Below are 144,179 nucleotides of genomic sequence, written 5' to 3' on the forward strand. Positions count from 1 at the left end.
TCTTCGTGCGGCATGATGACACTGATGAAAACTTGTGTGTGTCTATAGCTAATACTAGGTGATGTTAACAAGTTAGATTTCTCCGCGATGCACAAACACAGACAACACATATTAGCTTCATATTCCTCTGAAGAGTTGCCGTCGTAATCAGTGATTTATGCAGACACCCACCAAATGCTTGGGGCCACCCCCTTGTCCTTGCGATTCTGGAAAACGACAAAAGACTGGTCATGACGTACGTAACCGTGAACGTTCTAGTATAAATAGGAGCCACAGCTGGGAGACCTAAGCCGCCAAGGACATCTACGATTTCAACGAATGTACTTTTGTAAGGGTTGTTGAATCATTGTAACCAATATTTATAAGAACTAGTTTTTCACTATACTTTGCTCTAGCTGCAGAAACTGCTGGTCTTTCAGGCCAACTTGTTGTGTTTTGGAAGTTGCATTCGTAGTGCATTTTATTCACAACGTGTTCTGTTTGATGATGAGTTTTTTTATCATAAAAGATGTATTGTTTATTTATTGGAATTGCACTTGTATGATATTTTCAGTTAAGATTTTTCCAGTAATGATTGAAATTGCAGTTAATAGCCACGCCTTAATATGCCATTATTCTGGCTTGAACAAGGGTGGGCAGTAATGTTCATATTTTGTGTTTCAACACAAATACCTTTTTCTACAGAAAATTACTATTATAAGTGGTACATAATGGTAATGCTTTAGTAATGGTACCAGTAATATGTTGATGGTCATCTCTCAGGTGGTGACTAAAAAAAGAAAAAGAAAGAGCAGCATTGGTATGTAGAACTTATGACCAGACTTATAAAAGTATGGAACTGTAATAAAGTGTTCAGTACAGAAGATTTTGGGACCTATAAATCACTTCATTGTTTTGCTTCATGGGGATATTAGCCCCATCTCTCGATCCTTGGAAATTACCACTTACGTGAAAATACTACCGATATGATAAAGGTTAACCCTGGAATATGATGCACAGTGGTTCACCGCAAATTAAGCCTCAAGTCGAAAATTATTATATTGACATGTCCTTCATGTCCTGTGGATTCATGTGTGTTCTGTCAAATGTGCAACTTCTAGGCTTCCTTGGCTTTGTATCTCTCCATCTTCCATGCAGGGCTTTCAGCTTGGAGGTGTCTATAAAGCTACACACAGATTTGCAGGGTATCTGCACTAACTGTAGTCCAAATTTTTTTTAAAATAGGGACATGCCCTTTTTCAATTATAGTCACTGGGGATCATATTTTTGGTTAAGTGGGCAGCCTTATAGCTGCACGAGCAACCTTGTGGTGCGTTGCCCTACTTAATTTTCACTGATGAAGTTTTGAATTACAAAAGATAGAAGTTCGGCTAACTTCATCTGTTCCCTTTGGTGCGGTGATGCTGCTGCCATTTTGAGAGAAAGAATCAAGTAAATATTGTGTGTGGAAATGGCGCTGGAAAAATGGCAGATTTGGAGGCCATTTTTGTCTCTCCCCAGCTATGCACGTTTCCCTATCCCTTAAGTGCTAGGGAGTACAAGGATTGCTGTTTTATGTTGCATTTATGGGGAAGGGGAATGCACGACATAAATGGCCTCCAAATCTGCCGTTTTTCCACAACCATTTCCTCGCGTTTTATTGGTTCGATCCCTTTTCGGACAATGGGAATGGCATCACCACACCGAATGGAACAGATGTTATCATTGGGCCAAACTTCTATATTTTGTAATTAAAAAGTTCATTAGTGAAAATTAGTTATGGCAATGCTTCAGGAGGACGACGGTGCGGCCGTAAGGTGGGCCACGTAACCAAGAATATATCGCAAATTGTTTAACTCAAAAAAGGCATTCCCCTATTTTAAATTCTGACCGCAGTTAGTGCTGCCGCTTTGTACGTACATCAAAGAGAAAAAGAGGGAAGACAACAGTGGAAGATGTTTGAAAAACAACCTCACGTGTAATTCTGCCCTCACGTTATGATCAAGGATGTAAAGTATCGGTTAAATCTTTACTTCAGAGTCCTGCTATATTGATTCTGTATTTATGTTGGACAGGTGGGAAGTTTTTGTTTTGCATGAAGGAACCCTCAAAATTACCACTGATCAATCAATATGTTGTGAGACAACCATACCTGACAGCATGAGTAAGTATGGAAGTTGCACCTTCAATGTGAAGTTGGATAGGAGCAAAAGGTCTGCAGATGTCTACAACAAGTTCTGTGGCGTATTTCCTTTCTGATTATATGGCACATCTCTGTGGGGGCTCTCAAAACCAATGTCATGGTGTATGTAAGGGTTGTCATCAAGTACAATAGTCTTGAAGATTGGAAACCCAAACAGTGTCCCTATTTGAATCTAGATGAAGTGGTCCTTTAGAACTCAAGTAGATGGCGGAACGTCCATCTCAGTGCTGCCTTTTTAGCGAAGTGTGCAGCACGGGGAGGATGTGTTAGAAGCAATGTGAATAGGAAATGAAGTACCTGATTTTAGATTAGCTGTTTTGCATGTTTTTTTGTTTGTAAATATTGGCAACCTTTTACCTTGAATGAATGCACCCTGTAACCAATTGTTAAGAAAAGTGGTAGCAGAAAGTTGAGCCACGTCTTCTGTCCATGTTGAAAGAGTACTGTTACTAATATGCTTTATCAGTTCTGCATGATGCAAGATTTCATGGCATAATATGTATTTCATACATCTCATTATATGATTTGTGTAATTGCTTGCTTCATCAAAGTAAAACAAAGCAATGTGTCTTTAAGTACTGTCTTCTATGCTGCTTTGCACAAAATGTATATGGCTGCAGAATACTGTGAAGTAGTGACTTGAAACAATTGGTGATGTTGAGGCACATTTTCCATTGTTCAGCGTGGCACTGGTTGGCAATTTTATTGTCATAAGTACTTTTTTTTTTTTTTTGGTCACAGACACAGAGCACTCATTTCACAAGCAGGTACACGGCAATGAAAATGACTTTTATCAAAACGAGAAAATAACTGTACATGTCAGTGGCGCATCACATTGAGACTAGCAAGGAGTAGACAGATAGGCCTAGCACTGATAATATCGTCATGCTTCAACCTCTCTTCCGATATGCCATGGAGTCGGACAGAGGAAAATACTCCAGCCAACCTATCACCTTTGTTTCACACTCCGAAAAGTATAATAAATTAGTTTACTCTGAAAAACAGCTAACGATATTATGTCTGCTGTCACCTAGCACGGTTGCCACTACACTTTGTATTATCCTAGAGAACAGGACCCTGAGTGTAGCCACTTGTGAAACAGTTTGTATAAACCCTGATAGGGGTTGAAGCACTGCCATTCTCACACAGTATTCATATTCACTTCTCTGTCTCAGTGCTGTTAGCATTACAACACCAGAAGCGTAGAGTTCATAAGTGGTGGGTTTTTTAAACTTGCAGCTGTGCGGTCATTCCAGTGCACTGGCATGATGTTCGTTGATTGTCGTCCCCAATTTTCCCATATCCACATGTACATCATTGAAGACGTTCCCCCTGCTGCAGGTTTCAGATTCATATTTACTCGTATAAGTTGCACTTTTTTTTTAACCCAACAACATAGAGCGCGTGCATTAGTTATGTGAAGAAAACCGGCACCCACCCTATGGTGTGGCCATCGCCATGTGACACTGAGCCTACTGCTGTTTCCACTGCACAAAACATTTCTGTAAATCTGATTTGGAAACAGCAAAAAGTGGTCTCATCACATTTGTTTGGGCTTCCCAAACATTGGGACAAGACAGCTCTTTTCTATTTACAAAAAAGACTTCCAATACTTTCAGATAGCGGAAACAGCACTGGGCTTTGTATCCGAAAGGGACTACCTCGATGGTAACTAAGTTCAAAATATGTAAATATTTAACCTCTTTAAGTACAGATCCATCCTGGATACGTTTTGATCACTCCTCGTATGCAAAAAAATAAAAAAAGCATCACGTTTGGCCGCCAAAGCTGGGTTGTGTAAATTATGCGAGTAAATACAGTATTTCTGCTGAGGAGAGCACTGTCACATTCGAGGCATGGTGTATTAGTCCTGTACAATACTGTTGCACCACGAGGTCATTATGCCATGCTAACATTTCATAGTGGCTGCTTTTACAGCACTAATGAAAGCTGTTTGTCAGAGAGTTACAGAAGTTTATGTCAGGGTGTGAGAACTCTAATGCTTTTTTGACAACCAGCTTCAGTACGTATAGGCTTTGGTCACACATTCCTACAGCAGCATGTACAGATGCCAACATTTCAATTACTCCTCAACTCTACTGCTCCTGGCCAAACTACAATAGTCCATCTAAATCCCTTTTTCTTCCTGAATTTGCTACTTTTTGGGATGTTTTAAGGTTACACGTGGGATTCTACCTCACAACCATCTGCTTTTCACCCAACGTGGAGATATTAGGAGTAGGAGTCATATACCAACACTCCCCATTCACTCTGAAGACCTGTCAACTTCAGGTACACAGTACTGCAACAACTTTCCTCTACATTACCCGAGGAGTCAAGACTCGAAGGAGATTTACCGAAAATGACACACTAAGCGGTAGTGCTGTAAGTACATATTGGCAGGTGTATACAAAATGGCTAACCAATTCAGAATTCCCACCAAGTTATCTACTTTGCAGTTCATCTGTGTTTGACACGCATGCCAGGCACGACCTGTCTATCCAGTGAAGACCACCGAACACAATGAAATAAGCTTGCTGTCTTCGGGCGGTAGCCGGCCCAAGCACCACAAACTACAGAGACCTCGCTGCTTCCAGTGCTGCACAACACCCAATCATCCCGGCAACTATCACAAGGAGGTTACACAAAAAGTAACCATCCAAATGCCACCTCCAATTCGCACACTCTGCTGAAGTCATGTTGCGAGTTTACGAGTCCTAACACACTGGCACATGACTTTTCATATACACATAGAAGATCAGTTCCCGGAGAGGAGTCACGGTGCTTGCTCCTGTCTCATCTGCTGGCTTGCCACAACAAGTGGCTCTTTGCTGCTGCAGTCGGATTGTGTCTGCTGGGCTGGGGCATACAGTTCTCCATCAGAATCCTCCCATATGGGTAGAGATGCGAGCTCCCCATCTACGTGGATTCCACTGTTACCATCAGGGTCCAGCAGAACAACCTGACGCTGGAAGTCTTCCCTGCTTAGAGCAACGGGATGGCGTGAAGGAGACGTGGCAAACGGGTGGTGCAGTGGCACGTGAATAATTTCCACTTCAGCGTCGCCGTGCAGCGGGTGGTGGATTGGTCGATGCTGATGGTGTAGCACGTCCTCCATGTTGAGTACGCTTTCTTGGCTGCCTGTGTACTGAAGAAAGTGGGCAACGTTGAGTGCGCAGTAATCAACTTATTTCTGCAAACACTACTTGAAGTTTCTTCTGGTATTCCCAGCAGGAACATATTTGTAGTTACTACATGAGAGTTAAGTTTTACGAGCCCCAATTTAAAACCAGTCAGCAGAGCAAACAAAGTTGTGTCATGATTACTAGACGTTATGGAGGTTGGTTACGCCATTACTACAGAAACGAAAATGCTCCTAAGAAGTAACACTATGTTTCACTCTCTATTCGCTGCTCTTTCCCTGTGTCTACTATGATGTCAGGACGCAATGGTACAGCGTGTACAAAATGTTGCAGTGCATATGGTGAGCAACGACTACCAAAAAGACAAATATCCGGGCCTTTGAAATATGGCTGATGAGTACATGACGAGTCTGTTTAACTAGATTCTCGTTAAGATTCCAGGCATGTTTCAACTCTGCAAAGTTGATAATTTTGTTTCTGTAGTAATTGGGTAATTTAACTGTGTGGAGTCTACTCATAGTTGCATATTCTTGCAAGGCACAGCTGTTCCCGTTGGCCTTTCACTGAGCTGACAGACCGGTGTCCCTTAAAATCCTTGCCATCAGGCAGTCAGACACATAAGTATGCTATCATATGTGATGCTATGCTTGTCCCTAATGAGACGTTAAGAGCTTCGTAAAATTTCTACCCGGTGGAGCCGAGTATGGCTCTTTGCACTGTGGCACATCACCAACAGTACGTGGAGCATTTATTTTGCTGAATTTTACCCTAAGGTACACTCGATTGGACAAGTTCTTAAAGTCTTATATTCGAGATTTTTTTCGAGGTACATTTTTATGACATGAACATGTACTAGATACTGCAAAAAGCATTTATGTACCACACTAAATAGGATTTGTAGATACGTATATTCTGCTTTGCAGCCCCTATCAGAAGTAGATCAAAGAAATTTCTTCCAGCAATTTTCCACACACACCCTTTTCAGATACAGGAAGGATGATATTAGGTCCATAGGATGGTAAGTTTCGTATAATACATCATTAAACATAAAAAGAAAAAAGAACACTTACCACCAGGCCATAATGTTTCAGAATATCCATTTTGCACATTGGGCAAGATCTCTGTTCTAGCAGCCACGGGTCAACGCATGACTTGTGGAATATGTGCCTGCAAAGAGAAGGGCACCAGAGTCTAAATCAAATGAAGTTCTTCCAAGGCTCAAACGTTGTGTGGAGCAGACCCAGATAATTTTTTGCAGACTGGCATTTCCAAGGGAATTCTCTCAACATTCAATGTATCAACTGTTTACTTGGTTCGTTATGATGGGGTACACTCTCTGAAATATTCTTAAGCAGTATTGGAGGGGTTTCAACTGCAAAGCTAATAACAGACACAGAGCTAAAATTATGCATATTGCTTGACTTTTCAAAAGCCTTTGACCTGGTGAGGTATTTTCTCCTTTATGCAAGCTGAAACATTACAATATGACACATAAACATTGCTTCGCGCATTATGTCCCACATAAACATTGCTTGAACCCTGTAAACTTGAAGCACAGCACCCGCGGTCTGCCATTACCCTATTTGTGATGCTAGTAAATGGATAATACCTTCTTTTTGAACATCATACAATACACAATCCTTGACACTAACTCTTTCATGCTTGCTCAATGAGCTGCTTGGGGTTTGGAAAAATCTGGACTTCAATCTATATGCAATTGAAAGCTCATTTTCTGGGCAACACGGTAGCTCTTTAATTATAACAACTGCAATTCTGTGACAACTGTGATAAATGCTAATTCTGTTCCGTACTACTTTATAAGACAACATTTGTGTATGCTGTCTATGTGGCTGCTGCTTTGCTTCCAGGTGTTCCGACTTTTGTCGAGCATCTCCGCTACTTGTTGCCGGACGCTCGGCATTCATCCATATCAACGTGAACTAAATAAAATAAATAGATAGAGCAAAGGAGACACGTTTTGTTAAAGGAGCAGTGAAATGTCTTTGAGAAGCATGGAAGGACTAGAAAAACAATACGCCGGGAGGAGTAGAAATTCGGATTACATGCCCTTGGATATAGTGTACAATCCTGATGCGCAAGAGAGCTCTTAATCTCGCGGGTCAAAAAGCTGCTTCCCTCGGCTCCCAGTCTCCAACGTCATATCTTTTTTTTTTAGTTCCGTGTTAGCGCTGCGAAGCAACTCTGGCTATGAGCAGCGTACAGGCGTGGATAGATGGAGAGAGGACAGCAGGAAGGAGTGGGAGACAGGGGGTGACATCATATCTGCTGCTCAATTGCAAGGCACCTTCTTTTAAATGCGATAGAACTTCTCTAAAGGGGCCGTCGCATCTGGAAACCCATCTATGAAACCGATACCACTCTGTTTGGCATCGCCCGACAATCTACCCGACTAATTTTTTCATCCGAAAAGTACTGAGATATTAAACAAACGAATTTTAAAGATCAGCGCTGCTTCTGTGGCCGCAGAAGCCCCGGCGGCGTGATGTCACTCCCTAAGCGGAGGAGTGAGAGTTCGGCGCTCAGAGGCGGAAGGTGCCGACCAGACTCCCTGTACGCCCGCAGCATTCATTTTCTCAAAGTCGCGCCCTCACTGGTTCTTAGGGAGTGACGTTTTCTCGTTTTTACAGAGAGGGAATTCCGGGATACTCTCAACATCTGTCGTCTGCTCTTGTCATGTGTTCCATCGAATAACAGTCAAACTACGCCACTTTTTCAATACCGTGGTCGGTAGTCCACGAGGAATGAAATGACACTCCAGTTTCGAAATTGACTGAAACGGATGCCACCGTCCCTAACGCACTTCTGTAGCCTCGGTGAAGCTGCGTCGCGTCAGTTTGAGGGAGAGGGGCCTCTTACGACGCTGCCCCTCCCCTCGTACATCGCCACCTCGGCGGAGAAGAAACCGGAGGGCGCGCTCGCTCAGTGTAACGCAGTGTCTGCCCAGCACGTCTCGCGTGATGTCGTCCATGACACGGACGCTGCTGAGTTACAGCGTAGATGGTGCGCTGCGGACCATTCGCGTGCTGCAGGAGATGCAGACGCGGTGGCCGAAAAATAAGGAACGTAAGCGGTGTTAAACAATGCCGCCATTAAACTAGGCCAGATGTTCAGAAATGCGCACCATTGGGGCGCGAATTCCATTGGGGGAGAAAATTTTTGCCTCGCGCTGGGTGGGCTTTCGTGCATGCTCCCGGCGGGGTCGCACGGGTTTGCTTTGTCAATAGAATGCTAGCATTCAACGTACGATGCGCGCTCTGTGCACAGCGCGTGACCCGCGTAGCTTTCTCGGGGTTTCCTTTGGCCACGCGGGGTTCAGCAAACTGCTTCGAAATTGTACAATATAATTACACACAGCGTAACGCGCAGTGTTTAAACTGTTCAAGAGACGCACGTCTACCTGCTCGACAGACGAGCAAAAAGAAAAAAAAGCTCGAACATCACGGCCTCATTCGTCTCGCGCATGCTTCCATCTTCTCGGTCGTGTTCTGCTGAGGTAATTGCTGGATCAAAAAATATTGCTCCTTGGTGCAACTTTGGGGCAAGTTTGAAAATGGGGCAAACCAATGTAACAGGTTTAGCCCCTTACCGGGGCAAAACTTTGACCCAGCTCTGCCAATGGAATGCGCTAACAGAAAGTGAACGCGTATGCAGGCGACGTCCGTGTTTTTGCACGAGGCCCAGGACAACCTATGGTCGGATGTGCCGTTGCGCCGCACACAACTCATGTACGGTCACAGCGCAGGCAAAGGCCTTCGTCTGACGGATTTCGTACGCATTTGGCCATGTTTTCTTTTTATTTTTTTCAGTTGTATTCTGCACCGCCCGTCCCGCGTCTCGACCAGTGGTGGTGGTAGTGCCGAAAGAGCTCGCCTCGCCGTTGTCGGCCTCACAGAGGTGGGCAACGTCACGACTAACGCTCTGGGGGAATGTGCGTCCTGGGCCGACTTCTAAAGGAACTGTGACGGTCTGAAAGGGGGCAATTCTGACGATCGAAGGGATTCGAACCCGGGTACCTCCCAGTCTCGACGTGACATGGCCAACACGCTAACCACTCGGCCACACGAGCTGGTGTCTCGTCTGGTCGCTCTCGCTAGCAGACGATTCTCGGCAGCCAATAAAAACTGCTCCGCTGGCCTGACGTCACCACACGCAAGGAGTAGCAGAGCAAGGTCACCGCCGCTGCGCACATTCTTGTAAACTGATTTTCTCAGTAAATTCGCACTTCCCGAAGCAAATTTTTTGGGCGACAGTTCCTGAAAGTATTAAGTTCATACCGCGCAATAAAAAGCTATATGTTGCAAGTGCTTTCCATGCTAATTTAAAAAGCAAAGTCTGTTTTTGATTACGGTGTTCAGTCACTATACTTCACACTTTCACACAACAGATACAAGCGAAGCACATGTAGTGCGCACAGCAGACATATAGGGTTTATTCACTGATGTCACCTCGCCGCCATTAACTGTAAGTCCCGCATTCGTTCGCTGCCATATGCTTTTTGGATGACTATTAACGCCGAAAACATGGAAATTACTTGAATATGCTACAAATCACACAGCGCAATAACTTTGAAACACCGAATATACGGTGATAGTAGATGGGTAGAAATCCAGCGAACCGGTAGAGACGTCAGAAGGGAGTTGCTTCAGGACAGAAGCCGCCGATATTTCGAAATATCGGCGGCTTCTGTCCTGAGGCAACTCCCTTCCGAATATACGGTGAGTGCGATATGGGTAACGGCTTGGATGGGACCTACAACATGGCGGCCGATGGCAGCACATCTGCCTGCTAGCGACAGTGGCGGTCTCCTACGGATGACGTCATCTGAATAAACTCTATACATTCCCACATACATGAAGCAGGACATATTAAAAATGAGCCAAAATGGCGCATATACTTTAGTGGACGAAGTTCTTTTACAAACTATATACTGAATATGCGAAACCTGGAATGTTTCAAGATACTGGCTTCTGGCACAAGTGTTGCACAATTAGTGACAGCCAGTCAGAAACTCACTTGCACGGCAATAGGCGCACCACTTCTCCTAGCCTGAAAGGCTCGATGCAGACAGCGCAGCACTCGAGCTCGCCTTCGGCTTCCTGCAAAACGAAGTGCGAGAGGACAATGAAAAGAAAATCCTCTTGAAATGAAAGGATACAACTGGTTGGTTCCCATGCAATAGGGAAATCCCATCCAGTCAGAATGAGAAGAGTGTGCTCACCTTGTCTCCGGACTTGAGAGTCTTCACGGGAATCTTGTCAAGTGCTTTCTTGGCCGCACTGCACAGTCTTCTCTGAAATACAGTGACCCAACGGATTGAACGGGTTCACCAAGACATGCCTCTGTACCATGGCTCTAAGTGAACAGGCTAAGTGTACAGACCGTGAACTTACAAGCTGCCCATATCATACAGAGACGGTCGAAGGGGACCTTTGCCTCAAATGTTTAAGACACGTGTCATATTCTTTTGAATTCAGCCGCATTTCGTGGAATCATGATAATTACTCACTTGTAAGTTTGCTATTTGGAGCAGTCGGGTTTTGAACTGGTGACTTCTACTTGGGTCATCACCGACTGCCAAGACATCTAACACATCACTGATTTTTGCAAACTGTTTTCCTACGCTAACGAGAACACAAGCTCTTGAATTGGGGTTACGAGCAGACATATGTTTTCACCATAATTTTTTTTTTTGTGTTTACAATTTCACGGAACAATTTCTGAAATCTTCCAATAGAGCCAGAAGAGTGATCCTACTACAACAGGACAAGTCAGTAACCAAGTGACTGGAGCCCTTGTTTTAGTGAACTAATGGAACAGTAAGGATGGAAAACGAGGGGATGAGTTTGAACTGAAGGAACTTTAGTTGGAAATATACTTCCATAAGGTTGCCACTGACATGTTCTTTTTATTCATTACAAATTTTTAAATAAAGTTGTGAAAGCAGCATAGATTCCATTTTTTGCAGGCTTTTTGCAAAATTTTAACCTAATTAGTCGACTAATCTGCGCAAATAGTAAGTTCAAAACTCAAGCGAATAGCACGCATTTTGGAGTAGCTAGTCCTGACTGGGTGGGGGCTAACCTCTCCATATTTTTCTTTCGGTTTTGGATTGGACTGGATATGAATCACATATACAGCACATGCTATGCCGATATACAGCACATACAGGGTGTTTTTTCTATATGTATTCGTTACAAATTTTTTTATCAACGAGCTATGACAGCAGCATGGATACTGTTCTTGCAGGTATGCAACTGCTGGATGACTAATTACCTCAAATATCGAATTAGGAGCTTTCAAGCAAAACCATGATAAAAAAAAAGATCATCTTGCATATGGATCTCACTCATACTCTGTGAAACAAGGAGAAAAAAAATGTGACGGCTTACCGCTAGGAGATCCTTGGCGTGAATGTATCGGAAGCGCTGGACATAGTAGAAGACGAGCCAGGCGAGGGAGATGATCATGAGGATGATGAAAGAGATTGAGACAAAGAGGACCGAAGTTCGGTTGATGTTGGGGTAGGGAAATGGCCGGTGACTTCCTACGGATACGTGCATCAGAACGCGCGTCCCGTTGTCCACCAGTGTCGCGATCTCCTCGCCCTTTTCGCGGCTGATGAACACCGAGATGATCTGGAACACTGCACATAAGAGAGAGGGAGAGAGAGAGCTCGTGTTTTAGACAACCGCGACTCATCCAAGACACGTATAAGACACAGATCAAGAAATAGTCGTCGTGCTTCAAGGCTTGAATATCATGCAGCTACTGACACAGACAAAGCTTGTTGCCTCCGTCACCTATGTCTTCTACTTGGAACCACTAAATGCCGGTTTTGTCATTTATCGTAATGCGACATTTCACTGTTAATATTACGTCTTCTTGAAACGGCTAATCGCATTCTTCAGTGTCCAGATAGCCTGTGGCATGATGCTTATTGGATGGAATGCACACACGGTGAATATGTGACGCTCAACTCCACGTTATTATAATCTGAATGGTTACGGTTCTGATGGCTTTCAGTGTTTTTGATTAGCACATTACCCTTACCCAAGCAAGTGTGCCTCGGACAGCAGACTAATCGCTGCGGGAAGAATTCGAGTGCTCCCCAGTTTGCATTCGCGTAAAAAGGGTCCGGAACGTAACATGTGAGCTTTCGTTTTTAAAGGGAAGGTCGCATCCGTTCCAGTCGATTTCGAAGCTATAGTGCCATTTAATTGCTCGCTGACCAATGATCACGGTATCGATAATTCCACGCGAAATACTCGTGTAGTTTCACTGTTATTCGACGGAATACACGACAAGAGCAGACGCTGGATGTTGAGAGTACGCCGGAATTTCCTCTCTGGAAAAACGAGTAAACGTCATGGTGTAACCGGCCAATGATGGCACGCCTTTGAGAAAAGGAATGCCGCCGCCGTGCGGGCGTCTGGACAGCGCCTTTCCTCCTCTGCGCGCCACCCTCTCACCCCTCCGCTTAGGGAGTGACGTCACGCCGCTCGAGCTTCTGCAGCAGCGGAGGCAGTGCCGAACTTTAACATACGTTAATTTAATATTTAAGCATTTCCGGATGAAAAAAAAAAAAGTCAAGTGGGCTGTTGGTTGATTCCGAACACAGTGGTAGCGTGATGGGTTTCCGGATGTGACCGTCCCTTCCCTTTAATGCAAAAAAGAAAAACTCATTTTTGTTTCTTTTTGCTTAGCTTTAAGGGCTGCCACCTGCCTGGATTTCGCGCGTATAGCTATCCGCAAGTTCTAGTTTTGTGTTCGGAAAAGGGAAGGCAACAGTATAGTAGCGATGGCAGCGTCGTAAAGACAAAAGCGGCAACCCTAGCGCGACGTAACGAGTCACGCGGCCACCTGCCAGGGGAACTGCTGACGTCACAAGGTACATTCCTTCCCTCATCCTCTTACATGTTCTTTGTAAGAGTGAGGATTTTTTTTAAAGGTGTGCGGAACAGAGGACTCGCGCGCGCGCGCGTGCCCTAGGTCACCTGCATTTCTGGTTCGGTAGCAGGAGCTCACTTTATTTTTATTTTTTTACAACACGCCGCAGCCAAAAAGGAAAACTACTTGGGGGCACCTACTGCTCCTCATTATCATTCTGCAACTGGGGCATTCGCATCGTACCGTTCTGCACTTCGCCATCAGCCCTCGATCCCGTTGGACCGCGCGCTACCGCTGCTACCGGTCCCTCCGCTCCTCTACACATACACTCTCACATCCATTGCAAACATACTCACTCTCGCTCTCGTGAATACGTGACACGCACATTACATATTCTAGGCGGGTGGAAGAGTTTCCTCGGAACGCTTAGCCTGCGTCGGTCACACGTTCTTGCACGTCTTATATAGACAAGTGAATTACCAGAGCGTGGTTTGGGTCAACAGACCTCCAGGTTATGCTATGCACTCAGCACGGCTTCCACTGCGCCACTCTGCTGATGAACGTCCTCCCAGGACATTTCAGAAGCTCACAGCTCATTGAATGTTTACATCTATAATACTGCAGAAAATAGTATACAATCACAGGCAACAAAAAAAAGTCTTCTACGTATGACGCAACTGGAGAATGGCAAGCGCAGAGGACCCAAAGGGGGACTTTTCGTTTCTGTCGTTTTTCTGTAACAGTTAGCATCACAGAAGGCAATGAAACGTAGAAGGCTCGTCAGCTGCCGTTCTTTAATCGAAGTCAATCATCCTGTCGCGTGGCTAATGAAGGCTTGCCTTTACCCCCCCCCCCCCTTCTCTTGGTGCATCGAGCCGCTACCCCTGAGCAGTCCCTGACCACACCTTCCCCAATCATCCCGTGTTTAGTCTAAGCTATGCTATCGCAAAACCTGCGTCAACTCGCTTCGGCCTGATGGGAGTCATTCTGTTCGTGCGCAAACCTCATATGTGGTGAATTCCATTGGAAAAGCAAATTTTACCTCACGATGTGCGAGGGTTTATGTGCCTACTCCTAGCGGTGTCGTGCGGCTTTGCGTGTCCGATGAAATGCCATCTGCCTTCAACAGGAGCAAAGCGTGTATCGCACAGTGCACGAATTCGCGGGATTGAATGAACCACGCTAGGTGCATGGCGACGCAGACACAGGATTCTTCGGAACTGCGACTAATATTGGCGCTACAGAAAACACAAATCCGGAAAAAGTCTCCAGCACTACCGCCCTCACTTAATTGTCGCTGCGCGCATGCTCGTTCTCTCCCGTTGCATTCTGCTCGTTTAGCCCCGTGTGAACCCACGTAAACTGGTGGCAAGAACATTTTGCTTCTTGGAGCAAATGTTTTGCGTCTCTTCGCCTAATGGAACGGCCCATGCTGACTTGGTTCTGCCAAACGGAACAAATTTTGCACATACCCAGAGCGGAACTTTTGCTTTCATTTGCCTCATTTTTCACGTTTCTTCGTTTTGGGGCTAATGTTTTGTCTCTCCTCTCCCAATGGAGCATTTCACTCCTGATCTGGTTCTGCCGTGGCTGACTGCGGCAAGCAGTTACATCATCACCACCACGACCACCACCAGCCGGCAGTCAACGTAACAAATTTTGCACCTTTACAGAGACACTGCTCTGTCAATGGAATTCGCCAACAAACAGGTAACGCTTGCTTCCACTCAGAAATGCCAACAACGTTATCGTATAACAAGATGCGGGGTCGACTGCGTGGGTACCGTGACGTCTTTCACAATTCTCCTGATCCGATATTCTCCTGATGAGAACATGGTATAGCACACCAGCTATAGCATGACGCTGCGTAGTCATTTATTCATGAGCTCCTACGCCGAGTTTTCAGGCTATATGCTCTTGCGCGCAGCAAATAACTTTGCATAAATAATGCTTCAACGGCGACGCTCCGCGAGGGGATCTTAATGGAAGCTTTCTTCATCTGGCCGTCTTGCGTGTCTTAGAGAGTGGTAGAAGTGACACGCAGTCGCTTAGTGGCTGTCCTTGTAGTGCGCACGTGAAGTGTTTGTAGCACGACCTACTGGATTACAACGACCGTGCCATAATCGGCGGCCCCTATGAGGAGCCCGTCCGCACGATCCGCTTGGGGCGCTACTCATCGGCCCGCGAAATCTACATCATGATATTGGACAATGAAAATTTGAATTTTGAACGCGCAGACGCGGACGTACGACTACTACCGTAGCAGACGACAGCAACAGCTCCTAAAAAAACGTGTAGAATGATGATGATAGTCAACCTTAGCAAGGAGCATATCGCGTGGGACATCTACCGCTTGCACAAAAATACTAGGAAAGCCGAAGTACGAAGTATTGCAGAAACTGAGGAAGCAATAACCGGGCCGATGAGTAGCGCTACCCTAGCCTCCAAATGCGGCGCTGGGAAGGGGTGCCTATGACGTGGTCGTTATATAATCTAGTAGGTTGTGGTTTGTAGCATGCACGAAAAGGCGAAACCATTGTCCTGTGCGTTTGGAAGGCTGTATGAACAGCCCGAAATGAAATATCTCAACGGCTCCCATGACACAAGGAAGGTCTCTATAGGCCGAGAGTGGCGCACTGAGCTTTGACACTATAACTTCGTGACAACACGCCGTCTGCAACCGTGAGATCTGCCAGATCTGCTCTTATGCCAGAAAAGTCTGCATTGTATGGTGTTACAATTGTTTCTTCGGTATCATCGATGTACGCGGCTGCCTTCGGTGTACAGGACACTTAGATGTTGGCGAAAGGAGAGATAAGAGGGGTACCTCACCGTCCTTCCCAGCGCGTATTCGAAAATCAGAAACATATAAGCAACCAACAACCTGACTGAAGCCGTAACAAGGTAAATGTTTACCTTGGGCTACATTTACCTTGGTTATACACGCTAAGAGAAAGGGGAGCAGATTGGGGAGTAATTAGAGCTTCTAGTCCTCTCGATTGCAATTACTCCCCATTTTAGTCACCTGACTCTCAAATTCACTCCCTATCACTGCAAATAGTCCCTAAACTTCCATGCATTTGATGATTCCGAAAGGAACTAGTGGTTGTGGCCAATATGCATCTAGTCCCCCAAAAGAACTAAGATTACTCCTATTTTTTCTTCGAGTGTGTAAGACCACGTTCCCCATTTGTCTACGAGTAGTTACCAGCGGCGTTTACTCCAACGTAAACGCCGACGTGACGATGCCCACTTGAGTGCGGCCAACAACGGCGAGATACTTCGACCCCCCCCCCCCCCTCGAACGTATCTTTTCCTGCGCGTGTCTTAGCTGAGGTATACTACTGAGGTATATAAGAATAAAGGGGAGGACCGTGTACGATGTGCTCGGTGAAACGTTATGCGATATCTGTTTACAGGGTATATATGCAGGGAACGTTAGCTCGTCTTCCATTACGGATCTCTTTCTGATCGAGGCTCCGAATCCAAAGACAACCCAATGTCCATAACAATAACTATCGTATCTCTTTTTACCAGCAGCATGGCTGAGTGGATAAAAAGCATCGGAGGTCGTAGTAAAAATTGCGAGGTGGTTGGTTCGAATCCTACCACCAGCTGTCCTGTCTGAGTTTTTCACGATGAAAAGTAACTGTTCTGAGGCTGGAACACACAAAACACAACACGAGCCTCACTCACAACGCACTCGACCGGCAATCGGGAGATGCGTCGTTCGAATCCCGTCGCTGTCTGGCTTTTTTCCACAACTGCCATATTTCAATTGAGGTTTTCCCTAGACTTTCAAGACGGATGTCGGCATAGTTCCCCTTGAAGTCGACCCAGGACGTACACTAACTCCCCCGCTCCCCACTCCTTTCTGCTGTCCTCTCTCCATCAGTTCACGTCTGTACGCCGCTCACAGCCACAGTTGCTTTGCGGCGCTAACGCGGAAGTAAAAAAAAAATCATATCCCTTAGTTGTTTCCCACATCAGCAAACCGTGTGCTTCTCCTCTGCTCAGGACACCACCTGGCGTATCCAAGTTGCGTTTTCTCACAGAGTTGTTTCTCGAGCGAAATGCGAGGAAGCCAAGAAATGTCTTCGGCCTTCAATACCCTCGCGGGAGGCTGTATGCATGGGAGGGCTTACGCAATACCAGTATAGCGTCAAAGACGGCCTTCTGAGTGTGGTATGTTGCGACCTTCGTAGCCTCCACGTGTTCGCGGTGTAGTAACTGTTTACGGTGTGGTGCACCGACTTCTGCACTGTTGTTGTCAGGTTGTCGGTCCTTACGTTTACATGACACGGAATTCGTTGAATAATAGTGAACTTTAGTGCATCGTACGCTATGGCCTTTGCGTACGTAAGGGATAGTGTTATGGTTCTGGGCGCTGCGCGAAGCTCTCTTTCTGCTTTGCGCGTGCGCAGAACAAACAGCACTAGTGAGTTTTAGTATATCGTACGCTATCGCCTTTGCGTACGTAAGGGATAGCGTTGGTGGATCTGTGCACTCGCAAGACATAAACAGAGCCTTGCGCATTGCGCAGAACCACCACGCTATCCCTTACGTACGCAAAGGCGACAGAGTACGATGTACAAAAACTCACTATTATTCAACGAAGAGCGTAGCGAGTTTGAGTCCGCCTCTGTTGTCTGGATCTCGATAAATGTGACGTTATCCGCAACCACCGAGCGAGTTCGGAGAAAGATTATGGATTTTTTGACGCTGCTCTATTATCGGATGTTTTATTCTTGGTACTTCACCATGCTCTCTAAGCTGGGTCCATATTCCCTTGAACGTAGGAGAGATTTCCACGACTTAGTGTCACAAAGTTGTCCACGGTGTCGTTGACTGCTCTGAGGTGCACAAGAATTGCTCACCGTTTTATCCAAGTGTCCATAACGTCAGCTAAGTATAATCCCATGTTCCGTGTGCAAAATGACTAGTCTCAGAAAAAGTAAAGTGTATCTTCCGAATGTATAGTTTTCAAGAGTACGATGCTAATGGAAATATCCTGTCGTGTCTTTGTCGTTGTTGATATTATTTATACTGTTTGCTGTTTCTTTGTACGGTACGCAGACTGTGCACCGCCATTTAGATCTAGAGCACATCCTTCTTCATTGCTCGCACTACCAAGCTTCCCGAACCACACTTTCAGGGTTCTCTTAATCAGTTGAACTCTCGCCCCCTCACTTTGTCAAAATTGCTCGGTCCATGGCCCACCAACGCTCTGCCCTCAAAGCACTTCTGACCTTTTTGGACACCGTAGAACTTCGGTACTCACTGTGAGGTGACTCATTCCCACTTTACCGCCAGCAATGGGGCAGAGTATCGCCCCTGCCGATGAAACTCCCCAATCATAAATTACAAAATAAAGTCGTTGCTGTTGTTAGGCTGTCGGTGGGGCATACATAACCATAACAAACAAACAAATGAATAAATATGGCTTTGATACCGGCCACGTTGAGGGAGTGCAGTAGACAGTATGACATTGCGCTTTCGTTACAAATGTGTCCCCCGAATATACCGGATAAATAAAGCGCTAAAAGCATCAAGAACACTAATTACTGGGTGACACACCCAGTGAACCACCAACCTGAAATGAATTCATAAGGGGCTTTGAGAGTGTCCATCTAATCAATCTATAAAATACTACGAGAATGCACGTGCTACGATACACGACAAATATTCCATAATACTGACACACTCTTTGTTTGTTTTCAATAGTCTGCAGTCAACTAATACCCTTGTCACACGGCAAATTGAATGTCATTCCCAGCGAATGACATTCATTTCGTGCAATACATGCGAATGAGTTCGGGGAACTCATTTGCTTTTCCCTCTCGCACCGACAGCGTACCCTCGCAGTAGAGAGGTAGCAAAAACAACAACGATAAACAGTTCGCAGAAATGAAAGTCGAATGAAAAGTTGTACTGCCATAAAGGCGGAGAATGACCCACCACATCATCATCATCTCATTTATGTGTGTGTGTACGGCAATATTTTATCACGAATTTGATAACTTTTGACACGAAGGAAGGAAGGTCAAACACTGTTTTTCGGAGAACTACCCTCGTTCCCAGTCGCCACATTGCCAAGTGCGGTGCAGATAAGCTTCTTAGTTGTCTTTGCTTGTGGTACACTCTTAAAAATGAACTTCACCACATAGCACGCTCCTAGCCAACCATCACCCCGAATGACAACGTTCTCGCCCCTGATTTGTTGAAAACGGGAGGAGGAGCCTATTTTGTGCCGTGCATAATGGCACAAAATAGGCTCCTCCTCCCGTTTTCAACAAATTAGGGTCGAGAACGTTGTCATTCGGGTTGATGGTTGGCTAGGAGCGTGCTATGTGGTGAAGTTCATTTCTAAGAGTGTACTTAGCCAATTCAGTGTCTTTGAAAAAGCAACGATTTTGTGAAATAATCTAATGTTTCGCTAGTTTCGAACAAAAGAAACAAAAATATAACTAATGTACCTGTATAATGGTTCATATGTTCGGCCGTGGTGTCCTATAATTACCGACACTGACATCATTTGCGAATGACATTCTGTTTCTTCGTGTAGCTCGATGGAAGACAAACGAATGACATTCGGTGCGACTGTCATTCGCTGGAAATGCCATTCGGTTTGCCGTGTGATAGAGGTATAATATGCCTTATGATTTATGAAACATTCGCGATGAGTGTCACGAAAGCGGATGCGCAAGGTGATCACTCACCACAACGCGCTCATACCGCAATCCTTACTGATATCCAGTGATAACGATAAGGGTGCACACGCTTGGCAGCAGAAGAAGAACGAGCGCAAGAGTAAAACTCAATCGAGCGCTAGAAATTATGCAACAGCGGCTGTTTTTAGTCCCTGCGAGAACCAGGGGCAATCTACGCTTACCATCTGTGCGAGTCACGAAGGACATCGTGATATGAGGTCACTCGCACGAATCAAATGGTCGCCTGCAGTCCGAGGACGGTCGATATTGCAATATACTTGCTCTAGATAACTGCGTGGATAGGATAATTGTATTACATGTACCAGACTGCACCGCAATAAAATCATGTGGTTCGTACTTGGTTTCTATTTTCTTTGAAAACACGTCATTGTGTGGTACATTTAACGTTACTAGGAATTTCACATATTGTCTCCTCTGGCTCTCCCAATGTTGCCATTGTAGGATGGCATTATTAGGAGCAGTATTTACAGCGCATTACAACATTGCATTTACGCGTGACGGGATGACTTGGCGAACTTATTATTACAATTATTAACCTTCTACTTGGTTCAAACAGTGAACCCACAGTACTAAAAAAATAATAAAATATCTAGACTTGGTAGCTTGGTAGAAAAAGTCCTGTCTACAACTGCGTATGTGGGTATCGGTAAATACGGAACGATTAGTCATATAACCGAACCGAATACATGTTCAGTATACACACTATACGAAGAAAAAAAAAAAAAAACAGAGTAAAACGGGGAGTAATTGCAGTTTATAGTCCCCTAGATTGGAATTACTCCCCATTTTAGCCCCCGACACCAAACTTTGCTCCCGAGGACTGCAAATAGTCACTGAACTTCGCAAATGGTCTCCTGAGTGCAACTGTCTCTATAGGAAAGTATGTGCTCTTCGTGAATTTGATGGAATAAGGCTATATATCCAAGCTAACTTGGCAATTTTCCAACCACACAGAGTAAGAAATAGTTACCGGTTCTTGTCTGACAAATTGTACCCTATGCATGTCACAAGATTTTATATCACTCGACATATCACATTTGGCGGTCTAATTCCAACTGATAGAACAGAGTGTGAAATGCAGTCCCCATTCTGTAAAATTCATTGAGTCCCGTGCACTTACTCCCCAAAGAGACTAATTCTTGTTGGCAATGTAGTCCCCCAAAGGACTAAAATTACTTGTTTTTCTTAGAGTGTGCATACGGGTATGCAGCATATATACACGGCACATACCGGGTGTTTCCATCATCTTGCGGGTGTTTCAGTTAAATCCCCGTGCTAAATAATTCGCGAACGGGTGCACCAATTTTTACAAGTATCTGTCCGATGCCATCTACAAGCTACGCACCGTGTGAATGAGTGGGAGGCGCTCATTATTTGAAATAAAAATTCAAATGAGTTTCGTGAAAAACACAACTTCTAAAGCAGGGCGCTGTCGGCATTAAAATGGGTATACTACTCCTTTTGGGATCTGCCACCGAAGCGGGTCATTTGTTGTAGTAATTAATTGGTTTCGGTTTACGTATTTTTGTCGCGGCTGGTCGCGGCGAAGCGCAAAAAGACGTAATTCATTGGTGGATAAGGCAGTTAAAGAGTGTCCTTTTGCGCTTCACAGCGACCAGCCGCGACAAAATTATGTAAACCGAAACCAATTAATTACTGCAACAAATGACCAGCTTCGGTGGCAGATTTTTCTCTAAAAGCTGTCCTCTGAAGTTCCCAAAAGGGGTAGTAATCATTTTAATGCCGACAGCGCCTTGCTTTAGAAGTTGTTTTTTCACGAAACTCATTTGAATTTTTATTTCAAATAATGAGCGCCTCCCACTCATTCACACGGTGCGCAGCTTGTAGGCAGTATCGGATACATACTTGTAAAAAAGAAGGTTTTTCGATTGGTGCACCCGTTCGCGAATTATTAAGCCCGGGGGCTTAACTGAAACACCCGGTATACCTAACAAATGCATACTTATCTTTGTATACACGGCACTCACTTTGTTGCATACCTTCTCTTGTGGGTTTTTCGGAAGTATTCGAATACATTCGGTGTGAAATAAACATTCTTTCGGTTCGAAATTAGAATATAAAATTCCACGTTCGATTCGGAATGCGAACCTAATACACAATTATTCGCTTCGCTATTCGAAAGGTCGGAATATTCGCATAGCTTCAATATTTATTCTTTAGGAGCCGAAAGGTACCGAAGAACGCGGCATAAAAGACGGAACATCGAGTGTGCACTATTATTTTCCTCCGTAAACGATCCAAGCTCCTTATCCTAAAGTGCACGTCCAACGGCAAGAACGTGCACGCGAAACACTTGAACGTGGCGTTGGATCAGCTAGATTTTATGCGTGTTCAACCCCATTGGAGTGGAAATGGAATCGTCCTCCGCCTTAATACTGCAGGCTGGGCGCACGGCAGCAGAGAGCTACCATCCTCCTTCCGGGTTCCCAAAATCGATTTCCGACGCTGCAAGCGCAACGTTGAAGCGGACGACGTCACAGTTTACGTGGATCTCTCAAGGGATGAGATGGGATATGTCTCTGAGGATGGTATTGACGTTCACGTCACTTCCAATATGATGAACACCATTTTTCTGCTTTAGGCGTCTCGCGCCAGATATGTGTACGCAATCATCCGAGGGCGACACTGCGAGCTAGAGCGTCACTTATATTCTTGCAGTCAGTTTACATAACTAATGACCGTTAATTTATTCTCACGCACGTAGTCCCTATAACATTTGCCTAAAAAATGAGAGTGTCCGTAATTTTCTCGCACACTTTTGTTGCTGCTTCCTGATGTGGAATTCTCGCACATGTTTCCCATGAGACAAACTTGACAATTGTGTCTGCTAAATACTTACCTAGATTGCAGTAGAGAAAGACACGTTTCTCGCTTGCGCATGCGTGGAATAATGAGCATGCATTTCGCGCAGTGATATATCCAGACATCCCAACCATGCATCCTACATTTTTCCCTGTGGAGCCCCCAGGGGCGCGGCCACAGGCGGTTTTCGGGGGTACCCCCACGCCCGATTCCACGTCAAGAGATCCATCGAGTCAACAGATCCACCAGTGGATCTACGTGGATCTACCGCTACGCACTACGGACCTACGGACGTGCAGCCGTGTCACCTTGACTGCACTGAAGGGAACTGCAGTTCTGCTTAAATTTCACACAACTGCATTCGAGTTTCCTTCACAAATGTCTACGAAGAAGAAGAAGAAAAAAGGCGCCACAGCAAAGTAAGCTCACGTACACATCGACAATTCGGTTTCACGTTTGCATGTACGAACCAAGAGTTTTAGGAGAACGTAGAAGTTTCACGATAACGTTTCCGAAAACATGTTAAACCAATCGCCTGATCCCTTCGGAGTGGCTGACATCACGTCATCACGTTGCTGATATTTGATTGACTAACAGCGATACGGAGTCGGAATCGGGGGCGTTTACAGCCCCCCCCCCCCCCCTCGCATGCTGTTTTTTGCTAGGAATGTCGCCGAGTGTAAGTTAGTAAGTGTCGAGTAGAGGCACTAAATAAGGTACCCTACTCAATAATTTTAATGTCGAGGTACATCTAGGCAAGAACGGAGTTCACCCGCATTAAACGGATGCTTCGCGCATTGTTGGAACCATAAAAGCTTGTTTGAAATTTTACCGTAGTGTGTTTTTCGGATTTTTCCGGATACATCCGAAAACCCGGAACCCTAGCTCATAATGTCACGCCAAAGTCAAATATCAATTCACATGTACTAGAAATGAAATATGGGAAAGAGTAATAAAGTACAGACGAGATGGCTTTGCCCTGAACATCACATACGAAAGAACGTATTTCCCGTGTTGTACATAACAGGAGTAGGCAGGCTAGCTGTTTTTGGCTTGAGTTTCCCAAGATTCCCGAAGGCTCTCGCAATACGGACAACAGATGGCGCTGCAAGTTTCGCGAGTCGTCTTCTTGGTGTCTGTCTGAGACGCATGCAAGAAACGTCATGAGCGCAGAAAACATGGCTACAGGTATCTTAACAAACAGGCCATATTTCACTTACCGTGCAAGACTTCTGTATCGATTGCATTTGAACATGAAACGCAGAAGTTATGTCACAAGGACATAGAGTTGGCGCATGGCTGTTTTCGATAAGGTATATCAAACAGCCACAGGATGCCGAAGTTTCTCATAAACTGTCATCAGGGAGCGCAAAGCTGTGTTGATCCCTTTTCAAACACTGAAACGTCAATTGCAGCACCATTCGAGCACAACCAGCACCACCCTCATCTCAATTTCTGTCGTCACCGAGTGCTTCAATTGATCTTAGGCAGTGTATAGTATGCTGTCCTGTATCGTATCCGTCTCAGAAAAATCTCGGATCCGTCTCTGGTCCTATTCCCATGACCTTCTAGGGGTCATCTCCACAATAGTTGGTCAATTTAAATACGAATTGTAAACGGGAGAAGCAGGTATATAGCCGCAGAAGACACACACACATACACATAAATGGGATGATGATGTGGTGGATCATTCACCGCCGCTAGCAGACGACAGCAACAGGTCCCACGAAAACGCGTAGTACGATTATTATTATCATCGAGTTTTATGTTTAAAAAGGACGCACGTGCCCTGTAGGACATGCACTACTTGCCCAAATACCGTAACGGGTATTACAGCAGCGTAGGAGGTATTACAGCAATCCCCCCCCTTTTTTTTGCGATAGTCGAGACCTTGCCCGCCGCCTAACCAGCACCTATACAGCAACTGAAGAAGCAATAAACAGGCCGATGGGCGGCAGTGCCGCCGCTGGCCTCCAAATTGCTGCGCTGGGGAAGGGCGCAAATGATGTGGTCACTGCAATCCAGTAGGTCGTCCTGAAACGTGTTACGCGTCCTCGATGGCTTCGTGTCTTCTAAATATTTGTTGTCCGCCTCTTTTCGTCGTGGTCCTTTATTATGCTACCTTATCGCCTTTATTGTCGCGGTTTTACAGTACGAAGTTACTCACTTTGTCCTTCATAAAACCGCATTTCTGCGTTGCTTTAATAAAACTTAAAAATAGATCTTTTACTTCTCCAAATCTGAAATGAGATCCGAAAAGCTGCGTTTGTCCATTTCCATTTATTTATTTCACAGTACCCCGAGGGTACTTTATGAACAGGCGCCAGGGTCCTCTATGGCCAATTGTCTAACGCCTCACCAATCAAGATAAAACAGATACATTGAAGTCCCTGTTACTGGATTACCCTAGTTGAATCTCGAACTTGACAAAATGAGGTCGGTATCATAGCTATACCCCCCCCATTCCGGGGTGTACTCACCAGCAAACTTCCAAGAGCCTCTAGTTCAACTGCTGTTAGCTGCTGGCATATGTGGTTTATATGTCGGTTTAACGTCTCATTTCCAGCTGAAAGCAAATCATTCTTCATTCATTACGTAAGACCAGAGATAGAAGGTGTTTCTTGTTTTAGAGTCTTCCCTTATCACGCGATTCGTTCGTTATTCATTTCCGGAACCTTTTCAATCATGATTTAGTTGTAGCGAAGAATCGAATGTAAAGAACAACTCACACGCAGTAATATGGTTTGTGTGTCCAGGGCAAAGAAAGAGTCACGCGTGACGTCCCTCCACGTCAATCGGATAAACTAGATGAAGAAAACTCGGTTCACTTTTTCCTCCTTATTTTTCGCTTTGTACATCTTCGCTTATTTTTATTTGCTTGGAAAGAGGAAATTACACGAGCTTTCATATCTTTTGTCACATCGAAGTGATTCCAGCTGTAAGCAGCCAGTGAAGCTTCATCTGACGAGGGATGAAAAAGTTTCGATATCATCGTAGATGCGGCTACAGATTGGAGATGGACAGAGCCGTGGAGATGGAAATCTGGTAGAACGCTGCGTTAGAGCTTATCGATGTCTCTCTCTCCCTCGAGATGATATTATTACGAAAAGGACGTCTTCTTAGCGTTCTACATGTATGACGTGAAGGCAGTAGGAAGACCGCACATGGTTAGGAAACAAGACAGCCTTGCAGGTCGCGGACAGGGAAGTCGTCGGTAAGCCATGCCAGTGTAGCGCAATGGTCAGCGCACTTGACTGGCAATTAAGGGGTTTCGATCCATGTTTTTAGGAACCACGAGGCTTGTGTTGTGTTTTTCAGTTTTATGCGTTCCAGCGTCAGAACAGCTACTTCAAAAAGAGAAACAACTTGGTTTCTATGAGCAAAGCCACGCAACTGTAAGTGCCAAGAGATCAGCTAATGAAATAAGCGGGACGCTCTGATCGTATAGTGCGTGTCAATGCTTGTCTGCAACCTAGTGGGAGAATAATAAAGTCAGTCCCGCAGACATTTCTCATTAGCTGTGCATGTATCGACGAGCCTTCACTGAATCCTCTTTATTTCCCCATCTGAAGAGAAATGCAGGATTGCTTTCCGAGTAAACATCTTCGCGTACGCAAACAATCCTTTATGCGCTTGACTTTTCCAAGTGACGCTAGTGATGCTACGCGTAACATTTCTTTCTTGCCCACAACCATCAACCTGGTGCCTCCTCTCAGAGTAGGTACACAGTTACACTGGCTGAGTCAACGTCCTTCGGTTCATTTGCCTCGATCGAATGTTGGCATTTCTGACGGTATACGTTCGCTACAGGACTTTGTATTGATCAAAACCCGGGGCGTCTGAGTATCGAAAGCGAATGGAAGAAATTGCGAGAGAAGGACTGTCTCTGCGACAGCGGAACGTTATTTTGCAATGAGAAGGATACAATGTCATATAGCCCAGAAATAATGATCTTATTACAATGAACTATCGTATGTATCATATTTATTCGTGGGATTTTTTTTAGTTTATGATTACTATCTACCTATTATTGTCTTATATTTTATTTGTTATTATTTATATTTAGTTTAATGGTATTTTATATTTATTTCCTATTATAAATGAACCTCGCTCAAAGATTCGCCACGCAAAACATAAATGTCGCCAATGAACATTACGTCCGTCTAGAAACTTTTGAAAGAACCCCAAGCAGTTGATAGTTTCGGACTCTTCAAGGATAGGTGACGTCACGGAGTCTCTGCATGCGGAATCCGTCAACTGCATATGACGCTGGCAATAAGGAGACGCAATAGCGCGGCAGGAGAAATACTGCAGCGCCACCATGCGCCATCAGTAGGGGAGCGCACTTTCTGCGGCAGCGTAGTGTCCAGGGGCGGATCCAGGGGGGGGGGGGCCCTGCCCCCCCCCCCCGAGACATACCTCTACCCCCATTCCGGCAGATTTTCCTGCTACATGGCGACCCCCCCCCCCCCCGTCTTCTCTCTTTTTTTTAGTGGGGCCCCCCCCCCCCCCCCCCGAGGATCTTCCCTGGATCCACCCCTGGTAGTGTCATCCGGCCAAGTCTTAACAGCCAATACGGAAGCAGAGTGAGTACAACAACAAAGGAACAACAACAACGTAGAAAACACTGAATATGGCATAGTCTTGACACAGTCTCCATTAATTTCATTCCCATCTCACTCGTACAACCGCCCATACGTAACGGGGCATAGGTTACCGCAATTCCTGCGGTGCAGCACCTCATGTCACCATCACCATGCATCTGTTGTTGGTTTTTGACAAGAAAAAAAAAATCGACGTGAATAATAAGGAATCATAATAATATTACCTAGCTGCAGGCACATATTACTTATGGTTTACACCTGCACCGACTACTCAATACAGCAAGCTGATTTTCGTGGACGTGTAATTCGCTAACCACTGATTTTTGTCGAAAAGTAGAAAATCCAAGAACCTAGTGAACGTAGGTTGCAGCCGAAGCCTCAGGTCCAGAAGCTGTCGATATGCCGAACAGAACCGACTGTTCGAAATATCGACAGCTCCTTACCTGAGGCTTCTTCTTTTTCAAGCTAATTTCTGCGTATTTTTAGCACGTGGTTGCCCTCACAGTCCCGTTTATGACTAGCTTACTTTTTTGTTTGTGTGTGTGTACTAACAATAAAGAACTTTGAAACACTTACGGGATTTCCACTCCCTGTGATATAGTGCGTGTGGAAAGCCTGCAGCTGTGTCTTATCGGAAGTTGCGCGACCCCGTTACGTAAACGCGGCGAGTCCTTGGGGCGGCCTTGAGGATCCAGCCGCTATGTTGACAATTTTAGAATGCCGCGGAATGAATCCGTCGCATACCACGCGTGTTCTTTACGCTTCTGACATACGGGCAGGTTACAATACCTCTATAATAGAAGCCCTGTACAGCTTCCAAGTGCTCCTTATGGACCGCAGACATACGGCACTGCACATCTCCCTAAAAGTTCCTCTCAGTGGACGCCGCCAGAAATGTAACTCTAACTTGTCAGACCATCACACATATTTTCAGAAAGGAACGACAGAGCAACATTTTCGAGCTATAACTAAAATAGTTCAGCGGGTGTATCTGATAGCGAAGTTTATGGCTAGTATCGGAAATCTCCATTGTCTTGTTGGAAGCGCGGTAAGGACTGACGACCTTGGACAACGCAGTGGATCCCGCACTCTCCTTCTGCATGCCCGGCAGACTTCCCCGCCGTTCGATATTACGTATGAGCCGACTGCGGCAGAACGTCGTCGTTACTCCTCAGAATAGAAGAGAATAGAAATAGAAAGAAAAAAATGGAAACGGAGTTCGCACTGGTGCGACCAGCTGCGTTACCCCACAATTTCGACACAAACTGTGTCACAGTAACAGGATGATTAGCCCAACCTGTCCCAGCCACCATGGAGCTTCAAGACCACCCAACCATACACACATCCTAAAGTGCCAGTTAGAAGCCATTGGGAATATAGACCGTTTGCTACGTGCAAAGGCCTTTCCTAAACCCTTTCCTTTTTGAATAAACATACCCCCCCCCCCCCCCTTGGACATTTGAGCAATCCGGCGGTACACCAGAGCCGTGCTCTTCGTTCTCCTAACGTTAGCTGGGGTGTCTGCAGAAAACTCTAACTCGTATTTGCACACGCAACTCGTTGCCTACTTATCGGACGAATTTCCGGTGGCGCACGACGACACATTTATGCGAGCTAAACCAGCAGAAAAATCCCGGAAATCAAAACTCTGTGTAACAAATTAAATATATAGCGATAAAACTTGACCTTCTGTACAGAAGAATAGGGTACACCGATGTCAACAGTGCAGTGCAACAATGCGGAGTGCTATGTACAGGTACCGCTTAGGGCGCTACTGGAGCAGGATCTAAAATGGAGTCCCTCATGGATGCTCATAGATGACTTCAGAAAATTCCAGAGTGCTTAGCGTCGCTTTGAACTGCGGGAGTTTACTAATATGAAAGAAACGGGTGCCCTCCAAACTGTTCCGGTTTCTCCCCTACCGGTCCATTGTCCAGGACGTGTCAAGGTCAGCGAAAGCGAAATGTGTAAGGATTATTCTTCGTTTCCCCACTCAGCAAGCGCCCAGGATGCAATGCGTGCGGAACACTGGGATTTGCTGAAGTCGTCTATTCCTGTTACTTCGGTTTCTGCACCGTTAGCGCACCCTACCAGTACCTATATACACACAACTCTCCGGAGACCAGTTTCCAGAGCCCAAGACTCGTCGCTATATTTATTGTGTAAAGCCTGCCCAGTACTATTGCGTTTCAATCAGGGATCAGAACCGGTATTTTTTTCGGTCGGGTTCGGGTTCAGGCATATTGGTTCGGTTCGGGTTTAGCTCCGCTGAACCGAAATTATCAGCTTGAACCGGTTCAGGTATAGCGGTTCGGTTCGGGTTCGGCTCAGGGAGAACCCCCACCCCCGCACATACACAGACAAAAAAAAAAAAAAAACTGTCAGCGGTCGGGGTATTTACAGGGATTGGAACAGTTACTGTATAAGTGGTTAAATTCGCCGGCTCAATATTTCGCGAATTTTTGAGGGAGCAGGATCAGGCAATTATTCGCGCAACGTTGAGTTCGCGGTACCGCGATGCGTTGACCCTGCACCAGGAGTCCTAGAGGCCCTCCACCTCTAAAATCCGGCAGGAAGTTAACAGAAGGCATCACAACTGGGTAATAACCTGCTGCATTTGTCTTCCTTTTGAGCCTTTCTGAATGAGAGGGCTCAGAATATGGGGTCCTTTCTCAGCTGGTATCGGGGTCATTGCCGAATTGCCATGTGTTCCGTCATTCCTGTCACCGCATCGAGCAGGTACGATTGGCATTCAGTGCAGCGTAATAGCGTAAGAAACCGCGTACATAAGTTGCATCAGCGTCCTGGGTAAAATTTCTTACATATTTCGTTCGCATATTTTTCTGTCATTGATTCGAATATTTCGCGGAACTTTATATTCGCGAAGAAAAGAGCGCTCGCGAATCTCGCGAAAGTTAGTTCCTCGCGAAAATTACTACTTATACGGTACTTTTTTCAGCCTCGGTTTAACCGGTCCCCGGCAGTAATTTTGCTATATGCAAGCAAGCTTACGCTCACCGTACACGATTGTAAGAGAAAGGCGTGAGATAACCGTTCAGGTGAGCAAAAAAAAAGGTCGGTAAGTAGTACAATTAATTCACCTCTGAACCGATTCCCGAACCGGTAACCGTACCAATTTTTTTCGGTTGAGTTTCGGTTCGGCTCAGGACAAGCAAAAAAATCGTTCGGGTTCGGCTCGGTTCGGGTTCGTCAGAAAATAACGTTTTTTTCCGGTTTTCGGTTCGGGTTCAGTTTCGGTTCCGATCCCTGGTTTCAATACGTCCGTCCGTCAGCGTTTGTGTGTGACGGACGTACGTGTTTCCAATTCACGTCCGCACTCGCTGCTTTACGAGAAACGGCTTACGGCCGACTAGATGAAGTGAAGTAAAAGACGTTAACAGCGCGCGGCGGCACGGTTACCGAGGCAACGACCGCCATTTCTTGCGTCGCTCCATCCAACTTATGCGTCCGTCGCTTTCGAAGGGGCTTGCGTCGGTTCGCAGACGGACGCAACGCTGACGGACGCATTGAAACGCAATAGTGCGGATCAGGCTTGGCGTAGAGGGTAATTACCACGATATCCTCTGCAGGTTTAGCTCACATGAATGCTTATGTATGGAAATGCGACCATAAAGCCTGGTCAGCGTTGCGTTTTAGCGCATCTATTTCGTTTTAGCGCTTCCGTCTGCGAACCGACGGAAGCGCCTTCGAAAGCAACGGACGCATAGATTCGCCGAGTTCAATTTGTGGACGGAGCGACGCAAGAAATGCCGGTCGTTGCCCCGGTAACCGCGCCGCCGCGCGCTCTTATCTTCTTTCATTTCACTTCACATAGTCGGCTGTAAGCCATTTCTCGTAGAGCAGCGTCGCAATAGTGCGGAAACCCGTGCGTCCGTCACACAGAGACGCTGGCGGACGGACGTATGGAAACGCAATAGTGCGGATCAAGCTTTATGTGTTTGTGCACATTCCATACCAATGGCTTAGCCAGAAAAATATTTCGGAAGGTGCTCTATGGGCACTTTACATGGAGGAGGAGGATTTCACCATCGTTTCCTTCTCTCAAATGCACTACAGAAGGTACAATTTCGGGTGGGGGGTGGGAGCTTGAACCTCCGAACCCCACTACGCCACTCTTCCATATATTCGAATATTCAACGTTCGCGTTGTGCGCCCACAACGTAGAACTGATTATAATGATCGATCATGAAATGAAGTGAACCATGAAGGAGTGCACCATACTCGAAAGATCGGGGCGTACGCGCTGACACTGCTGCAGGCAGCTCGCTGTCTCTGCTTTATCATTCATACCGACTAACAAGAGGTAGGAGACCGCAGCTTAAGCGGTGCAACTACCCACAATATCGTCATCACGTATATGTTGTTGTTGTTGTGCATCCCGCACGATAGGATACGATAAGTCTTCCCCTGCGCTTATATAACGAGAGACACCCATCACAGAGAGACCTGAGGCGAGTTCGTCATCGCCCGCCAATCGCCTCCCCCGAGACCACTCACCCTGGGAGGAGTGAACGTTATGCCTGAGTGCATAGTGCAACAACGTACATCCGCTCTTAGTCGCCTCATGTGATTAACGAACCCGGAAGGCGCATCTTACTTGGCGTCTTCCACGGAGGACTCTCTCGCGTAGCTCTCTATCTTTTGGGAAGGGGGGGGGGGCGATAGCACAATCTCCCCTACAGAGAGAAAGAGAGATGGCGAATGTCAACAGAAGCCGATGATGTGTTGGGGAGTGCTGTTGTTGTTCTGTCCCTCGTCCTTCGCTTCCGAGATTCCGCTGTCAAGTGTGTGCCGAAGGTAAAGAACGATATCACTAGCAATGTGTGGAGGGTTCTGTACGCGCCAACACCAAACTATGTACTCCATTTTGTTTGACCCTTTTAATCGCATTTCACGTCCTTTGGAACCATCCAAGGTGGGAACTGTGGTGATGAGGCCAGGTATCGAGGTTTCCTCTACCTTCAATACCATAACATTTTGACTGTTTTCCTAACCAGGCTTGTACGTATCATGAGTACCGTATTGAAAATAGTGTATTTTAAATACATTTGTTACTATGTTATTATCTTACTCAGTAATTTTACCGAAAGGATTTTGTTCTCTATTTAATTACGCAGTATTTTGAACACTCAATGCTCTAATTACTTTTCGCGTGTCTCTTGGTCTTCATACCATGTTCAGCTAGATTCACGACAAGGTATGCGACTGCTTTTTATTTATTTATTTAACTATAATGCCAGCCAACTGAGGTCGGCCAAGGCATGAATGTACATACATCATTCAACGTACAACAACATTTCACTAAGTCGTATATGTAGCATGTAATCTATCACAAAAACACTGCGACGACTGGGCACATACAACACTGTTTGGAAGAGCATTCCATTCAATAGCGGTGCGGTGAACGAAAGAATACTGGTAACAGTTCACCCTCGGTCGAAAAGTGTCTACATGCCGGCAATGGCGAATTCTGCTCTGTTGAGTGGAACTCAGCGAAAACAAATTTCGATAATCAATTTTCAATTCGCCAGCTAAAATCTGAAAAAACATCTTCAGTCTATGCAATTTCCGACGGTGTGCCAACGGCTCAATACTAACCTGTTTGTATAGAGCAGTAACAGATGATCGCATATCGTATGAGCCGCAGATAAAGCGAAGGGCGAGCCTTTGCACGCGTTCCAGCTTCGTAATATTGGACACTGTGTAAGGGTCCCAGACCACGTCAGCATACTCAAGGATAGGGCGGACGAGTGATTGGTACGCTGCTAATTTTGTCGTACGGGTACTGTGTCGCATGAAGCGTCTAAGGTACCAGAGACGCTTACTTGCTCTTCTCGTGATGTAATCCACATGGTTATTCCAACGCAGGTCTGAAGATATTATAACTCCGAGATACTTGTAAGTATCGACAACACGGAGTGGCACGTTATTTAGCGAATAGGAGTAAGAAAGGGGGCAGCGTTTGTGTGTAATTGTCATTTGAACACACTTAACCGGATTCAAATCCATCTGCCATTCCGTGGCCCATTCAGATATGCGACCCAGTGAGTCATTAAGTACTACCTGGTCTTGCACAGAGTTTATACTATTGAACACAATGCAGTCATCTGCATACAATTTGCAATGTACTGATACACGTCTGACTAAATCATTAATGAAAATAAGAAAAAGTACGGGACCGAGGACGGAACCCTGCGGTACCCCGGAGCGCACTTCTGCCCTGGACGAACAACAACCATTGACGACAACAAATTGCGACCTATCCTTCAAGTAAAATTGTAACCAATTAACTAAGCGTTCGTTATTGATAATATAAGACAACTTCTTCATAAGTTTAACATGGCAAACACGATCAAATGCTTTCGATAGATCCAAAAACAGAACATCAACCTGACCATTATTATTCAATACGTCGGCTAGTGTGTGAACAGTTTCAATTAGCTGGGTAATAGTTGAAAACCCACGCCTGAATCCATGCTGAGCATTGGTGAAAAAACCGTCTTGCTCTAGATAACAGATTATGTGATTACAGACATAATGTTCTATTAACTTGCTGCAAACCGGTAGTAACGAAACCGGTCTGTAATTGAGAGGACACAAAGAGTTCCCGGACTTAAAGACAGGTACAACGTGTGCACACTTCCACTGTGTTGGTATCTTGCCTAGGCACAAGGATTTGTTGAAAAGCAAAAACAGGTACTTGGCACACCACATCGGGAACCGTTTTAAAAATGCAGCAGCCAGGTCACCTTGACATTGTGATTTTTTTTCAGACAGATTTAACAATGACACCAAAATTCCTTCCTCAGATATAACAAGATCAGGAATGAAAACAGTCTTATCAACAATAGTCAAGTTCGTGTCTCCATTGTCTGTTGTAAAAACATTTGAGAAGTAATCGTTAAAAACATTCGCTATAAGCCCTGGATCATCGGTCTCGACATTATTATGCGTGATCCGATTAATGCATGATTTCGGACCTCTTAGGTAACGCCAGAATTTTTCGGGACTTTCTTTAAGGTAATTATGCATGGTAACATTAAAAAATCTAAATTTGGCAGACTTAATCTCTGCCCTCAGTAATTGTTTCAATCTAGATAGACATGCGCTGTCGACCTTACGTTTCCGCATTCTGGAAATCCGCCTCTTTAGCTGTAAGACCTTTCGAGTGATCCAAGGGTTATTTTGCCGCACTTTCTTAACTCTGTATGGTACGAACAGCTGCACACACGTGTCAACAAGACCCTTGAAAGTTATCCAGGCCTCGTCTATGTTATCGCAATTGCCCAACATGTCCGCGAAACCGTCAAAATTGAAAGCAAGGTAGTCGATAATACTTGTATCATCAGCGTGGTTAAAGTCATAGAAGGTTTTAAAGGCAGGGGACGAGCAGACACGTTGTGCCAGTTCGCATGAAACAGACACTATACGATGATCTGATATGCCATCATGTATATTCACGGAAAAGGGCTTGGAGGCGATTCGAGAAGATAAGAAGTCTCTTTTATAGTCTTTATTTTCTTCTTTTCAATGCGTTATGGAGAAGGACAACAACTTATTGAGCTACTAGATTATTTTTCAAAGAAGGAGAGGACTGTCGAACACTGCGAAATACAAATCATACAAGGAGCCAATAAGGCCTATGCTTAAAAACAAACAAACAAAAACAGTAAACATTTTCCTGGCCAATACTAAAGTACCTTAGATGCATTTTAAACTGCTACTCAAATACCATCTCAAATACTTTTTAAAATATTCACTTCACTCTACACTACTCCCATTGCTTTTCTCCCCAAGTATTTGTACTGTATCCTAATTGCGTTTTCCATGAAGTAATATGTATAGTGTAGTATTTTAAATAAAGTTTTATGGTATCTTGTACATGCCTATTCCTCGTATAGTGAGTTGGCACACGCAGTCGAACACTTAGCCGAGCTAAGCGATTACTCTCAAAAAGGAGTCCCTTCGCTCCCTGAAGGGGTGAGGAGACCCTTTAACTCCCTACTGGAGAGTAATTGTACACTCCAAAGGGAGTTGTACAGGGTGTTTGCTCTAACATGCCCATAAATTATATTTAAAGCGAGCGATAAAAGAAAAGCAAGTGGTACTTTTCTGTTACTTGAGTAAGAAACAGGTACTGCTTCACTAGTAGCACCTGTTTCTTAGTCAAGTAGCTGAAAAGTAGCGCTCGTTTCTCTTTTATCGCTCGCCTTAAATAAAATTCCTGGACACGTAAGAGCAAACACCCTGTATATGTGGCAAGGAAAAGGAGTTAAAGTACACCCTTTTTTTTAAGAGTGTGACTTCCGGTCAGGGATGATACGAATTACACCACACTGTATGTCATTGCCTTCTCGTGGATTGTGCAGCCTCAACCACTTTGGGACGGACAAGTCAGTCCCGCTCTCTCCATTCTCTTTTGCGCCGCCCTCAGTGGCTCAGTCGGTAGCGCATCCACCTGCTGATCCCGAGGACGGTGGAAGGGTACAAGTTGCTCAGACACGCCGTCTTCCGCGAGGGAGGTTAAACGTGTGGTGTGCCGTGTGTCGAGATTTCGGCTCACGTTAAAAGAACCCTCAGGTGGGCAAAATTCATCCACAGACCCGACCACTGTGGCGTCGCTCATTACCGCAGTTGTCGCGCAACGCCCCAATTATTATTGCCATTCTCTCTTGCACGTTTTCTCACTCACACATTCATACAGGAGGCTAGCGGAAACTTGAAACACAACAGAGCTGAAGCAAGCGCCCTTCGTCAAACTTGCCGCGGCTATATATGTCTTTTCGTGAATTTTGAACATAGAAGCAGGCACGAACAAAGTTAAAGTGTTTGCACCTCGAAATAAGGTAGTCCCCGTTGCCAAATGAACTATTATAAATAAATGTTACCGGACTATAAAATGCGCAGTCGCGCGCGGGAAACTGCAGACGGCGAACTTAGACTAACCTGGGCATAGAAATGGAAGCGCCGAACTTGGGCTAACCAAATAATAAAATAACCAACATGCTTCTCCGTCGTGCCTGCCCTGCTAAGCGTAACGGCTGCTAAAATGTGGCTTTCGTTCGCTAAAACGACTTGGACAGACATAAAAAACCCGCGAATTCGAGTGGTTAAATAGTGATGTCTACTCTCTAAACATGGCATATCATGTTAAGAAGCAATCGAGCATTGTCCTTAACTTTGCGTGTTTCGAGAACGTGAATTTCAAGATCGGGGATTTCGCAACCTGGAATATGAGGTCCTCCCCGTTAAAATGCATACGGGCAGAACAAGCAAGAACGCGATCGCTGAACTATAACACCTTCCCCCGCTTGTCACGAGCGTGGAGTAACAGCAAAACACATGCTTATGTCGCTGTTTGAGAAGGTTTTGTGTTGCTTACCCTCGAGAACAGACATGATGTGAGATGCGAATGAACTGCGATACTCATTTTCAAGCAGCGTGCGAGTGTCGTTTTGGAAATAAATAAATAAATAAGGGGTATGTTTATTGCGAAGGAAACGTTAGTCATAGACGAGACGGTGTAGCCATAATTGTCACTGCTGCTCACTGTTCACTGTTGGTGGAGCCATCACAGCTTGGCAAGAAGATCAATTTCCCTGAGGAACCTGAGTAGCGCCTCAGTGACGTACGTCACTGTGTTGGGTAGGGCAAAATAATCTCGATACAGAGAGGTCTTGCTTTCACTAGCAAAATACTGGGTAGAAGCGATTCCGGGTTGGCACGGCCTGGTACATAACCCTTAAGGTCGCCACTGTTACGTCAACGAAGTTCGTCACGCGAGTGGCTACAAACAATCAACGCACGAGCTCTTTTAATGAGCCGCTGGGAAAATCCGGAGTAAACACTATGTATATGCGTGCAAGCATATACCATGCGACTGCTGCAACCTATGTGTCGAACAGCGCCATCACTGGAAAACAAGCGCAAGAGCAGAATGGACGCTAATATCCCTGACACAGGGGCAGGCTAGAACACCTTTGAAGTAGGGGTCTTTTATAGCTATCAAGGACTTCTTATTGAAAGCAGTTTGTGCCACAGGCACACGGCACTGGCACGTCACCAACAACGTGGCGCTATTTTCGAGCCCGGCAAATTTTAAATTGCTAAATATGTGCGCATTTTATTCAAATAGTTCAGCTGATGTACCTGATAGGTCTGGGGCATCGTGTTGGAAACGCGGTGGATACTGATGATAGTGAGGGCGTATCGAATTTAAAATAGGTGGTGTTACGCGTGTTGATGTTCTAAGAAGTTTATGAAACTGTTTTAATGGTCCATAAATAAATTTAAACTAATACGTTTTCGTCTCGCATATTCGTGAGATGCAAATCATCGGCTGGTACTGCGTTCGAGGCTACTCTTTTTCAGATGCAGAGTACATGGCTGATCTCCCGTTCAGAGAAGGAGTGGTAACCAAAAGCGGAGTGTCCGTTGTCGTGTGTCAGTGGACACAAACGCCGTTCGGATAGGTGTTCTTCTCTTGAGGAGTGCCTGGGGTAAAGTCAAACCGATTTACTTTATCTTTAAATTGCGTTGGCACAAACCCAGAAAAAAAGTAATGTGAGGACATAACTAATGCAGACAATGGGACCCCTTTATTGTACAGCATTGGACGCTTTTATGAGATTACTTGCAGCTAACGCGCATTAATAAGCTAAGCCGTAGCATCTCATTATACTGCACGTATAACAACAACGCGTGAACGAACCGGTTATGGCTTACTCGGAACTGGAATCGATTTCGAAACCGTTACCAGCCCGACTAGAAATAAAACGATTCGCTTCTGCTTTAAAATACGTCATTCATTCACTTATTAAGCTATTTTCCACCAGGTTTATGAGCGTCTCGATATTCTGCAACGGTTACAAATTCCCTCGCAATCTTTTCCTACTTTTGTGTCCTGTATTTTTCACACCTATCATTCGAGACTGACAAGAACACAACCTGCTCTGCTTTGAAGGTCAGGAAACCTTGTGACGCGCTGTACGGGATAAAGAAGCTATACAAGGCTGTGCTGCCGTGCCTCTGAAAGACATGCACAGTCGTCGCCAAAGAGGTCACTACGAATTGGTTATTGGAATTGGAAGAAAGAACCACCACAACAACAACTTTATTTCAAAATGATGAATGACACTCTACCCCATCGCTGGTGGTGATGTGAGGGATAAAATAATGAGCCGTTTTCACAACAAGAATCGAATTCCTACGGTGCCCAAAAAGGTGAGAAGAGCTTTGAGGGCAGAGCGTCGGTGGGCTGGATTTGGCAATGGGCCAAATTCAGCGAACGGATTCATTCGGACGGATTTTTGTTCTGAAAACAGCAACGGCATCAGGGGACCGAAGGCACAAGACGTTCTCATTGGGACAACCACGCAGCTTTTATAATTAAAAAAGTTAATTGTCGAAAGTTCATTAAAACATTGCCTTAGGAGTTTGCTGGTGCCCTCCTAAGAAGTGCCCTTCAGCATGTACTATATCGCAATTGATTTCATCTCGGAAAAAGTGATATGTCTATTTCTAATAATTCTGTATACACTTAGCCCGGACACCCTGCATAGATAGATATATACGTAGATATATAAAGGTAGATATATAGATGATATATCATGAGATCATCTCATCTCATCTGTCAACATGGGTGCCATAGCACTTACGGCTGCGTGTTGCATGCTAATGAAGGATGTAATCTGTAATCAAGCAAAAATAAACAAGCGGAGAAGGATGCACGTGACTCTGTGGGAACAGGGGTTTTCAACCGGTGGGGAATTTGGGGACGGATATGTCATGGGGGAATAACACCATGTAACATTCGCCTCCAATCGGCCCTTGCACGCACTCTGCGTAGCACATCATTCACAGGACATCTCCCTCGCCAGGAACGCCTCGACGGTATGTAATGATGGTTCCAGGGTGCACGCGGTACCTTACGAAAAGATCGCTCTCCACAAACAATACGTACTTTCAAGAACTCGGAAGACGCAATAAAATATCTCAAATTTTTATGCGTGTATTGCTCTGGAGTTACTACAGAGAGGGGGGGGGGGAGATAACGCAAGAAAGGATATCAAGATATCCAGAGCACGTCGCACGTTGTCGCGAAGTGATGGACAAGCTCCCAAACCCGTCAAGATAAAGGGATGTCCACCCAGTGCCGCGAGCCAGCTGCAGCATACTCGGAGCGACAGAGTATACGGCACAAACGACATAAGAATCCTGTGCCCTCGACCGTGACACTATCCAAACAGTTGTAGGAGGCACCAATTTCCCGAGTTTGTGGTGCGACCGCTCATTGTATAAGGGACGTCAAGTCGATCGAACCCGGTGAATGATGGACTACGTGTGCATACGGCCACTGGTAACGTCCATCACATGACCATACTCATGCCATCACTCGCCCTACGTAGTATAGCATTCTCGATTTCGGGTGTTTATCTCCTCGAGCTGCTTATCTCTCCACCCAAAATGTGTCTCTTCTGATAATGAGCCGCTTTTGGGCTACTCCAGTGTCGCAATATCTCTTTGCTGTACGCAGACGCCGAGTTGCATACTCTATACGTTCCCTAAAGGACCCTGCGACTAAATACCCCGCGACTAAATACCCCATACATACTGCAGGGTCTATGCATGCAGTATATGCAATGTGTTTATTTTGCGCAGGCGTGGCCTTCTTAATACCGCAGGCAGACATTGTCGTCGTAAAGCGGGTGCAGGGAACAAAGCCGTCTTCGAAGGGTCGGAAAGGCGGAATGAAAGTGCGTGGCTGCTGTGGCGCCGTCACGGCGACGTAGCAAACCTTTGTTTTGATGAGAATCACCCCAGTAAAATCAGACAAAAAAGAAAAAAATGAGTAGATTTGCACGTAAGCTGAGTCAGCCTATTTGTGTGGCGACATGTTGCAGATGCCGCAGGGTAGGACTGCGGATAACGGACCATTTCTGAGTGCGCTTATGCGCATGCCCAGCCACCTCTGGTGGCGGCTGCCATGTTTTTTTGGCATGAAAGCATCATGGCTGCTTATGTATACGGTGTAGGCTGTGATGCGACATGGTGAAGCCTTTTTTTTTTTTTTTTTTGCCTGTAATGTGTTTCGTCGTCGACTGCAGAAACTACGAAACATTCAAGCCTATTTCTCTTTGCCGGTGTTGGCGCATGCGCTTTGAAGCTGTGTGCTTGCCAAGCTGCTGCTTCTCCGCACGGCAGGCGGAAGTGGTATGAGCGTCACCATGACAGTTGGCATGAAAACGTGGCATGGCATGAATACACCTAAAAAAAAAAAAAAAGAAAAAGAAGAAGAAGGAAGTAACTGAAGTCACTTTTCAGTGACTTCCTTCTTTCGCATTAATTTCTTAGGCACTTCATTCTTTGTACGTATTTGTCCTTTCTATGTGTTCCAGCCTCAGAACATCAATTCCCAAAGTTTTCGTGCGGTTTTTCGAGGTGTATCACGTGCTGTGTGCTTCCACAGGAGCAGGCTATGCCATTCAAAACAAATGTTATCCTGCAATATCCTCAAAAAATGCCAGCTACGCACACGTAGTGTTAATTTGTCATCATTGCTTCGTCGTCTTCTCATCATGCCGTCTCGCGCCGCCAGGAGCGACGCGTACATGGAAATGGTCCATTTCGACCACCTGATGTTCTTTTGACGTGCGCCGGAAATCTCTGACACACGGTGCTGGAAGCAATGTTTATCTCCCCCACATTGCTACCGTCCTCGGCCGGGATCGAACCCGCGATCCTGTGCAGTGAAATTATTGTTACAATGAGCCAACAGAAAAGTAGATAAAGAAGAGACGGTGCAGAAGACAACTTCCGTTATATGTAAATAAGACTAGAACGGAAATATGTCAGGGCGAACTGTTGCGCTCTCTTGATGAATATATGCTGAAAAGAACAAAGGAAAAAGAAAGAGAGAGAGAGAGAAAAGACACGTCTGTTTCCGAAACTGAGCAAATGGTCCGGGTGCGCAAAACCCGCCACAATAACATTTGTCAATAATACCAATATATCACTGATAACGTTTTTAGCGTCCAGCGTGATATCTGTACGAGTGAAATGACGGGGTTATTTGTACGAAAAAGAGTATTAGGGGCTGGCTTGCGTGTATTGTAATCTATTATCTGTAGTTTTAGCTGGATAATCTGTAGTCTTCGGCATCTCCCTGTCGTTATTTCATTTCCCATAAGATTCTGCGATCAACTTTTCCAGATATCTCAGTAGGCAAAGACGAGATATTTTTTTAGCAACGCGCTCGTTTCCTAACATCCTCTCAATCTAATGAGAAAGTTGAGAAGCATATAATCTCGTAATTTATAATCATAAACAAACACGCACTTTTGTGGACATAAGTAAGCTGAGGAACAAATTGTTCAAACTGACCAGCTCTTTGCACATATACATACAAACAAGGACATAGGAACTTTACCCGTGCTTAATTATATTACTTTCATTTGTTGCTGTCCGCGGTTTATTTATTCCCTATTCCTCATCATCAGTGTACTTGTTGTTGGTGTTACTTATTCCCTTGCCGAAAGCACTTTGCAACTACCCGACCCATGATAAGTTGATAAGTAAACTTAAAAAAAAAATGAAGAAATTGAATTCGGCACCCTACCAATTCTGCAACTCAAAAAAAGAACAAGAAAAAGAAAGGGAAAATACAAATAAAATATATAAAAGAAAAACAAACAGAAACGTGTCGTCACACAGGCTCCCACCAGGTAGTCTCGCGGCCACAATTACAAAGCGATAACACGTGCGCAACATCAACGACCGCGCAATAGCAACAACAAAGATACGGTACAGCGGCAACAATCACAACATCGCACACTGACAGTGCACAGAACCTAATAAACGGATTCCAGGGAACACTGTGGCCACATATGTGGCTGCACCGTATAGAGCCTCAGTTTATTGATATCTATTTATGTATACAGGGTGTTTCACGAAAAATCAGTCAGAGCTTAAAAGTAGAATGGTTCATCGCACACCAAAAAGACAGACAGCGTAGTGTCACCAGTGGTGTGAAACTATGTTTTGTTTTATAATTAATTAATTAATTAGTCAGTTTTTAATTATAAGAATTAGAGCTAAAATGTCCGCGAGAAACTTGTAGCGCGCGATACAAGGACACGAAACCATATTGATTGCAACTTTGTACCTCTAACGGATCCTTTTTTCTCCCGGCTCCAAAGATTAATTTCGGGCTCCTTAGAATTAAAAAAAGCCTACTAATTAATTTCATTAATTAATTATTTAAAAATAAAAATAGTCCGAGTATCCTCACACAACTGGTAGCACTATGCAGTCCGCCTTTTGGGTGTGCGATGAACGATTTTCTTTGGCTCATTTTTCGTGAAGCACCCTGTAGGCACACCACATTGAAAAATCATTCATTGAGAAAAAAAAAAAACAAAAAACAAAACAAAGAGAAACAGTTCATGTTTTGTAATTAATTAGACAAGCTGCACAAGCTGTCGCACTGATGGGTCTAGGGAACAGTGTACTCCTGAAGGCACACGTCAACCTCTCACTAGAAGAAAGAAATCATCATATCAGCAGTCTGGGAGATATCGTACCAAACCATCAAGGAGAAAGCTACAGCACCGACAACGGATCAGACATTCAAACTTGTCGTATAATTCTGCGTCATGTCCGATGTTGCTCAAGAAGCTTATCATACGTATATTCCGTTGCCTACGCCCATACCCTTTTACGACTTTCGCTGTTTGTGCCTCTACCCAGTCTGCGGAGGGCATTGTACCGATTGGTTCTCCTCCGTATTATTATTACCATTCAGCTGTCAACGCATACATGGGATATCTTCGACGTAAGTGCTTGAACATATAGCGACGGTCGATGCCTTTAGCCTCGTCTCCTCCCAATGCAATGCTCCTCCCAAATATCGGCTATATTCGCATGCCTCGAACTAGAGTGGAGTGCGAACGCATGCACAACTATTTCGAAACGCTTGGAATCGATATGGAGATGACGAGTGCGTTATGTGAATTAGGCGGAAAGAAATGTGGCTTTGCGTGTTGTTGGTTTGGTATCGGCGCGTTGTTGGGTTGTGTGCACCGGATGTTTTAAAGTATTTATCGAAGGTACAGCTTTTTGAAAGCAGGTACAATAGCGACGTCTGGTATGGACTGAAGAAAAACTTATGCAAGTGTACAGACACGTATGCGTGCAGTATCCTTTCGTTGGCTATTATGGGGGGGGGGGGGGGGGCTGCTGGAGACTACACAATAAACTTTTCCTTTTCAGGGACGCGGAAAGAAAACAGAAAAGGGGGCATATGGGTAAGGGCGAATGCCGAAGGTCAATAAAATCGACGCGCCAAATCTCCAAGCCAGAATGAAATGAGGCCTTAATTTCGAAGAAAATTTGTTTTAATCACTGGCGTCTCACTCCAACTCTCCTCTGTGTGTAGGCAAGAACGGCGATTGAAGTCCCGACAGCCAATCTAATAATAAGCAACCCAAAGGTTATTTAGGAACCAGACTTTGATACAAACAAACAAACATATGCAAGAACGGCGATTGAAGCAAGTCCCGACAGCCTATCTAATAATAGGCAACTTAGGCAAGGTTATTTAGAGATCCCACTTTGATATGCGTGCTTCATTACATGACACACGCATTGTACTACACGAGAGAATGAAAACAAACATTATTTTTCTACGTGTCGTTCTTGGCGAGATATATGAACCCTCGAGCACAGGGATGCGTCAAGGTCTGACGTCAGATGAGCACGTGACCCCTCTCGCGTTGCACTACTGGCAGAGACCACGACCTACTAGATTATAACGACCATGTCATAATCAGCAGCCTCTATGAGGAGCCCGCTAGGGGCGCTACTCATCCAGAGCTCTGTACTCATCGGCACGCGAGATCTGCATCACGATTGCACGATGGAAATTTGAATTCTGAACGCGCAGAAGCGTATGTACGACTACCGTAGCAGACGACAGCAATATCTCCTATGAAAACGCGTAGAATGATGATGATAATCAACCTCAGAATGAAACATCTGTGGAATATCCACCGCTTGTACAGGAATACTAAGGTAAGTTGAAGTATTGTAGAAGTTGAGGAAGCAATAACTGGGACGATGAGTAGCACCACCGCTACCTTCCAAAAATGCGGCGCAGGGAAGAGGTGCCTACGACATGGCCGTTACAATCTAGTAGGTCGTGGCAGAGACACCTAGAATGATGTCCGAACCCGATGAGCTTCGACCAGCTCGCGCGGCTGAGTGATTGGCGTGCTGGCCATGCCAAGTCTCAGACTGGGAGGTACCCGGGTTCGAATCCCAGTGCCGGTTGTGCTGTCTGGGGTTTCCTCAGATGGCTGTGAGACGTATGTCAGCACAGTTCCGTTAGAAGTCGGCCCAGGACGCCCATTCCCCCAGAGCGTTCGCCGTGACGTTGCCCACCTCTGTGAAGCCGACAACGGCGAGCTCTTTCATTAGGACCACCACCGATCCCCCCCCCCCTTTCTAGCATACTCTCGATCTGCGATTCCGTACCGTGGGCAACAGTATGTTGGTTGTTTTGCTATGGGTTGCAACGTACCGTGGTCGCTGCTGTGCTTAGCAGGCGTCTTGGGTTTAAACTGGGCAGTTTGCGAATACGTGGAGTGCGGAAGGGATTACGTGTTCAAAACTGTCCGCAATGCGTAGCGTTCTCCAAGAGGAATCAGCAGATGGCAGCCCAGTGCGCCCAGCGCTCGATAGCTGGCGCTAGGAAAGGGCAAGATGGCGGATACCACGATTTTAGGGAAATATTCGTAAAATTTGCAAATCGAATGTAGGTCCAAATCGTGCGCATAACTGTATTTCATTTCACATTTATTTGGCATAACTTGGGGCGAGTTCCCCCATCCGGTTACTTAACCTTTGGTGCGTTGTTCTTTTTTTGTTCCCGCTTTGTTGCTTTGTTTCCGAAAAATTAGAAAAAATTGGTTCCCTGTACAACATACGTGCCAAAGTATTGCGTTGTAGAATGTGACTATACCATGCGGACATTATGCGTTGATTTATGATATAGCGCCGTGATCTCGCTTTGGAGTATGTACAACATATTGGAACTAAACAGAACACTCCACGAGCAGGTAATTGTGCCATTGAGGAAAAACAATATACGTACGTATACGTCATTCTGGAAAATAACGCAATAATGAAAGCTACAGGTTAAAGCATCGACAATCGTGAAAGCATTTTTCCAGTTTCACAACCTTCGAAGGCGAACTTAAAAAAAGAAAAGAAAAGAAAAGAAAACAAAACAAAAAAGTCTTTAAAATTAAGCGGAGCCGCTCTCACGAGAATGTTTCTCTAACGTTGCCCTTGGCGGGAAAAGAAATCGAAGTTGCGCCACAAATATTGATGACAGCCGGAAATCTCCTGCATTTTCCATCCAGTTCGAGATCGTTTACACTTTGTTGGACATTTTGGCGAAGCCGCGTGCGGTTACAACTATACGACGGCGCACCACACAGAAACAACAACAACAACAACTACATGATTATAACGATGGGATGAGGTGATTCACCGCAGAAAGGCCTCGTTGAGGATACACGAATGGAAGAATCGCTGTTGAGCAAAAATTCGCACTGATAAGGAGGGAGGGATCGATAGATATAAGGAGATAGACAGATAGATGGAGATAAAGATTTAGAGAAGAGAGAGATGGGGAATTTTTTTTTTTCGGAGGTCTAAATTGTGTGCCCGTCCTACGCTCTAAAGGCAAAGCTTGATCGCATTGGTTGATAAAACTAGTGGCGCACGCCATTTCTGTGGGAATTATGAACTGCATAATACCGGAAAAATGGCGTACGCCCCCCGTTTTCAGCAAATCAGAGGAAAGAACGATGTCATCAGCTATGATGGTTGGCTAGGAGCGTGCGATGTGGTGAAGTTAATTTTCGTCCGCTTTTAGATATATGTCGGGACAGTTCGCACAGAAGTCGGCCCAGGACGCACATTCCCCACGGCGTCAGTCGTGACGTTGTCCGCCTCTGTGAGGCCGACAACGGCGAGTCCGTTCACCATCACCACCACCACTATCATTTTCTTCCGGTTTCGTCACCACTACCACCACCACCACCACCACCACCATCATTTTTAAGAGTGTACTACTTGTGACGTTCCCTAGCAAAAAGACGAGGTGCGCGAACCTTCTCCTTTTTGCTGTGGTGTTCGTCAATGTCTTCGTCCTTCAGTGTACCCTTCTGCAGTACCCATAAGGTCGTTATGGGTACTCGGCGTGTGCGCTTCCGTAACGCTTCCTCTGCAAACGTCACCAGCCACTCAGCGTAATATATCTCGGCATCGCGGCATCTTTTATTAATGTTACGACCTTTCTTGCGCATCCATTCTTATTGCGCAACACTGCAGTGCCATACAGTATGCCAGCATGTCTGAATGTTCGCAGCCACCATTCCTGATGCAGTTACTTTTCATCATCAGGGGTCCGATAGGAATCAATCTTAATCCAACAAAGTTTCCCCACAAAGGAGTCGACCCTGGACCCGCCGAGGTCGATCAAAGGCTTAGGTCGGCACTGCGAGCATATCGATTAGGCAAGAATACAACGTCGTTCGTTAACCTTGACCAGAAAGAAGGCGTGGGAGATTTTGTCTGATATTTTTTTCCCGATGCTTCGTGGAGATTGCGATGTGGTAAGTGTTGTATAAGGGGGACGATAATGGAGGATGCCGCTGTTACTTCATGCTTGGAATGGACGGTTATTAGAGATGGTGCGCAAGAAAGTGTATAACAGTGGTTTTCTTTCTTTTTCGCTATATGTTGAGGAAGCTCTTGAGGACACAAAGAAGACCCCGCGACTTTTTCGTTCCATACATTTTTTTTCCCCTCACTACTTCATGCGATGCATATAGGGCACAGCGCGCAGGTTGATATTCGTATAGGGGTCAATCTCCGAAGCGGAAGAGGCTCGAAACGCTACATGGGAAGTTCGGTAATTCCACAGCACGTGAGAGCAAGTGCTGGAAGAAGCCCCCTGAACCTTGTTGAAACCTTGAAAACCAATGTTTTCTACGTGAAAAACAACGACAGCAAATATGTGACGACGGCGACGTGGGCTGTTTCATACCAGGGGACCCCTGCCACGGGTGCATGACCGATGACACTGAAGCGACAAACAATAGAACGGGGTTGGCTGGTGGGGTGGCTAAATAACGCAACGGAACGCAGACGAAAAACGCAACCAAACGAGTAAGTTACATGGGACTAGCTTATTCTGCGTCCCCTTCTACTGTGTTTAGGGGACTGTTTCATGCGCGAAGTTAACCGTACGAATGCAGCGTTACTCTAGCCCATTTAACCATGCGTGAAACCATGTACTTGAAAGCACGCCAGGAACGCATTTTTCCACGTGAACGACAAGAACAAATATGTGGCGATGATAGCACAGGGAGTTTCACCGCTGTAGTGTAGCACCCTCCACAATTGCATGTGAGGGATTAGATGAATAATATCATAATATGGGAATGAAAGAGAAATGGGTGAAGTACATAGTTCACAGAACGGATCATCATCGTCAGTTCCCAGCACAGTTGAGTACGTGTCCTCAGGTAGTTGTGCGGTACAAAACAAAGGGTGGACGAAAAAAAAGAAGAAGAAGAAGAAGAAACAACATCGAAGGGCAGTAGAAAACAGATATGATAAGCGTACACATAAATGTATCGAAATAACAAAACAGATGCGAGCAGAATGCACGATGAGAGACTAAAGCGTCCGGAAGACCCCGAGAGCGTTTCACAGGGTTCGTCAATAAGAGCCGAAAATTGCAGCCAGGCTGAACGGCTTCCTGCCGATATTATTCGACTGAGCATGAATTTCAGCGCAAATCTTGTACAACGACTTCCGAAAAAGGGCGGAACCGCACTATGAACAGACACACATTCTTTCAGAGAGCGAAATATTCTGCCCGAATAATAATTGTTGCGTGAAAGTGTTGGTTCCTGGGTGGATGATGCGATCCGGAACGCCTTGGTTTCCCGGATGTGTGGCCGCCCTCCTTTCCGGTGACCCGTTGGTACTAGGCCATCGACGCTTGTGCGTACGACCGACCGTGTCAGCGACATTGTGTGTCTCCTCTTAATGAGAGGGAAAACAATCCCTTACGAGTGCTCGCCCTGAAAGAAGGTTACGTAACAACCAAACTCTGCAAACTCCCCGTCTCTGCTCGTCGAGAAACTGCCTTCACAGGAGGACTGCTTACCCAACATTTCGTTGTCGAGAGCAACGCATTGCTTCACTGGCATAGACAGATGCGAGCATTGTACATTCGAAGAAAGGACCACAGAAATGTTGCAACTGAGTTCCGACGGGTCGAAGAATTGTTGAACGCAATGCATGACTGCCGCCGCGGTCTGGGGCTTTCCTGCGAATGCACTCTGCAGCCCAGCGCGAATAGTAATTCGAAGCGAATTGGTTATGTAACCGGCCAGAACACATATGCACCATACATGCGACACGTGATATAGCCGTACGGATCTACGTAGGAGTCAACACTTTATACTTTTTCTTCTGACGTTTCTGGGCTTACAAATGCAGCTTCGGAACTACTCCAATATATGCGGTTTGGGAGCGAGATCGACTGGATTGGAAATTCGAATATAGATCTGCATATTCGGTGTGGAATTCGAATCGAACATACAACTATATGCTTCACTATTCGAAAAGTCAAAATATTCGCACAGAGCTTCAGTCGATCTGCAATGTATAAGGCCAGGTTGTAAAAAAATGTTTATATACGACGTCGCCTTTTTTTTTTGGTATGTGTCTGAATGATTATTGTGTTTACTCCCATTTATTAATTAATTTGTGTCTCTATCGTTCGTGTGTGATCGCGTCAAGCGCATGACCCCTCGTGGCAAAGAGGATGATTCACCTATTGTCTGTTTCTTTTTTATTCCGCGAGCTGTTTGTTGGATTGGACTCTATGGGGTTACAGGATAGGTTACCATGGGGCTGATCTAATTATGAGGTTACAAAAGAAGATGACCTGGAAAAATGGCTTGCTACTCGACGTCGTTTGCCCAGGCTAACGTCTTCTGTAACCTCATAACCAAACTTTTTCAGGCTTACCTCTCCTGTAACATCATAATCGATCGTGTGCTAACTCCCGTCAAGCGACTGGCCTTCGTGACACGAATGTGATGCACCTGTGTCACTTTTCTCGTTTATTCATGCTGTTTGTTTGCTTGCGAGGTTACAGGAGAGGTTAGCCGAGTGTTTGTTCGATTACACCGTTACAGGGGAGGTTAGTCTGGAAAAACTGCTCGCTACTCTAAGCTGTTTTCCCAGGCTAACCCTGGAAGTCGCTGGGGAGGTGTGTTAGCTTAGCTCAATTGGTAAGGGCCCGGTAATCCAGAAGATGTGGATTCGAGTCCTACAGCTGGCTAACCTTTTCAGTGACTTCCATCTTTCATCGTTAACCCGTCCTGTCACCTCATAAACAGACATCGTAACATCATATGCATGATGACCGCGAAACAATAACAAACATGAGGAGAGACAAGGAGAATAGAAGAGAGCTGGGGTCAGCAATGCGTTTTGGGCCGACTTCAGGGAGAACTGCGTCGTTATCTGGCTGTAAAGTGTGTCGGGAAAGCCCGATACAGTACAGCCGCCGCTCCCAGCTTTTGGCGAGACCTTGGGCTGATCGCCAACCCGCGGGTGCTCTAGCCCCACGGCCACGCCGTGTAAGTGAATGCATGGAGCAACCGCCTCTTTCCGTTTCGACAAGTACAACTACTAAGTGGGTGTGAATATGGAAATATAGTCCGGGCTTCGTCACGGCCGTCCGCTATACGTACGTACTGTCAAAAGTAACACACACACACACACACACAAAATGAAGAGAGCCAAAAGAAGAGGAGATGCAAGGAGAAAAACATTCTGGAAACCTGGCAACGCCTAATGTGTTTATCAGCTAAAGGTTACGCGAGCTGTTTCCGTTCATGGATAATTGTCTCAGTGATGACGAAACAGTTGTTCGTTTGTCAACTTCGTGGTTCACAAGACAGCACGTGTGCATCTGAAGCAACAACATCGTCTCATGAGCGATGGTGCAGGTATCCCGCAGTGGTTCACCCAGACTGTCGTCCTTGAGGGGGGGGGGGGGGGGGGGCTCCGCAACGGGTTTATTTACATGCTTTTGATGAAATATTGTGCAATCTCGCAAAATTTTACGGGGGGAGGGCTCTCCTCCAGATCTTTTTTTTGGGGAGGGGGTTTAGGGGGGGGGGTAAATCGCTGCTCCCCGTCCCTTTCAGCTCAACTCTATCCGACAATGTGCGAGCTGCTTGTTTTATAATTTCATAATATGTCGATAACATTGTACTAGCTGTCAGCATGTCAGTCACCACACCTTTTTACACTCACTTGGTCGAAACTTTTGAACTACATGATGAACTCCATCATTAGAGAGTTTTAGTACATCGTACGCTATCGTCTTTGCGTACGTAAGAGATAGCGTTGGTGGTTTGCGCACACCCAGAGTTTCGCGCAGTGCGCAGAACCACCAACGCTATCCCTTACGTACGCGAAGGCGATTGGCTCCGAGATCGAGCAGTGCCGGCGTGCTGCGGAGAAACGATGAACTACCATTGTGTGGACGCGTCGTCTGCTTTTATACATTTATTCAGCGTTTACTGCAGTAGGTGGAGCATTGGAGAACCGGACAGTGTCGTACCAGTGATCTTCCGGTGAATATATACTAGAACTACGAAAAAGAACTACCAATTCCGAACATCGGCCCACGTGAAGGGCCACAGTGAAGTGAAGGGCCATCCACACTAGAAGGGCGACAGTTTCGCCCCCTATAGGTCGATCTCGCAGCGAATAGCGTACGATGTACTAAAACTCTTTGTTCTAACTCTCTCATCTGTTTGTACTTTCTGTGTGTAAGTGTGCTGGGGTAGTCAGTTCGACTTCGTCGTAACTCACATCCCCATATTTTTCTTTATCACATCACATCACATTTCACCTTTACCACAGACGAACGTTGTGTGGGCGTAGGTACCCCGGCCGAGGGAAAGTTGTGATAGCAGTTCGTCTGCTACTCAAACAGCCCGTTGACTCGAAGTAGCGAGAGGAATACAGACAGTCCAGTGTAGCGCGCGCAGGGGGGGGGGGGGGTATATTTATTAGAACACAGGAAAAAAAAGGGTGGAAAGGTCAGCCACACGGTATATCGGCAAATCAAAAAGAAAGAACGAAAAGAAAGAGAGAAATAAATGAAAATAAAAGTAGGGTAGGGAGTGTAGGGTTAAGTGTCTGCGGCACAGCTCAGGATGCTGCCCGTGAACAGCAGTTCCAACAGAAAACTTAAACACGCTATGTAAGAAGCTCCATGTTCAAATAAAATTTTGAAATTCAATTAAAACGTGAACGGCGATGGAGATGCAAACCGATGTAGTGCATTCACAAAGCAAATCTCAATTTGAATGCGTGCTGGCGAGAACAACAACAACAAGAACAGTTATATTCTGACGATGAAGTGGGGAGGTTTTCCACTCTATAGGACTGGAACGCTACCCCATAGCTAGGGGCGAGAAAATTTTTAAGTGCCACTGTATTGTAGACTCAACTCGCTGCTACCGTTTTAGGTGTGGCAAAAATTTTTGCTATTTGAGGATGGAAATTCAGTGTCGCTGCAGAGTGCGGGGAAAATGCGGGTGTATACCTGCACTGTGTTCGTGGGAATAGTGCTGGTATACACGCCGCGGTTGTGGGTGGCACGTCCGTGGGTGAGGGCACGAATTTACTTTACCGCGCTCACCTATACTGCACAGGCTTTCAGGGAAGGTGTATTCCGAACTGGCCAATCCGGGCGACGTGTGCAAAACATCATATCCGTGCTTTTCGCCTTCCGAGGACACCCTATGGAATGCGATGTTTTCGGGAATCCGCTCAGGATGTTCTGCCACTAGTTTTTCTCGCAATCATCCTTTGACCGCTATTCAACGGAACGACATATAGCACCTTTACAGCTCATTACGTCCCGATAATACGCAGCGGATTTATAGTTTTATAGTATAGCGTAGTTTCTGAGGTTGACAAGTTACTTTGGGATTGAGTAACGGTATACTACCCTCCCCGATTACGAGGAGTGCCATGTCGGCTGAAACACTTACGTTGCTTTTATCTTTCAATTTGTTTCTCGGGTTTGCTAGCAGACGAGATCTTCTTTGCCTCCAGGGTAATACGAGTCGTAGGGTGAAATCGATAAAGTGAGCAACTCGGCACGAAAGCTCAGGAAGTCAGGTCTTCTGGCCATGTTCTGATGTCGGTATAGGCCAGAACGTTCCCGCTCTTTCGCAATAAAGCGAGAATACGTAACGTACCCATACAACCTGTAGGACGATCGGAGAGTCAAATAAATAAATCAATTGATGACAAATTCGTGCAAACGCTCGAAGAGTTAGACCGACGGTTCGTGTGACGTGCGCAGAGTAGTACCTCGATCCCGTTTATTGATAACGTTTTCGAGTTCAGATAACGCTGTTGAGAACTCCGGGTAATATACCTCACTGAATTGACTCTATCCAATATCATGATATCCAAGCAACTACATAAACGGAGAACATTATCCGGTCTGGAAGTGGCCTCACGAATATACCGGCACGCATAAATCGACGTATCAAAATACAACCGAGACAACCGCACAAAAAAAAAAGAAGAAAAAAGTAGTTAGCCCGTCTTCCTTTGCCTTCGAAAACCCGCTCACGACTGGTCTCCAGCTGGGCGGGTTTGAGATGCCAGCTTATCATCACTACCCCCTGTAGTAAAGTTGCCACAATGAGCATGAGACAGCAGCAGGGGAAATTATGTTTAGCATCCATCCGTCCGCCGGATACCCCACGCGTCGGTGTCTTGGCGAAAAGGAAACCCTTTCCATCTGCTTCGAGGCGTGATCCATTCTCAATGGAATCGGACGTGAAAGCCTCGCCGAGAAGCATAATATGCGACGATGACCCTGCAAGCTTTCCTGCTCTGCTCGTAGTGTAAATATAGATGACGTGTGACTCAATACGGCTTTTTATTAAGGGCAAAGGGAAGAAGAAAAGATATCGCTTGCTGGGAGACGTGGCGGACAAGTCGGATATGGAAGCCTCAGATATAACCGGATATAACCAACTCTTTTTTTTTTATTCCGTGTTAGCGCCGCGAAGCAACTGTGGCTGTGAGCGGCGTACAGATGTGGACAGCAGGAGAGAGGACAGCAGAAAGGAGTGAGGGACAGGGGCTTAAATATGCGTCCTGGGCCGACTTCAGGGGGAACTGTACCGACATTCGTCTGGAAAGCCTTCGGAAAACCCAGGGAAAACCTCAGAGAGCACAGGCGGTGGAAGGATTCGAACCCACCACCTCCCAGTCTTCAGCACGACCTTGGCTATCTTTAACGAGCGGGACGCCTTAACCCGCTCGTCCATGCCGCTGGTCCAACTTTTTTTTCTCTCGTCCGTGTTTTTCAGGGATCCAAATAGGACCTATTGGAAACTACGGAGCTCGACTGCCATATTAGGTTCTATTTTTGATGCAAACGGACGACAAAAAACGTCAGTGTGAAATGGGCCTTAGTCTGAGTTGTCTTTTTTTTTTTTCTTTTTTCCTGTTTTACTCGCTGTTTTGTTGCTTTTTCCCTTCAGGAGTCACGAATTCAATGTCAGTACATTTGCTGGAACATAGTAAGATTTGCTTTTCGACGTGCGTTCTATATACATGACGCGTAAATCATGCCTCTATCCATCGGTTTGTCCGGAATGTGAAGCACGAGGGAGTGTCGTTTTTTGCAGTTACGCCAAAGTTGTAACATGTTGATGCACCACTGCCGACATATAGGCCGAAAGCTGAAATAATAAAAACCCTCCAAACCTGAGTGCACAGTAGAGGAGGTCCGGATAAATCGCTGCTTCTATTCCAATGTTCAAACACGTAAAATAGCTGTAACTAGGGTGGTAATCGTGGCTGCTACACCCTCGAAATTCTTCGGGAGGACCGTACCGGGTGCACAGACAGGGTGCTTCGCTTTGCATGTATAAAAGCGAGGACGACACTGCACAAACATTCGTGGAAACAGGTCTGTATTCAACACATATCGCTCAACGAAACATAAAGCACTTCAACTGTGAATCAGGAAAGAAGCACGGTCCCTTGTAACAACGTCGCTAATTGTATCCAAACCCACAGCTGAGAGAATAGACTTAGACGACATCTTATTTAGGAAGTCCTTGCGTCAATGGCTGAATTGCCCATATGGAGAAGGGCCCGGGTGGGGGCACGGATGACAGGTGGAAATAGAATGCGCTGTGACGAGTACACCGAGGGAGACCCCCGCAGAACGTGACACTGGAGGGGCAGGGAAGAATTCCGAAATAGAAATCAACCCTCCACGGAGTTTTTCAGTGCACGCGTAAGTCAAAAGGTCGTGCACCCCGCGAGGAGTGTCATTTTTACTTTCTGAACTGCGTGCACGCCCGCGCGCTGCGCAAGAAACTCGTTTTTTCAAGCAGACGAGATATCTGAAGAACGAGTTAATGGTCTGCAAGGCAAACTGTCTCTGTTGGAAGGCAGAATAGCTGCTTAATAAGGCGCCGCCGCTATTACGCTCCTTACAAGGAACACTGGTGTCTGTGTGTGAAGGCAGCTGTGGAGAAACCTGTCGCCATCAAGATTGGTAGCGTCGTCGTGCTGGCTCGTGACGTAACACTATGATTGATGGCTAAGTGTTCGTTTTTTTTGTTTTTTTTTTCTTGTGTGTTTACCTGCAAGGTGGTTGTGTGCCTCAGATCTGGTTGTTTCTGCGATGACAGCATTGTAGACAAATATGACATATGGGGGTGGCCCAAGTCTCGTATTCGACATGGACAACCGTTCTTTTTTTTTTTTTGTTAAAGGCACCGCGAAGAAGCAAACAGATAGTTTACGTTGGCGTCGTCGTTTAGCGATTTGTCGCTTGTAAACGAAGTGCAATAAGTTTAGTTCTCTACGTGACAGGTCACTTTGAGTATTTTTAGCAAAACTGTGGCTCACGTGGCGACGTCTGCTGGCAAATAATGGCGATGCAGTTTTGCCGGCGTGCTTGACGCCTTATGCGAAGTTGGTGGCAACTTCGACACAGCGATACCCGTGGTTTCCAATTTGAATTTGCTATAAAATACTACAAGTGTAACTGGGATGAAAATTATCAGGTAAGAGTACTATGAGGAATTTTCTGAGAATGCGCATCCGCGTCCGTTCCTCTGCGAATGGGGTAGGCTGTGGTACATCGCTTCTGTGTGTGACTGAGACGTATAGAAATTACTGCACGCATGAGGTAAGCAATGGAGGAGGAATTCCGCACCTCCACCAGAAAAATGTCAAGTCGAATGTAATCGACAACTTCATGTCGAAGATGGGAAATGCATGCTGGCGAATGTTACGCTGTATGTCTGTCCTCAAAACGCAGAGTATAGAACTAGTCGCAGTGATGTCATGGAGCTGCCGATTTTGATACCGACGAGCTATCTGCCTGCCATAATGACGGCATGTCATTCGAAGGGACCGTTGTCGTCCTGGGCTGCCGGTATCTGTCTAAAAGCGTCGATAACATTCATTTCACTGGTGACTGTGCAACCTCAAAATGGACTAAAAACTTCGCGCTTCTTCACAGGGATAACGCGATATACTGTACATCAGTTAAAATGAATGCATCAGTCAGCTAAACCTGCACCGAGAAGCTTCGGGTGGAATTTACATTTGCTAAAACATAGCGTTGCCCGCGGCCTATCAACATCATGAGTTGTCGACATTCACTCAGCCGTAGACGTCTGAGACAGGTCTCCCCTCTTTCGATCCTCCCAGATTGATCCACTCTCGAACTCGGCGGTTCAATAGGATAATCCATCACTTATTTGCTCTCCTTCATTCAAATCTCAACGCTGTATTTTGAATCACCGACCAATACTCCGGCTTGCTGAAAGCGAGTGTTATTCGAGGTTCGTCTAAACAATATACGCTTTGGGTTGAACCGTGCGATTGATAACATAACAAGGCTTTGCGAATATTAGGATTTTTCGAACACCAAAGCGAGCAACTGTGCGCACGATTCGAATCCAGAATCCAATATGGAATTTTCCATTCGCATTTCGAATCGAAGCGACGTCTCTTCCAGAGCGAATATATTTGAATAGTTTCGGAGTTGACGCGGAGACCCCAAAACGCAATCAGAGAGGATATGAAACATCTGTGAACACATCTAAAACACGTATGAACATCTGCACGCGTGCGTCACGTATATGTGATGCCTAACCGTGAAAATACCGCAGGTGTGTCCGGTTCGGTTATACAACTATGCGCTTTGTATAGTCGTTTTGGTAACACAGCTACGTATTCGTTTCGTATTTGCTTTGCTTACTTATATAACTGTGCACGTAACATGTTTGTTCATTTATTTTTTATTTGCTCATTTTCCTCGCAAAGGGGACCGAGCCCCCGTCAAGGCAGGATAGAGAACAATGTTACAATAAAAACGAGAAACGCAACAATACAACATGAAAGAAGAAGAAGAAAAATCATTGGTGGATCCGACGGAAATGCGTTAGCATTAAAACTTGAAAACCATTTGGGAACTCTCCTTCACAAACGCTACAGAACCCTTCACACAACCCTACACAACGCTAACGCAAGACAGCATCCGCAGCTGAAGCCAATTCAGCTTTGCGGCGCCGTCTCGCAGCCTCAACCTTCTTTCGCCGCCGCTCCTCCGCACATCTTTCATAACCCATGGCACGCCCACGCAGACACGTCTGAACCTCTCGACCACCACAGATGCACTGCCGCCGACATGCCCTCTCCTTCCCTCTCCACTCACCGCGCATACGCGCCAGGCTCCCACAGCTCCCCATAGAGCCCATAGTTTGAGATAATTCAGGCAACATTGGACATGCAACCAATGAAAATGAACTATGATGCCTACCTTTCGGCCAATCAGGAGTCTGTCTCCCAGTTTGGCTCGCCTTTCGGCCCGGTACTGGCCAGTACTGGCTACCATCGGCTTTTACTTTTACTGGTTTTCATGCCCGACGCTTGTTATTCCGTATTCCAGAACAACTAGGCAAATTTTTGACAAAATACACATTTATTTGAAACATCGTACTGATTCAATAGTTTGACACAAATATTCACCGTGCCTACAGAGTCCAAATCGTTGCGTTCGTTGACCAAGTTCGAACTCGAAAAACACACACACTCTAGTCCCAGAAGTGAGCGACGCTCACACGATTTCACGGTGAGCATCTCCTTTCGTTGGTTGCAGTGCGAAGGTTTCAACGAAGCGGGCAATACTTGTCGCACGGACACCGAATCCTGTCTTCGTTGTGACTGCATTTGAAAATGCGACGGCGCTCACAAGTGTTCCTCAGGCGTCAGCTCAGCAATGAATTCCAGTTCTGAACTTGAGAGACTGTTCGTACGTAGGATACTTGTGTCGGGGAAACATCACAACACGCGCTGAGTCACTTTGACAAACAAACAAATCTGGGACTTCTCTTTGGACAATGCAATCATACCGTGGTGTCAACTGACATCGTCGAGACGCGAGCCGCCGCTGCCACTTCTCTCCCTTCTCTTCTCGTAACTGCCCGCCAGACAGGCAGCCCGCGAAAGAATGCTCTTTTGAAACGTTGCCAACCAATAGCGGAGCGCGCAATGTTCTTCGGCCAATGGGTATCAACTATGATGCCTGACGGAGTAATACCACGTGTTTATGACGTGCAAACATTTTTTTAGAGCCGCGAAGAGGGGGAGCTGTGGGGGCCTGTACGCGCCGCGCCGTAGCTACAGACAGGCCACGCCGCGATTCTTTCGTAGCGAGGACTCTAATGCTAACGCATTAAAAAAAACAGCAAAGGGTGCAATAGAGAATACGAATGAAAGATGGTAAGTGTAAGTAGTGTAAGATCTACAATAAGTTATCACGCAACGGTCCTTTAGCTCATCGACTGATCTGGTTGTATAAATAAGGGTTTGCAGGTATAAAAGGTTTCGTGGCCCCTGGCGATGAAACTCCCCATTCATCTTCTCGAAATAAAGTTGTTTGTTTGTTTTTCTGGTACGCGTCGAAAAAGCTTGTTTTTGGAAAAAATTATTCCGTGAACAGGGTTTATATGCCGTTATGATGCAGAGATGTTCACAGGCGATTACAGGCGAAAAACGTTTGGAACTAAAATGTTTATTGCGGCGCCCATATTCAGTTTTATATCTTGAAGCAAGAGTCGCTTCGCCAGTAACTCGTAGAGGAGTCTACGTTAGCAAAGGTAGCGTCAAATGTGGTAAACTTGCAATGCGTAGATGTAGCAAACATGCAGTAAACCCTCGTTATAACGGAACCGCTTTATTCGAACTAAGGAACCGCTTTATTCGAACCGCTTTATTCGCGGCCGAAATACATGCGCTTTGAACCGCGTTATTACGAGGGTCGCTCAGAAAGTAATGCACGACTGTTTGTTTCTCAGCCTACAGTAATAGGTAACAGGTAATAACTTAAGGTACATACTATTTGAACCTTCAGGAGTGCGTGTGTAAATTTTGCGTTTCTTCAGACAGATGGCGTAGCTGCAGCAGTGTTTCGAAATGGCGTCTGTAAGTGATGTACGGTACAAGCAGCGTGTCGTCATTGAATTTCTCACTGCGGAGAAAGAAACTGTTGGGAACATTCACAAACGTTTGTGTACAGTTTACGGATAATCTGCAGTCGACAGAAGAACGGTTAGTCGCTGGGCACAGAGGGTGAGTCCATTAGAAGGCGGTTCGGCAGAGCTTCAAGATTTGCAGCGTTCGGGGCGGCCACCCACGGCTGTCACACCTGACAAGACGCAGCTTGCTGACGCACTAATTCGCGAGGACCGACGGATCACGACTCGGCAGTTGGCGCTGAAGCTCTCAATCAGCAAAGGAAGTGCGGATGCAATGATCCATGCTCTTGACTACTCAGAAGTGTGTGCACTATGGGTTCCGCGCTGTCTTACGGTGGACCACAAATCTCTCAGAAAGACAATTTCTTCTGAGCTGCTGAAACGTTTTGAAGATGAGGGGGAAGCGTTCTTGTCCAGGATTTGGGCCATTAAAGGATGCCATTCGTGGAAGACATTTTGAGGATGACGAAGAAGTGATTCGCACAGTGCGAAAATGGCTTCGTGACCAGAACAAGGAGTGGCACCGACAGGGCATACACGCCCTTGTGTCTCGCTGGAGGAAGGCCATAGAACGGGACGGAGATTACGTGGGAAAATAGGGAGTGTAGAAGAAACATAATTATTTCTTGTGTGTAACTTTCATTGTGTTCAATAAATAATTGTTGAAGAAAAAAACTGTGGTGCATTACTTTCCGGGCGACCCTCGTAGAATTGTACACCACTTACAGCAAATTCCTGTCACCGGCTGTGCTGTCTGACGTTTTCCATGGGTTTTCCGAAGGCTTTTCAGACGAATGTCGGCACAGTTCCCCCTGAAGTCGGCCCACGACGCACACTAACCCCCCCCCCCCTGTCTCCCACTCTTTCCTGCTGTCCTCACTCTATCTGTCCACGTCTGTACGTCGCTCATAGCCACAGTTGCTTCGCGGCGATAACACGGAATTAAAAAAAAAAAAAAAAGAACACTGCAAATGGCGAACCGACGGAGGCCAGTATCAGGATGGCAAAACCAGCTCACTTCCTTTTCTTTATTTACACCTGAATCAAAATGATGCAATGTACTCATCAGCAAGGTTTGTTTCCTTGCTGGAATACTTTCCTTTAAACGATACGGCGGCGCGCGTTTCCGAGGCTTTGTTAGGTTTTGTCGGACTTCCGTTTGTATCGAACTGGCGCTTATGTTGCATTTTCCCCGGTTCCGCTTACTTCGTTATGCCGAGGCTTTACTGTAATTTTATTTCCAACATGACTGTGGGGAAGCCGTGATGCAAAAAGCTGAGATAATTTGTTTCAATTTTAAAATTTCTATGCGCGTAGCCCTTCAAGGTAACTGGAACAAAACGAAAAGGACGACAACCGTGAATTGGCAATCTACGGAGCTCTGTGTGAGATTGGCCAGCTGAACGCAAGCGATGGAGGAGCCTATATACATAAACCGCATGTAACCTAAAGGACTGACTCAAAGCAGAAAGAAGACGCAGCTACAAAACTGGCCAGGACAAGCTGCGAAACACTCGATACAAGTACACCAAATTGTGGGCTCCTCACACGAAAGTTTATTGCGGCCATTACGAAGAATCGCAAAAAAGAAGACGATGGTTGCCGCAGGAAATGAAGTAGAGCCCTTGAACAGGGAGGATGCGTACACAGCAACAACGGTGACGGATCCTATAGTCGTTAAGACCATGACGTCCGTCAAGGACGCCAAAGCTACTCAACTGTAGATCACTCTTGGCATAAAGAGCATCCACCATACCGGAACACAACTGTTCACACATCAGTTAACATAAATACCTCATACATAAGGAAGAATAGTTAAACCCCGCCAGAAAAATAAAAACTTCAAATAAGAAGGAAACAAAATGCCGAACGAAACGCCTAGAAAGTTGTCGCTATAATGCAAGGAATGCGACGCTTATAGTCTACACATGCTTTGAAGTTGCAGGCGCTGAACACACTGGTGTGGGTCTGAGACTCTGCCAAAATGTTGTCGTCGTCATTGCTTCGAGGTTAGCGGTTACCACCATGCTTGACACACGCTAACTGTTCTTCAAATAACTGTTCCATGTGAGCGGTAGCATTCTATCATTTGCGCACAGGTACAACTGGCCTGACTGATTTATAGGCAACATATTCTTTGAGTACGAGGAGCAACAGAAAATACACGATGTTGCCTACAGGTTCTCTACGACTGTTTGCATGCCTCCTACTCCCGTGTTCAAACGTCGATTGACTTGTGTTCACGCGTGTGCGGACTTCCGGGTTAATACAAGGCGTTTATGATTCCGGTGGTTTCACAATATGTGAACCAAATATAAGTCATCCACCCTGTGTATAACTTGTTTTCTCTACCGTGCCGCCAAAGCTGCTGACATGTTTTGTTCAGCATCCATCCATTTGCATACACTGATTGTCTCTCTAATGGCTCCAATATATCGGCACCGAAATCATGCAGTCACAAAATGCGGATAGTGCCAAATGTTGCATCGTGAGGTCGTTTAAATTGCGACCAGTAGCATGAAAACGCCTATTTTGCTCAGCTTCAACCCCCCACGCTCGAATAAGTTCACCCAGCAGCAGAAACCGGAACCAAAACCAAACATGTCTGCTCTCAGCGACGTAAGAAACAAATAAAGAAAACGGGGATAAAAAAAAGCGCAAGTATGGTGCGTCAGAAAAGTCCCCTTTCCTCTTGCACTGTTTGTGTCCAGGAATAAATTTCCTACATCATCCCCACCGCAGTGAAGTAAGAAGCAACGTAAAATATAGACAAATTTCGCGCCCCTTTCCTTTCGCTTTATTTTCACGCAGACGACGAGAATGCAGAAGACATGCTTGCTTGGAGCTTGTTCTGCCATGTATTTCAGTACATTGCACCTGAGGGAGGTAGCGTATTACGTACAAGAGCGGATGGACGCTGGTGGGAGGGTGCAATCACGCTGCAAATCTCTTCTTTTGTAGTTTCCGGCTGCGGCTGGCCGGCACACGTTCAATGGCGCGTCACCGGGTGGAAAGATGGCGCTAACGTTGTTTCTCTCTTCGGGTACGGTAGGGTCGCGTTCCGCACTGCGATGAAGGACTACTATTTTGTGCACGATGTTCCCGCGTTAGAACGGAATTATGATGCTGTTGTATGGAGAGGTAGTCGTAGCATGTGCGTCTCGCTTAGGCAACACATTTTTTTTATTTTCTTTATTTTATTACCTCCCATTTGTGTGGATCGCTGAAAGGTCGGTCGTCAAAGCACATATCTCTACTTTACCGGTAGCAGATGTCCTTTCTTTTTTTTTTCCTGTTTCTGTTTCGATGTTTCGTTTAGCCTCGTTGAAGCAGTTCGCGGGGACGTATATACACATGTTGTTAAGAAACTCATGAGTTCGCGCCTCATTTAAAGTTCGACTTTTTTTGCGTGTTCCCATCATCGTCATCATTATCATTATCATGAAATACGAACAAGAAAAATAACCGGAAGATAACAGGAATAAGCAGCGACAACTAAACACATCGAGGTAGACAACGGACGTGACAATGAAAGACGTTGCGATAATCCACATTTCCGCCGAAGGTTAACCATTCCGAGGACGCAACCGATCCGATAATACCAAATCACGTTAGCAGCCTCATACAGGCCACTTTAGTTTTCATGGTAGGCCGTAACGGGGGCGGATCTAGATGGGGGGGGGGGGGGGTCGTGATGTCCTGACCCCCTCCTCAATTTCTGTCTTCACATAGTACGTAGTTTACCTAGATATAGTGTATCTACCATGCTGGCCAAGGCTGAACCCCCATCTCAGAAAAATCCCGGATCCGCCCCTGGCCGTAACTCACAGCCGCTTTACTGAAACGGGCAATCTTGCAAATACGGCGTTTAGAGCGCATGCGCAGAAACAGAAACAGAGGGGGGAAAAAAGAGGAAAAATACCTCGTACCACATTTTTACGGTTGCCTGGAACTTTTCGTTCTCTCGTAATTTACACGTAAGTACGGCATAATTCGCATAATTACCAGGAAGCATTCTCACACCTTGTTGATCGGCCGAGCGTTTATTGTATCCCAACGTTACGCGACAGCTAGAAGAAAGCAGCGTGGAAAAACGTACATCAAAGGCAACCATGGTGCACGTGGCTTACGCGAGTGACCGAAACCGTACATACTGTAATGCACGCATATTACGGCAAGACGTATTACGTGTAGCAGGAAGTGCAACGAAGCGCTCGGACGCACGGAACTTGCGTGCTACGCACTATTTTAAGGCCCCACCAGGAAAGGATGCATTTCTTTGCAGCCTGTGAGTATATTTGGAAAGAGATATGCACTCGAGCGAGGGCCAGTTGAGAATGTAGGTGCCTTTTTTGTTACACGTACTGTGTACCTGTTCCTGGACGAAAGTGTTGCACGTCTTATCGATAAAAGTACGTGGCGGAAAGTGTCTTATGTAAAGAGATTGAGAAGACTGGAACCTGTCCGGTGAGAGAATGTGAGTGGATGTACGCGTTGAGCGAGGCTTCCGCGCTGTTTGGGCGTCGGCAGAAGAGAAAGGTGGTTAATTTATCTCCGAAGCCAAATGCGGACACAGCGAATGTAAACACGGTAAAACGAGTAATTTTATGATTAAACAAACACCTTTTTCTATTCCGTAGGCTCAACTGAAAAATGCAGTACGAAACAGTGTTGAAAGTGGTGTTTGCAGGAACACTCATCTGAAAGAATGTTTTCAATGGACTTACATCCCCCTCAAAACGGCGTTTTTACGTAGCGTACGCTATTCGAAATGTTATTTTTAGTAGGATACACCGTTTAGAGGGGCGTTTTACAAAACATTCTTCTGCATGGCGTGAAACTTACACTGAAAAGGTTACTGTGACATAGAACATAGGACCTCGCCAGATACAAAGACACTATCTTCAAGAATACTAGCTAAAGGAATTTTCCACACCAGAGATTTGCCCCCCCCCCCCCCCCTTGCTTTGTTATGTCGGGTTCTCCGTTTCTAAACTCAGATGAGTGCCCTTTGTCCGAGATTTCTTTTCATGGTTCGAACAGCATTGTAACGCAGTATTAGCTGTGGCCAATGAATACTCGAACACAGCGCTTTAGCCTCACCATCGCAAAACGAGGCTTACTTATGTTTTCATTGATTATGCGACAGAATTTCCTCCTGTTCACCGACTGAACTCTCGAAGAATCACAGACAAGTTGTTTGACGCACAGCAGCCCTCTCCCAGCGACGAAACTGTCCTGCCACCCCGTATCTCATTTCAGTGTATGGATCGTTGCGATATGTGCGTCTGGTGCTTTTACTTTTTTATCCCCTGTCAATTCAATGATCCCCCAATGCACGCCGCATCTGCATGCATAACGCTGCGCCATCGCATGTTGCGAGGAGTTGCATAGTCTAGCGATGCATGCATTTATAACGACATCTTTCGCGAACATCTTCCATGCGAATAAGGTATTAGTCGGTAATGCGGTACCAAGCCGAAGATAAAAACGAGCGCAGTCACGTGCATCCTTATGATGGTCGGAGTCATCACGAGAGACATTTGTTTCAGCACTCGTATACTGTGCAAGCATAGCTACACAGTGTTATAAACACACGGGTTCCCATGAGCCCCATTGAAACGGTGGGAGTTAGCATAAGGCCCTCCTGGGTGCGTATTAGACGAGGAAATTCGTGGAATTCCTGGATACAAAAAGAAAAAAGAAAAAGAAGTACCCCGGAAGGGTATTGGAAGCTTCGAAAAAATAACGCTGGGAACTGACGTGAGACAAATGTTATGGATACCATTTCACATTGTTATTGTAACCAAAATCGTTAGCTCGTTACAGTTACCAGTTACTCTTGTAGAAAAGTAACTAGTTGCTATCCAAGGTCTGCAGCTCCCGGTTGTCGTTCCACCAGGCAATCTATATATAGCCTCGGATACGAGACAGACCTTGCTGATTAGCATGAAATCCGAGAAATTGAAGAAAAACGGCCAAAGTGTGCCGGCGCCAGGCTGCGTTTGTGTCATCCCTACAGAGGGAGCTTGCTTCGACTCCACTTCTTTCCTTGCAGATTACTTTTTATTAGATCTCGAGACAGTACTCAATTTAAGTTTATCTCCGTCGCGCACCCGCGCACCCCGGTGAAGTTCGCCAAGAAGCGGCACGTAGATGGCGCTTACGTCACTGTGAAGCCGAAACTGGATGTGGATATGCCGCCCGTCTTCCTTGTTGATCTCCAAAACCTCGACGCTTTGCTGGGTGTAATTTTGGATATGAGATCGGTACGTAACTTGCAGTCAAGCACAATCCTAACCCGAACACCAGTCGACGGCGTGGAACCAAAAAAAATGATGTTGGAAAGTAGGCTGGAACTTGTGCCGTATGTATGTGTGTGTGTGAGAGGAGAACTGTAGGAGAGAGTTTAAAAGTGAATGCGTGTCCCGTCAATCAAATGAAGCCCCAAGGCAAAAGTCGTCGGAAAGCGGATGCCAGCGTGGTCGAATTGGTCAAGGCGCTCGACCGCGGTAATCGAGAGATTCGTGGTTCAAATCCCGTCGCTGTCTGGCTGTTTCCACGACTGCCATATTTCAACTGTTCAAACAAATGATACCTCCATACACTCATGCAGACCTAAAACGGACAGAAACTGCTGTCCAGCCATAGTGTGTTTTCACATGACGTCAAAAAAACGCGTTTGGCCGCCATGGTGGTGGTCACTTTTTCGGCGCAGCTGCCGAGATTATCTAGCATTTGCTCGAAGACGAAGCCTTGAATGGTGCTTTGAAATGCGGTCGCGCCCGTACTTTTCTTTTATCCCCAAGACACTTCGTCATTGTTGTTCTCACATTTTCTTTTATGAAAACTATGGTTGCCGCGTTAAAACTAGCGCAATTTATCATATTTCAATGCCGCTAGCACGAAGAGTAACCACCAGTAGGAGGAGCTTACGAGCATGCCACGTCACTGCCACGTAGATGAAAACTCACTATACAGAGGCGTCAAAAGGTGTATATAGTAACGAGCATGCATAGAGAACATAAGCAAACGTGCATGCGTATACACGCACGCGTCCGTTTTACGTATCGTCAACTGCTGCCTACGCAGAGTTAAGAAGGATCTGGTAAAGGCCGAAAGTGGTGGCGACGTTCGAAGCGCAAACAGTGCAGCTCTAGACTTTACTTTCTACAGAGGAGCCAAGTGTACGTGTCCCACAGCATGTAACCGTCACCATACCTGACCTAGATAACCGCGTGACGACCGCTTCTTTATGAAGCATGAAACATACACACACATACACACCGAGGCATAGGACACCAAATGGTACACATATGTGTTTTCCTAGTCGAATATGGAGGTTACATCGTGTCAACTGAGTGAAAGGAGGACAAGGTTACGCCGTGACGACAGCATGCATGGATGCCCGTCCGCGTATCCACAAGTTTTATGTAAATAGGATTAAGTGAAAGAGTCCTAATCCGAGCTACGGCCGGTCGAGCACGTCCGGCAATTGAAATTCTCGCGGCGTTTTCATAATTTTCGCGCACAATCCTGTCTAGACGGCATGAATCACACGACGTTGTCGCGCTTCGCAGGCATGTCCTTAATGTAAGTCTACATAAATGCCTCTCGCAATGGGCGGATTTGTTTTTCTTTAAGCATAGAAGCTTTTATTTTCAAAGGCTCTATACACGTTGGAATTCGGATACAGAGGTTTGCAATGCCACATATAGGGGTGTGCGTACAGTTACTTCGGAGCCGAAGCAAATACGAAGCGAATAGTTGCCTAAGCGAACTGGGTACATGTACAGGGGCAGCGAAAGTCAAGCGACAACGCCGTCTGATGCCACTGGAGGTGATTCACAAGTCTATGGGGACTGCGTAGTTTTACAGCTTGTGGGGTGTAAACCCAGCACAAGAAGTTACGCGTGTGACAGAGCACCCTAGCAAAATTTCGGTAAAACGGCTTCGGGCGACGTCTGGTGGGAAATAATCCCCAATGCGTCAAGCAACATTGATCTATCTTCCTTTTTGGCGTAACGACGTAGGGGGAGTAGGGTTGGGAGTTTGGGGTAAAGACGTAGACGACACAAGAAGTAGACAGGTGTGTCGTCTGCGCCTTTACCCTAAGCTCAGGTTCATGTCTTCTACAAGTAATATACACCATGCTAGCTTGCGCTCTTCTACTATGCCCTACACTCCAAGAAAAAAAAAAAAAAGTCGTAAATGGGGAGTAATTGCAGCAGTCCCTCAGAATGCAATTACTCCCCATTTTAGTCCCCTAACCCCGAGATTTACTCCCCAGCATTGCAAATAGCCACTGAACTTCGCAAATTGTCTCCTGAATGCAACAACCAGTCTACGTAAATATGTGCTCTTCGTGAATGTGATGGAATAAGACTATATAACTTTGCTAACTTAGCAATTTTCCATCCACACAGAGGAAGGAATAGTTCGCGGTTGTTTTTTGCGAAATTGTGCCCCATGCATGTCACTAGATTGTATATCACTCGACAGTCGACACACCATGGTTGACAGTTTGATCATTCATGCACACGAATTATGTACATGGTACTGTTAGAACAGAGCATGAAATGCATGCCCCACTCTGTGACACTCATCTGGTCCCACGCATTTACTCCCGAAAGGGTGTAATTTTTGTTGCAGCGCACTTAGTCCACAAAAGGACGAAAATCATTCATTTTTTTCTCAGAGTGTACGGCTTCGTTCGTTTTAAGACCCAGTGTTGTGCGCATGCGATGCAGTTTTGCCGCCACACTTGACGAGCACTGCGCAGTTGGTGAGCACTTCGACACAGTGTTGGCCGTAATATTCATTTTTACAAATTCCGCGTTAACGCGCATAAGCAACTGTAGCTTGAGCGGCGTACAGACGTTGACCGATGGAGAGAGGACAGCAGGAAGGAGTGGGAGACAGTGGGGTTCGTATGCGTTTCCTGACGACTTTAGGGGGAACTCTGTGCGCCGACATTCGTCTGAAAAGTCTGCCGGAAGATCTCAGACAGCACAGCCGGTGCCGGGATTCGAACCCGGGTCACCTCGCAGCCTCAGCGTGGAAGGCGATCATTTTACCCACTGCGCCACGCGAGCTGGTGTAATTTTAATTTATAAAAAATACATGAAAACATGCGAGTACAATCCGGACGAAAATTGTGACGCAAGATTATGGGGGCTCAGGTTGTAAAATAGATAATTTTTTTTTTGAGAACGTCGTTCAGTGCTACGAGGCTACGACAGTACCTTGCTGTAAAGCAGCAGGCATACAATTTTATACTGCTGGCTCATTTGACAACCTACACAAACGCCACAAATTTCGTTCAAATCCACCTCGTAGTTTTTTTTTTTTTACTGGAAATTCAAATGTAATATTACGGGCAACCCTGTGTCTAAGACCCCCACACGAACTCCGCAGTTAGTATCATTTAGGGCGGCGAACATAAACGTGCCAATAACAATGGGAGCGTACAGCGACATCTGTGGAGCGCTACCATCACCACGCCGGCTCGCCGGACGTGGTGCATTTTTGCGTAGGTGACTCTCATAGCGATTCTGCTGACAGTTCCGTTACTCATTTCCACGATGTACCAATGTTCTTCCACTTTGAGAGAACATACGTCAGGAACTATCTCGTTTGAACAAACTTTTCCAAGAAAGTTTATGAATCCGGCGAATTTAGTCGACTCATAGTCGATACTCATGCAAGTGTGGGGATAGTGGGGACATGCAACGCTGTAGCTCGACGAATGGGCTATTGTTTTCCACCAGGCGTTGCCCCGCGTCTTTTCGCCGCAATTTCAGTCGTGATTAAAAAAAAATATTTGAGTTTTCTGTCGCACCAAAATTTGCAGTGTGAGTTTCTTTCGGAATAAGCTTTCAAATGCCACTGCCAATAGTAACAGCTTACCTGCTGCTTTGCAGCACCTTTAGGAACACAACCGTGTTCAACACACTTCGAAACGCTTTCCCTTCGTCTAGCCCAGCCAGCGTTCAGGCGATCACATCCAGCGGAAATGCATGGGTAGATTATTGCGCAGCTCCGCAGGGGACATTCAGATACCAGTAAACGAAAGCATCGCAACTGAAAGACGGCAGCCGACGAAAAGTCAGCGACTGCCGATGGCAGGACTCAAACTCGCATCTCTCTAACTGGCTTTCAGGTGTTGTGTTTGTTTTAATTTTAATTGTTCGTTCAGCCTAAGCAATTTACGTTGGCTATCGAAAGCACCGTAACACACGTGAAACGCGAGGTGAGTGAACGGAACGTGATGCGAAAGCATCTATGGTCGTTGTTTTACGAAGGCCTGACAGGAGAGAAATTCACTGTGGTAACGCTCCTTCAACGTATCCCAGATGGTTGCGAGATATGCGCATATGCGGATACGGATCTAAGCAGCGCTCATTTCTTTGTGTCCCTCTCCATATTTTACTTTCACATCCAATCCAATCCAATCCAATCTTTGTGTACCTTCTCTCGTGGCGTATTCGGGTTTGCGCTTGCAGATTTCGGAATTATCCGAATATTCGGTTTCAAAGAGACATTCAAGAATCCAAATATTTGAGCATTACACGGGAGTCGCAGGACGTCCCTCGTGTGATTGTCCTTTGTTTGCGATATCCTCGTGCTTCCTCTCGATTTGCATCAACCTAACCCATGGCCCACAAAAAGAACATTGTCGGTCTCCGATAAATGAACAGTACCTGGCTTTTTTTTTGCTTTGTTTTCGTAAACGCCTTCAAATAGTAACAATGTGTGGGGAGATATAAGCGAATATCTCATTTTATTTCTTCCTTAATGACGACAGGAATTGCGAGATACGCACAAAGATTGATGTACGTCATCCATATCGCAATGTCATAAAATATAAAACTGCTAACTTGAAATGTATTCCTCCACATGCGATACAAGCACGCTCTCATCATCGAGCCGCGGAGCAGGATCGCGTATAAATTATTACGGTATACAAATATTCAGGTCGACCTTTTCTCGCAGCCGACTTCTAAATGATGATGATAATGATGACGGTGACAAGAATAAAATGAGGACGTCAATCGCGGGAAGGTCGGACTACCTACACCAGCTAATGAGCTAATGTGGGGACAATATTAAACGTAAGAAGAAATAAAAGAAGTAGAAGGAAACGAAGCAGAGAGCAGTGGGAGTTCATGTGATGAGAATCACAAGGGGGAAACACGCTATGCACAGCACGACACCTGCATGAGTGACCGCACATGCACGAACATTTGCGCCACCATTTACATGCACATTTCAAACTTCTATGACGGATGACTACGCGATGGAATGTGAAACGAAATTTAAAAAAAACATGTAACGGAAGGCTGATTTGATGTGATCCGCACAGTGACAGAATCGTCCGAATCGTCTGGATATTTGTTCCAGAATGCATTTCATTTCTTAGCATTCCCCATGTGGCCTGGCGGATGAGTTTATAGTATGCAATATTTGCGGCAAATGGGTTCCTTAATTTCCTGTCTTGAACTCAAATTTCGGTGCGACGTTGCTTTGGGGACATATCGGTACTACTGATCTCGGCTTTACTTTTTGGTCTAATTGCCATTCTATGGCCCGGTTTCACCAACGCCGATTAACATTTGAACCGAGATCAACGGTCCCTTAACTTGAATTTAACGCTTAAATCTGCGTCACTGGAGAGTGTTATTGCCACTGAAACATTCGTCAGGTCACCAACTAATCTTTGTAAAAAAGAACTGAGTGTTGACTTCAAGTTAATTAGCAGCCCTTCATCTCGGTTCAAACCGTGGCGTATAGGTGAAACCGTGCCTAATTGTGGAAGAGCACGATTTGTCATTGTAGCGACACCTTCTTCTTCGTTGCATTCGGCAATTTCTTTTCGCTTCTCTCTTCCTTTTATTTTTGTCCACTTAACCTTGTATATCTCTCAAGCAGGAGACTCAGCCAATCGATCAGTTGCGAACTGCAATTGTCAAACATCAATCACATCATCAATCAATCAAAGCTGTGTGGTGAAACAGTCTGTCACGCAGCTTCAATGCGGGACAACGCAGGACGAAGAAACAATACCAGAAAAAAAAGAACAGGAAAGAAACATTACTACTAGAAAAAGAAAGCTTTCTTTCATCCTACGGTTAACCTAGAATGTAATAGAGTCCAAAGGTCAGCGTATTAAAAATCGAACACAAGAGTAAAACATTACCCGGAAATCTATTATCCCGGAAATCGGTACACGTACGTCATCGGTTCCATTCAGAAGTTACGTTAATCCCTTTCCTCTTTCATTGCTCTCGTACGGCAGGATGTTTACAGCGTCTATATAGGAAAACAACAATTGAGTAATTCTGCGACTTAATAGTGGGGATCCCCCGGAAGTTCAATTTCGCCCGGAGGTGACGAGAATTGATAACATCATAACCTTATATACGTCCAGAAACGTTTCATCTAAACGTAACCTTTGCCGTCGACGGGTGATGACGAAAGAACATAGGAGGGACCCAACAGAAAGCGACGTGGATTGGAGTCACGTAATGCTGGCGCCTAAAAGTCACGTCGGCGCGAGAGAAAGGTGGACTAAACGCAGAGTTTGGTTGTACACCGTACGGAAAATAGGAAAAAGAAAAGGAAACAACCAAGAAGAACAGCACGTGACGCAGAACAGCGCTCCGGAGGAAGAAGCTTCGTTATCCAGTGTGTTTCGAGTGTTTCTTTGGTAGCTTTTGCGAGAGATGCACGATGTACGCAGCTGTACTTTGCATTCTGATATTTTGAAGTGGATTTCGACGAAGTATTCTGTCGCCTAAACATCCCATTTGGAAGCGAGTCTTTCGATGTGGCTTTATTGAACAGTATTTTTTTTTTGCGTTGACAGTAACTTGGGGTAGAATTTCGGTGCTCCATAAAATGAATTTTTTTTGTCCTCCACCCGGAACAACATAGAAAGTAATAAACGTGAAAATTTCTTTATTAAAATGCTGTAACTGTGCGATGGAGAACGAGCACGTACAGAACTGAATATTTATTTCCAATGGTGCACCGATTACAGAAATTGAGGTTTTCATCGAATTAACTATAAACTAAAAAAAATCTAAAAACTGAACTAGCCAGTTTGTAGCGCAGCTTGCAGGAAGGCATTTCGAAGAGCAGAAACCACGTCTTCTGTGCGGAGCGAAACGAGACTACACCTGGTTTTAATTGACAACTTAGTTGCACGTATCCGCTAATTAACGTCTCAGTAGAAATACGATCTCGTTGGTGGTAACCAAGGTCGTCCTGTAGACTGGGAGGTGGTGGGTTCGAATCCTACCGCCGGATGTGCTGTCTGAGGTTTTTCCTGGGTTTTCCGAAGACTTTCCAGACGAATGTCGGCACAGATCCCACTGAAGTCGGCCCAGGACGTATACTAATCCCCCTGTCCCCCACTCCTTCCTGCTGTCCTCTCTCCATCTGTCCACATCTGTACGCCGCTCATAGCCACAGTTGCTTCGCGGTGCTAACACGGAATCAAAAAAAAAAAAAAAGAAATGCGATCTTCGGAAGCTCGCTCTATTTGGGTTCCCTAAACATTTTTTGTAAGCAGTATAACGTATCACTCAGTTTCAGTAATTAACTTTAGGATGAGATATACTGTTAAGGTAAAAACCACACCGCCAAATATGTCACAGCCTACGCCTATGAGACAAAGAGAACAATACAAGTTGAGAGGAGCGAACTGACGCTCCGATGGAAGGACGGCGTTTATCCACGTGCCTTTTCCCCTGCGCCGTAAAAACAATCAGCAAAGAGAGAAAGTGCTTGGATATCTTTCGACAGACAGCAATCGAGTAATGATAACAACGTGACGTCAGTAGGTTGAAGGGTACAGGTCGAAGCACCTAGACTGTTCTGCACCATTGGCCACGGCTCTTCCAGTTGGGAGGAAAAGTCGGGGTACCCCTGCTTCTCTCTCACAATTTCCTCACTATCCTCGATAGTCCATTCCCTTTCATCGCAACAGATCGCGGAAATAGGAAGCTAGCCACACCGTTTTCTTTCCTGCAACGAAACCCCCCCTCCCGACAACAAAACCTACACCAATGTCTAATATCGCGAGTGAAATCCTGGCCGAAGACGGTAGCGATGCGGGGGAGGTAAACAATGCTTCCAGCAACGTGCGTCGGAGATTTCCGGCGCGCGTCAAAAGAAACCCAGGTGGTCGAAATAGACCTCTACCCGAGAAACGTCATCATGACGTTGGTAGACAGACTGAAACCGAAACAAATCTGAAGGTGAGGGCTGGGTTCATGAATGGCCACTTGTTCGCCGCCTCGACCTATTGAAAGAAAAGTAGGACCGGAGGTCGCGTCCCTTTCATAGACCATCGTAATCCCCTCAAGACCGTGGTTTTCGGGCGCGACCTTGTTCGCCACTAGCTTCGAGCTTAGTTCAACTCTACCAAATTAGTGGCGCTGTCGAACACTATGACGTCATTTGTTCACAAACAGGGAGAGGTCTATTAACCGCAGTCCTATCCTGCGTCACGTGCAGGATGTCACCACACTAGGCTGAGACGCCTTACGCGTAAATCCACTCCAACTACTTTCTACTCTCAGTTAGTATTAGGGTTCCGTGTTTTCGGTTTTAATCGAAAAACACCGAAAACATGCGCTGGGTAAATTTTTCCTCGTTCGGTTTTAGACGAAAAACACCGAATACAGAGGGAAATTCCAGGAGCGATGACAGAGATAAATTGCTGCACATGCCGAGCAAGTTGTCCCTGCAGATCAGAAAACCATTCAGAAAACCGAGCAGACAGAAAGACAGAGAGAGAAATCATTATCTGCTTATTCACAAACTTGAACAACAATCAGAATGCAGCAGCGCTCTTCCATACGAATTTTCGGCCATCGTGACATTAGGTGATGGGGTAACTTCGCCAATAATCCTGGGAGTTACCGTGGTACAGGGAGCATCGCAATGAAGACTACTGACGGATGCTCGCATGTTTTCTGTGGTGGGTAGTCCTCTTGGACTACCCAAATCTCAGAGCAAGAGGGTTAGCACAACTCTCCCTCTCCTGCACCACCATCATCTCTCCCTCCCTCTTTCACCCTCCCCTGGGTGCACCGAGCCGCCACGTCAGAGCAGGCTGACCGCACCTTCGCCGTACATGCCCCCCCCCCCCCCCCCCGTGACGTTAGGTCACTGAAGAGGACAGCGGGAAACAAACGTCTATTATACAAGTGACAGGTATGATATGAAGTAATACACAAATTATGCATCCGTGTTGGAGCTGCTATCCAATGTATGTCTGCGACAGTGATCGCGGTGGTAGAGCCACCGATTCCGTCCTGTACACGGTCGCAAAAAAGAAAGGAAAAGGGAAAAAAAAGAGAGAGGGGAATAGTGCTAATAATGACTTTCGTATGGCTCACGAGAAAGGTCGCACCGCGTCCCTGAGCAAACAGCACATCGTCAGTTACTACTACTAGTGACGCATGACTATTACGGCTAAGCTTAACGGCCATGTTCTTCTTAGCTTTAGGTTCTGAGTGGCCGTGGGTCGTACTCTCGTGGCTGAGTGGTTAGCCTCCTGGCCATGTCACGTCGAGACTGGGATGTACCCGGGTTCGAACCCCGCAGCCGGCTGTGCTGTCTTGGTTTTTTCCTGGGTTTTACGCAGACGCTGGCAGACATATGACGGCACAGTTCTCTTAGAAGTCGGCACATTCCCCCCCCCCCCCCCCCCAGTGTTAGTCGTGACGTTGCCCACGTCTGTGAGGCCGACAACGGCAAGCTCTTTCAGTAGCACCACCATCTTTACCTGCACCGGCCGAGACTGACATGCAACTGCAAGAGACGCCATCCAGGACATTCCATGGCATTACACCCAACGTGCCATTACGTCCAACATGCTGGTGCATCTAAAAACGAGGCAGTACATCCAACGTGGTTTTACGTCCAAAGTGCCGTTACATCCAACCCGCGAATAATTCCAATAGCTAACTTTTCCTTTTTATTGCCCAGTAAATGCGCCTGAACAGAATGGCTTGTGGAAGTCTGCAGTGTGCCTGGGACACGGTCAGGAACGGCGTCTACTTTTCGCCTACACGGGGTCAAGTGAGAAATTGCCTCCCCCACCCTGGATTCTTGATTTTCCTTCGTTATACTGTCGTCCAACACCGGCTTCTTTCTGCCGGAAAGGTGTCGTGCTTGTGCCCCTTCAGGAGGGGCAAATGCCCCCCCACCCCCTCCCGTAGACGCTGGCTCCCTGGACACGGTGTTTCTTTAATACGCCGGCTCATGTATACTGAATGAATTGCGGAAGAAAGTGTGAGACTACAGTTCTTTTTGATATAGCATTATGCAGAGAAGGGTAAGCTCCCAACCGCACCAACGAAGCGAAATGGGATACGCAGACGCTCAAAGCAAAGTGTGAAGTATAGGAAGTCCACGACCTTGGAACAAAGCCGGCTCTGTGAAAATACTTCTAACGGGGAGGGGGGTGGGAAGGAAAGAAAGCAGTTCTTTCGTCCAAAGAGAAGCACGACACCAGCAATGCGCTCTTTTGAAACATTCCCTTTTTGTTTTCTGCATACTATAATTGGCTCCCATTCGTCAGGGAAACAATTCATGAATCGTGGAACGTGTCAAGGTCTGAAAAACTGCTCACTAAAAAAGTACACGTGCAAAAAAAAAGTAATCGTCTATAGAGCACGACCATTGCAAACGTGTCTGGATCTTTTTATTGTCCTTCGGGCGTTCTTTATTATCCATTTGGGAAAACTCAGGAAGTACGAAATACACAACGGATAGGCGGCGGATCGTCTCAAGGAAGGAAACTCTTCCGAAATTGCATTCTTACGCGACATTTTTCTATGCGAGCAATTCTTCGCTCTTTGCATCTGGAACGTGTACTCAACAACGCGTCGGTAACATCCAAGAGCGCACGTACTTCGGAACAGCGAATTGATCAACACGCGTTTTGAGACAAGTTGATCTTGCGTCTTTGCCCCTATCGTTTCTTTTTATACATCAATGCATCGGACGAGGCACTTGCAGCATGATCACGTAATGTTCTGATACTGAATACTGTACCGACCCTGACGTGTCCCACTTTCTTCACCGAGATTCTGGTTTCAGTGCAAGACAATAAAAAAAGAAAAGATGGAAGCATATGTACGTAGATGACGCGGTCCAGGGAGTGCTGGGGAATCTGATATCTTCTTGCAGTGACATGCACGAGGGGTGGTGTTCAAGTCAAACCGGGACTTTCTGTCTCCTGAGTGTACAAATGACTCACGCTACTTCTTTTTCGTCATTTTCATACGCGACAGGCCTCCGCGTTCACCACGTGGTGGTCCAAAGTTTGTGCAAAACAGAAGACACGTGCTGGACAAGATGGCCGAACGAGGTGAGCGCGCACGTCGAACAGCGAATTGTCATGAAGTTCCTCGTGAATGAAGGCGTAAAGTCATCTGAAATTCACAGAAGACTTCAGGCTCAGTATGGCCACGATACACTTAGCCGCAGCAAAGCGTTTGAGTGGTGCAAGCGGTTCCGAGACGGCAGTACATAAGTGCAGGACGATCCCGGCCGCGTATTTCCAAAACATATCGCGCACAGCCGGCGAGGCTCCTCCTCACCCTCTGCTGCGCCGGGATCACAAGGCGCATGCGCCTGTTCGCACGGCGATTCATGTGTTTGAGGCCGCTTCAATCATTGCCGCACAAGACAGCAGCAGTGGCACGGCCGAGTGCATCCGAAAGATGAGAACACCTCTTGCTGTTTGTACTGTCGTTTGTGGCATCGAAGCTATCGAATAGCTCGCGAATGAATAGTCTAGTTACACGCTGATGCTGTAGCAACACGTGAATGGTGCACCTGTGGTGTAACACAGACCAAATCATTTCTGCAACGTTGCAGGTGACTTAATTCTTTAGCACACTTTGCACCATTCGAGCTGCATATATGCTGTCTCATGGTTTGCTATTTTGAACACATAATAAAGGGTCTATTCGAACGTTCCTGCAATGCACTTCTTTGTAGTCGTAGTGCAAGTTACAAAACAAATCAAGAGTGGACTCACCAATATCACTCTTGCTGTCATATATGACACAGCTAATTGCGCGACATGTAATAAACGTCATCGGCAAAACAGGTTATAATGGCTGTCCATATCTACAGGCAGTGAAGTCAACCCGCAATTTGCGAACCGTGAGCATTATATTATTGCTATCGAGGAATTCACGTTTGGAATAATTGCAAGAGTAGACATGCAGTAAAATAACACGAGATGCCCCTTAACATGTGATGAAATGCATTTAATTTAGTCAGTTAACGTCTTTATATATATATATATATATAGTTTCTAATTATGTTCTAAAATTGATTCGCCCTTGCCTGACTTGCTCAATGTTAGTAGTGCAGCTCTACCTCTTCGTTCATGTCCGAAGCTCAATTAAATTGTCCTAGGGCTATTAACTGTGCTCTGGACACGATTCCACGCAGATCCAGCTCTAACATGCTATTCATGAATCACATTGAGGGCTATCATCAGAACTGTTTTCTTTTAGGGAAGACGCATCTTTTTCTCTTTGCCCGTTTCGCTGTGCCCCTATTTCAAAGTGCTCCTCCAAAGTGACATATAACTGTCAGTGATGTGACTGATGGCATTCACCACCTTCATAAATCAAAGTAAGAAAAAGGTAGGACATTGATTGATTTGTAAAAGAAAAAAAAAATGGAGCTGTTAGTCCCAGGTATGATATTCTGAACTTGTTCCTTATTCATTGTTTGGAAACTGGGGATTCATATAACAATGACCTAGCCAGTATGTGTGTGGGGGGGGGGGAGGGTCTTGAACCTCCCTCAAATCATACTTTTGGTAGTGCATTCCGGAGTGACAAACAGGTGAAATCACCCCCCCCCCTCCGAGCAATGTCCCCACAGAGCCCCTCCCGCAACATTTTTCTTGCTGCGATACTGCTTCATAAACGGACAGGGGAATACAAGGTGCTTCACGCGAGAGTGAACTGTTTATATATCGAACGGATTCGTAATTTGTGGTTTCATAAGCAGAGGGTAGGCAGCATAATCATGAAAGACTTGCAATATGCATGCAACTACGCGGTAGACATATTCAAAATGGGCAGCAGCTCGTTGTGTCAACAATTCATGAAATGCATAGTTGGAAAAAGAAAAAAGGGCGTGTTTTATGAAGAGTTACACAGCAAAATAACGGAACGTTAGTACAATAGCACAAGATACAAAGGCTTCTGCAGTATCAGATGGCAAAGTATTGACGGGGTAACACTTGATGTCCGCTGTCCTTTGCCACGTTCGTGTTTGGTCATCTGACCTGTGCGAAGAGGGTTCGGTCTTCGGTGTCAGAATGTAGCATTGCTTAGTTTGTACGGAAAAGCTCTGTCAAGTGCGGCTAGAAAAAAAAGCACTAGACAACACCAACACACACACTGAGTTAAGTGGTGCGTAAGTGCCAGATTAAGAAGTGATGCTATTACATTGAGCAAAAAAGATGGCAATAGGAGCGACGACATTTTCTGAAACGTAAGGCGAGCTGACACTCCGAAGAAGCGTGCACTATTGAGGATTTTCATGCGTAATATTGCACAACATAGGAAGTTCATTATTATAAATACTATAAAACATTTGTAGTCGGTGACAAACAAAGAACACACGTGTTTGTTCATTGTTTAGACACAAGACCGTACATCCCCATTTTTTCCTAGCTTCAGTTATCATCGATAGCACCACATACAAAACCGTGTCCAACAAAAACATAAGCACAAGTCGGCACCAGAGGTGGGGAAATTACTTTTATTTTGTAATGCATTACCATTACTCATTACTTGTATAAAAAAACTAATGCATTACATTACTCATTACTTTTTGGATATTAGTAATGCATTAGTAATGCAGTTACTTTAACGAAGTAATGGCATTACTCTGGCATTACATTTACGTTTTAGGGCATAAGCCTCAAAGGTGCTATGCATAAGTTTTTCCTTGCTTTTTTTTGCTATAGGCAATAGCCACCCGAGTATCCCCAAATCGGTGCCACTAAATCCCCGCAAGCGGGTCTGATAGGCAAAAGCTATAGATAAGATTTATTGCAGATGATGCCTTTTCTAGCATTACAGCCTACAGTTCTGTCCTGGCAGAAAAACTATCTCTGACAGCACAAGAGAAGCTAACACGGTACCATACCAAAACAGTGAATCCCTACAGCAATTGTTACGTATTACCCTCACAGAGGCTATGTTTCTATTTCATTGATTTTCCTTATTCCAAATGCGCACAAGCGAAAATCGGTGATATCATCATGTATACACTTGTAACACACACCGCTGACTGTTGAACTCTTGCAGAATTCCCCGGGCTGCGCCTTTCTCTTTCCTTGTTCCCCTGTGCTAAAGGCGGGTTGAAGAAAACCTGGATATTCCCAATCTTCACGTGGCGCAATGAACATTCGACAAAAGTAATGAGTAATGCCACCCTGCATTACTCAGTCGAAATGTAATGCATTACCATTACTCATTACTTGCTGGCAAAACGTAATTCATTACCATTACTCATTACTCAAAAGTAATGCATTACCGGTAATGCATTACTTTGTAATGCATTACTCCCCACCTCTGGTCGGCACGAATCACCTTCAACTCGTCCATCGAGGATTTGTCTCTTTCCTACATGACATGACCCAGTATTGTTCGATGATTGAGGTGTTTTCACCGGAAAAAGCAAAGATTTGGTGCGCAGAGGCAGACGAAGTCTACAAGTAATTCACGAAAAAGCCAATGAGTGCCAGCGCCAGGGGCTAGCACTTCGACTTGTTTGTTTATCTGAGGCAGATGAGTCTGATATCAGATACGCAGTCTACGCGAGGGCGTTAAAAAGCGCGCGGAATTTCTGTGAGCACTGCCGTTTACACTGCGCATGCGCGCGGGTCAAGCGTGGACGGCGGAGTTGTTGCTGCGCTGACGAGACCACTTGGCGTCGTCGTCTCCATGGTTACAAAGAGCATGCGCACTGCGGCAAGAGGAGCGATGTGCGAGAAGGAAGGCCGCGCTGGCTGTGCGCGATATGTTTTGGAAATACGCATCCCGGCCGGGGCGGTTCAGAGCCCAGTGTCAGAGTTCCTGAGAACATCCAACTTGTGGAGTGCCTGACCCTCAAGGACCGACGGATAACATGTCTCGAACTGGCCCGACAGACGGACCTTTCTGTGGGAACGTTGAACACTATCATTCATGAACACCTCCAATTTCGGAAAGTTAGTGTCCGTTGGGTCCCGAAGTAGCTCTCCGTGTTTGACCGGCAGAGAAGACTGGAAATCTCCCAAGAGCTAAGGTACCGTTTCGACACTGAAGGTCAGCCGTTCCTTGATCGGATCATCACGTGCGATGAAACGTGGGTGCACCATTTCACTCCTGAGTCTAAACGCCCATCAAAACAGTGGAAGCATCCGGGCTCGCCAGCTCCCAAGAAGTTCCGAAGCCCCCCATCTGCGGGTAAGGTCATGGCCACGGTTCTCTGGAACAAGGCTGGCGTTGTTCATGTTGATTTTCTGCCCAGTGGTACCACCATCAATAGAGCATATTACTGCCAGGTTCTCAGGGATGTGCATAAGTCGCTGAAGCAAAAGCGGCCGGGCCTAATCAGCAAAGGAGTCCTCCTTCTACAGGACAATGCACGCCCGCATACCGCGCACCTCACGACACGCACCTTACAGGAACTTGGCTGGGACTTGCTGCCACATCTCCCTTACAGTCCAGACCTCGCCCCCAGCAATTTCCATCTCTTCGGGCCACTGAAGGCGTTCCTTGGGGGCCGCCACTTCAGCTACGACGACGAGGTCAAGAATGCGGTCCGATCATGGCTTCTACGCGCCGGTAAGGATTTCTACTCTGCTGGCATCCAAGCCCTCGTGAAACACTGGGACAAGTGCATTAGTGCAGCTGGAGATTACGTTGAAAAATAAAAGTAATTTCTCGTCTGTAAGTTCATTTTACTTTTGCGAAAAATGAAAAGACCCGGTTTGACTTGAACACCCCTCGTATATACGCCCCATAATATAGGCTTTGTAGAGAAGGGCAGGCCCTACTCGCAGGACTGCTACTATTTGCGAACACTCAGACGAACCTGCGCAAAATCATTTATCCGATGACACCGAAAATTACTCTATTTACGATATACAGCGATGAAAACTAATAACTTTATTTTGGAATAAATATTCGTAAGCATTGAAATTTTTTCGTATTGGTTTGGTATTGGTTATGACGCAGATACCAAATTACAGTGTCAGCGGTGAGCACTTGTGCTTAAACACTTAAAAAAAACTGTGGTGTTCTTGCTCGGTACAACACAATAAGACACAAAGTAATTAGTTTATTAACGATCACGAGAAGGAACTTGCCACCTGAACGTCGTTCATTGCTTGGAGTACTGCTCCCGCTAAAAGAAAACACGGCATCATCAGCTAGCCTTGAAGAGGAATCTCCCTCAGGTATCACTTCTCGGGCTCACCTTGTCTGCACGTCACAGACGCCATTCAGTGGCAAGAGAAAGCCTAGACAGGCTCACACTCGGTTGTGACGTCAAAACAGCTGCAGCGCAGAGACGTAGCACGAATAATAGCCAAGTTACTCCGGCAGAATTAACTCGCCGCCGGTTATTCGCCTCAGCCAAGTAATTAATCCCGTTGTCTCCAAGGTAATGATTTTTCTCGGGGCGTTTCCACATGTTATGCTGCCATGGTCATTATCAGTCATTATAGGATTCATGCCAACGATGGCAAAGGACCGACGCATGTAACCATGTGCTGGATGCTGTGCATGGGTACCTCACCGTATTTCTCCATATTTTTTTTTTTCTCAATCAATGAGTCTCGCCGTATTAAAAGTAAGACAACAACAAGAAATAGAGGATGGCGATGTTACGGAGTGTTTCGCTACTACAGCTGCGGTATCCTACTTCGTTGCTTGTGAGTTAGTGTGAATGATATGAAGATGCGTGGAATGTACAGTCACCACCGGGGAGATCTGTTGATGATGCTAATTCGTGATTACAAGCACATTGCTATAATTATAAAGTAAAACGCTGATGATCACGAATCATGATTAAATAATTTGGAGTAGATTTAACGAAATATATTCTGAAACTCTTTTCCGTCGACATATAGAGTATATAGAGAGGAACGTGAACGAAATAATTCTGCTAAACGACGTCTTCAAATGTCAGGGGAGTGTGGTCCACCTTCAATCCCACCATTTTAATGCGAGAAAACGACGAAAAATTGGCAAGAAAAACGAAAACAATGCATTCGTTGACTCGAAAACACGCAAGAATCCAGAGAGCACCCATTCAGTGGGGGCAGAAGACCTGGACGCGTTCAAACAACGAAGAAAAGGCACACGTCGTAAAACCTCTCTCGAGAGAGCTCTCAATCTGGATGTCTGCCAACCGCCCCGTGCCTACATTGGTGGATAGGAAAAGACGAAGTTGGCAGGTGCGATACCAAACTGTGTAGCGCGGTGGTCGAAACGTTTGCGCAGAATATTACGTGCCGTGAATGTGGCACGTGTTGTTCGTACGTGGTCCATCGACACAGACGTCCCAACATGCAGGTGTTGAGCCAGATGTGTTGGCATATAAGTTCAACCACGGTGGATGAGGTGAAACTGGTTTCCGAACTACTTAAAGCGGCAGACGGAATTTAAATAGAAGTATAATCTGTGTATAACGTTACGTTTCGTGTGTGTGTCGCGTTTTGTGTGTTTTATTGTTATTGGTGCGCCACCTACAAGGTTATTTGTGTCTGGGGCACTTTCTCAAATAAAAATAATAACAATAAAGAAATGAAAAGTTTTATCTTAAAAAACAAAAACAAAAGCATCACATGCTTTCTTATGATCGGATGGATACAATATAGTGAAGACTGGGAGAATCCTTCGACCGTCAGTGCTGTCTCAGGTTTTTTCTTGGTTAACCGGCAGAACTTCCCATACGACTGTCGGCACAGTCCCCCTTGAAGTCGGCCCAGAAAGCACATTAACCCCCCTCCCCCACTGTCTCGCACTCCTTCACACTGCCCCCTCTCTCCGTCTGTACACCGCTCATAGCCACAGTTGCTTCGCAGTGCCAAAACGGAATACAAGAAAACTCTCTAATCACGTTCCAGAGACACTGCGAAAGAAAAAAAAATGAAATTTGCAACTAATTATTTACCATTGAATTTTATAGCCTTCGTCATAGCGACGTCACAGTCCGTAGCTTGCGGTTTGCGTTCTCCTAACCGATCAAGCTGGTAGTTCAGAGATAAGACTTGCTGATCACGCATTATCGTATCTCAAAAGAGCCCTTGCTAACCGTTATCTCGGGCGAACACCCCTGCGGGATGGCGTAGCAGCCCAAGCTTACGGCACCGTATTTGAAACCCAAAACCGTAACCGAAATTGAACGGATACCGTTCGTTTCGTTTCAACATGTACGGCGTTCCGCTGCATAAAATTTTTCAATCATGAAGATTTCAAAAAAAAAAAAAAAAAAATTTTGTGATCTCAAAATGAATCGACGCCCCAAAATTTATCCCTTTAATGCCACGTAAAATTATGCGTATCATACATGCGTGAAGGCTTTCAGGTGGAATACGCGCGGAAACTTTCCACAGGCCACTTGAAAGCCATCAATTTCATTCGTAATATCAAACAGATGTCATTTGTAGAATTAGTCCGCGCGGGCGCCTTCAACATCCTTGTGAATTCAGGAACAAAGACACCCAATAAATTTTAAGTTTATCCGACCTAAACTAGTCCTCGACTTCGACCTACTCTACGAAGCAACGAAAAACACGTTTTCATTCATGTACAATGTGCATAGAATCTCATCTGTACGTAAACAGACTAGCAAATTAGTTCAATCCACGACCAACAGAGGCCATATACGATCTCGCAAAACCAGAGCCGTTCTGCGCAAAACCAGAACAGCGAGAACGACTTTAAAGGTATGCGAAGCAAAAGTATATAAGTGACGTATAACGACCTCTTCTGACGTAAACTACTATGACGTGTAACGTCTGGGAAAACAATGGATTGGTGCTGCATTCCGATGCCATCCGATGCAGTGGTTTATCCAGAATCCCAAACACGTAGGGGTGTTGGAAAAAATTGGGAGGGGGGGTAATTATTTTAGTTACGTCATTACAGCTTAACATATCATTACCAACATGTGTCTAAAGCTGAATTCGCAAGGGCACCCCCTGAATACACTGGTGAAAAACTTGGGGGGGGGGGGGGTCACTGAACATTTGGAGGGGTGTTAGGGGGTGTAGGGGGGGGTCTGGATAAATCACTGATCCGCTGTGTAAGGAAGCCATTCCTTTTTCGCCTTGGGCGTCGCAGAAGACAGAGTTGTTTGCTTTGCAAGACCCATCTGATACTCATACCGAGTGTACGGTAACCCGAAGCTTTACAGATTCCAACGTTGTATGGCTTCTGACAGTCTCATCCGTTTCCAGCACACGACTGTTGTATACCAGGTACCGAAACCTTATAGGAATGCCGCAACGCGCTACTCCACCGAAACGTAGCGCAACACTATAGCGTGGCTAAAATTTTGGAAAAGGGAAAGCGAGCTACCAAATAAAAGTACGAATACGTCGCTGCTGCTTTCATTTCGTTCCCGAACGTATCCATAAGGACGGTGTATTATTTGTGTTCTCCGAATGCGGCACAAAGCACCCGAGAAGTCTAATGCAACATATCTTGATTGGATGTCGCTTTTGGCCTTCATATTTTATGCATTTGCGTCATACTGCGCGATGAATATATATATATATATATATATATATTTTTTTTTTTTTTTTTCAAAAAGGGTTGTTGACCTGCACGGAATTTTTTTTTCTCTTCGAAAATTCTGCAGTTCGTAACCTGAAGCCATTCTCTCTACTTGCATTCACCTGACTGCTAGATTTTCTAATTTCTTATGCTATGTACTGCGAATATTCTAAGAAAATCATTTACCATATTGATTTCATGTTGATTCTTTTACTTTAATGATGGGTCTATCTGTCAGATGGAACACAGCGGCTGACGAGCCGACAGACACGACCCTTGGAGTTTCTGCCAAATAGATTCAGAGATATAAAAAAAAAATAGACACTTGAAAGAAAGAAAGTGTTACTTTTTGTATATTCGTTGAGAGTAAGTGAAACTGAAGAGCATCACCAGGTGTACCTGCAAGAAGTAGCTAAGAGAAATAAAAAGGAAAAAAAAAAACCGTTTCGCCAGTATCTTTTGTCTCCGTATCCTACGCTTTCCACGCTGTGGAAAATAAGAGTAACGGATAAAGAGATCGACGCTACATAAATTTGTAGCGTAAATACTTTTTTCCGCAACGAATTTAAAATGTAGTGTGAGCGTTACTTCGCTACAAAGAAAAAAAAAAGAGAAAAGAAAGAATAGCGAATGCAGTAGCGGCTGTGTATAGTACTGAAATTTTAATTATCTGAAACCTTATGAGATGTGCGTATATATGTGCATACGCATATGCCAAGGCTTCCAATTGAAGTCAATTGAATTGAAGTCAATTTAGGACTGACCTTTGTCCGATTCAAACAAGTATGTCCTAGACTGTGCATATGACATACGTACATTGTACACTATAACTGCTCCCTGCCTCTTCTGAGCTCGTCAATTCAGTAGCGAGACTACGCTGCATGTGAACATGATGCACAAACGTCTGACTTCCTTCGTTTTTCTAAGACATCTTGTCCCGCAAGAGAGCTGTTAAATTATGCGTTATTGTATTCCAATCCAGCGTGTGTCAGTAGTCTACTTAAAAGGCGACAGAGCTCACAGTTCCGCTTAGCAGCCAGTTCTCTCTCTCTCTTTTTTTTTTTTACTGGTTATTTTACGCACAGATCTGCAGGGTGGAGGAAGGAAAGTGCCTTTTTGAGGTCTCACTTCGGAGGCCTACGCTAGGTAGAGGATCAAAATAGCATTATGCAAACATCTGACGTAAGTGTCGATAACGCACGGAAAAAACAGTCTGCATGACTTGTTTTGACGAATGGGGTCGCCTTTTTTTCCTCACTAGCTGCAATTATAACTAACACGCCTTTACAGTTTGATTATGTTTCAGTGAAAGGTTGACGTTACCAAAGCTTTGAGAACGCGCCCGGTATCGACTATATCTTTTTGCTGTCACATCAAATTGAATAAATGTTGTTAGAGTTCCAAATGTAATGTAGCGAGGATGCAATGATGAGAGTTTGGGAAACGAATTCATCACATACTAGGAGCAGCAATATTCCGACCGGCGTAAGTAACTTTCGTGGCTTTTGAACTTCAACTTTTTACGCTATCAACCTGACGACGTGATACGCAGACCTCTACTGCTGTGAAAGGGAAAACACAGGAAAGCAGATACTCTATTTTGTCGATACATTGGTATATATCGTTGTTCATATTCAATATATGATGAAAAATAAAGTGATTGATTGATTGATATATTGCAATATTCGAAGCCTTTAGGACGCTTCCTGAAAAACGTTTCTCGGAGAGAACTTTAAGTGACGGCGAAGTGCATGAAATACAACCATATAACCCGTACGACGAAAGCAACGCGAACGAGAAACAATTTAATTGAAAACGTCAAGCTGTATATGACTCAGTTTATACATATTTACTTGGCGAAAATGGGCGTGAAGACTGGAATTCTTGACATCTAATCACACAATCAGATCGAAAATCAACATGAGAGACTCATTCTCATAGTGTTTGTACACTACGCTATCAAATTTCCAAATAGCTTCCGAAGCAATGGCGTCAAGGCATTCATTCACTGTCGGAACCTTCCCTGAAGGAACAGCCAGTCCTTAGCCCTAACAGCCCTAACCGTCCGTAACTATTACGTTCGTTGGTCCATTTTTTTTCTTGGACGAAACTCTACCGTTCTGGACAAGACGTAAGGCCACAGAGAAAATATCTTCACTGATCCATAGACGCTGTTAAGTCTCAGTACAACACCGTTCACATATTTATGCCGTCGTGCGTAGTTCGGTTTGAAAAAGAAGATAGACGTGGAGAGGTTGCCTGAACTCTACATTGCGCGTAATACATCACGATATGCAGAGGGACTGATCTCAGCTGATTAGAAAGACTGATCGATCTCTGAAATATTTAAAAGCGAGAATGACACACTTCACGCGCCAAAGAAGCCAAGAGGACAGTGAGAAAAGCTTGAAGAGTTAATACAAAACCATCAATTGCTCTCAATGGGAGAATGCGCGGCGAAGTGTATGTTTTCCTACGAGAAAGTGTGTGTGTGCACATTATGATGGTGTCATAACCTGGATTCATCACATCCTAGCGCAAAACCTGAAAAGCAGGTATCCAATTAATCCTGACTACCTCATTCTCGTCTCTCCGCGCGGGCATCCATGCCGCACGCGCAGATCGCACACTTCACACTTTCCCGCACGGCTCCCACACACCCACTTTCGCACGAGTACCCCCCAAGTTGCAAGATGACGGAGCTTACCTTTGTGTCGCATTTTCACCAGCCGACTTCCTGGGTTGTTATTGTAAACCACTGCCCCGGACGCGTTAGTGTTGGCAGCGTGCCGCATCTTCACTGACTCTATGCAGTTGCCGTGTTGGATGAGCGCGATCCAAGGCTCCTGAGGAATATTCGCCGTATCCAGCGGAGAACAGGCGTCATGCGCCGTGAAATTGTTGCTGGTCACATGCACCACTACACCACTGACGGAACCCACTTTTCCTGCACTGTATTTGCCCAGTTCCTCCCTATCTGACACAACCTGACCAGTTGTGGGGTTGATGTAAGTCAAGTTGATGATCGCCGTGTAATACTCCTCCGCATCGTGCGCGTACGTGAAATCTGCTCGTACCACCGAGGACGCTGCTAGACAGAAGACTGCGACCACCGCTACGAAGGTCTCTGTCGCGGGGACAAAGTGACCACGCATGATCATCCAGCGTTTACCAGACGATCTTCTTAGCGTCGATGTCGGTTTTGATGCTGAAGGGAGTCGACTACATGAGCAGGGACATTACGCTGCCCGGCGAGCGTGAAAGTCACACCAACGAAACCACATCACTTGAATGGCGTAGCGAGCGGAGCGCAGACGGCAAGAACGCGAGAGAAGTATGTTGTGCAAGGAAAAAGCAGCCTAGCGCCACCACGCGGAGCGCCCTGAAAGTATTTCTCGAGGACCGCACACAACTGCGTTTCACGAAACGTTTGATCTCGAAATGTGCGATGGCGCTATCACGTTGTGGTACTTCCGTTTTCTCGAGGGAGCTCTTACAAACTTCGCAGACGTGTTTTTCGTTCATACTCCGGTGAGAAAACAGCCGCTTGAACGGATGAGGCCATCTTTTAAGACGCAGGGATAAACTCGGCATGCGCTTGTTTGCAGTGACGTTAGAGAGCAACGTGGGCACCTGTCGGCCTGAGAATTTTTGCACGTCGTTTGGTTTTATCTTACATGTGTACAGCGTTTACAGCACGATAAGAAGGTCGCGTAACAGAGATCTCGAAACCCTGTTTCAGACGAAGCCGGAAATGCGGAGAGAAAGATTGCGAAGTTTGCTTTGTAGGCCCTGTTGCTTTCTGGTTGCTGAGAGAAGAGGTGCCCGTGGGAAGAATGTTCCGGAAATGTTTGCGAGTGCCGTATAAATAAAGCTATTTCTGGAAAGACGTTCCCAGAACCACTTTGCAAAGGAAGAGTAGATAAATGAACTATGCAGAAAGGGGTATCAGGGGCAATTATAGAATTGGTTGCTGTTATGCGCCCATAAAATGTGTTGCGGTACGTCTGACATCTCGCTTTTGAAACTTGCATCTGTGCGACTTTTGATACAGTGAATTGAAGGGACCATGAAGTTTTTCTGTTCTGATTGGTGTTGCGCGTGCAATTTCTCTGTCAATTACGGGGGCTTGCACCAGCTCCTCACGTGGCTGAGTGGTTCACGTGCTGCCCCTGTAACGTCGAGACTGGGAGGTACCCAGGTTCGAATCCCGGTACCGGCTGTACTGTCTGGGGGTTTTCCTGGTCTTTGCTCAGACGCTGTCAGACGTACGTCGTCACAGTTCCCTGAGAAGTCGGCCCAGGACGCACATCCCCCCCCCCCCCCCCACAGAGCGTTTGTCGTGACGTTGCTCGCCTCTGTGAGGTGGCTGCGGCGCCCTTATGCTATGACAGCACTTCCATGGCGCTTGCATTAAAGGTACGGTTGATACGGTTGCGGTGACGCTGACATATGTCAGCCTGCCCATTAGGGAATGACGTGTTGAGCGAAATTACAGTGTCACCAGTTCATTTTGGGATGATCAGAGATTCTTGGAAGACAGGGAGCGTAGTCACTTCGTTTTTCCAAAACGTCCAATATTCAGGGATGAGGAGCAGCATTATGTAAAAAAGAAAGAAGTTAATGAAAAATGTTTCCTGCGAAATTGTCCCACATCAGCCGCATGTCCCGCATTGGGGAGAGTCAACTTGTTTCAAGCGGTAACGCCAAGCCACATCGAGGCGCATTCGATGAACTAATGCGGCATCTTGACGAGAGGTATGTCGAGGCATGCGGAAAGCGAGCGCTGGATCAACTCTGCTCAGCATGGCTCGGGGGAGAATGTCAGCGGTCCACTGGCGGGAAGCCAGGGGAGTCACGAGGCGTCGGAAGTACGGAACGACGATCTCCTCTCAGCAGCGCAATACGCGTCCGTCTCCGAGACGAGGGAGCTGCTTCTGTGGCGCTGTCGGTCCGTTCATTCCCTTCGACACCGCAATGGGCTGGAACCCACTGGAGAACCAGCCTGTGCCCTGCTTCGTAGACAAGGTTGTATACCATAACACATCCATCACCAACGGTGCGGATGAGCCTGGGATGCCAGAATTTGTAATTGCTTGCAGCGCAGATGTAGAGTCAGTGAACACGACCCATTCCCGCTGGGTAAAATCAACGATGTGCTGCAGAAAGAAAAGTATGGCATAGCGTTCCGCAGCTGTGGATGAGGTTTGATGCGAAAGGCGACGTCCTTCCACTACGTCTTCGGATGGGATGACGAATGCCGAGGCGGACTTGTCATTTCGAGATACGCCATCGGTGTATGCTTCGTTGTACAAAGGTTATCAAAACCATCATCGTTTCAAAATAAAACAGATGCGGCAAAGGATTGTGTTTTCACAATTCGCGCAAACAGTACGATTGATTGATTGATTGGCAAAAAAAAAAATGGCGATGTTATGGAGATGTTATGGAGATGTTACTCCCAAACAGTACGAAAGTGACGACACTCCATTGTAATTATAGAAATACTAATAGGTTTAAGATGTAAGAAGAGGTCTGAACTACACTAGTCAGGGAGGTCAGTGTAGATGCGGTGGGAAACTACAGACACAAAGCCAGACAGATCTGTACGGATACGTCGACAATCCCAAACCGGGTCAACTCGCGATTTTCACACTAACTGCCAAGCAGCGCAACATCCTGACCCAATATTGCCTGGATATTTACTGGTCCAACATTGCTCCAGTACTGGACTAGTATTGCCGATACACAGCCAATATTGGGCGGCGATATTGTGCAGCTTGCTTAAGCTGTGGTGTACCCCACACGCCCCAAGCAGCAACAACATCTTGGCCCAGTATTGATACACTATCAGACCAGTATATTTAAGAAAAATCTCTACAGGAGCAATAGACCTCTACCTGAGAAACGTCATCATGACGTTGGTAGACAGACTGAAACCGAAACAAATCGGAAGGGGAGGGCTGGGTTCCACGAACAGACACTTGTCCGCTGCCTCCTATTGAGTGAATCGCGTCCCTCGTTGTGTCCCGCTCCACATCAGCCACTGCAGCAGAATTTATATGGCGTTCTCAGCGCCATTCGGTATGTCACAATTGTATACCCGCCCTCGTGGTAATCCTTGGTAACTCCAAATGGGGCTTCATCGCGCTTTTCACGGCAAGAGAAACCAGCAGCCCTTTAGCTGTGGTACACGACGCTGTCACCGCTTATACTTAAGATTTCGAGAAATGGCACGGCATCCGGCTACAGCGGACATCGCGCCGCGCGGCAACGAAATAGCTGACTGCCTTAACGCTAGGGCGCGTTCCTCGCCATTTCGTGGTTCTGGGTCAAAATCGCGAGTCAAAAACCGCGACAGCAAAAACCGCGAGTCAAAAACCGCGAGATCCAAAACTCGCGATAGACAAAAATCGCGATAGGAAGCATTAGCGACACACAAATATCGCGACACCAAAAACCGCGAGTAGGGGAAAACAGCGGCAGGCAAAAAACGCGACAGCCGAAGACCGCGACTACAAACGCGACAGCTAAAAACCTTACTCACTCTCCTTTAGAAGGGAGGATGAAAGGAGGCCATGAGGATATGAAAAGTAGGCTAACTTCCATTCCGGGAATAAAAGCCTTAAAGGAGTACAGTGGGCCATCCTAAAAATTTCAGATTCAGACATTTGATGAAAGTGTGTGTGTCAATTTACCTGGTAGCACGAAAGGTTTTGATGTATACAGTTTGTTTCCCAGAAAAAAAGAAAAAGAAAAACTCACATAAACATGACGTTACAGGGTCCACGCGTTCTTGTTCGCTGGTCAGTGGGGGTCAGCGCCCTGTCCCTTTGCCGCCGTAAGCCAGTTTCCCAGGAGAATTGGGGATAGAATAGATGGGGAGGCCGAATCCTGACCGAGCCAGGAGAAAGGCTTTTTCAGAGCCCCGGACAGCCGAGTAGCAGACGACAGCTTAGGCGTCAGCGCGACGTCACAGGCAAATCACAGGCTGGTACTGCTCTCCACCACCGTTGCGCACACCGGTCCCTTTTTGTGGCGTACTTTAAATTCAATTTCTGCGATAATTATGATACTGTGGCGTGAATTACTTCTCATGGCGCATCTTACTGGCCTAATTAATAGTTTTATAGGAAGAAAGCAGGGTATTAAAAATGACTTCTGTGCTACTTTAAACTGCAGCTTTCGATGTGCTCAATCTGTATACTTCACACTTGTGCGTAACGCGTTACTTGTAATCAATTACATTTTTTAGTAATTTTTCGAGTAATCGATTACTCAGTAATTGGTTATATTTCCGGCAGAGTGAACGTGATAGCTGACGCGGGTAGGGAATGAGTGTATGCCATTCTCTAGCTCTTCCATGTCCGTATTTGTACGAGTAATTTCGGCGTCCGGCGGAGACCAACATATTTCAAGTCTTGTCAGATGTCTGCCAGTCAGCACCGGCGTGCTCAAAAAGTATCCTCTTCAATTCTATGCAGGTTTGCTCGCGGGTTTTGGCCATCGCGGTTTCTGCCTATCGCGGTTTTGCCTGTCGATATCTTTGGACGTCGCCTTTTTTGCTTGCCGCTGTTTTTGACCCTCGCGGTTTTTACCTGTCGCAGTTTTTGCTAATCGCGGTTTTTGAAAATCGCGGTTGTTGACTCGCGATTTTGTCTGTCGCGGTTTTTGACTCGCGAGTTTTGGCGGTCACCCCATTTCGTAGCTTCGCAAGTTCGCCTTTGCTCCGCCTTCGCGTGCCCTGCGTGGGAGGCCGCTGAATGGTCCACGTTGCAGATTCGCAATTTGCGTCGACACCGCCCATCACCATAGCATCAGAGGGTCACGTGTTACGCTTCTCGGGATGAGCGCTAAGCACCCGTACCTGCTAGCCCGTGCGACTATGATCGTCGGCGTTGGCAGAGGAGATTGATCTATGAACACATTTTCGACTGTTAGCTTTGTGTTAGCATTAAACTTATGTACACAACCCAAGTAAGCCATGTATCGTATCCGGACAAATGACACGACTTGAATATCAATCTGAACCTGCATTAGATCTATGCAATATTTTCGTGAAGCTTTAGAGATTGCGAATAAGCACGAGCACCCAATGGACGATAAATGTAGAACGGAATACTTTATTCTCTGCACGCTCTCCTGCGGCTCGACGGCTGGCTACGACGATTGAACCACGAGAAAGCAATGGCCTTTTACCTTTTTTCACTTGCACCATGCCGATGGGACAACCTGTGGCATATCGCTGACGAGGGTGGAGCCAACGCGAACTTGCGAAGGTGGCAGGAACGCGCCTACGCACTGCGAATCTATTTTAACCAGTTCCCGTGCAGAATGTGTTCAAGGACTTTCGCGAAGCCGTCTGATAAAAAAGTAATTGGTTGAGTGTGAGGGAATCGACGTAGACTGTTCCAGAGTATAGATCCCCACCTCACGTGCAGAATACCGTCAAGGATGCGCCCAGACAACAGGAATCATTCCTGCATCAGTTCCGACTGAACTTTCCCCTTGGTCAAGCGTTCCGCATCGACATAGCCGCCGCAACAGACTGCACCCAATGTGGAGTGCCAGCACCGAGCTCACATTCCTCAACTACGAGCGATTCACAGAAAATCGTGAAGCGCTACCCCAAGCAGCAGAACATCTTGGCCCAATATTGGACCAACATTGGCAATACCTACTCAGTATTGGGACAAAATTGGACCAATATTGGGCAGACGTCCCTTGACGCATGTATACCCAATGCGCTCCGTCCCAGCAGCACATTTTGGCCCAATAGTGGACCAACATTGGCAGCACCGGCCCAATATTGGTCCAATCTTGGACCAGTATTGGGCAGGCATTGCCAATGTTGGTCCAATAATGGGCCAAGACGTTGTGCTGCTTGGGACGGAGCGCATTGGGTATAGATGCGTCAACGGACTTCTTGAGACCAACAAAAGCACTCGGATACTGGCCAGCCGTCTACCAGTGAAGCTTGTGTTCCGCTATATGATTTTCGTATAGAAAGATTTCCTTCACACGTCTTTCCAGAAATCTGGCAGTGACACCCGGCACCCTAAGCGTGCAGGGGTCGCCAGCTCAATGAGGATGTGTGATGTGATGTGATGTGAATAAAGAAAAAAATGGGGATGTGCCAATGAGGAGTTGTGCCAACCTCTCCATATTCTTATTGTCCTTTTAGAATCAATTCAAACTGTAATTAACCCGCCAAAAAGAGTGTATAATAAAATCATGAAAATGTATCGCATCATGAAAATGACTCACAGACAAACGAACATTCTACGTGGATACAGGGTGTTTATTTTTAGCGTTTACAGAATGTTTATTAAAAAAGCTATGACAGCAGCATATAGATGTCGATTCTCCGAGTTCTACAGCCACAGGCGGACCCTGTATTGTCATTAAGTATGCAACCTACCTATGGAGGTAGGCCCCTTTACAAGCACTATACACTGTACGTATAAGCTGCTTTCTAACTTACTAGACTGTTTCCCGTTTTGTGGAGTGTTTTCCGGGATGTTTACCATTACGTAAGACGAGACGAATTTTGCGGTGAGAAGTGAAGAAGAAAGCAAAATCCCTGCATTGGATGATTAGAATTGAATTGGTGAATTGAATAATTAATTCGTTAGTGGTGACGTTGGCCACCTCTGAGGCCGACAACGGCGAGCTCTTTTAGAAGCACCACCACCACCATCGAATAATTATTGCATTAGTCAGCTAAGGGACCATGTATGAAATTCCTCCATTTCTTCATCAGGCGTTCAGGAAGGAGTAACCTGATGACATGAATCGAATCGACGGAAAATCTGGGGGATGCTGTATTCAGTTCAAAAGGCCTTGCTTGTGTGACCACATCGTCATTTCAAAAGCATCGCTAAAATGGAATACCTCGAGTAGGAGGATGGTCTCGTTCAGTGACTATTTCTCGCGGCACCATTTTCTAAGAGGTGCGCATTTTCTGTATTACACAGCATTCCAAACTCTCGCTGTTCAGAATCTTGTTCATTACTCAAGTATAAACATTACTACAACATTATTACAACATTACAACATTATTACTACATAGGTGCGTCAACAATAGAAGGGCTTGGCCGCGTTCGCGTTCTATTCCAACTTGGAAGTTCCAGGTGAAGTTTCCAACTCACTCACTATGTCCGAACCATGGCCTACTGTACATGCAGTATGTTACGGTAGGAATATATTAAAACGCACTGAAAATATTACAATGACTTCCACTTATTGTGGCGGAACAGCCGAGCAGAGAGGAAAGGCTCCGGGAACCTGTGGGTTGATTTTGGCCCGGTTTCACCAACGCTGCTTAACTTTGAACCGAGATTAAGGGCTGCTAAAACTTGAAGTTAACACTCCATTCCTTTCTACAAACGTTAAGTAGTGACGTGGTCACTGATAATAACTCCCTTTAGTGAAGCAGAGTTGAGCGTTGAATTCAAGTTAAGGGACCGTTGACCTCGGTTCAAACGTTAATCGGCGTTGGTGAAACCGGGCGATTTGTCTATGAATGAGTCCTCAGTCGAAAAGTAATCGATTATTCGGTATTTGATTACTCCAAATTGTAATCGAATTCTCCCACGATTGCTCAAAAAGTTATTGATAACTTGATATAGATTGATATATGATTGATAACTAAATTGATGATATACTGTAGTAGCAACGGAACTACTTGTAACGCGTTACGCACAGGTCTGCTGGCAGGTGTGTTATCAGAGCATGGCTTCATTTCGCGAAGCGATTCACAAAGAAAACAACCTTGATATGCTCGTCGTCCACCCCCTATATCACTCACACTTTTAGTATATTGGGCTGCTTGGGAAGCGCGTCAATAGGTTGCGAAACTAATTAGTGGGCCCCGGCATTGATATTCTGTGTCCTGTGTACTTTTCTGATCACGTCAGTACCAACCACGGGATCGCCTCTCGCCTCTCCAACTACCTGTAGAGGCGCTCGCGTAGTCTTCAAGATGGCAGAGAAAAGAATGATTGCCGATTACGCCGATAAACGAATCAACCTGCTTCATGCCTTCTTCCACGGGACTATGCGGTCAAACAACTCATGTCGTCCTCATCGTCGACATCATCATCATCATGTATCTGTTCCATTTATTGTTTGTTTGTTTATTTCATTCATTTTTTGTTTATTTATTTGTCATGTTGTTTGACACGTCTTTCGCGGATGTGGCATCTTATTTATGTTGTTTGTAAGACCTAAACAGGGAATTTTTTGCTCTATAGTTTTTCGGTTGCAGCCATCCGAGTATATCTGTGCAAGTACTATTCCGTACACGCGCAGATATACTCGTATGACTGTAATCGAAAACCTAAAGCAAAAAATTCGGTGTTAGATCTATTGCAAAGTAGTATTGCCAAAAGCGGAAGTACATTGTGAAACCAGCGTAGTGCTCAACCCTCAGTAAACGTAATATCCTGTGGACAGGGAATTCCAAGGGAGCAATATCGGGTATTCAAATTGAGTGAGGAACGTATTTCGTTCTCCATTTCCTTTGCGCGTCAGGAATGGTGAACATTCGCATGACAAAGGAGCTGTTCCACTCTTCTTCTATTGAACGAAATCGTTTGTTACATGAGTAAAGAAAAGACTGGCGCGTAAAATTTATATTCGCTCCGACTGGCTGCTCGCCACCTAGCGGACCCCACAGGAATTGCGACAGCCTACCTGGTTACATGGGGGTTATATATCAGTGAGATGTGAATGAAATTTATTCAAATGAATGGAGCGCACATGCAAACACGCACGTACACATGTGCACTAGGGGGCCTCAAAACTACCTCCTTTTGCACAGAGAGGCAGCCAGTATTCAGGCATCTTAAAGTGCACTGTAGGGATACGCCACATACGCTGTAGGGGTACGCCACCTAGCGACTATAAAAAAGCGTTATTCACACTATATACAACGAAAAAGACCGAATCCGATTTCACTATCGATTCATTTTTTCAAACAATTCAATCAATTCAATTCAAACAATTGTTAAGATCTGTGTTCCACTCACAAACGTGTTTTGAAGTAGTCAGTCCTGACTGGGTCGGGTCTAACATCTCCATAGTTTTCTTTCATTTCCAATTCCAAGATTTCCAATTTTCTGTGAAGGTATACGCCAGACTCCTGTAATGTTTCACAGGCCACTTTGGGCCATCACTTCTCCGATTTTCTCGCAAGCGTAGCAATTGAATATTACTTTCAGTGTACAAAACTGCTTTTAGCATGACATGACACGACAATGGAACAGGTAGAGTGGATAAAATTGCACCAAAGTGAAGGCATATAAGAACAGTTAAGATGAGCAAGCGCATGGGATTTAAGCGGCGTGTGGTCTTCATATAGAAGAGGACATAAAAGTTACGTTGAGGAGTAGTCAGATATATTACCTTAAAGAGCTACAAGAAAGAAAAGGAAATAATTCCCCTCCTGGGGCTTCAGTGTGACTCACCTCTAAATCCTGATAGACGGAAAGATTACGTGGCACGAGATGCCATACAATCTACTGTGCTGGCTATATTGCCCTGTGACAGTGTAACAATGGGGTGACGTTTCCAGGTGAATCAGTTTATGATGCAGGAAATGACGAATGCAGAGAATACGCTACGACAGTACGTCTCTGTGCATGAGAGAAAGGAAAAGGGCTGGAGAAAGCACGTGAAAATGATGACGCCACGTGATGGTGGCTGGTGGTGTTAATGATGTTGTTGTTGTCGACGAAAAATAATAATAATAGGGAGAGATTGATGTCGTCACATGACAAATTCGGCTACTCCCACAAACAGACCCCCCCCCCAAAAAAAAAAAAAAGAAGGGGGAAAAATAGAAAAGAGAAACTCGCCGCTTTCGCGATAACTATCGGCCAAAGGCCACATCACCCGTTAACGTAGCGCACAATGAATCACACGGTCGTAATAGACTGACTCAACGCACACCTCTGAATAAATGTTACAAGCGCTGACAAGGCAGCATCCCTCTTGTCAGATGGCCAAGGACCCAGCACTTTTACGAGGTCAAAGTTGCGGTTGTCCAGTCGGTCGAGAGCAGATTTCATGGTAGCCCTTTGAGGTGCATATCTAGAACAGTGCACGAGAACGCGCTCATAATTTAGAGTTTCATCCACGTTACCTGGGTCTATCCAGGTGCTCTTGCACAGGTTCCGTTTGAACGTGCCATACGGGCGCCAATTCCTCCATAAAATTGGGAAGGCTGATTCAGCGAACTGTACACTTTGTGCAACCGTTGTACTAATGAAAGCTCGCCTGTGTCCTTGCCGTTTTATCCAATGAAAGAGCTCGCCGTTGTCGGTCTCACAGAGGTGGGCAACGTCACAACGGACGCTCTGGGGGAATGTGCATCCTGGACCGACTGCTAAGGGAACTGTGCCGACATATGTCAGAAAGCATCTGAGAAAAAACCCAGGAAAAACCCCAGACAGCACAGCCGGCACCGGGATTCGAACTCGGGTGCCTCTCAGAAAGCCACGTGTAGTTTTTGTGGTACAGCTCTCGTCAAGTTAATAATAACACTGGAAAAAATTCTGTCTCATTTCCGAGCGTGATAACAGCCGCCCTGGGGGGCACTGGGGGAATGCTAAGTGAAGAAAATCGTTGCGTTAAACTAATAGAATAATTTTGTTCAATTCCTGATGGCCTTAAAGGAGGTAAGAAGTCCTATCTGCATGTATTTAGTTACGGGTGTAATATTGTTCTTCTACGTTTCGTAATTCTATTTACAATTTATTGTTGAATTCTTGTGCGTTAATACAAAAACGCACTCTCTTTCGTATTCGGGCGAGTAGACGCACCGCCGTCCAGATACCTCTATCCATCGTTACGTCATCTGAAGAATTGTAGCACCCAATCAGACGACAACACGGAAGTACACATAACGTTCTGCTTCACCCTCTTCAAGATGAACTTCACTACATGGAACGCTCCCAGCCAACCATCATCCCGAATGACAACGTTCTCGTCTCTGATTTGTTTTAAACGGGAGGCGTAGCCCATTTTGTAGCCGTGCATAATAGATGCATAATGGCTCCGCCTCCCGTTATGAACAAATCATGGGCGAAAACGTTGTCCATCGGGAAGATGGTTGGCTAAGGGGTGTATCCCGTTTGAAACTATTAAAAATAATCTTTTAAAAATAAACGCGTAAGTACCCACTGTTAAAAATATATCTCCCAGAATATTCTCTTAAAAATCGACGCACAAAAATAATCGCCGAAATATCCCCGTTTAAATAAAAACGCTAAGGAATCCACGGTTAAGAATATATCGTTAAAAATAATTCGTTTCAGAATTCCCCCAAATCCACCTTACAGTTGCTACAATCATGTGGTATGGCCCAAATGAACGTGAACTGCAAGCAAGGGGCTTAAACTAACCTCACAGGACCAAACTAGCCTAAACTATCCCAAACTAACCTAACCTAACCTAACCTGACCTGATCTAACCCGGCGCAAATTGCAATCAATCCGCCTCCGTGCCACATGGTGAGGGGATTTTGAAACAGTTTATTTTTTTAATGGTGGATTATTAAACTGTGATCTCTAAGCGGGGATAGTAAGCGGTTTATTTTAGGAGATGTATTTTTAACCGTGTATTTAATTTAATTTATTTTAAATTTTAAAATTTAATTTAATATATTAATTTATTAAATTTAATATATTTAAGCGGTTTATTCTTGAATGTTTTATTCTTAAGCGGTTTATTCTTAATGGTGGATTTCGGGAACCCCCCTGGCTAAGAGCGTGCTATGTGCTGAAGATACGCACCTATCAAATTCACCTATACAAAAGGTCTCACAGACAACACGTTGAAACCGCCGTTTGGAGCCGACACAGTCGGCGGGCTCGCTTGGTACAGTTCATAGCCCCTTTAAGGGTTAATTGCTGAAATCGCGCTCGGGAACGAGACCACATTTTTCCACTGTTATTATTAACTTCGACGGGAGCTGTACCCTACTTGAGAGGGATCCAAATGAGACTGTTTTACGTGCACGAGTGGAAAGGGAAACGCTAGGGAAAGCAGCGCCGCAGAAGCAGCTCTCTCGTCTCGGAGAGGGACGAGTATTGCGCTGCTAAAAGGAGACTGTCCTTCCATACTTCGACGCCTCTTGGCTCCCCTGGCTTCCCGTCAATGGACAACTGACATGCTCTTAAAAGCAATAAAACCCCCCAGTAACCACCGACATTCTCCCCCACCTATGCTGAGGAGAGTTGATCCAACGCTTGCTTTCCGCATGCCACACCTCTCGTCAAGATGCTGCAAGAATTCATCGAATGCGATTCGATGTGGCTTTTACAGCTCAGTGGCGTTACCGCTTGAGACAAATTGACTCTCCCTAGTCAACACAGAACGTTGCAGAAGTGTTGCAGTAATGTTGTTGCAATGTTACTGTGTTTTCATGCTTTCACTGCAGATGCACTGCAGATGTATAAAATGTGGAATTCTAGGGTGTAGGGTAAGAGAGTGTTATTACCGGTGAATGTTGTTCCTGGAATGTTGGTGCACCGTGTCAATGCAGTGTTCCTGCAATGTTGTTAGTATAATGTCGCTGCAACATAACAAGGGCGGACATAAGCAATATAACATGAATATGACATGGCAACATTGCTGCAATATTACTGCAACAAATCTTGTTGACTGGGCCCAGATGCTGTCACTCTGGTGCTCTAGAAGATGTAGAGCACATTCTTCTTCATTGCCCACACTACCAACCTTCCCGAACCGCATTCTCCGGACCTCTTACTCGGCTGGACTCTCGACCCCCGCCTTCTCTCAAAATTGCTTGGTCCCTGGCCAAATCCAGCCTACCAACGCTCTGCCCTCAAAGCTCTTTTGACCTTTTTGGACACCATAGGATTTCGATCCTTATTGTGAAGGGGCTCATTATTTCATTCCCCACATCACCACCAGCAATAGACCACCCGCTGTTTGTAAACAAACAACGTCACAACGCCAGATGTCGCGACCCGTCGTTGGCGAAACAAGCCACGTGCGTTGGCAGCCGCCGATCACATTCGTTGTTTTTATGGCTGTTTCCGATGATGGATGTCATTGCGCGAAGGAGATACGAAGGAAAACTTAATGTGCGAGGCCTCATGACGCTATACCCTGGCCCTGGCCTGGCCTGGCTGATAACCGTCGTTGTGAAGTGGAACAGCCTTTAGCCTTTTTCAGAGCCGTTGAAAAAGAAATCGAACCATCACGGACCTCCCGCCATAATCTGGACGGGAGGTCCAACGTCTCTATGACACTTACCACAGGTCAACAGGTCCCCGTCAGCCCTTCCAAACGCCAACGGGTAGGGAGCCCTTCCTCTGGTGATCCCAACATTCCACAGATCGTGAATGTTCCCGACAACACCATGGACACTTCGGCACCACCAGCTCCTCAGCAGACAGATGCGATGAACGATAGCAACCTTGCCACTTCACTTCATGACCCGTTCACCGCTGTCACCTACAAGAAGAACCGAGCCGGCGGTATTCCCATACTGTTTCGACCAGCAACTACTGACTACTCCTTCTGGAAGGTGAATCCTAATGCGGTCGCTAGTGAGATACGCCTGCTAACCCAACAACAGGTTATGCACCACCGTTTCCACTGAGATGGTCCTCTCTTCGTCTCCGTACGGTCCGAAGCAGCCGCCCGCAACCTTTTGTCTGCTAAGTGCTTAGCTGGCATTCCGGTGATACCATCCATACCCCAATCGTACGCCAGAAATATGGGCAAGATATATGATGTTCCAAGAGAGTATTCGAACGACGACCTCGTGCTCTATCTTAAAGACGCAGGGGTTTTATCAGCACGGCGACAGGTTCGGCATTCCCTAGCAGAAGATGGCAGTGATGTGTTCACCTCGTTACGGAGCGTTATCCTGACTTTTGAACCTACAATCCGTCTTCCTCCCCGAATTGCCCTTGGGTTTCATACCTTCACAGTCCAAGAGTACATAGAAGGCCCCATACAGTGTTATAACTGCCAACGATTTGGCCATATTGCACGAAATTGCCGAGGTTCTACACTGTGTGGCATCTGCGCCGGACCTCACCGGAGATCAGACTGCAACAATAAAAGAGAGCCAAAGTGTGCTAACTGCAAATCCAGCCATCCCGCATCATTTTCTTTATGTCCTGTCAAGACCGCCGCCACCAAGAGGCACCAAGACCGAACCCTACGACTTCCGTCTGACGCTCCTAGGGATGCTAGTGCCACACTCCCGTCTCGTACAAATGCACAAGAATTTCCTGCACTACCCCCTCGATCTGCACCAGGTAAACGAGGGTCGCTGAACACAGTCGCGGCTACGCCTATCACAAGCGCACCGCCTCCTCGTCCATCAAGACAGATTACAAACACTTACGCCAGTGTGACGGAACCAGCACCCTCACCAGCCCCCCAATATATGCCTCCTCTGGGACTCTTCTCAGCGGTACTCGCTGCCCTTAAGGCCATTGTCTCTGCTTTTCCTGGTGCGTCGCAACTGCCCGAGGTTCAAGCGCTTCTGGCACTGGAGGCATTATCTTCGCATCAGCATGACGGAATTGTATAAAAACGCCCTGGCCATGCAGTGGAATCCTCGAAGCCTGCGTAACAAGCTCCCAGATTTTAAATTACATCTCCAACAGTACAAGTTCCCTTTCATAGCTATATGCGAACACGGCATGGATTGTACACATCGTGTTAGTGGATACACAATCTATCGCTCTCATCATTCCCCTGTGAGTAGAGCAGCGCTATACGTTCGCAATGACCTCGTTGCTGCACCCACCGGCTCAGTTTGCCATCGCTCTTCTGATTACGTCACATGCAGGATCCGCCTTGGCCCCATGCTGTTAACGGTCGTCAGTATCTATATCCGTCCCGCGGTACAGGTCCCGTGGAGTGACCTGGAACGCTTACTTGGTTCTCTGGAAGCCCCGGCGCTTGTGCTAGGGGACTTCAATGCACATCACTCGGCCTGGGGAAGCCGAAGGACGGACAGTAGGGGAAGGAGGTTGTTAGAGGCAATGGAGAATAATAACATGTGCCTGCTGAACAACCGCGAGCCCACTTACATGCGATCCCCAATGTCACTTGATGTATTGGACCTCTCGTGGTCCTCAACCGACATAATTCGCCACTTGTCGTGCGCTACGGACGTCGACACTAGAGGTAGCGATCATTTTCCTCTATATATTTCGCACGACAGACTGCCCCTCTCAGCAACTGCTGGACTGATTTCTTTCACAAACTGGAGACGTTTTCGTGCGGGCCTCAGAACATCTGTGCACACCGGTATGTCCCCAGAGGCTCTCTCTCAAGCAATTACCCGCGGTATTCAGGACGCGGTGGTCATGTCTAAAAGGGTAACAGGCCATATCGGCCATTCACCCGCTATTAATCACCTTAGAGCATTACGTCGCCGAGCAGAAAGAACGGCTCGTCGGACAGGGCAACTTACGGACATTGTGGAATACCGCCGGATGAAAGCTAAAGTAACACGAGAACTTAAAAACGAGGACAGGAAGCTTTGGCGTAAGTTTTGCCACCACCTTTCACCGTTCGATCCGGCCACGAAGATCTGGCGGACAATCCGATCTCTGAAGGAGGCGCCCCCTCAAAAGAATCTTCTCGCGGCCTTGGCTATCGTTCAGCGTGTAGACGAGAACACGCTTGCGACGGACTTCTGTGTGGTACTAACGACTCCGGCGGCTGCCTCGACCACGCCCCTACACCACAGTTTTGTCCACAGTTTGACGGCTGAACTTCACCACGACTGGCCCCGTCCCCCGGAAGTTATGGACCGCGACTTCACACTAATCAGCTAAAGGCAGCGTTGAAGCTTGTGAACGCCAGCTCGTCCCCTGGGCCCGATAAAATCACCTATGCCGTCCTACGAAACCTTGACGGGCGGTCACTCCAAGCTCTCCTTCATGTCTATAATACGTCTTGGCAACAAGGATCTTTACCACATACATGGAAGGAGGCCTTGGTTGTTCCCATCCTGAAACCAGGCAAGCCCCCAAATGCCCTATCCTCCTTTCGCCCGGTGAGCCTGACAAGCTGTGTGGGGAAACTGATGGAGAGAATGGTTTTGCATCGCCTCGACTGGTGGCTCGAAAAACGACGTGCGTTCCCTCACGAAATGGCTGGATTTCGTCGCCACCGAAGCTCCATGGATCCAGTTCTCGACCTAGTCTCTACAGTTCAATATGCTCGAGCCCATCGACGGATCGTCCGATCGGTCTTCCTCGACATCAAGCGCGCCTATGATACCGTCTCGCACATTTGTGTGCTGCATGCCTTGCGCTCGTTTGGAGTATCCGGTCGGCTCTTCATCTGGCTCCAAGACTTCCTTACGGACCGAACTGTCGCTGTCCGTACGTCCCAAGGCCAAAGCCCTCAGCATCCTGTTCCCCAAGGAGTCCCCCAGGGAAGCATTCTCAGCCCGACACTCTTTAACGTGGTGATGGCCGGCCTACAATCAGTAATTCCTCGCAAAGTGTCGTTCTCCGTGTACACTCTTAAACCCGTACCTTTTATTGTAACTTTTAGAAACATGTAACTTGTATATAGACGTAGATTTCGAGATTTCTTATAGGTTACACCACTGTAACGTATATTTAGAGGTTAAAAGCGACCAAGGTCATGTCTTTACAACACGAATAGAAGTTACATCTCGGAAAAAACAAAAACAGCTTGTTGTAACTTATAAATGTACCCTCTACTCCGGCACTGTAACTTCTAAGCGAAATCTCCGACGATAATTTCTTCGTTCTTATCGTTCATGTTCTTATCGTTTGTTTTCCTTCTATTTTTCAGCATAATGCCGCGTTTCAGCCTCCCATTCGAGACGACAGTTGAGAATCTACGCTGTTATTTTTTATCTGTTTCAGCGTCATCTATACGTCGACTACATGTTATCAATGCTGTATGAACACAGATTATAAGCTCGCAGTCTGGAATACTGATAGTATGTTTCTTTCTAAAGGGTGGAAAACCATTGTCAATGCCGCAACCACCAAGATTTCCGATTTCGCTGCGTAGCCGAGCCTGGTCTATGTCTATCCACACTGAGAGCGGTTGCCTCGAAACGCTTAACGCTCGTCGTCCGTCCGTTAACAAGTGTAATCTGTTTTAATCAGTGGTTTTCCTCGCGTTTATCATAGTATCGTCAGGAACAACGGAAAAGCTAGATGTCTCTAGCAAACAAGGATATTTTCGGTGTTCTCAGGGGAAAGTGTAGTGAGTGCGAAGATTGCAAAGAATATATAACCGAAAACGAACGTCACCACCGCAGCCCTAATTCACACACTTCATACACTGGGTAAGTGTACGTTTTGTGCTAGGTACGTGCGTTATTTTGATAGCAAGAGCTCTTAGCGCATGTTTGTTGTGATTATGGAAAGCGTTTTGCGGTCCTGCATATGAACGCCACTTACGCTTGCTACTTTTCTGCTCTTACTTGGTCGCCAAGTCAATACACCGGCGTGCATTTTGCGAGCTGCGGATATATGCATCAAGATATATAATTCGCAGCTTCCTACTCGTTGTATTCTTACGATATTCTAAGTCTCAATCGCGGAGTGAACGCCTTCCTGCATTTATGCTGCTTTGTACCTTGTGCTTTGTACCGATTTGAATGGTTCCGTAATTGCTACTCTCATTGCCCAAACTTTTGTTCCCAGGATCCCACATGCAGGTTCACATATACCGTCACCAGCGCAATGCAGTACCTCACAAACTCGTCCCAGAGCGCCTCCAACGCTGATAACGCAGTAATGTAGTGTCTCCTGCGTTACTGTACACTCATATTCCTCAAGGTTGTGTGCGTTTTATGTAATACTGTATTGCCATTTGCGCTCGCCTCTGCAACACGAATGTGGAATAAATTTTTTTCTGCTGCAATTCTCCATTTCGTTGGGTCTGTTCAGCTTAGCAAACATAGGTCAGTTGTTTTGACTCGCTGGCTTCCTCGCACTTTTATGCATTGCTTCTCACTTAGAAGATAGTTCTTTTATCCACATACCTATGGTAAAGCGATCATGGTTCCTCCTCACATCAGAATGCACTTGTGCACAATGTGTCACCTCTAGCTATACTTCTGTTTTTGTAATATACATATGTTCAAGATCTCCTTTTCTGCGGGTTCATTTTGGTACCTTGGTGTGTTCTGTAAATGTCTGTCCATATCCTACGCACGGGGTGTTTGTTTTTATTCGCATCACACCAGCGCTCATTTGACAGGTGGGTTACGTTAATTTTCGCAAATTAACCCATCCGTAGTTACAAACATCTCCGACATTTCCTGACGCATGTGTCTGTAACTACGGACCGATTAATTAGCAAAAATTCACATAACCCACCTGCCAAATGAGCGCTACTCTGTTGCGAATAAAAATGAACATCCTGTATAAAAAGCCGCGCGTTGGCGTACCCTTTACGGGCAGGTGCTGGATTGAAGGCCGTAACCTCTAATTAGTGGGTTTCCTTGTAACTTTTATAAAAGGGGTCGCTCAGAGGGTACCTGGTAGCTTCTGAAATAGAGGGTAAAATATTGCGATTTTTTACCCTTTACTAAAGGGTACGGAGTTAAGAGTGTATGCAGATGACGTCGCCCTTTGGACAGTAGGAAAATCACGCCCGGCTCTCCAGCGCCGCCTGCAGCTCGCTTTAAACAATATCCATACGTACCTGACGCACCTCGGGATGGACCTTTCACCCGAAAAGTGTGTCGAGCTCCCTTTCACGCGTAAAGCTATGGCCAATTTCCCACTTTGGCTTGGTTTAAAGAAGCTAGAACCAGTACGCTTTCACCGCTTCCTTGGCGTGGTAATCGACTCGGACTTGCGCTGGGCTCGGCACACTGAACACCTTGAAACTACACTCTTAACTCCGTACCCTTTAGTAAAGGGTAAAAAATCGCAATATTTTACCCTCTATTTCAGAAGCTACCAGGTACCCTCTGAGCGACCCCTTTTATAAAAGTTACAAGGAAACCCACTAATTAGAGGTTACGGCCTTCAATCCAGCACCTGCCCGTAAAGGTTACGCCAACGTGCGGCTTTTTATACAGGATGTTCATTTTTATTCGCAACAGAGTAGCGCTCATTTGGCAGGTGGGGTATGTGAATTTTTGCTAATTAGTCGATCCGTAGTTACAAACACATGCGTCAGGAAATGTCGGAAATGTTTGTAACTACGGATGGGTTAATTTGCGAAAATTAACATAACCCATCTGTCAAATGAGCGCTGGTGTGATGCGAATAAAAACAAACACCCTGTGCGTGGGATATCGACAGACATTTACAGAACACACCAAGGTACCAAAATGAACCAGCAGAAAAGGAGATCTTGAACATATGTATATTACAAAAACAGAAGTCTGTCGAGAGGTGATACATTGTGCACAAGTGCGATTCTGATGTGAGGAGAAACCATGGTCGCTTTACCATGTATGTGGAAAAAAGAACTATCTTCTAAGTGAGAAGCAATGCATAAAAGTGCGAGGAAGCTAGCGAGTCAAAACAACTGACCTATGTTTGCTAAGCTGAACACACCCAACGAAATGGAGAATTGCAGCAGAAAAAAATTTATTCCACATTCGTGTTGCAGAGGCGAGCGCAAATGGCAATACAGTATTACATAAAACGCACACAACCTTGAGGAATATGAGTGTACAGTAACGCAGGAGACACTACATTACTGCGTTATCAGCGTTGGAGGCGCTCTGGGACGAGTTTGTGAGGTACTGCATTGCGCTGGTGACGGTATGTGAACCTGCATGTGGGATCCATGGAACAAAAGTTTGGGCAATGAGAGTAACATTTACGGAACCATTCAAATCCGTACAAAGCACAAGGTACAAAGCAGCATAAATGCGGGAAGGCGTTCACTCCGCGATTGAGTCTTAGAATATCGTAAGAATACAACAAGTAGGAAGCTGCGAATTATATATCTCGATGCATATATCCGCAGCTCGCAAAATGCACGCCGGTGTATTGACTTGGCGACCAAGTAAGAGCAGAAAAGTAGCAAGCGTAAGTGGCGTTCATATGCAGGGCCGCAAAACGCTTGCCATAATCACAACAAACATGCGCTAAGAGCTCTTGCTATCAAAATAACGCACGTACCTAGCACAAAATGTACACTTACCCAGTGTATGAAGTGTGTGAATTAGGGCTGCGGTGGTGACGTTCGTTTTCGGTTATATATTCTTTGCAATCTTCGCACTCACTACACTTTCCCCTCAGAACACCGAAAATATACTTGTTTGCTAGCGACATCTAGCTTTTCCGGTGTTCCTGACGATACTATGATAAACGCGAGGAAAACCACTGATTAAAACAGATTACACTTGTTAACGGACGGACGACGAGCGTTAAGCGTTTCAAGGAAACCGCTCTCAGTGTGGATAGACCTAGACCAGGCTCGGCTACGCAGCGAAATCGGAAATCTTGGTGGTTGCGGCATTGACAATTGTTTTCCACCCTTTAAAAAGAAACATACTATCTGTATTTCAGACTGCGAACTTATAATCTGTGTTCATACAGCATTGATAACATGTAGTTGACGTATAGGTGACGCTGAAACAGATAAAAAATAACAGCGTAGAATCGCAACTGTCGTCTCGAATGGGAGGCTGAAACGCGGCATTATGCTGAAAAACAAAAGGAAAACAAACTATAATAAACTAACAAAGAGATTATCGTTGGAGATTTCGCTTAGAAGTTACAGTGTCGGAGTAGAGGGTACATTTATAAGTTACAACAAGCTGTTTTTGTTTTTTCCGAGATGTAACTTCTATTCGTGTTGTAAAGACATGACCTTGGTCGCTTTTAACCTCTAAATATACGTTACAGTGGTGTAACCTATAAGAAATCTCGAAATCTACGTCTATACAGAAGTTACATGTTTCTAAAAGTTACAATAAAAGGTACGGGTTTAAGAGTGTAAAGTGCAGCGATGGCTCCCCGCAATCCAGCATCTTTCTGGCCCAGGATGGGGCTGTGATCAGCGTTCCCTGCTCGCGGTTCACGCGGCATTGGTGAGGGCAACTGTGCTTTACAGCCTTCCTATTCTGCACAGGATATCAACAACTTCATTAAATACGCTTCGGTCTCTGTTTGCTCGAAGCCTTCGTCGATGCCTCGGAGTTCCAAGAATGGCTGAAACACGACAAGTACTGGCTGAAGCTGGTGAGCTCCCGATTGAAGTTCTCCGTGAACGGGAAACGGCTCGGCACTACCTCCGTTTGCGCGCTCACATTCCCCGCTACCCGCTACTCAGGAAAATTCGATACCGCCCTGGAAGCGACTTCCATCGAGTAGCGCAGAGGACACGCCAGACTCTCACTGGCTTCATAACTAAGGACACTATACCGCCGGAAGCCCCCTGGTTTCTACCGGTACCGCCCACTTTTGTACGCCTCCCAAACCTTCTGCAAAGAAGAGATCAGGTCCCCCCTCAAGTCCTCCGAGCCCATTTTCATGCTCTGGTAGACGAGAAGTTTTCTACGTTTACGGCAGCATATACTGATGGCGCATCCCGAAACAACAAGTCCGCCTCAGCCTTCGTCATTCCATCCGAAGGCGTCGTGCACGGAAGACGCCTTTCACATCCAACCTCCTCCACAGCTGCGGAACTCTATGCCATCCTTTTCTTTCTACAACACATCGCTGATTTTCCACCCCGGGAATGGGCAGTCTTTACAGACTCCAAATCTGCACTTCAAGCAATTGAAACTTCCGGCATACGAGGCCCATCCGCACCCCTAGTCACAGACGTGTTAATGGCTTACCACACTATCTACGCCGCAGGCCACAGGCTAGTTCTCCAGTGGGTTCCAGCCCATTGTGGTGTCGTGGGGAACGAGCAGGCCGACAGCGCCGCAGAAGCAGCACTCTCGTCTCGGAACCGAACCCGTATTGTTCTGCCCAGAGGAGACCGCCGTTCAATTCTGCGACGTCTAGTGACACCCCTGGCTTCCCGCCAACGGACAACCGACATTCTTCCCCCCTCTATGTTGAACAGAGTTGATCCCACGCTCGCATTCCGCATGCCACGAAACACCTCTCGTCAAGATGCTGCATTAATCCACCGCATGCGCCTCGATGTGGCCTTTACAGCTCAGTGGCGTTACCGCTTGAGACAAATTGATTCTCCCACCTGCTGCCACTGTGGTGCTCTTGAGGATCTGGAGCACATTCTTCTTAATTGCCCTCACTACGAACCTTCCCGAACCACACTCTCCGAGTCTCTTCGTCAGCTGGACTCTCGCCCTTTCTCCCTACCGAAATTGCCTGGTCCCTGGCCCAATCCAGCCCAGCAACGCTCTGCGCTCAAAGGTCTTCTGACATTTCTGGACACCATCGGACTTCGATCGTTATTGTAAAGGGGCACGTTATTTTATTCCCCCCATTCCACCAAGCACTGGGGTAGAGTATCGCCTGTTGCGATGAAACTCCCCACTCTCCAAGGCCGAAAATAAAGTTGTTGTTGTTACCCTGGCCTCATCTCACGACCTGCGAAAATCAAGAAGTTACACGACGGCAACACAAACGTGGGCTTGTTTTGCCAACGATCCACTTTTTCCCAGACTTGTAGGTATTTTGAGTATTGTACTTAGGATACTGTATTTTAAATACTATTCGGCGGACCAGCTCCCGTGGCATAGTGGTTAGAATGATCGCTTTCCAGGGCGAGACTGGGAGGTGACACGGGTTCGAATCCTGTCACCGGCTATGCTGCCTGAGATTTTCCCTGGGTTTTCCGAAGACTTCCCAGACGAACGTCGGCACAGTTCCTCCTGAAGAGACGGCCCAAGACGCATATTAACCCCCCGGTCCCCCACTCCTTCCTGCTGTCCTCGGTACACGTCTGTACGCCGCTCATAGCCACAGCTGCTTCGCGGCGCTAACACGGAATTGAGAAAAAAGATATTCGTGTTATCTCACTCAATACTTTTTCGGGGGAGTATTTATACTCTATTTCAAATACATATTGTGGTATCTTCTACTAAATACTCTAACTACTCTTTGGATCGCTCTCAGTTTTCCATTTTCTCTCTCTTTTTTTTCAATGATATATGCTCTCGAGGAAGTTCCATTCCCGCGTTCATTCGACCCCCTACGTTGACCTTTCTGGAAAATCCAAATTCAAGAGCAAGGGTTTTATGACGTGGCTGCAAGAGAGTTCTGATCGATATAACTCCTCTGGCTCTGTTCTAGCCTTCTAGGACACCCCTGATTGGCAAGCTTCTACTTTTTCTATTTGTAATGTATGACAGATCGGTCAGGGGCTGCCGCAGGCCCTGTTGGGGCTTCTGTATTTAGGGACATAAAGAAGTCAATTGTGATGCGGCAGACTGTGAGTCAACCTACGTGACACCTAGTCAATTCACAGTGCCTACACTGGACGTAGCCGCCAGAGCCCTCAGGGTAGTTCGGATAGAAGCCAGCATGAGACAGAGTCATACAAGGTTGTAATAAGAAACTTTACTGTGAGCATGGGTAACCCTCGGGGGCGGACATCGCAACGCCAGCAACCACGCAACCCAGAGCCAGATGCAAGAACCCGGGGGAGCACACCAGCAGCCAGAACCTGGTAGAGCAGACCCGCAGCCAGAACCAGGAACCCAGGACCAGGTGGACGTTCAAACCCAGAGCCAGGCGGTAGGACCCCCAAGACGATGCCGACCGTCAGCCAGGAATGCTTCGCTTCCAGAACCCAATCGCCCGTGCACCTCTGTCCGTGCCCGTTACGTCACACCTACGTTTTTTCCCGAGCTTCTTCCTTTTCTCAGGTGTGCCCACAACCATCACATCAATCTGCACGAGTTGCCAGTTCGCAGAATGGAGCCAAGCAAAAGAGGCGTGTTCACAGCCCTGGCCAAACGTTGGGACGTTTTTCGACTTTGTTTAGGAAACCGATAATAATATTCCAGTCAAATGCAAGCTATGCTTACACAAGAAGGACATGCTTTCGACCGGGAAGACATCAAACTCACGTGTTTCAAGCTCAAACGTGTGTCAAACTCACGTTCACGTATTTTTCTACGACGCTTACCGAAGTGTCTTAAGTGTATCTTAAATATTTTTCGAAGTATTTGCTAGTCCAACTCAATTACCTTAATTTTGAAGTATTTACACTCTATCTTAATTGCAATTTTGCAGCAGTATTTGCTATCGTGTTTTAAAGGAGCACAGAGGGCCATAAAAAAAAAATTCAGATTAAGACGTCTGATGAAAGTGTGTGTGTCATTTTATCGAATAGCGCGAAAGGTTTTGATGTGTGCAATTTGTTTCACAGAAAAAAAAAAAGAAGAAAGAAACTCTCATAAACATGGCTCATCGCGTTCACCCTTAACTCGCCACTCCGGGTATAACGAGGAGGAGTAGGTATGATGCCACGTCACCGATGACGTTACAGGGGGAACTCGTTCTGGTTCGCGTGTCAGTGGCAGTTAGCGCCCTGTCCCTTTGCCTGGCAACTGGGAAACCAGTCTTGCCAGTTCTCCCGGAGAACTGGGGAGAGAAGGAGCTGCCGAATAATGACCGAGCCAGGAGCAATGCTTTTTCGGAACCCCTACAGCCGAGTAGCAGACGACAGCGGAGTAGCAGACAACATTTCTCTGGACCAATCAGCGAGCGTGTCCCCTGTATCGTCAGAGCACGGTCCTAGGCAGATCACAGGCTGGAACTGCTCACCACCACCGTTGCGCACGGTCGCTTTTTGCGGCGTACTTTAAATTCAATTTCTACGATAATTATGACTCTGTGGTGTGAATTACTTCTCATGGTGCATCTTACTGGCCTACTTAACGGTGTTATAGGAAGAAAACATGGAGTTAAAAACCACTTCTGTGCTACTTTAAATACTTTTTAGGTATCTTGTAGATGTCTGCACTTTCCCAATCGCATGATATCTTGATGTGACGTGCCGCGGCGGGTGGTCTATGGTGCAGGGTATCGCCCCTGGCGATGAAACTCCCCATTCATGGTCTCACAATAAAGTTGTTGTTGTTGTTATAAAAAGTCTGTGAGAGCAGCACTGATGGCATCTTCACAGGCGGGTTATGAGGCGAGGCGGACACCCTATAGGACAATGTATGTAACTACTGGACGACTAATTAGCTAAAATTAATTAATTAACTCATGATTTAGATGCCTTCTAGGATATGCGCGATAACAGAATTGGAGACCGTCATTATCCAAATTCATCGTCCTTATTAAACACCATGAGAAGCGAATGTACCTTGAGATATTTCGCTACGCAAATGATCCAGATAGGCCGATCTCCAACCCAGATGAGGCGAACGTAACATCGTTTCTGTGCTCGAAAAGTGCTCGAAAAGTGCGCAGTTCTGGTTTCGGCCCATTTGCATAGCGAAATTTGGCACATGATATCTCAAGGTACGTTCGTTTGTCGGGGTGTTTAATAAGGAGGATGGATTTAAATAATGCCCGGCTCCATTTCTGCTACCTCGCATTTCCCAAAAAACCCATCTAATGAATGAGTTAATTGATGAATTTTAGCTAATTTCTAACTGTCTAGTAGTTGCATACACTGACCTATAGAATATCCACGTGGCCACATAACCCGCCTGCAAAGATGGCATGAGCTCTGCTCTCCGCTTTTTTATAAAAAAATCTGTGTAGAAAACAAACAAACAAACAAACAAACAAACAAATAAACATGGTCGATCCATTGGTGTATACGACGGAAATGCGTTAGCATTAAAAATTAAAAACATCTTTGGAACTTCCCTTCACAACGTCACACATCCCTTGAACGACCCTTCACACGACCCTACACAACGCTAACGCAAGACAGCATCCGCAGCCAAACGAGCCTTTCGAGCTTACTCCGACACAGTTTGGCGGCGCCGCTCATCCTCTGCCTTATTCCGCCGGTGCTCCTACGCACATCTATCATAACCCATGGCGTGACCACACTGACACGTCTCAACCTGTCGACCACCAGAGCTGCGCTGGCCGGTGCGCAGCATCGCGCTTTCTCCACGCGCCCTCTCCTTCCCTCCTTCCCTTTCCACTCACCGATCATGCGCGCCGCGCCTTCGCTACAGACAGGCCACGCCGCGATTCTTGCGTACCGAGGACTCTAATGCTAATGCATAAAAAACACCCTTTATACTAACCTACATGCACTGAGGTGGGGTATCGAAATTCTGCGATGAAACACCTCATTCCATATCGTCATGCATGTAGCTGTCGTAGTTGTTGCTGGATCTCCATTTGGTTAAAGGAGCGTAGAGACGCTGGCGAACATTGTTGACAGTAGGAGTCTCGTTCGTTGTGCCCTTTGTTCGTCCGCGTGTTTTCGCTCCCTTACCAAATACGAATGTAGTCAATGATTATTCTGTTTCGCCCCTTACAACGCTGCGCACACGGAGTTTACAAGAGCTATGAACTACACTGCTCGGTGAAAACATTGGCATTTGATTATTTCACATAGTCCAATGCGTAGGATTAAATCTCTAGCAAAAAGAAATATTACACAAAGATGCTGAGCGAAACCATAGATGAAAGGCAGCTGATGTTGTTAGAGCCGGAAAGCGTGCTTCTCCGCAAGGATGTGGTGTATGTGGCGAAGCTCAACCTCGCTCGCGTCGTATCGACGGAGCTGGGGACTGAAAACGGAACGCACTGTGAATGCCGGTATACATATTTTCACATTTCGAGCGAATACAATAAACAACACCACAGCATGCAGAAATGTGGCAAAGATTCAAAGGTGGCCAAGTTCGTTTCGTGCATAAAAAGGTTCGCCAGAAAGTTGTTCCGCTTTTCCCGACTACGAGACACAAAGATGGAAACAGACACAAAGGAAACACAATGCGCGTGATAAAATTGCCGTAAATAAAATACATATCCCCTTGTCACAGTCCCCGAAGTACGCCTCATTTTTCGCGTTTCTCACGCGAGGTTGCACGCTTTCGAAATGTGTTTTCCCTCCCTAGTTTAATGATATCGGAACCAGAGCCTGGGAATATTTGCATCACTAATGAATCTTAAGCAGACGGTACTAATGAACATTAAACGATGAACACAAGGGATGTGACTCTAGACACTATATACAGTGTAACGATTGCGACGTGAAACAGAAGTGACAAACACAATGATAGTCGCGCAGGAATAATACACAGTGACTGCCTGAATACAAATGTTATGCGTATCGATTCTTCTTTGGATCGTTATGTTTACGCAAACGGTGTATTGCGTAAGAAGCACGCGGCTTCTTTTCCTCACTCGAAAAGAGCTATCAACTTGAGACAGCTTATTTCGAAACAGCGCACGCAAAAGGAGCGCGGACATAATATTAAGACAGACACAGTGCACATTAACTCTGAAGAACCACTTGACGGAGCGATGCACGGGAAGCAAGTGGTCGACAATTTTACACTGCTTTCACCTTGTTTTTAGAGCAGATATGGGCAAAGTACCCCAAAATTGTGCTTAAAGTAAAGTATACCTCGCGTAATTAGTACTGCAAGTTCAAAATATCGGCTGCTGTCGTCCTGAGGCTCTTTCATTAACATTTTCTCACCGGTTCACTGGATTCTCTAGCTTTGTACAAAGTACAACGCGTAGTACTTTAAAGTACTCATCTGGTGCGTTGCCAATTTAGCTTGCATCACTTTGCATTTCACTGTTTTGCAGTTATGTTCCGACCTTTCTGCAACACTTTTGTAGGCATATTGGGAAAGTGCTACGAAGCAGTAAATACTGGTAAACTGCTTACTCGTGAATATGTACTGAATCAGGTGACATAATTTGCATACATGTACGCAGACCATCAGCTGTGTCGTAGTTAGGGCGTTTGGATTCCGTAGGGTTGGGTTGTCGCACACCTTTCAGCTGGCTACCGCCATGTTTCTTTCGTAAACATGAACCTTTTTTTTGAAGGGGGGGGGGGTCGTTGTAAGATTTTTTGGAGGTTGTTAGGGCTGTGTGCGGGTTGTTAGACAAATCCCTGCTGATATGCTAGTGTGGCTGTCTCAGATCTTGGCTTAAAGGTACTGTAAAGCAGCACCGATCAAATGTCATTTAGTGTGGCTATTCGATAGTCCAAGCCACCAGGACAAAACTGTGCAAGTTTCATTCCAATCGACGGTGCAGTTAATTAGAAAATTACAATTAAAGATTACGGGCAACACTGTACTAGGTATCCGAAATGAATCCGTACTTCTGACACATACGGCGGCAACCACATTGCATGCGTATAACACTGTGCCCGACATAACAATCCACCACAATCCACCATAAAATCCGCCCCTGCAATCCACACAACGATCCACATCTGAGGATAAACGGATAAGCGAACTGAAATGAAATGCTGAGCCGTTGAAAAAAAATGTGTCGGACGTTCAAGAAGCCAGACAGCGTCGGGACTTGTTTGTTCACAGACGTTCACAGAGAGAGTTTGTTCGTTCCAAAGAGGCCGCGAACAAAAGGAGCGCGCAGGCGCAGCAGAGAAGTAGGGAGAGCCTCCCATCGAACATCGGCCAGCACTGGGTTACTTCGCAAAAACACGGGTTAACAGGTTAAACTGTTAACAGGGGTTTCAGAATGCATAGGTAAGCAGGAAAACTAATAATACGGTTACTAAAATAACGAAGTTCCGATGTCATAGTGTGTAATACCAATTTTCAGTGTTGCCCGCTGTACAGAGGGTTGTTTGACACCAGGCGTCGCACCGCTCCACTACGCCGCATCTTTCATGGCAAATTAAAAATATTTATAGCGCGTTGTCGGTCGTATGGTTCCGCATATGGTATTTAGAAGCAATACAGCCTCCAGTCACATCACCGGCATATCATGCTTGTCTACTGCTTTACAGTACCTTTAACGATAATTTAGGTTGGGTGTCGTCCGCTCCGTCTAAAAACCTTTCACGCGCTCGTCTATGGACACTAGAAAATTCATTTCGAATCATATATAACCTTTTCTGGCACTTCCTTATTAAGGCAGTTTCACAGCTTAAACATTGCACCACTTCTTGACAGTTTCAAGTATATTGCTTCTTCCCACGTTGTATGAGTGGGTGGAATCCCATTGATGGCAGTGTTCGTGAGTTGCCTCTTCCTCACTTCTTCCGACAAGTTCCGACTATTTCAATCGGACAGATCATGAATCCCTTTATTTCCCCAGAGAGAGTGAAACAATAGCTAGAAATGACCCCCCCCCCCCCTCCACCACCACCACCACCAGCACCACCACCACCACCAACGATCCAGCGGAGTATCTATGCTCAATTGCAGCCCGATGTAACCGCTTCTACTTTTTGCCTGAAAAGCGAAAACAAAAAAGTAAGCCTTGCTTTGTTTTTTTCTCCCAAATCACAAATTTGCGTGTACGAGTCCCGCTGAATATCTGCAGGTCATGCTGACTAGGTCTGGGCACTTTCGTTTTTTCCGGCCTCGCTTGGATCAGTGGTTTGCATGTTCGACCACTGATATCAATGTTGGGGGTTCGAACTCGGTCGAGGACGCCAGCAACTTGGTGACAGGGTACAAGTTGCTTTGACACGCCGTCTTCCGCGAGGGATGTGAAATACGGTGTGCCGTGTGTCGAGATTTCGGCGCGCGTTAATTTAAACGGTACCTTGCGTACTGAAGACGACTTCCAGATTTTCACCGCGAATACACTAAAAACACCCCAATCACCCTAGAATAAACAGCTACCGTTTTTGCTTCCTTTCAAAGAACAAAACAAAGTAATAATTATGATTGGTGGTTTTATGTCGTGAGACAACGATGATCACGAGCGACGGCACAGTGGTCGGTCTGTGGATTAATTTTGCAAACCCGAGGGTTTAAAGAGAACATCTTTCTGAGTATCTGTTGCAGAAAGTATGCATCGATTTGGAAGAATCCGAGCTCGATTTGACCATTTTTATGTTTAGGTTGAGAACGGCAAAGAAAAAATGAGACGGGAGTCTTTGCCTTGGTCAATATTTGAGGGTCTTTTACCTCTTCTTGTGGGGTAGGGATCTATTTATTTGACAAGAAAAGTCAGCCAGAGTTGTTAGCCAGAGCGTGATACGCTCTTAATTCGAAGGTTGTCTTTAGAACGCGAAATTGTGCCTAAAATGAAATCGCGCCGTTCTTGAACCAGCGCCATCTGGTGAACACTGGTACAATTACACGGCGGAGCGCTATCGACTACATGTAGGACAGATGGCGCGTTGATGTCACACTGTTCCATATAGACCCGTCGCCCAACGCTTCCTTTCCCAGCCCAAGTTATCTTTTCAGGCATTTACTTGCATATTGTGTGCACAATTTATTCAGTATTATATATATCGTTTTGAGGGTTTTTGTCGCCAACGTTCTTTTTGCTTCTCCTTTTTCTTTGAGGAATTGCGACAGTACGTGGTAACCGCTGCTCCCCCTTTTGCGCAACAGGACCTTCAGTTAAACATTTACAAATTGTACGACAAATTATTTACAAATGTAAGACAAAATGTGTGTTCTTTTTAATGCATCTATCACCACCATTTTTACTATACTCACATAACTTGTGGAGGGCATGGTATTAGCGGAAATATGTCTAACCCGATTTTGTTCGCATGCTTGCATGTCTTTAGTACGTGGTTTGCAGTCTCTTATCATTCTACTGAGAGTGTGATAGCACCCGAACTGTGTCCTTTGATCGACAAAACAAGAATCGAGACCAATTTTAAGCCACGTGCCGATACAAGTTCCCAAGGCAAGTTCTGCATTTCTTCTGGAACAGCAGCATTCAACTCTCTATACCAGGTCTCCATATCCATAGCTCCACGCATTTGCGGCAGTAGAAAAATAAACCCACGTCATAGTAACGTGGTATTACCAGTATTACTTCGTCAGGCATCATCACGGATGCCCATTGGCCGAAGGAGGTTGCGCGCTCCGGGATTGGTTGACAGAGTTTCGAAATAGCTGACAGCTCACTTTTCGCGGGCAGTCGGCCAGGCGGGCAACTCCAAGCAAGGTAGCTGCGTCTCCGCGTCTCGCCGATGTCGGTTGACCACAACGATGAAAGAGCAAGTGTATTCGCGGGTTTGTTTGTGAGTTAGGCTATGTACTGTTCCCCGATAAAGTATCAACGTACGAACCTTCAAGCCGGTTAGGAACTGGAATGCTGTGGTCTGCTGACGCCCGAGGAACACTTTCGAGCGCTGTCGCATTTTCAAATACAGTGACAGTGACTAAGCAGAGAGGATTCGTAACGACACAAGTATTTTCCGTGACTGTTTGACCGTGTGGCCTTCGGTGCATCGCCAGCATGAGAAGAAGATGCTCATTTGTGAAACGCATGCACTCGTGGACCGCGCTCGCTTCCAGAAGTAGAGTGTGTATGTGCTTTGCAAGTTCGAACTTGCTTTGGTTACAGTCTATTCAACGAACGAAACGTCCTGTACGCACGGTGAATATATGAGTCAAACATTTGAGTCTACACGTTGCATCAATAAATGTGTATTTAGCCTGTGAAAAATGTCTTTATTATTTTGGAATAACGGGCGCCAGGCATGAAATCCAGTAGAAGTCAATGGTAGCCAGGGCCGGCCGAAAGGCGAGCCAGACGGAGAGGCTACTGATTGACTGGCTGCTAGGCATCACGACACATTTTCATTGGTCGTATGTCCAGTGTTGCCTGAATTATCTCAAATGATGGGCTCTATGGGGAGCTGGGGGGGCGCCTCTCTGTACCACCAGTCGTCGCTGTCCTTCCAAGACTTCTGAAAAGGCGGGCTTCATCGTACTACTCCAGTGGCGGGCATGGCATGAACGGGAATATGTCTAACCCGATTTTGTTCGCATGCTTGCAGGTGAGAAACATTTATACGAGTATTACAAGTAGTTATAGGTGTTTGATCGTCCTGCCATGCCCCCGCTACCTGTCTAAGATGTGTTACGACTGTCTGCATTCACTTAAAGGGACTATGAAATTTCCCGAACCCCCATACTTTTTTTCGCTGGAAACTGTTCTTCCCGCAGAGAAACTAATACGCCACAAATTTTTCCGGACGAAATCGCTCCACTCTGCGAGGAGCGCGCGCTGGAAATGTCTCTTCCGCGTTCCTCCTCTCCCGCGCATATTTCCCTGTCGATGGTGTAACTGTACGGACCGCACTTCGGTTCCCCGTTACGTCACTGGTGTTGCACAATGGCAAGTAATGCCGCGAGCTCGCGCTGTGGCTGCCGCCACTGCCACCGTCCAATCGCACATACAAGGTCACAAGGTCTCTGGTCGCGTCTGAGGGTTGAAGTTTAAAGGGCCAAACGCATGGAGCGTTTTTCCAACGTTTTCAGGACGCGCGCGCGCTCGGCGTGCGTGTGACCTCGTAAAAACCAGTTTTTCAACGCGCGCTGAGGGCGTACGCCGGAATCTGTCGACTACAGATATTCGCGTGCGTCTGGGCGCGTTTTCCGAGAAGTAGACAGAACCATGGCCGTCGTGCGGCAGACAAGGTGGCGTATGAGCAGCTCGCATAAATGTTTGGGACATTATTCATCACACTAAATTTACTTGTACATCTTAATGATGTATGGAATGAAGGAACGCAGGAACCACAGGAAAGAAGAGCATCTGCACGTTCTAACAGATATTTGTGGTCGACGAATATAGCAACAGTGGCGTGCGTCACTCGCTCCGTACGCGTCCCATGCGTTTCGGGTGGTCGCCTCGCTGGCGTTTCTTCGCCGCGTGTGCAAGGCCATGGCGTACGCGCGACGTTTTGACGCTGAGAAAACGTCCAATGCGTTTCGCCCTGAAGCATTAAGGGCGAAACGCATTGGACGTTTTCTCAGCGTCAAAACGTCGCGCGTACGCCATGGCCTTGCACACGCGGCGAAGAAACGCCAGCGAGGCGACCACCCGAAACGCATGGGACGCGTACGGAGCGAGTGACGCACGCCACTGTTGCTATATTCGTCGACCACAAATATCTGTTAGAACGTGCAGATGCTCTTCTTTCCTGTGGTTCCTGCGTTCCTTCATTCCATACATCATTAAGATGTACAAGTAAATTTAGTGTGATGAATAATGTCCCAAACATTTATGCGAGCTGCTCATACGCCACCTTGTCTGCCGCACGACGGCCATGGTTCTGTCTACTTCTCGGAAAACGCGCCCAGACGCACGCGAATATCTGTAGTCGACAGATTCCGGCGTACGCCCTCAGCGCGCGTTGAAAAACTGGTTTTTACGAGGTCACACGCACGCCGAGCGCGCGCGCGTCCTGAAAACGTTGGAAAAACGCTCCATGCGTTTGGCCCTTTACGTTTTCTTGGTTGGAGGCGTTCGGATAACACGCTATAATGAACAGCTTTTTGCATGTGAATCGTTTGCTACAGTTGAACTGGCAAGTATGACATGTGAGCTGTACTTTGTTCATCGAATGTATTCGTCGTCTGATCTGCGGCCGTTTACAACAAGGAACTCACGCACCTCCGTGGCTTTGAGAGTTTTGCTGACGAGTTACGTGCGCCTCTAGCGATTCACCGCAACATGTATTGGTTGTACCGCCGTCACGAATGGAAAGTGTCTGGTGGTTGCTTGGCGTTGCAGTTATATTTACGTCAGTTGCAGTTATGTTTACATGTTAGCAATCTGACAACAAAGGAAGTGCGTTGTGAAGTGAGACTGTGATATTTGGAAGATGCCCCCGTTGTTGCTCGATTTGTTTGCACGAATCATCGTAAAAGACTGCGTGACCTAATGGTCTAATGTTTTGTTTTACTTTGTTTCAACTCATTACATTTACATCATTACTGTTATTATTCAAAGGAGCTTCGCGGCTTTAGGCGATTTTGATTTACTCCGCATTTATTGTTCTACAGGTGGCAGATTATGTTTCATGCAAGAATTTATTTATCAGCACGTCACGTATTCTGTATTCAATGCATTCTGTCAATGCTGTATTCAAAACTCAGCGGTTTCGTATTCTGTTAGAGTATTCTGACATCGTATTGACTTCTGATAAGTGTTTGTCGTTTAACAAATTTATTGTTCAACCAGATTTCCAATACTGTGTAATACATCCATAACCCTAAGACTCGGGGACACAATCTCACGACACCAGTTCGCCTGCTTTGTTGCTCTCTTTTATTATTGTGTTACGTAAGCTTGAAGTCACCAGTTGAGTAACTGGAAAAAAGCAAAAAAAAAAAAACAAAAAAAACACAGTACTGACGTAGCGTGCCCAGTATTTTCCAATTAGAAAAACGACAAGTAATTGGTACTATTTCAAGTTAATTGCTAGTTGGTCTTCTGGCGGAAATCTGCTTTCTTTGTGAAAGAACTGTTCCATTTGCCACCGGGACAGAGTCCTCGCTACGATTGCTTTGTGGCGTCAAAAGCTGTCCGTCTCGTCACTGATAAGCATGAAACATTGGATACCAGGCGAATATTGACGTAAATTGGTGCAACCAATTTACGTCAATATTCAATTGGCGCCAATTGGCGTCAATTGCGTCAACATACGTCAATTGGCGCCAGCTGTCCTCCTTTCGCCGCTCCGTTTAAATTCGCTCCCGAGAAATCCGCTCGCGCGACGAAGGTAAAATTTCGGTTCTAGACTCAGAAAAATGTCCTCTTTCGAACGAAACGAAGAAAAAAATCGTTTCATAGTCCCTTTAAGGTGTTATTGTCTATGTCTGGAGATGTCGAAACAAACCCTGGACCGACAGTCGAAGAGACACTGGTAGAGATTCGACAAGGTCAGATAAAACAAGACGCAGTTTTGGACACTATAAAGCAGAACCAAAAGGAAATTGATCAACGCCTCGCAAACATAGAATCAAAGGTATCCGACATCGACAAACTACGTGCATCGATATCTTCGCATGAGCAGTTGATTTCTGAACTCGGCGGTTGGTACTTGTGGAATTTTAGTGGAAAGTATAGAATTGGCGACTGACACACTCCTTTCTTCCTTTGTCCACAGAGCCATATACGATGTGAATGAGCAGCGTTATACGGAAGTATCGTTACTGATCGACACAAGTGGAAGCTGGTGCATATACTGGGGGCTGCAACCGGAGATACGGAAGACGATATGAAAATGGGCGAAGGGATTGCAGTTGCCTGAAGGAAATACAAAGGCATCAACATAATTAAGCGTGCCATAGGACGTAATAGAAGCTGAAATTCACATTACTGCCTAATCCAGATACACTCGGGACATTTGCACGCATTTTCCGGACATTGTTTGCACCCATGACTACAGCTATTAATTTTTCATATTGATGACGAATGAGAATGTGCGACGGTGATGTTAAGAAACCTATACGAAATAACAGTCTACTACAAATTCTACGATGAATGCGCAATAGTAGATTCCGTACACTCTTTTGCACATTTTTGTTTTTATAAAGAACCAACCTACATTCTACCGGTTCGCTGGATTTCTACCCATCTACAACCAATTACGATGTACGATGTAGCGAGCGATTTGCAAGTAAGCACCGCGGACGTCAACATCACCTCATCTTTTCTGCACATCAACAGAATATCGTTTCCTCTGAGTCGGAACGGATAGGCGACAGGATTCAAACGATGATTCGAATTCGACCTCATCCTTAACCACATTGCTGTCCTGAACTCTCTCACCTGAACCTCACGAGGGTGGCGTCAACAACTCAACCTAGTGATCTAGCGGTGATGCAAGTGATAACTAATGATAACTTCCATAGAATAAATGCTTTGAAGCAATACATGTAGAAAGGAAAGGATGGCTCCGAAAAAATGCTTCGCCTACAAGAAGGTACAGCAACGCACATGAAGTGGAACACGGTGACAACACGCTAGCTAGCTGGCGCAATTGCGACGACGGTTTCAGAACGAGGGCAGTTCCGGAACAAGTTCAGGAACAAGGACGTCCTATTCTCCTCATCCCTTTCGTCCGTGTCCTGGAACCTCTCGAACTCCAGGAGATACTACCGTCGACGGACATAAGAAGCGGGGACCATTCGGCACTCAATGGAAAGTTTTATAATAGGCAGGGCCAGTGACAGGGTGGTGCAGCCGGGGATGGCGCCCTGGAACCCGGGCCACTTCAGGGGCCCGCACGATTCAAGGTCCATCACAATCATATAAAGAAGAAATTCCTAGACTATGTTACAGAGACGTGAGGAGGGGGCCCGGGCATGGCCCATCCCCGGGGCCCGTAATTTCTCTCGCCGGCCCTGATAATAGGACTGCAGTGGACTAAATGTAAGAAGATGTATAGGCACAGAGGGGAGGTCATTAAGGGATAACTGAGAATTCGAACTCCTACCAATAATACTTGGAGTCTCCTACCAATATGTACATTGATTTCTTTCCATAAGAGCATGCTTTCTGAAGAGCCTGGTGTGCTTGCCTGATATAGATTCTTCCTTCATCTGTGGTTTTTCCTTCACAGCACTCAACAACACAACGAAAAGGCAAGCAGGTATAGACCGTGAAATGTTCGTCATGCAAAAGGCGAAAGGTGATACAGGCGACAAGGGCGGTCTGCTGTGTGCTTGTTCATTCACTTTTGGAGGCGACAGCGGAGATGCATGTGTTGCAGGTAAACGTGACTATGTTTGCTGGTTATGGCCGATGAGGGATGCTGAATGTCTGCGTAAAGAGGGAGATACAGTGTAGAAAATGAAGGTACACAGGCAGCCTCACTTAACTGTCGGAACCAACGATGCATTTTCAAGGCACCATCGCTGAACTTTTCCAGAAGAAGGTGTTCTTATCGTGTTTTCTATCCTGTGAAAACAACCTTTCAGTAAGATCTGCCACCGAACGATTGATTGCACCTGTAATTTGCCGATTCGGGTGCGTCGACCCAGGACGGAGCCGTTGTTCCCAAGAGCACAAAAGCGAAGGACCGGTGTACGAGGAGGAGAAAGCAAATGGAGTGATAGAAACATAGCTAACAATTCTAACAGAATGCTAAATATCGTGTAGGATGCTCAACGTTGTGCCCAGTCCGAGAGGAGGCAACGCGAGAACGTGCGAACCAGAGCAGCATGTGTTCCAGCCGACAGGGTGGATATACCCGGGACACACGGGCAGAAAGAATGACATTAGCGTGTAATGTCTGTCAGATACCGAATGCCATTTCATGCGATAGTCCTGCTACACGTCAGTTTGGAATGACATTAAACGCGATGATGTCGATGCCGGTTTCCCACCAGCTGCGTAAGAGATGCGACACTTGAAGAGCTAAACGTGTTCGAAGAGATTTAAAATACCCATAACATCCCACAAAATGAGAAAAGTTGCTCATAATCGATGGTGTTTACTATGTTGGAAAACTGCTCTTACCTGGCTTGTCAAGTGGCAGTGTGCGCCAAAAGCAAATATGCAAAAAAGCAATCGTTAACAACGCCAGGCATTTTGCCAAAAATAATGCTTGTTTTCGTGTAATTTATAAAATAATGGCGCGGTGCGCATTACAGAGTGGCTTTACGGAAGTTTTAAATTGCCCTTGCGCTCAGACAACAGGGTATGCATTCATGGGCGAATGAGTTGTGATCTCATTACGCGGAAAAAGCATAAAGCACGGAACGAATGACAATAAGACTTAAAGCATTAAGCACTTAATGTCATTTTTCGTGCCCGCGTGTGGCAGTCGTCACTGAGTGTCCCTGGTCCTCTCCCGTAGCACTGACTCCCGTGTTTTACTCTTGTGCTTTGTCTGCCTGGCAGTTCATTGTGTGTTCACGACGCCACTGTGCCATCATTTGCTAGTCGTCAAGACCAGAACGTCACATTTGCTGGGCAATCGCTGGGTGACATCGCACCGCTTGTGCATTGCTGCGTTCGTTATGTTCACTGTTGGTGTTCAACCTGTGCTGACCACGCCGTCATAGTGCATATGTAAAGTGAGCGTGCTAAAGTGAGCGTACAACTACAGGAATGCTACCAGACTAGACGGCTGACAGAGAATAACAGTTTAATGTCAGGTAACCAAGATGGCCACCGAACTGCGTGCGTGCGCCAAACCGTGACGCTCGCTCTCACGCGCCAGGTGTCGTTTTCGTCCTTTAGCTATTAAATTATGCTTCCAAGTTCTCTATCGAATACACTACGTCCTACGGCAAGGAGACCAGTTGAGGGAGCAACTGGAAATGAAAGGGCGGAACCTAAATAAACGACGAAAAAAAAAGACAAAAGGTAACAGGCCTGAGAGAGGGCAAGAAATACTCAGACGATGTAAGGGCAGCCTTTAACTCGATTGTGAAGTTTACCCAGTGGCCGGCATCGATTTCGTTTCATCCGTTGCCCAAATGAAGCTGAGTTGAAGGATATTGATTACACTCTACGACATGAGAGATGAGATTAATGGAACCCTCTATTATCTCACACAACATTTTTTTTTTAAATTTCGGATAGATTTGTTCGGATACAGCTGACCTCATTTGATCAATTCATTTGGCCAATTTATCGTTTGGTTAACACCCAGCTGAAAGTCACTTTACTCTGTTCGTTGTTCTTGCTTGTTGTAAAGCTGTTTCTCCACTTGCGCGTTGCAAATCAGCGCAATGTATACATTAAGTACACTTAGATATCGTTGGTGGAAAGGGCTCTCATACAAGAAGAACGTACATTTAAGTTAATTGATGCTTGTTTGATCTGGAGGGAGGTTCCGAAAATAAATTGCGCATTGTCCCATCCTCCAGTCTCCAACTGAAAATAAACAAGTGCCGTGCACCTGAGACTGACTGAACACCCCCTATGCACCTAGCCTTTCCTTACAGTTTTTACGACATCATAGACTAAGGCAGGTCAGTTCAATTACGAAGGCAGAATTGAGAGGTCGTAGAACTCCAGAATCCGCTTCCCTTAGTCAGTATTTTGAGCTTTTCGATAATCGCCAGAAGAGATAGACCATAGATACGTAGCCAGACGAATACACAATATCATAAAATATTGTCTATTCCTGTGGAACGTGAACATGGTTCATTCCGATCGACATTTTTCTTTTCGGCGTCATGATTTCAAATTGGCATCGTCATCGGCCCGAAGCACGTACCAGTGCGTGCACCGCTGTTGGCTGCTTCTAAATTCCGTGTAGTGGTCGGCTGCGGCGGGTGTGATGGCTAAATTCTACAGTATGGCGTAAGCAATTGTCTTCAACATGTCAAAGTGCACATTTCGCATAGCGCAAAATGTAACGCCTAACCCCGCGTTATGTCGTGCTTCCGAACGATGGCTTTAGCAGTTGGCGGCCAGGATAGGAGCTGTATGTCATTCCCTTTCATATTGAAGGTTTTTATGTCAGTGTTGAAGGAACGTTCATCTTAAGCAAACACACATAAAAAAAGAGAAAAAAAATTCAACCGTAAGACAAGTATGGCCTCGAGCCGTTTGGAACATGTGTGCACTCAAAATTTTCACACTCAGTGTGAGAAAGACTAACGATGAAGCGTATTCCTACGTACAGTATGTAGTAGAACGTGAAGAAAAACAATGTGCAAGTTTCCGGCGATGCAGAATCAAAAATAACAAAGACGGTTAAGAGCATCAGCTGTTTACTATATACATTAAAAACAAGACTTTCGTGCAGTAGGCTGCACTTCTTAGAAGAAGTGCGAAGAAGTGCAGCCTACTGCACGAAAGTCTTGTTTTTAATGTATATAGTAAACAGCTGATGCTCTTAACCGTCTTTGTTATTTTTGATACAGTATGTAGCAATAGACATCGGACAAGTTGTAGCAAAGCAATGTATACTTGGATATCAGCTTTCCCGTTAGTGTCAACGTACAAAAGGTCAAGCGAAACGCGTGTGTCTCACGTATATTAGTGTTCGTAGGTGAGCTTACTGAGCCGAACGAAATATTCAGAAGATGGCTGCTCCACCACCGCCTCCAGCTCCACCTGCACCGGGTGGAGCGTCACCTCCAAAATTCCCACCACCTCCGGGAATGCCTGGAATACCTTCACCACCTGGAGCGGTACCACCCCTTGGTGCACCACCATTAGGAGTCCCTATCATGCCCCCTCCTGCAGGAGGCGTTGCTTTGCCTGGTCTAGCTGGATCGCCCAGAGGCCCTCTAGGAGTATCTCCACCTAGAGGTCTGGCACCTCCAGTACCCCCTGCTAATGGTGCTCCTCCACAGCAGCCGCCGCCACCAGCACCTGGCGCTGCACCGCCGCCTCCGGCACCTGGTGCTGCATCACCCCCACCAGCACCTGGCGCTGCACCGCCGCCTCCGGCACCTGGTGCTGCATCACCCCCACCAGCACCTGGCGCTGCACCGCCGCCTCCGGCACCTGGTGCTGCATCACCCCCACCAGCACCTGGCGCTGCACCGCCGCCTCCGGCACCTGGTGCTGCATCACCCCCACCAGCACCTGGCGCTGCACCGCCGCCTCCGGCACCTGGTGCTGCATCACCCCCACCAGTACCTGGCGCTGCACCGCCGCCTCCGGCACCTGGCGCTGCACCGCCGCCTCCGGCACCTGGTGCTGCATCACCCCCACCAGCTCCGGGAGCTGCCCCGCCGCCTCCAGCTCCGGAAGCTGCACTGCCACCTCCAGGACCGGAAGCTGCACCGCCACCTCCACCACCGGAAGCAGCACCGCCACCTGCGCCAGGTGCTCCACCGGCACCTCCACCCGAAGCTCCCCCAGCACCTCCACCCGAAGTTCCTCAGCCACCACCACCGGACGTCCCGCTGTCCCCTCCGCCGCCGGCTGCTCCTGAAGAGCCACCACCTGTACCACCCCCGGCGGCTGCACCAGCACAGCCACCTCCCGCTCCCGCGGTCCCACCACTCGCTTCGTCAGGCCCTCCACCAGCCGCCCCACCTCCATCTGCGGCGCCTCCCCCACCAGCTTCAGGTCCGGTGCCTTCTAGCCAACCTCCTAGTCAGTCGACCACTCGCACACAGCAAAAAACAAAAGCGTCTGAACTGGACGAGAGAATAGCGCACATTCTTGATCGCATTCAATTTAAGGATGATGATGCCAACAAGAAGGAATATCTAGCCGCCGTAAAAGTGTATCAGGAGAACATTGGCGGCAAAGTGCTCAACGCGAAGATGTATCTACAAACGAAGCCTCAGTGTGATGAAGACGAGGACGACGAGGATGGAGGTCGAAGGGGCAGGACTAGGCACCGAAGGCGAAGTAGAGGCCGCGACAGGTATGACTACAGGGACGAACGTGACTTTGACTCCGACGTCAGAGGCGAACCGTACAAGGAATTTGACCCAGATGTTGCTCCACCACGGAGGCGTTCAGGAGGGGTGCTGTTCTACGATGAGCGTAGCTCTGAGGAGAGGATACGTTATTCCGTAGCGGACGATCACTACAGAAACGAGCGAGACAGACTGCAAGATTCGAGAGAACATAGCGAATCTTACTACGGCGAGCGTGAGAGGATGCGCAACAGACCCTACAGTCCGCCTGCTACCAGACGTCCTGAAGGAAGCTTTCAAGAGACGTCCGATCGACGGTCCCCATACAATCAAGGTCGCAACAGACGTCCCACGTCCCCTCCAGGAACGGGTGTGTTGCGTAATGTGTCAGCGGGAACCGTACATGACGGAGGAAACGTCGGATATGGTCAGATGAAAGCAGGTGCTTGCGTTATGGCACCAATGGTAGCGGTACCGTCAATTACGTCTCTTGTGTTGGCCGTTCCGCAGAATGCACAGCAAACAAAGATAATGCCTGGTCAATTGTCGTCGACGGCGCTTCGCTTTGGAACGATCATTCAACAGATGCCCCAACTGGCACCACAGCTGCAGTCACCAATTGGTACGCAAATGATTCCTCAGCAGCTCGTATCGCCAATGGCGCCGCAGCAAATGACGCAACGAATGCAGCCGCAATTTCTGCCTCAAATGATGCCTAACATGGCTCAGCAAATGACCCCATATGTGGCGCCACGTATGAACGCACAGATGAATCCTATGATGCTTCAACAGATGGGGCAGCAGGTGCCTCAACAGTTCATGCCGCAGGTAGCAGGACCGCAAATGTACGGAGGACAAATGCCAAACTTAACGATGAACGCGCAGTACCATCAGCGCCCGTACATGTAAATGTCTTTTCCTCTGTCCTGGAATCAGTACAGAATAAAGTGAAAGATAACATGAGAAAGATGCCGCTCCCGACGAGTCTGTCTGTGTGAATGTGGGAGTGATTGGCAACAATGTAAGAGAATGTTTTGAGGGTAAGTGCCTGTCCCCGTGGTTTCCTAGCGTGGCTTGATACGTTGAAGAGAGGGTAGCTAGCATGGTGTAATTTGTAGCATCTCTGACCGGCAACCAGAGGGTGCGTGTTCGAAACCCCCTGGCTGGTGCCTTTTCTTCAACTGCCATCATTTCACTTAAGTATGCAACAGGACGTTGTGAGGCTTGTGTTGTGTTTGTCCGTCTATATTTAACTGCCTCATCCACTACAACGCCACCGCTGTTTTCATGGAGCATGGAAGGATCAGAATTACGGTATAAGTCAAGTAGCAAGGACGGGAAATAAGCCCATGCGTTTTTCTCAATGTTTTCTTAGTGTAAAGCATTGCCCTAATTTTCACCTTCTTAAGTATGAAATGTAAAAGTTCGGCCCAATGACAACATCCGCTACCCTTCGTGCGCTGATGCCGTTGCTCTTTTCAGGAAAACGATCCAGCCAATTGTGTCGCGAGGAAATGGCTCCGGGAAGACTGCAGAATCTGTGGTCATTTTAGTCGCTCCCACAGAAACGCGATTTTTTCCTTGTCCATAAATGCGATGGAGGTAAAAACAGGCACTGCTTGTTCTCCCTCGCATTTAAAGGTAGGGGAAGAGCGCATTTACTCTGCAGCGGCAAAATTGGAGAGCGACAAAAATGACCTCCAAATGTGCCATTTTTCCGGGGCCGTTTCCGACTCGATCCTCTTCCTAAAAACAGCATCAGCGCACCAAAGGGAACAGATGAATAAAAAGGTCATTATTTGAAATTAATGACGCCCTGTATTTTAGGAATCAACACGCCCAACAAACTTTATATTGGAGGATGAATGACGCAATCATTCTGTGAACCGCATGGGGTAAAATTCGGGTCCAAATCAGTCGCTTCAAAGTATGCGAAAGTGCGAAGCCTCAGGACGCTGAATGTCAAAAACGTCGCTCAAACTAGGTCGTGTAAATCTACACCCAATTATTACTATTATTAGACCGTAGCACGGCAGCGGATGCCGCATGCAACGATGACTTCGGGAGACTGCAAATGTGAGCAGCATTTGCAGCACGACATGCGTCCGGTTCATACATCAGGAAATGCTCAGTCTTCTAACATCTGGTGTCGAAAAAAAAAAAAAGGAAACAGAAAAAGGAAATAATAAAATGACATGGCTGATGGATTGTATTTAAAAAGCTGCAAACTTACTCGAGTATTGCACGCAGTTGGGCTTTGATTTTTTAAGCTCGCCGCGAATGCCATGGGGCGCTGCCAACCAGAGAGGTTTTGAAATTTGAGAAAAGACTTACAAAACCAGCGCAAAGTTGTAGCAGGAGTGTTCCAATACTATGGCTAGACAGCTTCCTGCCGGTCTGACCGGAAGTGCCGAAGCGTTTAGTCGATGTCGTTACAATTCTCATCTAGACTGCTACTAAGACACCCTTTCGCCTAGCCTGCTCTTAATGTAGACTAGCCATGCAGACTGGGTTGCAGCAGCCAATAGTGAGTTTTAGTATACCGTTGATAAAGTTATCGTCTCCATCGGAACCAATCGCACTCGTGCGTGACTCAGAGTCTTATCCACTGATTGGTTCCGGTTGATACGGCGAGACGCTAGCCACGTTATCAACGGTCTGCTAAAAGTCTCTAATGGCATGGCCAAAGTCGGCCCAGGACGCATACTAACACCCCCTGTCCTCCACCCCTTCCTGCTGTCCTCTCTCCATCTGTCCACGTCTGTACGCCGCTCATAGCCACAGTTGCTTCGCGGCGCTAACACGGAATAAAAAAAACAACAACAAAACTTCGAATGACGTACAGGGGCAGTTCCTGCGTCGTCTGACAGATGGCGAATGCAGTGCCTATAATCTGTTCGAAATCCATTCCCCTGAGGCATCTAGTAGCTACATAGCTGTTTAGTCAGACTTCTTCTCACAGAGCCAAGTATTAGAACACAGACACACCCACAATGTCTGACGCCAGAGGCGGTTCACGGACCGAGTTTTGGTTGTCGCTATGGAGCTCATGGCTAGTCGCGGTGCTCATTGAATGGAAGATGAAGAGAATCCGCTAATGGAAAGGCTCGCCCGAGGGACACTCAGTTGGTCTTGGTCCTTAACCGTGACAAAATACGTCTATATTAGGTTGCAGCTGGGACTACGCTCGTGCTTGGTCTCATGGGAATTCGGTTAAACGGTTGCTGGCAAAAGTTAATTACTGCCGGATGGGGCAGTCGCGGGCTACAAGTGCTGTGAACGAGCGAGGAAGTAATTTGGGCAATTTGGAAAGGGGTATCTTGCAGCATTGAACCAATCGTCCAAGATTTTGACATGTACGTGGCGTATAAGTATCCCCCCCCCCCCCCCCACCATTAATTTCCGAAAGACAGCTCGCCCAAGGGGTGTCCTGCTACTGGAAAGTCTGGGCCCTCGATGACTAATTCGTGCTCTGGAGGGTTCCTGTCTGTGTACCCTTCGCTCTTCGTGATGTAATGCACACATAAATTGTTTCGCAAGTCCATGACCGTCCTCGTCCATGTTTCTATCCCATCCGATCGGACCTCAATTAAAGACATCGAAAGAGCCACCATCCAGCCGATCTTTGCGGAGACCGCGAACAAAAGCAGTGAGATAACGTTTTACTACATGCCAACTATCATGGCTGGGTGGCTGGCTCCTTGCTTCGGCAGTGACTTACACAACACAGTAAGCATCGAATCGTCGAAATTGTTGCCATCTATTTCAGCGTGAAATGCGAACAATATATGGCGGAATTCGAGCAGCAGAGACCTATTTGTTTGTGCTCCCTGCGCTGGCGTATCAATTTAAGGTCGAAGCAAATGGAAGCAAATGAGCCCCATGGGGGCCAAGACGGGTCACCGCAGCAGCAGCGTTAGCAAACATATTGGCAATGGTTGTAAAAAAAAGTACGTCGTGCGTCAATGTATCGTTCCTGTCTCTCCACCACATGTACAACTTTGCGAAAAGCTTTTTAGTGTACCTAAAACTTGTTTTACAGCGACGGGGACATGAAACGCAGATACATCACTTGTACGCAGTGATCGGCACTGCTTAAACTACATTACAGTAGCTAAAAAGCACTTGAAGCCATATGTGGGAATGTTGTCACAACTAGGTTGGAGATCCGGGTAATCACGAATTCCTATATACCGGGATCCAGGTCTGTTTTGTACGTCCGAAATCTATGAATTTTATAAATATAGATAATCCCGGGATTTCGTGCCTCAAGCGGAATATTGCAAACCTACTGTTGGCGCCAGTCGCGACGCAGAAATATGGAATAATTTGAATTAATATCTATCACTGGTTTGAATGATCTAAATTTTTTGTCCTCGGCTGCCTCTCAAGCACCCTTACGGCGGACAGATATTTCCTTCCTTGGTGCGGTAGTGTGATCGGGCTTCGATTGTTGATGGCTTTGAGACACGCTCAGGGACAATAGCAAAAGAGGTTCCAACAACAGAAAACTGAAAATCGTGAGAAAAGAGAAAGCCAATGACCGGAGTGGGCGGCTAAATTTCTACGATGAACAGACAAGCGGCTTCCCGCAGAGGTCAAGCGATTCAACCAGCGTGTGGCTTCTATACATGCCGAAGATGACTAAGCGAAGGATGTGTTACCAAATACTGAAAACTCTTGGGGCCTCTACGAAAGGTCTCCAGAGCCAGCTCCTTCAACGCAACGTGAATCACTCGAATGGCAAATAAACCGTCTGGAGTTTCGAAACTAAGCCTTTTCTTCATCATCAAGCAGCGCGTGTACTTCGTGTTGCTTGCCAGATTCTGATTGATTCAGAATTTTTTGAATCGAATCTTGGTTTCGTCCTTTGTGCCAGCTGAAGATACATCGATAGGCGCTATGCGTAGCGGCTACGAATAAAACGAGGAATCTTAATTGAAGAGAACATAAAAATTCCTCGTCAGTTTTGCTACAAAAAGACGTCACGTATTAAAAAAGAATGGAAAGCGATGTTTGGTGAAGAACAGCGAAATTACGGAATGATTGACGCAGGCGTCGACGGTCTCCTTTTTCCTCCCAGTTTCACGATCGACAGAGACGTCTAGAAGTCGCCTCCAACAGTAATCAACTTTCCATCGAAATGACGATCGTTCTGCATGGCATTGCTAAGGGGCGTTTACACAGCTTCTGAGGTAGCTTCCAGGTCATAGAGATTTCGTCCTATATGATAACTTATTCATTCATGAATGAAAAAGGAAGTCACTGAAAAGGTTAGCCAGCTGTAGGACTCGAACCCACATATTCTGGATTGCCGGTCCAGGGCTCTACCAATTGAGCTAAGCTAACACACCTCCCCAGCCACTTCCAAGGGTGCGTCATCTGAAGGGACAAACCACATGCACTCTCTCACACATTCCACTTTCACTCTTACGTGTTTTATCACACACACACATTCATACGACGGGGGCGACGCAAGCGGCATCTGTTGATCATGATGGAAATTGATGTTCTGAGGCTGGAGCACAGAATAAGGGACAACAACACACACAAGCCTCAAGTGCCTAAGAACAAGCTCAATTGGTAGAGCCCTGGGTCGGTAATCCAGAAGATGTGTGTTCGAGTCATACAGCTGGCTAACCTTTTCAGTGACTTCCTTTTTCATTCATTGTTCTTAGGCACTTGAGGCTTGTGTGTTGTTGTTGTCCCCCTGTTCTGTGTTCCAGCCTCAGAACATCAATTTCCATCATAATTAACTCATGAGTGTCTTAGCCTTCTTCTGCTGCGTTCTCATCGACGACTATTGGCCAGGATAGGCGATAGGCTTGACCGTGGAATTGACCGTTCGGTCTCGAGGCAAACTGTTCCCGGCGATTCCTGTCCAGACAACATACAGCGCCTTGCAACAGCAATGTTGGAGATGGTGTTGTAGGTGTAAGTCTTGCCAGTGCTACCTGAACGATCGACGAAGAAGCAGCGACCCTTGACGATAGAGTGCAGCCAGAATGTCGTCGGGTGCCGCTTTCTGCCTCCCGTCAAGCTTTCCACACTAGAGAGGTCCCATCGGCAGCGCGTGTTTTATGGTGAATTAGCGCCTCAGCGATCTCAAGCCTCTCACCTTGACGAGCACAAACGAGGTCTTGGAAGCACCGAGTGAATCAATTCATTAGATCCACGACCTCGACGTATGAAAAGGCGATGGTTAGATCTCGAAAGAAGTCGCTATGAATGAAGTTTGGATGAAGTCTAAGAATGGGAAGCAAGAGAAGATGCTTCCAGCACCGTATGTCGGAGATTTCCGTCGCACGTCAAAAGAACTCCAGGTGGTCGACATTATCCGCAGCCCTACCCTGCGGCACGCGCAGCATGTAGCCGCACAATTATGTGGGCGGACTAAGCTTACGTGTAAATCTACTCCCAATTATTATTATAATGCTTCCAAGAGGTTGCGGGGCTTGGATGCTAGGTGCTTCCAAGAGGCTCTCTCTCTGGAGTTAGAGGTCACAACCCTCAATGCAGAGCTCAGGGACGACATATGCACACGTGGATCCTGACTCATTTGTAGACGCATCAGTGAAATGCACAGTCTGTCCCTCTGACTGTGCATTACCTGAAGAGTTTTCTGACGCACAACACTTGAGGGCACGAACTTTCTCCCCGCAAGACTCGGTACTTTCGCGAACACCCGAGGCTGTAGCAAAGTCCAGGGAGGGCTGAAGTGCACTGGCAAAAGCTTATGCCGGGGGACGTAAGTGCGGCACGGCATAACAACAACAACATCGAAACATGAAACATCGAAAAACTTCGTCTCGAAATAGCTCTTGACAACGGGTGCCGACGAAATCTTGTTGCTAGTCGAACGTAATGGCGCAGCGATTCTACCATCCGTAGCACAGGAAGGGGGGGGGGGGGGTGTCTCAACTCGGCTACAACAGCTGCGTTGGATGCTGCTCTGGGAACACCAAGGCAGATCTTGATGCTCTTTGCCAACGCAAGTTCTAGAATCACTTCCGACAACGGCGCAAGATCATGAAGAACTGGGAGGTGGAACGTGAGGGGAGATCGTGCCAAAGCAGTATGGAGGGTAAGCATTGATGTACATGATGAGCCCCATCGACAACCTGCCAAAAAGCGTGGGATATTGGTACGAGCATGGAACTTGGTCTTGAGGCTTAGGACTTCAGGTCTCCACTAGAGCGAACGATCCACGATAACTCCAAGGATCCGGTAATGCGTAACTCGTGACACAGCATGTTCATTTACCTCCAGCTGTAACCTCGGCAACCGTTTCCGCATGAAGGGAAGGAAGACTGTCTTTACCGGAGAGACGTCCATAGCCTGAAAGATGAAAGTCACTGAAAAGGTTAGCCAGCTGTAGGACTCGAACCCACATCTTCTGGATTGCCGGTCCAGGGCTCTACCAATTGAGCTAAGCTAACACGCCTTCCCAGCGACTTTCAGGGCGCGTCATCTGAAGGGACAAACCAGCCATCTCTCTCACTCATCCTCATTTCACTCTTACAATTTTGCTCACTCACACGCACATTCATACGACGGGATCCACGCAGACGGCAACTGATGAACATTGAAAGAACTGATGTTCTGAGGCTGGAACAACAGCTCAGAAGTTCCAGCCTCAGAACATCAGTTCTTTCAACGTCCATACCCTGCTCTGTGAGAAACCTCATCACCGGGTCAAGGCAGCCCTGCAGCCGGGACTGCAGTGCCGCCCATTGAATCTTGAAGTCCAAAGACAGCTATCATCCGCATAGAAACTGATTTTCACTCCCCGTGGCAGCAACGGTGTCAGGAACGAGAGTACTACATTGAAGAGCAATGGGCTGAGAACACCACCCTGAGGCACTCCCGTTTCCTGTGCATGATATAGTGGCTGTCACCGTTGCCTGTGCGCATGAACACCTTGCGGTCCCGCAGATATGCCGCAATCCACTGAAACGAACGTCCATTTAAACCCAGCTTATACGAAGAGTGTAGCACATGCACGTGTATGACATAGGCGCTCTTAATATCATCTCTTAATATCGCCGTCCCCGAAGTTCTTCAGTCACAGCGTTTCTTTGCCCCCACACTTCAGAATCTCTTTACAGTTCCTCTTCCTTCTCCTCAGTCTCAAGCGATCGCCGTCATCGCTGCCGCACTGTAGCTGCCGCCCTTCGCACATACCTGAAGCTCCTTACGCTCTTAAAGGGAATATCGCATCCGGGAACGTATGTATGAGACTGATACAGTAATGTTCGTCTCGGCTTCACAGTCAACGTGGCCAAGGTTCTCCCCCGAAAACAACTTTCATATCAAATAAACGCGTTTTAAAGACTCACACTCCCTCCGCAGCTAACACCACGATGACGTAAGCCAGGCGCACGAATGGGAACGCAGCGCAGGCTATTAGTCTCCGACCTCGTCTGCTTGGCGTTCGCATCGAAATTCGCAATATACTATAAGTGAAAAGTCCTAGGTAAATACGCCGACCTTCGCTTACCAGCGTGCGTTTTGACGTGACCACGTTGCGTGCAACACGGTGTTACTGTGGTTACTGTCACTGTGGTTACTGTCACAATGTTACGCTCCTGACTGTACGAACATGTCCGACGCTAACTAGAAACAACATTCCGCAAGCCGATCACAGAGCAGACGCCGTGCCCTAGTATATTCCGACTCGTCCTCCTGTCGGTCGGTCGCCAAGGCTACCAAGGTCCGTCCAGCCGCTCCCTGATTGGTCTCGTCCGTGCCAAAGGGCGCTCACTGATTGGCCTTGTCCGGGTGACGTTTCCAAAGAAGGAATTCCCAAATACTCTCAATATGCGTCGTCTGCTCTTGCCGTGTATTACATCAAATTGTACAGGAACAACGCCACCAATACGTGTCGGGTATTCGGCGTTATTGTCAGTGATAAACGCGAAGTAAAACGGCACTACAGTTTCGGAATCGACCGGTACGGGTGCGATATTCCCTTTAAAGCAGGGCTTCACCGCATAACTAGCTCAGGGCCAACCATCATCGTATGGAATGATACGGGATGACGGTATAGGCTAGGAGAGTGTTATGAGGCTGTTTCAAGAGTCCAGGACATTTGAGTCAAGGGCGGGGCCTCTATAGTGGGAGAGCGCGAGTGCGACGGGAGATAAGTTGTCCATTAACATACCGCTCATACTTGGCATGCTCAATGAAATAATTCCGTGACTCGGGTCACGGCTATTTACAGATTCCACACCAACGATCTCTGACCGTCGTCCACTGCGCCACTGCGTCTCCCACTGCGCCACATGGGATATCTTCTAAACGGTGCGGTCTTCAAAGAAAGGGATTTCATATCTGCTCTCAGTGACCCTCACATCCCTGAGAGCACCTTTCCCTCTTCTCTTGGATGCCTACAACCGAAAATAGCGTGTCTGAGAAACAGACATGTCGTTTTATTATGTGTGTGTGGATTTGCGAATATTTTGGGGGCGTCCTGTATATTCACAGGCGCCATAGTGACATAGCATATCTCAAAATACTAGGGGGGGGGATACATTTATTAGAACAAAGAAAAAAATGGAGGGAAGGTTAGCCAAACGGGACGTCGGCTTGCCATTCCGTAAAAAAAGAATAAAAATAAAAATAAATAAACTAAAATTTAAATAAAATAATTAGAAAATAAAGGATAAACTAACGAAAGTTGAAAGAAGGATGAGATAGACTAAAGACAAAGATGACGTTAAAAAAAAAAAGAAAAAAAAAAGAAAGATGACGTTAATGCGTTGAGGGTGAGAGATGAGGGTGGGGCACTGACGAATGAGATGGCACGGAGTTCACAGGCTGTTCGTGACACCTGTGTGGCTCAGGAACGTCAAAACTGCTTTGGTCACAGACCGCTGTGTGGGATGTCGTACTGGGCAAAATAATGGGATTGACACCTGACCCGTTTCGGCGTCAGATTGACAAGGGCCAGCACCTTCATTTTGGAAAAAAAATCCGCGAAAGACTAGCCTACAAGATTTGCTTGGCAACAACTCTATTTCTACGTGCTACAGCGAAGAGCTGCTGAATACAACCTTTTGTATCGACTGAACTTCTAGGAACTATAGTCTTGGTTTTCATTCTCCCTGCGATGTCTAGTGTACTTCCTGCTCTCAAAGTGTTTCGCTCTGGGATCTTCGACCTTTTCTTGCTGGTCTCTTATATCTTATTCAGAGAGTCCGCATTGTCTCGCACAGGGGCTGTCACCCTATCTATTTGTTTCAGCGGGCTTCTCCGATATTTACATCGGAGGACTTCCTTTTGCATTAACATTAGAGGACCGTGCCCTAAACAGTTTCTCGCCCGAGAGAATAAGGGAATTTGTGTGCCTGGCCAGAAAAGAGAAAACAACATTGTGAGCATGCAAGGTGGGTGAGATGTAAGCGGAGCACTGCTGCTGTTACAGCGTGTTTATGCTTCATTCTCTGCCTTCTGACAGGATGGAAGCTTTTGTTCTTTTATTTGCAGGAATGAATGTGATTATTTTCTTTCGTCAGCATAAACATCAACAACAACGGAAAACGAAGCGGCGCCGCTTCATCGTGTAGTTGTATATCTGTGTGGGAGCATTATTTGGTCTGAAGTTGGAAGGAGATGCAGAATTCTTCTCTTTCCGGAGATTCAGCCGTAACTCCAACGAATCGCATTCGTCACTTCCGCATCTTGCCAGGCCGACAACAGCAAAAACGACAACAACATAGATGAATGGATGATGATGTGGAATGTTTCCCTGCGTTGAGTGCAGGACCCTACCCCATTCCAAAAAGGTTCACATGAAAGGATGAAGAGGGAAGGAAAACAAACCCTCCAAACAAAAGAAACCCCTACAGTTCTTGAAGGAGGCCGGTGGCCCTCAGAAAGGAAAGAAAAGCCAGCAGGGCCGAGTAATAGCTATGCTTATGCATACGTATGTATAGTAGTAATAGCGAATGTTTGACCGATCCTCCGAGTTTACCGGCTTTGGGCGCTGACTTCTTCGGCAGGACCCTTGGTAGGAGCATGTAGTTGTTTTTCGCTGGTGGATTCGGCTCCTCCGCATCGGATTTTGCTGCCCTGCAACGGGTGAACGGGTGTTCGCTCAATATCGACTAGTCGAATTCGCTAAGGGTATAAATTCCTTCAGGTGGCGAGAGCAGTGGAGCTGGAAGGTTAATTAAGTTCAGAAATCGTTGCGCAGAATAGTCGTTGAAATGCGATAGCATTTAAAAGCTCATCGCGGGCATTCTCCGACGATACACAGTAGAGGCCTGCGGAGACTGAAGCAGCTGACGTACTTGCAACCACTATGTAGCTTGTTTATGCCCCTGACGAAGACACAATCTATAACACTTGCGTACGGGCTGTAAGAATTTTATCGTCAGTGGCTAGATGCAAATCGAAGACTTCGTTCATAAAGGTCGCGAACCAGTTGTTCTGGGGCTTCTTAATGTTCGTACTGAAGTCTCCCATGACAATCATGGACACGTTGCGTTCCTTCAAGTTTTCTAGGAAGGCGTTGCTTGCAGAGCAGTCGAAGAGTTCGGCGAGAAGGAACCTCTTGATCTTCTCTTTAGAGGACCCCGGTGTGATGTATACCAACACGATGAGGGTGGGGGGCATCCTCGTAGTTCACTTCTGCGACGTATACGTCACGAACTTCGTCTGCAGCGGCTGGGGCATGTTCTCCCTTGTGGAGTTTGAGAGTGACTGCATTGATCGATAAGATAGTTTCGCCACTTCTCGAGTAGATGGCTACACCGGCTGGGAAAAATATCGGAAGCCTTCCATATTAGCAGTAGGTTTTTCCAAGTCTCCGAGTGGGCGAGAACGTTGCATTTGGCCAGTACCGGGTCAGTCGCTATGTCGGTAACACATGTATCCAGGCTCTGCACGTTAAGGGCACCTGTAACCATGTTGTCGTTCTTCCTGGTCCGCTGCACCATTTTATTCCCCTCGCACGCAGTTGTCGCTGCGCCTCGGCGCGCTTACGCTTGAACTCGAGAAGTTCTTCGCCCGACAACTGCCTGCGCCAGTGTGGCATGGTTGCGACCACGGCGTGGCATCTGAAGGCACGCCTTCACTCACGGCGGTTTTGTAGCTGCGCTTAATCATGTTATCTCCCAGCAGCATCAGAGCAGGGCTTGCGCTAGGGATGGAACGATATAGATATTCTTATCGATATTGTCGATATTTTATGCCTGCGATATAATCGATAATTTTAAAATATCTATATTTATCGATAAAAATATCGATATATTCACATCGATATGAATATCCATATCGATATTACATCGATATAGATATCGATATGCATGCTGAAAGAAATATCGGTAATTCGGCGGCTTCTGAGCGCAGACAGGATATGAAAGGAGCGGGTCAAGGAGTTTATTAACCAGACTTGACGGCTTTCCCCCCTCTCTCCCGCTTGATTTGGTTTTGGAACGCCCGTATTTCCTGTAAAGATGTGATGCACGAAACTTTGTTAGTTTCTAAAGCTTCGTGGATCGTCCGGGGGCCGCATTTCATTCCGCACGACGCATTTGAATGTGCAGAACGAGTTCACCGAGCGCGCAACGTGCACGCCGGTCAAAAACGACGATTTTGTGCTGCTGGCGTGGCTCCCTATTCGCAAACATCCATTCCTCGAGGAACAACGAAACAAGGCGGCAGGCAAGCTGGTGTGACTTGTGTAGTTTCCCTTTCTTCTTTTCTGAATAACACGTCTTGGAGTAGCCAGTCCCGAGTGGCTCGGGACTAACATATCCATCTTGTTCTTTTATAAATCAAATCAAATCAAGCTGGTGCAAATCCGAAGAGGGAGACATTCTCTGCACTCACCTAAATTCTTGCACTAATTATTTCCCAATCTTTCTGTCACAATAATTGAGGACGTATCGTCATTGGTCCTCGTAATGCACTTTGTTCGTCGCCGTCTTCATCACGTGCCTCAGCGCGGTAATACGCATGGAAGACAATAAAATAAGGGCAACTTTTTTCAGTTGTTGAAGTAACGGCGTGACGAATTCAAACGTCCATATATCGATATTTCTCTTAAATATACCGATATATCGATAAGATATTGAGATATATATCGATAAAGAGCGATAAATGCCGATATATATATACCGATATAAATATACCGATATATCGATCTTCATATCGATATTAAAATATCGATATTTTAATCGATTATTTTTTTACGATGTTGATATTTATCGGTATAGAAGATTTCGATATTTTTGTATCCCTAGCTTGCGCTGCTGCATACCCTGCCTCACGACAGCTCGGAGAGAACGCTCATAAATGCTATCGCATTTAGAAACCCTAGAATGCCTTCACCGAACAGATTTCTTTCCGCCCACAGGCAATACGATGCCTTTTGTAAAAAGCGGACTTATACTTAGTACGCTGATGCGTGGGACATTGCATGTAGAAACATGCGAATGTCCTCATGCGTGAGGCATAACAGCTCATGCAAGCCACTGGATATGAACAGAGGAGACAACATTCACGGCTGCACCAAACGGCCATTTCCGGATTATTGACTCAGCGCCCTACAACGTAAGCTTCGTTTATTTTCTTCCGGTACGTTACAAACGTGTGTAATCATGTGGCAGAATACTTTGTACGACGACTTTCGATTCGGACAGTGGCAGGTCATGGGAAACGGACGAGAATTCCATCAGACGGTACGCAGCTATACGTCTGGAAACGAACGAATGAGAAAATTACTCTTGTGCTCGTAAGACGAGGGTTTTTTTTTTTCGCCCTATCTCTAAGGAGTGCCCCTTGTTCACACGTGCAGCAATTTGTCTTCCAGAGTAATTTGCTGGACTGACCGTGGTATGCTGGGATACTCATTAGCTACAAACATGCAGTCCACTAGTCGGAAAGAAAATCAGGTTGAAGTTGTGAAAGTAGGCTCCCAAATGAAGAAAGAAAGGATCGAACGTCTTACAGGTTATATAGGAAGCAAAGGGAGCGTCTGTCCTGATTAAGTTTGCTACTATGTGTTTTCTCTCCAGGCCCCCTTCGTTATATACTGATTCTTTCATCGATGTGATCCAATCTGCGTGGAATCGGGGAAGGTAACGAACTCCCTATTTAGGAAGCTACTGCGATAGGTTTTTCTCCTTTATCATTCATAAAAAAAATAAAAAAAAGGCAGACTGCAACGTCATCATCTTTGCCTTCTCCCAACGGCTGATTATGCACTGAGAATATCGCTGCTAGAATGTAACCGTACGGATCACGTTAGCTGCCAAATCAAGAGTATTAGCGGACATGGATATTCCGGCTAGCTTTAACGTATTTAAAGTGTGCCCTTCGAATGTGTCGTCAGCAATAACATGTCTGGCCTACAAGGTCACGACATTAGTTGTAATAATAATAATAATAATAATAATAAAAAATAATAAAATTTCTATGTTATAAAATGCTGCACCATGTCAGTGCGGACATCCTGTACACGGACTGCCAAAAGTCGTAGAAAAACGGACATAGTTATCGGTATGACATTGGCAGATTCGTCCGTTTTACGGTGTGCTCTCCTGTATTTTTAGGGGAATGGTCCGTTCCATGCTGTATACAGATGCTCCGTTTTCCTACTATGAATAGACCCGTTCGGCATTGTTCGGGTGTCCCGTATGGTTACCACGAACGTTCCGTTTCACACTGTACTGCGTGCCAGTGTTTACCGGAAATATTGCGGTTATTTCCGTTAAAAATAGTCCAAGCACCATGGAAGCACATTCTTTACTGGACCTCTAAAATGTTACTGTTGTTATTTCTGTGCGATGTGCTGTAATTTTACCGTGAACGAGACGTTTCATGGTGTGTGGCGTGCAGTATTTTTACTGTGCATGGTTCAAGTTTTGTAATCATAATGCTACTGGTGATGCACATAGGTCGCCACTTTTCTAGAAATTCATTCAACATCACATCACGGAAAGCCTTACTCACAGTCTATCACATCCCATCACAACCCGTTGTTCGACGTCGTCTCAGAACCCATCACAATCATGACACGTCATTCCATATCGGCTCACAGTCAATCAACATTATAACCCATCATTCGACATCAA

At 46.3% G+C, this 144,179-nt stretch overlaps 2 protein-coding genes across 3 annotated transcripts; one reads left to right on the plus strand and one right to left on the minus strand.

The window, feature by feature from the left end:
* Positions 1–2,950: 2,950 nt before the first annotated feature.
* On the minus strand, positions 2,951–88,291 carry LOC135394562 (RING finger protein 150-like). The gene is made up of 6 exons (XM_064625361.1): positions 87,661–88,291; positions 11,736–11,989; positions 10,565–10,636; positions 10,360–10,442; positions 6,396–6,492; positions 2,951–5,330 (listed from the first exon to the last, which is right to left on the minus strand). The coding sequence occupies exons 1-6, from the start codon at positions 88,112–88,114 to the stop codon at positions 4,959–4,961; spliced, it is 1,332 nt and encodes a 443-aa protein (XP_064481431.1). The 5' UTR covers positions 88,115–88,291; the 3' UTR covers positions 2,951–4,958.
* Positions 88,292–126,944: 38,653 nt separating this feature from the next.
* LOC135396115 (WAS/WASL-interacting protein family member 3-like) lies at positions 126,945–130,077 on the plus strand. 2 transcript variants are annotated; one of them, XM_064627156.1, is made up of 2 exons: positions 126,945–127,072; positions 127,758–130,077. In XM_064627156.1, the coding sequence occupies exon 2, from the start codon at positions 127,801–127,803 to the stop codon at positions 130,003–130,005; it is 2,205 nt and encodes a 734-aa protein (XP_064483226.1). In that variant the 5' UTR covers positions 126,945–127,072; positions 127,758–127,800; the 3' UTR covers positions 130,006–130,077. The 2 variants fall into 2 exon arrangements, with proteins under 2 accessions (XP_064483226.1, XP_064483225.1); XM_064627155.1 differs by having other exon boundaries at positions 127,767–130,077.
* The last annotated feature ends 14,102 nt before the right edge of the window (positions 130,078–144,179 follow it).

The sequence above is a fragment of the Ornithodoros turicata genome, chromosome 5, assembly GCF_037126465.1.
Source record: "Ornithodoros turicata isolate Travis chromosome 5, ASM3712646v1, whole genome shotgun sequence".
NCBI classification, from domain to species: domain Eukaryota; kingdom Metazoa; phylum Arthropoda; class Arachnida; order Ixodida; family Argasidae; genus Ornithodoros; species Ornithodoros turicata.

Excerpts from the sequence above, each read along its gene's own strand:
- LOC135394562 (XM_064625361.1), bottom strand. The coding sequence starts at position 88,114 with ATGATCATGCGTGGTCACTTTGTCCCCGCGACAGAGACCTTCGTAGCG. Across the intron at positions 11,990-87,660 it reads GGTGAAAATGCGACACAAAG|TGTTCCAGATCATCTCGGTG; the intron begins GTAAGCTCCGTC and ends TCTTATGTGCAG. Across the intron at positions 10,443-10,564 it reads CTCTCAAGTCCGGAGACAAG|GAAGCCGAAGGCGAGCTCGA; the intron begins GTGAGCACACTC and ends TTCGTTTTGCAG.
- LOC135396115 (XM_064627156.1), top strand. The coding sequence starts at position 127,801 with ATGGCTGCTCCACCACCGCCTCCAGCTCCACCTGCACCGGGTGGAGCG.